Source organism: Trichomycterus rosablanca, chromosome 5 (assembly GCF_030014385.1).
Source record: "Trichomycterus rosablanca isolate fTriRos1 chromosome 5, fTriRos1.hap1, whole genome shotgun sequence".
Lineage (NCBI taxonomy): Eukaryota > Metazoa > Chordata > Actinopteri > Siluriformes > Trichomycteridae > Trichomycterus > Trichomycterus rosablanca.
The window spans coordinates 49,679,625-49,808,045 of record NC_085992.1 but is presented as its reverse complement, the minus strand read 5'-3'; the positions used below and the strand labels follow the sequence as shown (position 1 = coordinate 49,808,045).

At 41.2% G+C, this 128,421-nt stretch overlaps 7 protein-coding genes and 1 long non-coding RNA gene across 14 annotated transcripts in view; 6 read left to right on the top strand and 2 right to left on the bottom strand.

Moving 5' to 3' along the window:
* Positions 1 to 3,844: 3,844 nt before the first annotated feature.
* On the top strand, positions 3,845 to 29,135 carry vwa11 (von Willebrand factor A domain containing 11). The gene is made up of 18 exons (XM_062996271.1): positions 3,845 to 3,897; positions 4,915 to 5,099; positions 7,871 to 8,149; positions 9,328 to 9,421; positions 9,671 to 9,799; positions 12,505 to 12,691; positions 14,401 to 14,570; positions 17,323 to 17,435; positions 17,557 to 17,673; positions 17,990 to 18,163; positions 18,787 to 18,919; positions 18,995 to 19,147; positions 21,615 to 21,707; positions 22,395 to 22,663; positions 24,672 to 24,805; positions 25,318 to 25,471; positions 27,088 to 27,387; positions 28,439 to 29,135. The coding sequence occupies exons 2-18, from the start codon at positions 4,917 to 4,919 to the stop codon at positions 28,826 to 28,828; spliced, it is 3,072 nt and encodes a 1,023-aa protein (XP_062852341.1). The 5' UTR covers positions 3,845 to 3,897; positions 4,915 to 4,916; the 3' UTR covers positions 28,829 to 29,135.
* Positions 29,136 to 35,401: 6,266 nt separating this feature from the next.
* On the bottom strand, positions 35,402 to 36,322 carry LOC134315313 (gastrula zinc finger protein XlCGF8.2DB). Its single transcript, XM_062996402.1, has one exon. It carries the CDS (start codon positions 36,320 to 36,322, stop codon positions 35,402 to 35,404), a length of 921 nt encoding a protein of 306 aa, XP_062852472.1.
* Positions 36,323 to 45,313: 8,991 nt separating this feature from the next.
* Positions 45,314 to 59,960, top strand: si:ch73-109d9.2 (uncharacterized protein LOC565042 homolog). The gene is made up of 5 exons (XM_062996270.1): positions 45,314 to 45,650; positions 49,232 to 49,365; positions 51,505 to 51,613; positions 53,742 to 54,867; positions 59,033 to 59,960. Exons 1-4 carry the CDS (start codon positions 45,395 to 45,397, stop codon positions 54,836 to 54,838), a joined length of 1,596 nt encoding a protein of 531 aa, XP_062852340.1. The 5' UTR covers positions 45,314 to 45,394; the 3' UTR covers positions 54,839 to 54,867; positions 59,033 to 59,960.
* Positions 59,961 to 67,367: 7,407 nt separating this feature from the next.
* On the top strand, positions 67,368 to 70,706 carry LOC134314651 (ubiquitin carboxyl-terminal hydrolase 17-like protein 6). Its single transcript, XM_062995328.1, has 10 exons — positions 67,368 to 67,387; positions 67,789 to 67,847; positions 68,471 to 68,541; positions 68,633 to 68,718; positions 68,811 to 68,910; positions 69,019 to 69,162; positions 69,246 to 69,346; positions 69,673 to 69,770; positions 69,875 to 69,999; positions 70,145 to 70,706. Exons 4-8 carry the CDS (start codon positions 68,663 to 68,665, stop codon positions 69,674 to 69,676), a joined length of 405 nt encoding a protein of 134 aa, XP_062851398.1. The 5' UTR covers positions 67,368 to 67,387; positions 67,789 to 67,847; positions 68,471 to 68,541; positions 68,633 to 68,662; the 3' UTR covers positions 69,677 to 69,770; positions 69,875 to 69,999; positions 70,145 to 70,706.
* Positions 70,707 to 71,972: 1,266 nt separating this feature from the next.
* si:ch73-109d9.3 (zinc finger protein 467) lies at positions 71,973 to 77,686 on the top strand. Of its 2 annotated transcripts, none has more exons than XM_062995327.1 (3): positions 71,973 to 72,626; positions 74,994 to 75,112; positions 76,374 to 77,686. In XM_062995327.1, exons 1-3 carry the CDS (start codon positions 72,344 to 72,346, stop codon positions 77,382 to 77,384), a joined length of 1,413 nt encoding a protein of 470 aa, XP_062851397.1. In that variant the 5' UTR covers positions 71,973 to 72,343; the 3' UTR covers positions 77,385 to 77,686. The 2 variants fall into 2 exon arrangements, with proteins under 2 accessions (XP_062851397.1, XP_062851396.1); XM_062995326.1 differs by having other exon boundaries at positions 74,988 to 75,112.
* Positions 77,687 to 79,244: 1,558 nt separating this feature from the next.
* Positions 79,245 to 105,220, top strand: si:ch73-109d9.1 (zinc finger protein 394). Of its 5 annotated transcripts, XM_062996268.1 has the most exons (8): positions 79,245 to 79,810; positions 80,189 to 80,299; positions 84,407 to 84,754; positions 91,381 to 91,844; positions 102,470 to 102,547; positions 102,991 to 103,080; positions 103,623 to 103,727; positions 104,961 to 105,220. In XM_062996268.1, the coding sequence occupies exons 3-8, from the start codon at positions 84,478 to 84,480 to the stop codon at positions 105,033 to 105,035; spliced, it is 1,089 nt and encodes a 362-aa protein (XP_062852338.1). In that variant the 5' UTR covers positions 79,245 to 79,810; positions 80,189 to 80,299; positions 84,407 to 84,477; the 3' UTR covers positions 105,036 to 105,220. The 5 variants fall into 5 exon arrangements, with proteins under 5 accessions (XP_062852338.1, XP_062852339.1, XP_062852335.1 ...); XM_062996269.1 differs by lacking the exons at positions 103,623 to 103,727; positions 104,961 to 105,220 and having other exon boundaries at positions 102,991 to 103,563; XM_062996265.1 differs by lacking the exons at positions 102,470 to 102,547; positions 102,991 to 103,080; positions 103,623 to 103,727; positions 104,961 to 105,220 and having other exon boundaries at positions 91,381 to 93,508.
* A 10,796-nt stretch (positions 105,221 to 116,016) lies between these two features.
* Positions 116,017 to 128,421, top strand: part of galnt2 (UDP-N-acetyl-alpha-D-galactosamine:polypeptide N-acetylgalactosaminyltransferase 2) — an 85,349-nt gene continuing 72,944 nt past the window's right edge. Inside the window, exon 1 of one of the 2 annotated variants that reach the window (XM_062996262.1) lies at positions 116,017 to 116,200. In XM_062996262.1, the coding sequence (XP_062852332.1) occupies positions 116,105 to 116,200 (96 nt within the window). In that variant the 5' untranslated portion in view covers positions 116,017 to 116,104. Of the gene's footprint in view, positions 116,201 to 127,713; positions 127,771 to 128,421 lie in introns of those variants that run through there. The other variant, XM_062996263.1, reaches the window with a different exon arrangement.
* LOC134315216 (uncharacterized) lies at positions 122,562 to 126,198 on the bottom strand. The gene is made up of 2 exons (XR_010012475.1): positions 124,353 to 126,198; positions 122,562 to 122,810 (listed from the first exon to the last, which is right to left on the bottom strand). It is a non-coding gene; the product is annotated as an uncharacterized LOC134315216 (long non-coding RNA).

Below are 128,421 nucleotides of genomic sequence, written 5' to 3'. Positions count from 1 at the left end.
TGCAGGTCACAAAATCGGCATGCGTTGTAGGAGATGCAGTTTATGTAGGATTTTACAGTGTATTTTAAGACAATCGTTCTGCCCTGGCTAAGAGTTTTCCCCCTTTCTCAGCTAGACAGACAGACAGCTCCCTCCAGAATACAGTTAGGTCAGTGTATTTGCTTCCCAGCTGTGTGATACACTGTGTGCATCAGAATGGAGTAAAACTACAAAATACAAACAATAAAAACAATAAAAACGTAATACAGTACATGTACAGGCACATAGCTGTAGTTAAGTGTCACATCTAGTACAATATGAAATTTAACCAAATGTAAAATAGCGCTAACGAGTTAGCATTGTGTGTAAAAATACTAATTGCTATGGTAACGGTAATATTCATATTTAATTACGGAATTATGGTAAATTCGTAACTCAGATGGTGTCTCTCCGTACACAACGCTTAGCTGCACTGCACTCGTCAAAGTGTCCTGACCTCAACCTGATAGAACACCTTTGGGATGAATTAGAGCGGAGACTGTGAGCCAGACCTTCTCGTCCAACATCAGTGTCTGACCTCACAAATGCGCTTCTGGAAGAATGGTCAAAAATTCCCATAAACACACTCCTAAACCTTGTGGAAAGCCTTCCCAGAAGAGTTGAAGCTGTTATAGCTGCAAAGGGTGGCGACATCATATTAAACCCTATGGATTAAGAATGGGAGTCACTCAAGTTAATATGTGTGTGAAGACAGACGAGCGAATACCTGAAAGGTGTATTAATAATTAATGAAGATTGTTTTTATTACTGGAAGTACATCTGCTTGTAGCATTTCATGTCCTATTGATTTTATAATAAAGTGTTTTCTGGACCAGGAAAGAAATACCGTGCTGAACTTCACCTTTGGTGGAGACATAAAGCAAATTGCTAAAATGCAAAAACATAGAAGCTGGAATGAGATTAGGAAAACATCAGACACAATTCTGAATAGATAACGAGTAGAGATAGACACACCAACCCAGTTTTAAAACAACAGCATGATGGTTTATGAAGTCAGGAGAGTAAAACAAGATTCTGCCTTATTCTTACATTTACATGTATTTTGTATTTTCAGAATTTATCAACCTGGACCTTTCAATTACTAGTCCAGTACCTTAACCTCTAGGCTGCAAATGCCTTTCGAATTGTATGTTAATACTCTGATCAAACATAACATTAAAACCACCTCCTTGTTTCTACACTCACTGTCCATTTTATCAGCTCCACTTACCATATAGAAGCACTTTGTAGTTCTACAATTACCGACTGTAGTCCATCTGTTTCTCTGCATGCTTTGTTGGCCCCCTTTCACTCTGTTCTTCAATGGTCAGGACCCCCACAGGACCACCATAGAGCAGGTATTATTTGGGTGGTGGATCATTCTCAGCACTGCAGTGACACTGACATGGTGGTGATGTGTTAGTGTGTGTTGTGCTGGTATGAGTGGATCAGACACAGCAGCGCTGCTGGAGTTTTTAAACACCTCACTGTCACTGCTGGACTGAGAATAGTCCACCAACCAAAAATAACCAGCCAACAGCGCCCCGTGTGCAGCGTCCAGTGACCACTGATGAAGGTCTGGAAGATGACCGACTCAAACAGCAGCAATAGATGAGCGATCGTCTCTGACTTTACATCTACAAGGTGGACCGACTAGGTAGGAGTGTCTAATAGAGCGGACAGTAAGTGGACACGGTGTCTGATCCACTCATACCAGCACAACACACACTGCAGTGCTGAAAATGATCCACCACCTAAATAATACTTGCTGTGTAGTGGTCCTGTGGGGGTCCTGACCATTCAAGAACAGGGTGAAAGCAGGCTAAAAAAGTATATGGTAAGTGGAGCTGATAAAATGGACAGTGAGTGTAGAAACAAGGAGGTGGGTTTAATGTTATGGCTGATCGGTGTATATTTATTAATAACTAATCATACATACATATTCATATTAATCACACATGTTCCTGTCCTGTCTAGCAGCTCCAGTGTTTGATATTCAACATTATTTCATAATTTCAGTCTCATTGTGCAATTAAGAATAAAAATAAGGAAATCGTGCACTTACAGTAATTTCAGATATTGCACTCATGCCTGTTATATCTGACCACACTGATTTTAAAATGACTCAGACATGCCCGTATGGTTATCGTTATATTGACTGGAACACAGGACGGCCCCCGCCTGGTTTTACAGCATCTATATATGCAGAGAAGACTTTGTGATAGTATAGATTACCTCAGCAAGACGGGCGGATCAGGAAGGAGCTGAGAACAAGTGTGAACAATTTTGTCTGTACAGGTACGAAAAATTTGAGAAATAAAAATATTACAATTAGAATTTAGATGCACTGTTATTGTGTAACATACGACATACAGTATGTAACATTTATGTTTTTATATATACATTTTATTTATAAGGTAATATAAAAGAGTGAATATATAATGTTCAATGTATTCTTACTAGCAATATGACCTGTGGGTTAATTTCATTCATTTCTATGATTTCATTAATATTTGTGTCCTACACCGATCAGTAATAACATTAAAACCACCTCCTTGTTTCTACACTCACTGTCTATTTTATCAGCTCCACTTACCATATAATAGCACTTTGTAGTTCTACAATTACTGACTGTAGTCCATCTGTTTCTCTACATGCTTTGTTAGCTCCTTTCATGCTGTTCTTCAATGGTCAGGACCCCCACAGGACCCCCACAGAGCAGGTATTATTTAGGTGGTGGATCATTCTCAGCACTGCAGTGACACTGACATGGTGCTGGTGTGTTAGTGTGTGTTGTGCTGGTATGAGTGGATCAGACACAGCAGCGCTGCTGAAGTTTTTAAATACCATGTCCACTTACTGTCCACTCTATTAGACACTCCTACCTAGTTGGTCCACCTTGTAGATGTAAAGTCAGAGACGATCGCTCATCTATTGCTGCTGTTTGAGTCGGTCATCTTCTAGACCTTCATCAGTGGTCACATGACGCTGCACACAGGGTGCTGTTGGCTGGAATTTTTTTGGTTGGTGGATGATTCTCAGTCCAGCAGTGACAGTGACTGTTTTTTTTTCTGAGGAGGCTGAGGTCTTTCAATATGTGTAACAGACTGCTGAAAGCTTTTTATCAGTCTGTTGTTGCCAGCACCTTCTTTTTTGCTGGGGTGTGCTGGGGTGGTAGTATCAAGGCTGGAGATGCCAACAAACTAAATTAGCTGGTCAGGAAAGCCAGTTCTGTTGTGGGTCTACAGCTGGACAGTCTGGAGATAGTATATGAGAGGAGAACAATGGACAAAATCAGGGCCATCCTGGATAATACTTCTTACCCTCCCAATGAGGAACTATGGCGGCTGGGCAGTTATTTCAGTTATAGACTAATTCCACCAAAAAGCCAGACGGAGCGCTTCAGATGTTCTTTTGTGCCAACTGCCATCAGACTGCATAACAAAAGCAGAATACACAGGCTGTCCTCACACTGATGAGCCAGCTCCCCCTCTACAATAACTCAAGATCCCCCCTACCCTTTTTCCAGCACTGGACTCTATTTCATTATTTACACATATGTATATATTATGTATAATAGTAATTGCATTGCATAACATTTCATTCTACTTTCTTTACTCTACTTACTGTACTTACACTGTACTGGAGCTGCTGTAACACTTGAATTTCCCCCATGGGGATCAATAAAGGAATCTTATCTTATCATGTCAGTGTCACTGCAGTGCTGAGAATGACCCACCACTTAAATAATACCTGCTCTGTGGTGGTCCTGTGGGGGTCCTGACCATTGAAGAACAGCATGAAAGCAGGCTAAAAAGCATGTAGAGAAACAGATGGACTACAATCAGTAATTGTAGAACTACAAAGTGCTTCTATATGGTAAGTGGAGCTGATAAAATAAACAGTGTAGTGTAGAAACAAGGAGGTGGTTTTAATGTTATGGCTGATTGGTGTATATTTAATCATATCTTTCTTGTATTATTTTCTAAAATGACTACAATTATTTATAATTGTATAAAATGTAAGTTTTTGGGCTTAGCTGTCACAGTGATCATTTACACCAGCACTTCACCACTGAGTTCTTGGTTTGGCTCTCAGAGGTGCTATCGGCAGGCCGGGTGTCTACACATACATTAGAAGCTATATCTGTTGGTGGTGGTGTTGATGGTGGGATAAAGGTTAGGGATGGCCGAAACACTGTATTGGTTTGGCATTGTGTCCAGTGTATTCCTGCTTTCCTGGTGAAAGCTGACATACTGAGACCCTGACCAGGATAAAGCATTTGGTGACAATGAAATTCAATTAAATGTAAAAATGTATTAAATTAAAGGTTTTTATATACCAGTGGTGCTCAGCTGGTGAGTTAATACTCAAAAAGCAAAAAGCCGACTCATAATGGTGACCAGTGTTGCCTCTCCTTGGGATTCTCCCAAGATTTTGGGATTTGTGGGATTGACTTGGGATTAGGGGATTGTGCCAAGTAATCTTGGTTTTTTTTATTTGCACACAAGCAACTAAAATCTGCATGTGATGTTATGGTCTACAGTCATAAATAAGGAACAGCAAAGTGTACTACTACTAAATAATAATCTTTGGTTGTTACTGACCATTTATACTTCTGGTTAGACAGGACACTCTCTGGGTTTAAATAACAATAATATATATTTTTTTCATATTGCAATTTGTAAATATTAATACTGATTTTTCTTGTCAGTTAACTCTGGATTTTTTTGTAAATAATTGTGAAATTACATTAAATAAATCTTCACAATTTTGTCGTTTTTAGTTACTTGGAATTTTTGGAACAATCTTGGGATATTTGTGGTAAGATCTTTTGTGGAATTCTTAAATACAGGACATATTTATTATAGGACATGTTTTCCTCTTCTTTACCAGAGATGAGGCCATCGTTACGCGTTATTGCTCTGGTGGCCCTGGCACTGTGCGGGGCCCGGGCGTTCGTGCCAATAGGAGGTGGTGGCAACACGCATGTGACCATCACCGGCAATGCTGTGATGAAGAAGATCTATGAAGTGTGTGAGGCGGTGGCTGAATCAGAAGGTAGACGGTTCAAGCCAACCGTAAGTACACGTTTGTTTACATTATTTATTCAGCTTTTAACTTTCAACAGTGAAATCACGTTTACCACACAGCACAGCTTCAGCTACAGAGGTGCACATGAGTAGTCCTGGTTTTAGCAAATTATCAAAGGAAAACATGGCAGAGTGAATTTTATTAACCAATCAAATGCTTGAATTTAATATGTAATCTCCAAATTGACATTTTAGTTATGTTTAGCATAAAAATCCTGGTTTTGTGTGTACACATCAATGCAAGTTTAGACAGTATTAAGTAAACAGATGGGCAGTGGTAGCTCAGCAGGGTACTGTACTAGCAATCATAAGGTTGCCGATTTAATCCCCATCAGCATGGGTCCAGGTTGCCACTGTGGCCCCCTGAGCAAGGTCCTTTACCCTCAATCGCTTGAATTGTAAGTTCATAAGTGTAAGTCAGTTTGGATAAAAATGTCTACTAATGCTGCAAATACTAATCTACTATTTAGACCAGGGTTTTAGAATTTTCTATTTTTCCCACTTTTCCCCCCACATTTTCTCCCCCTAATCTAGTCGTGTCCAATTACCCTGATTGCGTCCTCTATACTGATTCGACCCTTCACCGCTGACTGAGGACGCTTTTCAACTAACGTACGCCCCCTCCGGCACGTACATTCAGTATAGACTGCATTTTTCACCTGCACGAGTCGAGTTCATACACTGACGGGCACTGTGTACGGAGGGCCACACCCCCATCGGCATTATTTCTCAGCCCTGTGCAGGTGCCATCAGTCAGCCAGCAGGGGCCGCAGTCGCACCAGTTATGAGGACCTATGATCCGACTTTTTACCCCTAACCCTGAACAACAGCCAATCGTTGTTCATGCAGCCGCCCAGCCCAGTCGGAAGGCAGAGCTGAGATTCGATACGATGTATTCGAAACCCCAACTCTGGTGAGCTAGCGTACTTTACGGCTGCGCCACCTGAGCGGCTAGACCAGGGTTTTTAAACCCTAAGGGTCGCGAGCCAAAAAAATGACAATAAGGATAAACATAAACATGAAATAAACTTGTACACGAACACCCCCTTGTGGAGGCTTTATGTCACATCTTGTAAACCACAGTGGGACTGTATATTTTGTTTTTGTGCTTCATTTTGATGCCTTGTTTGTCTGGGTCACGGTAAAAATCATGGACGAAATGTGAGGCACTTTGAGAATAAGTTTGAAACACTCTGGTTTACACTATTCTTTACGGCTGTGGATTAGCTATTATGTGAGCACTAGTTTATGTTGACATCACCATCATTGGCATAAAAATGAGATCCAGAAATGAGAAGAACCTTTTAAAACTTAAAACTAAATGCTGGTTTTAAAAGCTAAAATAGCAGATCTGTGTTTTATAATGTTTTAAGCTCTAAGTGGCGCTATTTTACTTTTGTAGTCATTTAATCCTCCACCGTGTTCAATACAGGGTTTTATTAAGACCATTAATGTGCACATCAGACGTAGATCTGTGTTTGTTAGAACAAAGTTGCTTAAACTGGCATAAAAAAAACATTTACAACGACTAGCTAACAGAATAATGTATTAAATACTTGATTACTTAATAAAAGTTTGATTATAACAACTTTAAATCAGCTTGTAAACTACATATAGAAGCCAGCTAATCAGCTGGGTAGCTAAGTTAGCTAACATGCTACTTTGTTTTAGCTCGATTTAGCAGATTTATATTCTGTAATTAAAAACCAATAACTTATGTTATTATCATATTGTAATATTATTATTATGAATGCTAAATTTATTAGTTTCAACTAAGATAACTAGTTAAAGGCATTAGTAGGCAAATGTCATGTAGTTTACACCTTTAAAAGCTAATATATATTAATAAAATTAAAACGTCTAAGCTGACCAGTTAACAGGATAATGTATTAAATACTTCATTACTTAATAAAAGTTTGATTATAACAACATTAATTCAGCTTGTAAACTACATATACACATAGAAGCCAGCTAATCAGTTGTGTAGCTAGCATGCTACTTTGTTTTAGCTTGATTTAGCAGATTCATATTCTGTAATTAAAAACCAATAACTTGTTTAAATAAATGTTTTTTACAGTGGCATTAATTTAAATGACATTAAGAGGCTGTAAAATATTACAAACCTGCCAGTTAATATAAGATTATCATTATTATCATATTGTTTTAATATTATTATTATGAATGCTAAATGTATTAGTTTCAACTAGAGGCATTAGTAGGCAAATATTAAGTAGATGTGCACCTTTAAAAGCTAATATATTAATAGAATAAGAACTTATAAGCTGACCAGTTAACAGGATAATGTATTAAATATTTGATTACTTAAGAAATGTTTGATTATAACAACATTAATTCAGCTTGTAAACTACATATACACATAGAAGAAGGGTTGCCAACTTTCAGAACTGGAAATAAGGAACACTCTGGGCTGGTGGGTTGGCGGAAGGCATATGGTGGGGGTGGGATTGGCGGGTGTTTACCTGAGCGGGAGCGGTAGGGCGGTTAGGGTTGCATCTATAAAAAATATAACGGGACTTACACCGTCATAGGAACAATATTAAAAGCTAATATATATTAGGATTTTTAATTTAAACTGATACCAAGGCACCTAGACAGCAAATAGTAAACCCTGCAGAGAGTAAACGCTGCTTTCTTCACCCAGATCTAGATAGTCAGCATTTCTAGTTGAACTCACATCTTGATTTAAGCTCTGATTTAATAAATCTCTAGATTATCTTCTCTTGTCCTCTGTGTGCCAGGGTTCCTCTGCAGAGGAGCTTCTGCGAGCATGTTTAGGTACAGCCATTGGCGAGGTGTCCGGTGCCAAGTTCCATGAAGCTCTGAATCAGATTTACACCTACAATGGCTTGGTGGATCGTGACCTCATGACCAGTAACGCGCATCACATGAATAATGAGGCGTTTGCTGAAGGAAAGCTTCTGATTCGCGATGGTGTTGCTGCAGTCAAAGTTAACATCCGCAGCAACAACTTACAGGCTGCTCGAGAATCACTGGGACGGGTTTTACACACTCTTCAGGTAACAATAAACATCCAAAACTTGTTTGTATTTAATAATAAATTACTGTATGTGGCAGCACTACAGAGAGGTTACCAAACAACTCAAGTCCAGACTGTATGAATCTATGGGCCACCACATTGTCCTGGCAAACATGGGTATAATCTTAGTGATTTGTGTACTGAAACATGAAGGGCTTAATTACAACAGGACATGAACAATTGTACCAGTGTGTGTTTAATACTGATATAAAAACTAAACTGCACTTTTCTAAAAACAAAATAACAACTGTAACACATTTTAGATAGATGGCCGGACAGACAGACCGACAGACAAATAGATAGATAGATAGATAGATAGATAGATAGATAGATAGATAGATAGATAGATAGATAGATAGATAGATAGATAGATAGATAGATAGATAGACAGACAGACAGACAGACAGACAGACAGATATATACAGTATATATATAGACAGACAGATAGGTTGGCAGATAGACAGACATACAGATTTATATATATATATATATATATATATATACAGTATATATATATATATATATATATATATAAAGTATATCTTGTGATAGATAGACAGACAGATTGATCAAAAGAAAGACAGACAGACAAGATAGATAGATAGATAGATAGATAGATAGATAGATAGATAGATAGATAGATAGATAGATAGATAGACATATACAGTACATACTGTATATATACAATATATATAGACAGACAGATAGGTTGGCAGATAGACAGACATACAGATTTATATATATATATATATAAAGTATATACTGTATATTGATAGACAGACAGATAGATTGATCAAAAGAAAGACAGACAAGATAGATAGATAGATAGATAGATAGATAGATAGATAGATAGATAGATAGATAGATAGATAGATAGATAGATAGATAGATAGATAGATCTATCAAATGTATAGTATAGTATAGTACCTACACACTACCCTACACACTATATTTCATTTCCCCCCAAACTATTAAAGCATTATAATAGTTTTTATTTAGCATTACAGGAACTAAAGATGGCTTTACGCAGAATAAATGTATAAACAATGACTCAGTAAACCTCAATGTAGAAATTACTGTAACGTGACAGTAAAACCTGATGGGAAAAACCTGTACGTGTACAATTGCTTTACAGATATGATATAAATGTTCTTTCAGGATTTTTACAGCCACAGTAACTGGGTGGAGCTGGGTTACAGGATTACATATGCCAACCTCATCAGACCAGACCTCGCTATCGACAATGTTGCTGGTAAGCATAAAACAATTTAAGATTTAAGTGATATAAGCAGATATAGAGCATGACCAACGATTGTATTGTGTTTACTGCATCTAATTACACTGTATTTATCTTTATTATTGTAAATGGGTAAGATGACACACAATCTAAAGTACATAGCACAGTCACTTTTACAATGACGTACCTGTCTTCGGAGTAAACTGGAGGTCACTGGTACTGTGCTGATCTGTGCTTATGTACCGTATATTTGTCTGTGTTTAGAGGTGAGCACTCCGACCTGCAGTGACTGTGCCGACGGAACCTGTGCGAACCCTGTGCTACCCGAGATTTTAAAGGAGAAAAAACTGACCTCAGGGTACATGGGTCTGTTCTCTTCAGACAAACCTAAAGGTGGGGATTAACACATGAGACATGATTAACTGTTCCAAACTAGAATTGATCTGCTCTATGTATACGTGTAGCTATGCATCATAATCCATATTTAATGTAAGAGCTTAGTCAGAAAAGACAGGTGTATACGTATATATACAGTATATACACCGATCAGCCATAACATTAAAACCACATCCTTGTTTCTACACTCACTCTCCATTTTATCAGCTCAACTTACCATATAGAAGCACTTTGTAGTTCTACAATTACTGACTGTAGTCCATTTGTTTCTCTACATGCTTTGTTATCTCCTTTCATGCTGTTCTTTAATGGTCAGGACCCCCACAGGACCACCACAGAGCAGGTATTATTTAGGTAGTGGATCATTCTCAGCACTGCAGTGACACTGACATGGTGGTGCTGATGGAGTTTTTAAATACCGTGTCCACTCACTGTCCACTCTATTAGATACTCCTACATAGTTGTAGATGTAAAGTCAGAGACGATCACTCATCTATTGCTGCTGTTTGAGTCGGTCATCTTCTAGACCTTCATCAGTGGTCACAGGACGCTGCCCACTGGGCACTGTTGGATATTTTTGGACGATTCTCAGTCTAGCAGTGACAGTGAGGTGTTTTAAAACTCCAGCAGTGCTGCTGTGTCTGATCCACTCATACCAGCACAACACACACTAACACACCACCACCATGTCAGTGTCACTGCAGTGCTGAGAATGATCCACCACCTAAATAATACCTGCTCTGTGGTGGTCCTGTGGGAGTCCTGACCATAAAGAACAGCATGAAAGGAGGCTAACAAAGCATGCAGAGAAACAGATGGACAACAGTCAGTAATTGTAGAACTACAAAGGGCTTCTATATGGTAAGTGGAGCTGAAACAAGAAGGTGTTTTTAATGTTATGGCTGATCGGTGTATACAGTGCCTTGCAAAAGTATTCAGCCCCCTTGAACTTTTCAACCTTTTGCCACATTTCAGGCTTCAAACATAAAGATATGAAATTGTAATTTTTTGTGAAGAATCAACAACAAGTGGGACACAATCGTGAAGTGGAACGAAATTTATTGGATATTTTAAACTTTTTTTAGAAATAAAAAACTGAAAAGTGGGGCGTGCAATATTATTCAGCCCCCTTGCGTTAATACTTTGTAGCGCCACCTTTTGCTGCGATTACAGCTGCAAGTCGCTTGGGGTATGTCTCTATCAGTTTTGCACATCGAGAGACAGATATTTTTGCCCATTCTTCCTTGCAAAACAGCTCGAGCTCAGTGAGGTTGGATGGAGAGCGTTTGTGAACAGCAGTTTTCAGCTCTTTCCACAGATTCTCGATGGGATTCAGGTCTGGACTTTGACTTGGCCATTCTAACACCTGGATACGTTTATTTGTGAACCATTCCATTGTAGATTTTGCTTTATGTTTTGGATCATTGTCTTGTTGGAAGATAAATCTCCGTCCCAGTCTCAGGTCTTTTGCAGACTCCAACAGGTTTTCTTCCAGAATGTTCCTGTATTTGGCTCCATCCATCTTCCCATCAATTTTAACCATCTTCCCTGTCCCTGCTGAAGAAAAGCAGGCCCAAACCATGATGCTGCCACCACCATGTTTGACAGTGGGGATGGTGTGTTCAGGGTGATGAGCTGTGTTGCTTTTACGCCAAACATAACGTTTTGCATTGTGGCCAAAAAGTTCGATTTTGGTTTCATCTGACCAGAGCACCTTCTTCCACATGTTTGGTGTGTCTCCCAGGTGACTTTTTATAGATATCTTTGAGAAATGGCTTTCTTCTTGCCACTCTTCCATAAAGGCCAGATTTGTGCAGTGTACGACTGATTGTGTCCTATGGACAGATTCTCCCACCTCAGCTGTAGATCTCTGCAGTTCATTCAGAGTGATCATGGGCCTCTTGGCTGCATCTCTGATCAGTCTTCTCCTTGTTTGAGCTGAAAGTTTAGAGGGACGGCCGGGTCTTGGTAGATTTGCAGTGGTCTGATACTCCTTCCATTTCAATATGATCGCTTGCACAGTGCTCCTTGAGATGTTTAAAGCTTGGGAAATATTTTTGTATCCAAATCCGGCTTTAAACTTCTCCACAACAGTATCTCGGACCTGCCTGGTGTGTTCCTTGGTCTTCATGATGCTCTCTGCGCTTTAAACAGAACTCTGAGACTGTCACAGAGCAGGTGCATTTATACGGAGACTTGATTACACACAGGTGGATTCTATTTATCACCATCAGTCATTTAGGTCAACATTGGATCATTCAGAGATCCTCACTGAACTTCTGGAGTGAGTTTGCTGCACTGAAAGTAAAGGGGCTGAATAATATTGCACGCCCCACTTTTTAGTTTTTTATTTCAAAAAAAAGTTTAAAATATCCAATAAATTTCGTTCTACTTCATGATTGTGTCCCACTTGTTGTTGATTCTTCACAAAAAATTACAATTTCATATCGTTATGTTTGAAGCCTGAAATGTGGCAAAAGGTTGAAAAGTTCAAGGGGGCTGAATACTTTTGCAAGGCACTGTATGCACTCATATATATCATACATACATACTGTACATATATGTGTGATTTATATACATTTATTTACGTCTAATTTTTAATGACCACTGACCTCATGTGGGTCGGGTGTGGCCTGCAGGCTGTGCAATGCCCAGGTGTGTTATACAGCATCTTTAAAATCTTTGTGTATGTGTGGTTTTAGGTAAATGCAGCCATGGTGGCAATGCTGATCTGAGCAGTGGCCAAGATCCTCGAGGTGGTATCAGTAAAGATGAGCGTCGCCCCCATAACGCCGACCTGCACGACATTGCAGTCAATTTGGCAACAGAGGCCACTCTTGAGCTTCTGGAGGACATCCGCGGAGCCACCAGCAATAATGACTACCTCCGGTAAGAGACAGAACTCTAGGCCTGTCTGAATTCTTTCTGGTCTATTCCAGTCAAGAGTGGTTTACATATAGTTGTTCAGAGGTTCAATCTTCTGCGAGAGGATGGCATGAAATGCACCTCAAGGCTATGTCAAAACTAAACCGACCAGGCATAACACTGATTATCTCTTCATCACGGCACCTGTTAGTGGGGGGGATATATTAGGCAGCAGGTGAACATTATATCCTCAAAGTTGATGTTAGAAGCAGGAAAAATGGACGAGCGTGAGGATCTGAGCAAGTTTGACGAGGGCCAAATTGTGATGGCTAGACGACTGGGCAGAGCATCTCCAAAACTGCAGCTCTTGTGGGGGGTTCCCGGTCTGCAGTGGTCAGTATCTATCAAAAGTGCTCCAAGGAAGGAACAGTGGTAAACCGGCGACAGGGTCATGGGCAACCAAGGCTCATTGATGCACATGGGGAGCGAAGGCTGGCCCTTGTGGTCCGATCTAACAGATGAGCTACTGTAGCTCAGACTGCTGAAGAAGTTCATGCTGGTTCTGATGGAAAGGTGTCAGAATACACAGAGCAGCACAGTTTGGTGCGTATGGGGCTGCATACCTGCAGACCAGTCAGGGTGCCCATGCTGACCCCTGTCCACCGCCATTGGGCATGTGAGCATCGGAACTGGACCACAGAGCAATGGAAGAAGGTGGCCTGGTCTGATGAATCAACATTTTCTTTTACATCACGTGGGTGGCTTACCTGGGGAACACATGGTACCAGGATGCACTATGGGAAGAAAGTGAACTGGCGGAGGCAGTGTGATGCTTTGGGTGACGTTCTGCTGGGAAACCTTGGGTCCTGCCATCCATGTGGATGTTACTTTGACACATAGCACCTACCTAAGCATTGTTGCAGACCATGTTCACCCTCTCATGGAGACGGTTCCCTGATGGCTGTGGCCTCTTTCAGCAGGATGATGCTCCCTGCCACAGAGCAAAAGTGCTTCAGGAACGATTTGAGGAGCACAACAACCAGTCTGAGGTGTCGACTTGGCCTCCAAATTCCCCAGCTCTCAATCTAATAGAGCACCTGTGAGATGTGCTGGACAAACAAATCCGATCCATGGAGGCGCCACCTCACAACTTACAGGAGTTGCAACTTAAAGGATCTGCTGCTGACATCTTGGTGCCAGATACCACAGCACACCTTCAGGGGTCTAGTGGAGTCCATGCCTCGGTGCTGTTTTGGCAGCAAAAGGGGGACCAACACAATATTAGGGAGGTGGTCATAATGTTATGCTTAGTCGGTGTACCTGAGAACACAAGAAGAAGATGGTCAGCTTTCAGTCATGGACCAGTAAGCACATTCTCCAAAGTTAAACCCCAGTGAGCTGGTCCAGGATAAACTGGACAGGATAAAGAAATCAAAGCAACCTGGTAGTGCTTTACATTTGTGTTTTTGATTTGTATTGAAACCACAATGAGGTGGCATGGGGGCACAGTGGGTGGCACTGTCTTCTCAGAGCAAGAAGGGCCTGGGTTTGGTTCCCAGACCGGATGGCTAGGATCCTTTCTGTATGGAGTTTTTAACGTTCTGCAATATAAACAATATTTATTAATAAATCTGGACAAATAGGACTGTTGTAAACCTTTCACTTCAGCCAAAATACGAACATCTCATGAACATCTGATAACCTTTCCTTCTTTTTCCTCTTTCTCACTATAGGATGATGGGTATTGCTCGTTCTGCCGTGTTAAGCTTTGTGATTGATACTACAGGCAGCATGTCTGATGATATTGCCGAAGCGAAGAGAGTCGCATTTGATATCATAGACAGAAGGAAAGGAACGCTGGACGAACCTTCAGAATACATCCTGGTACAGTTCAATGATCCATGTAAGTGAACCCATACTTCACATACGCAAATATAATACATGGACATACTGTATATCACATTGTCATATACACTGCCTGGCCAAAAAAAAGTTCACACACTCTAATATTTGGTTGGACCGCCTTTAGCTTTGATTACGGCACACATTCGCTGTGGCATCGTTTCCACAAGCTTCTGCAATGTCACAACATTTATTTCTGTCCAGAGTTGCATTAATTTCTCCCCGAGATCTTGTATTGATGATGGGAGATCAATGGGGTTCAGGTCTGGACTCTGTGGTGGCCAATCCATGTGTGAAAATTATGTCTCATGCTCCCTGAACCACTCTTTCACAACCTGAGCCCGATGAATCCTGGCATTGTCATCTTGGAATATGCCCGTGCCATCAGGGAAGAAAAATCCATTGATGGAATAACCTGGTGGTTCAGTATATTCAGGTAGTCAGCTGACCTCATTCTTTGGGCACATAATGTTGCTGAACCTAGACCTTGACCGACTGCAGCGACCCCAGATCATAGCACTGCCCCCACAGGTTTGTACGGCAGGCACTAGGCATGATGGGTGCATCACTTCAGCCGCCTCTCTTCTTACCCTGATGCGCCCATCACTCTGGAACAGGGTAAATCTGGACTCATCAGACCACATGACTTTCTTCCATTGCTCCAGAGTCCAATCTTTATGCTCCCTAGCAAATTGAAGCCATTTTTGCCGTTTAGCCTCACTGACAAGTGGTTTTCTTAAGGCTACACAGCTGTTTAGTCCCAATCCCTTGAGTTCCCTTCGCATTGTGCATGTGGAAATGCTCTTACTGTCACTATTAAACATCCCTGAGTTCTACTGGAGTTTTTCTACCATTTGATTTCACCAAACGTTTAAGTGATCGCCGATCACCATCATTCAAGATTTTTTTCTTACCACATTCCTTCATCGAAGATGATGTCCCCCCCCCCACTGTCCTTCCAGTTTTTAATAAAACGTTGGACAGTTCTTAACCTGATTTTAGTCGTTTTAGCTTCTCCTTAAATGTTTTCTCTGCTTGATGCCAATAATTTGATCCTTCTGAAACAGATTAACATCTTTTCCACGACCACAGGACGTGTCTTTCCACATGGTTGTATAGCAAATGAGAAGCTACTCACTGCATCAGTTAGGGTTAAATAACTTGTTGCCAACTGAAACACAATCACCCATGTAGTAATTATCCAATGGGAGGCTCTTACCTATTTGCTTAGTTAAATCCAGGTGGTGACCTTTTTTTTGGCCAGGCAGTGTATAAAATATACACCTATATTTGTACAAACTATACATGAAACCTAACAGAGATTGGAACAATTTCATATATTGACATACAACCCCAAATCAGAAAAAGTTGGCACAGCATGGAAAATGCAATTAATAATAATAATAATTGTAAAACACAGAGTTTCTTACATTTACTTTGACTTGTATTTAATGTCAGACAGGATGAACCTGAGATATTTCATCTTTTATCTGCTCAGCTTAATTTCATTTATTAATAAACATCCATTCCTTTATTCAAGCCTGCAACACATACCAAAAAAGTTGGGACAGTAGAGCATTTACCACTTTGTAATGTTGTCGTTCCTTTTCACCACTTAAAAGATGTTTTGGCATGATGTTTTGTATCGACTTGTTAAAAAATGCTGGACGTCCCTGGAAAAGACGACGTCTTGAAGGCAGACGTCTTGACACACCCCCATACATTTTAAATTTTCAGCATTTAGCAGACGCTTTTATCCAAAGCGACTTACACAATGAGCGGAACATGATGAGCAATTGAGGGTTAAGGGCCTTGCTCAGGGACCCAACAGTGGCAACTTGGTGGTGGCGGGGCTTGAACCGGCAACCTTCTGTTTACTAGTCTAGTTAACCACTTAACCATCTTAACCACTGAGCTATCACTGGCCCATACCATGACAGACCCTGGTACTGACACACCCTCATACCATGACAGACCCTGGTACTGACACACCCTCATACCATGACACACCCTGGATTTTGGACTTGTTGCTGATAACAGTCTGGATCCTTTTCGTCTTTGGTTCGGAGCACACGGCATCCATTTTTTCCAAAAACAACCTGGATGCTGATTCATCTGACCACAATACACGTTTCCACTGTGTGATGGTCCATCCTAGATGCCTCCGAGCCCAGAGAAGTTGACGCCACTTCTGGACATGGTTAACATAAGGCTTCTTTTTTGCACAGTAAAGTTTTAAGTATCATTAGTGCAGTAACTCTGTATTGTAGAGATTGATAAAGGTTTGATAAACTAATCCCTCACCCATGTGGTTATATCAGCTAGTGTTGAGTGGAGGTTCTTGATGCCGTCTGAGGGATGGAAGATCACGGGCGTTCAGATTAAGCTTGCACCCTTGGCCTTTACTTTATCTAGTTATCTATCTAACTGTCTGTCTATCTATCTATATGTCTGTCTGTCTGTCTCTATCTATCTATCTATCTATTTGTCTTTCTGTCTGTCTGTCTGTCTAACTGTCTGTCTGTCTGTCTATATGTCTATCTATCTATTTGTCTATCTATCTATTTATCTATCTGTCTGTCTGTCTATATCTTGACCTGTTTTTTTTTCTTTCTTGATTTTGTGTTTGTATTGGTTGGTATGAATCTGGTCTAGAATTGATCTGGACTGATCCAGTAAATAATATGTTTATAAAAAGCTAAATGACGTTTAAATAAACATTAATATACGTTTCACTGTGTTTGTGTTTGCAGCGTTTGGACCACTTATCAGGACAACAAACCCAGATGTGATGAAATTAGAGATTTCCAAACTCGGTGCAACGGGTGGTGGGGATGAACCTGAGATGTGTCTGTCAGGATTGCAGGTATGGCTGAACAGCTAAACAACTTTTGCACGAGAAATTAAGACATAGACAGAGTCAGAATCCATTCTGTAGCCTCTCCGTGTTTTAAATTCATGCTTTTGTGTGTGTGTATCTCTTTCAGCTGGCTCTGACCGGAGCTTCTGCCTCCTCTAACATTTTCGTTTTCACTGACGCCTCGCCTAAAGACATGCACTTGAGAAGTACCATCCTCGCCCTCATGAGGAGCACCAATTCTGAAGTAAACACCCTGGTCTTTAGATTTTACATAAAAGCCAGTACATCTTTAAAAATAATGCAAATTATAGTGTGGATGTGAAGAAACAGGCAATGATAGGAAATGTCAAGTGTTAAAATGAGTGTTTAAAATGGCGGCTTGTGACTTTGAGGCATTTGACGTACAATCCCTCTACTTTTATAGTTTTAAGCGAGTAAAAGTTACCTACCGCAGGTTTTATTTAAGCAGATTTATTTTTATTCATTACCTCAGCTGTTTTCTCACTCCGATAATGCTGTACAGCTTTTTAACTGCTCGTCTTCTGATCTGTTTTAATTAGGTGTTTTTCTTCTTGACGGTAAAGAGCAGAGCAGCAAGATCTCTGCACACTCGCGCCAAGTTCGATCTGTATTACGACTTGGCTTTAGCCTCCGGAGGACTGGCTATAGAGGTCTCCAAAGCCAACTTGCCCAGTGCCACTGACATCATTTTAGACACCTCCACGTCTGCTTTGGTAGGAATTCAAATACGTCCACAATTAATGATCTTTTCTTCTTGTTTTCACCTGTAAAATGGAAGTAAGTTTAAGAGTTTATACACACAAGGAAGCAGACAGTTGAACTGTACACTGATGAGGCATAACATTATGACCACCTTCCTAATATTGTGTTGGTCCCCCTTTCACTGCCCTATATGCAACAATCTGTGCCGCTCTGTGTATTCTGACACCTTTCTATCAGAACCAACATGAACTTCTTCAGCAGTTTGAGCTACAGTAGCTCGTCTGTTGGGTCGGACCACACGGGCCAGCCTTCGCTTCCCACGTGCATCAATGAGTCTCGGCTGCCCATGACCCTGTCACCGGTTTACCACTGTTCCTTCCTTGGACCACTTTTAATAGATACTGACCACTGCTGGGAACACCCCACAAGAGCTGCAGTTTTTGAGATGCTCTGACCCAGTCATTTAACCATCACAATTTGTCCCTCTGATTTTCAATTGGGCTAATGTCCAGTACAATGTCCAGGTCTGACCTAGTATATGAGTATAATGGAGATATTTATGTCTGTCAGCAATTAAAAGTGTTAATTACACATGTAAAACTGATGAGGTGTTTAAATCTTCTTATTATCCCAGGTGACAATCCTTCAGCGAGCCAGGAACTCCGGTCTCGTGGAGACTTTCACCTTCTTGATAGATGAATCACTGACTAACGTTACGGCCTATTTTACAGGAAGTAACCTGAAGTTCACTCTTCGCAGCCCATCAGGTGAGATTAGAACTGTAATCCGAATCTACTAATCCGTACTAGACGTGTAACTGACTCAGACAACTTGTTTATCAGGTAAAAGCCAACCTCACAGCGTCAGTGACGGACCTCTAGCTACGATTCATACGGTGGGGAACCTGCAGCGAGTTCAGTTCAAGTCTCCCATAGAAACAGGAACGTGGAGCATTAACATGGAGTCAACAGATTCCTACACCATTAAAGTCACAGGTGAGCCACACAGTGCAGCCCAAATAAAATATTCAGCTTCTTATTTATCACTTAATTAAGCTACTATTATGGGTACGACATACAGCAGTATTTCTTATACTAACTGAGCAATAGATTTAGCCCATTACTCTTTTCAAAATGTTCTAATTCCTGTCACGTTAGTTGCCGTACACAGACTGAGATTTCTCCAGATTCCACGAATCCTTTTATAATATCATGTACAGTAGATCAGGGGTTTTCAACCTTTTTGCAACCCTCATCCAGAAACCATTGCAAAAGCTCTTGACAAGCTAAAATAACATAATTATCACTGTGCACGTCATTCATACACAGCAATTTTGCTGATTTAAATATTTACTTAAAAAGATAACACAGCCTAAACCTAACTTATTCTATGCGACGGCTGAGCCTGTTTCCTTGAGCACATCGTAGAAATTCGTGGTTCAGTTACAGCTGGTCGTAAATCCTGAACGGTTCTTGCTTTTGATGTAGACGAGAGCAGAACACGCTGCTTCAAAGAGCCAATAGAGGCAAAAGTACATCAATACAGGCACTCAGTTCACCAGTTCAGGATTCTCTGCTTTGACTGACAGTAGACCACGTGTCAAACTCAGAGCTTAAAAGACGTATGATTCGAAAACTAGCCATCTAGCGGGCATAATTGGCAGTGCCTGCAGCAGATACTAATTGGCCAGCATATCTGCAGGGTGGGGGCCGGACTGTGTGTGGGTGGGTGGGTGGATCTTCATACTCTGTGTAAGGACCCTGATTGGCGGAAGAGATGAGGAGGGCTATGCACGTGTCGGAAGAGGCATGCACAGTGATTTGCTCTCCTCGGATGTAATCTGTCATCTCTCAGCAGCGGAAGACAAAATTGAGTCACTAAATCGGGAGGAAAATGTGGAGAAAATGCATTAAAAAAAAGACGTATGATTGTCTTAAAATAAACTGTAAAATCGTACATAAACTGCATCTCCAACAATGCATGCCGATTTTGTGACCCACAAAGTTTCCACATCAGCGTTTAACTGAGGCGGTTTTCCAACAAGTGATGCTGACAAATATTTACAAATAATCCCAAAATGTCCAAGAAGAGAAAATTGAAGCAGAAGGAGGAAATTTAATGAAAGATGTGAAAGTGAAAACAAGAGAAACCGGTACGTCTCTTGTGTTATGAGGCGTGTCAGTGGTAAAGGAGGACAATATAAATGTAGATATATGTTATAAATATATAGAATAAATTTGGCATTTTGACACCAACCTTCAAGAAAAACAACAAATTGTCCAAGGCTTAAAAGGCGACTGCAATCACAGCAGGATACGTTACGATCGGCCACCATGATGCAGATGTGGCCCTCGGTGAAAATGAGTTTGACACCCCTGATGTAGATTGTAGACTGAGCTGGATAACATTAGAATCGAATACGCCTCCTGTGGGTCAAAAAATGAATTGCTTTAGTTTTAGAAGTAAGAAAATCTCATAATGTCACGCCCCCTGGACAGCTACGCCCCACAGGTTGAAAACTACAGTAGATGGTAAGAAATGTTTTTTTTAATTTTTTTTTTTATCGAAGTGCCACAAAGACGTGAGCCAGAATCCAAGACTCAGTCTTTGGTGGATCCTCCTTTACTACCCAAATATAAATAATAAAATACACTTATCAGGCATAACATTATGACCACCTTTCTAATATTGTGTTGTCGCGTCATCCTTATACTGTATGTTGCTGCCCCATACGCACCAAACTGTGCTGCTCTGTGTATTCTGACACCTTTCTATCAGAACCAGCATGAACTTCTTCAGCAGTTTGAGCTACAGCAGCTCGTCTGTTGGACCGCACCACACAGGCCAGCCTGTGTCAGTGAGCCTCGGCCGCCCATGACCCTGTCGCCGGTTTACCACTGTTCCCTTCTTGGACCACTGCAGACCGGGACACACCCCACAAGAGCTGCAGTTTTGGAGATGCTCTGACCCAGTCATCTAGCCATCACAATTTGGCCCTCGTCAAACTCGCTCAGATCCTCACGCTCGCCCATTTTTCCTGCTTCTAACATCAACTTTGAGGATAAAATGTTCACTTGCTGCCTAATATATCCCCCCCACTAACAGGTGCCGTGATGAAGAGATAATCAGTGTTATTCACTTCACCTGTCAGTGCTCATAATGTTATACCTGCTCGGTGTAAGAATAGCTGCATCTTATAACCCATAATGTGAATTGCACATGCTAATGTTTACAGATATGAATGTGTGTGTGTGAGTGTGAGTTACTTGGTCAATAAAGCCTGATTCTGTGATCATGTATACTAGATCTGTGTAGCTTTTACTTTTTTAAAAATCATATCGTTTTCGTTAATGAACATTTGTACTTAGACATACCTAACAAAGAGGTGGACTAGTTATCTTTATGAAGTAGTTAATACCAGGTAATCTACACATTTATCACACCAGTGTCGTCTTCTTTCAGGTCAAAGTCCGATCACGTTCATTTACGACTTTGTGGAGGTATTCGGAGGACCCCACCCTGGATTCGCGGCTATTGACGGTCGCCCACAGACAGGTGGGAATAATAATTCACTCATCAGTGCATACAAGCTGTCTAAGTGAGACAGTGCAGTCATTTGAGTGATAGCTCAGCGGTTAGGGTACTGGACTAGTAATCAGAAGGTTGCCGGTTCAAGCACCACCATCACCAAGTTGCCACTGTTGGACCCCTGAGCAAGGGTCTTAACCCCTAATTGCTCAAATTGTATTCAGTGATAATTGTAATGTAAATGTAGAACACCTGATTGTTCCAATTCATCACAGATATGTTTATTGGGGCTGATATCAGGGCTTCCTCCATTGAAAACTTATCAAACCATAGATTTATGGAACAAGACTTGTGCACAGGGGTGCAGCTGGAACAGGAGAATGAATTGTATACACCTGTACAAGATATTATATGCAGAGGTACCTTGTAACTCAACGTCACTTGAAATCTTTGAAACGCCCTTTGCCGAGAAACTTGTACACTATATTGAATTTTGGCAATATAGTGTAGATAGATGTGGAGCTGTAACACTGGATCTGATGCTTATTCCACACTCATGCAGATTCAGCTCATATTCACACTTTGATGACACTTGACGCTGAACAAAGGGAGTCAAGTTTTAAAGATTTCGAGTTTAGGGGGAGTCAAGTTACAGGGTATCACTCTATATAGGACTCGCCACTTACCCACCCCGTGTTTTCTTCCATTCTTCAGGTTCACCTGCTAAGCTTTTGCTGACATTAACAGGACAGAAAGGAGGTGCAGCTCTAAAGCTTCAGGAAGTCTCTCTGGTAGAGGTTTCACAAGCAGTCACGTGGCCCGGAACCATCGAGGGAATAGGCGACGGGAAGTTTCTGGTCACCGTTAGTGATGTTTCAGCAGGAGAACTCGTGGTCATGATAAAAGGAGAAGACGTGGCTACTGCCAGTCAGTTTCAGAGACAGAGCACTACTCAGATGTCTCTGTCCAAAGTCACAGTCAAGGTACAATCAGCGTCGTCTTCTTCCATGTGCAGTTAGACCTCACAATTGTCCCACAAATGATGTCCGAATAATTGTGATATGTAATAGATTTAGTGCTTTTGTGGCTCAGACATCTAAACACAATCGTCAATAATTACGAAGTGAAAACGGGTCTATTTTACTGACAAAAATAGTTTATTCAGGGGTTACATGTCTGTACACACCCTTAGCCTAATACTTGGTTGATGCACCTATGAGCTTGGCTCACTTGTTTCTGGACATTTTTGCCCATTCCTCTTGGCGTATCCTTGCAAGCTCCATCAGGTTGGATGGGGAGCGTCGGTACATGGCCTCTTTCATCTCCTTCCACTGATGTTTGATTGGATTCAGGTCTGGGCTCTGGCCTGGCCACTTAAGGACATTCACAGACTTTCTCTGAAGCCACTCCTTTGTTCTCTTGGATGTGTGCTTTGGGTCATTGTCCTGTTAGAAGGACCAGAGCGCTCTGGAGCAGGTTCTCTTCAAGGATCTTGGTGTACTGAGCTGCATTCATCTTTCCCTCTATCAGGACTAGTCGCCCTGATCCAGATGCTTAAAAACATCTCCACATCATGATGCTGCCTCCGCCATGCTTTACTGTAGGGATGGCGATGGCATTAGCCAAGTGATGAGCAGCGCCTGGTTTCCTCCAGACGTGGCACTTGGTATTCAGGCCAAAAAGTTCCATTTTGTTTTCATCAGACCAGAGAATCTTGCTTTTCATGGTTTGAGAGTCCTCTAGGTGCCCTTTGGCAAACTCCAAGCAGGCTGTCATGTGCCTTTTATTAAGGAGTGGCTTCCGTCTTGGTGGAGTGCTGCCTGGATGGTTGATCTTCTGATAGGTTCTCCCACCTCCAAAAGGATACGCTGGAGCTCTGTCATATACCCCTTTTCCACCGACGCGGCACGGAGCCCGTTCCAGTTCCCGAACCTGACTTTGAACCGGTTTCGCATGTTTCCACCGGAAAAAAGAGGTTCCAGACAGCGAACTAGCGGGCCAATATGGCACCACAGAATACTTGGTTTTTCAGCCTGAACCGTGACGTCACCTGTGGGCGTGTCATGTTGTACAGCATAGCGACAGCAACAATGGCGTCAGCGGGGGTCTCGTATGGAGCTTAATGCTGCATTTTTATCTTTTAAAGTTCACCTGATTACATTTTGAGCCAGTTTGCCGCTGATATTTTCAAAGCGCCTTTAAAAAATGTGAACTGTGTGATATGACGTGATAAAAGTGTGTACCTAATATTTCCCTAGTGTTATTGTAATAACTGTAAGAGAAGCAGAAAACTGACCCGGACAGAACGAAACATGCTTAACGTGAAAAATAAAGCGTGAAGCTTTTTAAACTCCCCTGCATAAACACACGTAAAGTGAATCCAGTTAAACACAGCTACATGTGGTATTTTAGAGTAGATTTGATGTTTATTTCACACAGATAGATGTTCGTGTTGTTCGTGTTTTATCTCTCGAGTCGAGCGCTGAGCAAATCGGTTATTTGAGCTGAGAGTCGCGGTGAAACCGAAGAGCAAAACGCTTCTCACATCAATGAACTAAAGAAAACAACAACTGAGACAAACACGTCACGTCTTCTTATCACCGATTGTTAGATTGATGCTTTTTACATAAAAACAAACATCTGTAACAGCAGCACAAATGCTCGCACATAATCCACACGCTCCACCATGATGTTACTACTCTGAACTTTCGTTAAGTAACGCCCACCGATGATGACGCTGCTTGGTTCTCAAAAACTTGTGGAAACGTGCGTCGGTTCTCTACAGAACACCAAGGTTCAGAGAAACCTGAACAGAACCGGTTCAAGAACCATGTTTTTTTTGGTGGAAAAGGGGTAAGAGTGACCCTCAGGTTCCTGCTCACCTCCCTCCCACACAAAGGTGTGTGCAGACTGGTGGCTTCACTGTATATATACCATAAGTTCTTTAAACACGATAAATACAAAGAAATGTATGTGTGTTCTGTTTTGCAGTCTGTAGTTGACAGCACCATGTTGCCAGGAAAAGACTTTGATGTTTCCTTCACCGTAAACACCACTGGAGCCGAAAGCGTCTTTACTATCAGTGCCAGAAACGACAGAGACATAGTAATGATATTTAATGACAGGTAAGTGCAACTTACCTATTTATTGTTATAGCTTTATTGTCAGCTTTACAACTAGTTTAAAGGAATATTCTAATTCTAAGCACAGTTTTACCTGAAAAGTGGTTCAAGGAAGGAACAGTGGTAAACCGGCGACAGGGTTATGGGCGACCAAGGCTCATTAATGCATGTGAGGAGCCTAATGTCATCCTAATATGTTGCTGCCCCTTACACAACAAACTGACATCTTTCTATCAGAACCAGCATGAACTTCTTCAGCAGTTTGAGCTACAGTAGCTCGTCTGTTGGATCGGACCACACAGACCAGCCTTCTCTCCCCACGTACATCGATGAGCCTCGGCCGCCCATGACCCTGTCGCCGGTTTACCCCTGAATGCTAAATAAAAGTTCTTCTGTATTGATATCAAAAACAGAGATTATGTATACTTAATATTCCACTAGTGTTATTGTAATAACTGTAAGAGAAGCAGAAACGTCCCTAATATCATCATAAAACACAAATGTTTTTATCTCAGGCTCACAGTGACTGGAGGTATAGGTGAAGGCAAAGTGACTCTTAAACCACCAGCAGACATGGCATCAGGCACGGACGTCACGCTCACTATTCTGGCTGAGGCAGGAGATGGTGAATCTAACTACGCCGTGCTCCGACTTTCTGCTCTCGCCGCGGTAAGATCAGAAATGTGACTAAAATGCTGGCAGGATCATGGAAGGATCTTACAAAACATTTATCTCTACAAACTAACTACAAACCCCATTTGGGGGGGGGGGGGGGGGGGGGTGATAGGGACACTTACAGTTTTTCTCAGTCGCTTTGGTGCATTTCTCACATCACTATTAACATTTGCACAACAGTAAGTGCATTTCTGCAAAAACGTGTCACTTGCTCAAAATGGATAGTTCATTCCTCAAAAGCAAGTATTCATGTCAATGAAAGTGTCAGTGTCATCAAAATAAAAAGTCCTTTTCATTATGACAGTTCACTCTGTAAGTGTTTTCCAATGCAAAAAAGTCAGATCATGGTGACACTACCTGAAAATGCTCAAGACAGCACTATACACTATTAGCACAGCCATTTGAAATCTACAGTTAGGTTACACATTACTGTATTTAGTGAGGTAAATGAGTACAAGACACTCAATATGTATGTTTCACATTTTTACTGCATATGCTCTTTGCAATTCTAATTTGTTCACAGCATTGTGCTAAAGCAAAGTACAAACTTATTTACAACAAACATAAGAAACACCCTTTGGGTAGAGCTGTGCACAACTGTAAGCAATATTGCAGTACATATTGGAAGTGAATTGGAACATACAACATACTGATTTTGACAACTAGTTCAACATTTTTGTATGTAATGATTCAAGCAATGAAATGAGGACTGTTAGTTTCATAGGGAATGACTATTCAGCATTCATAAGTATAGTTCATTTTGACTTACATGACATAAGCAAATGATAATGTTATAAAACAGCAGAGAATTGTATGGAAGCAATTGATGCATGTCCAAAAGCATTTGCAATTTGTTGGAAGGAATGAGAAACTGCTACTATGATGTGCACAAATGACTAAATCTTGTGGAGGTTGAACTAACAGTTATGAGAATTTTAATTCTGATCAGAGAAATGCACCAAAGCAATTGAGAAAAACTGTAAATGCAGTTAAAAAAAAAAGAATCTGAGATAGATAGACAGACAGACAGACAGACAGACAGACAGACAGACAGACAGACAGACAGACAGATAGGTAAATGCCTTACTTTATAAAGGATCAGGTTTCTAAGTGTTATGACACCAAATCTGTAATGCAAACAGACAATAAAATAACATTTAAAAACAGTCAGAATATAACATAATCTGTGTCAGTTATTTGCTTTCTTTAGCTTAAATATGTTATTTTTGCCTCCGTATTTGGCCAACTTTGTGGTAGTTTTTGTTAGGAACATCCACAGAAGGTGAAATTAGAAACTGCACAAGGTGGGGTACATCATTATGTGTTCTACACCTTAATCAGAGCACTGTAGTAATTGTAGTAATTCTGTTTTATAGTTTAACACAATCAATTAAAGACTGAAGCTAAAGTGTAAAAAATAACGATATAAAAATATGTAAATAAAACAGGACTGGAATTTTATCGGTTGCAAATGATTGGATGTTTTTGGAAGTAAAATCCTATTCATATTTTAACCAACCTGCTGAATTTAGTTCGCAACCTCTGGTACCGTATTTCAGCACCATTACTGTTATACTGTATGTGATCATCATTCTTATTTTCTCTGTCAGGTGACTGATTTCACTCCTCCCAAGTGTACAATCATGAGTGTGAGTAAAATCTGCCCGTCCGACTGCACCCTTTCAGACTGGGACCTGTCTGTCAACATAACGGACGGCGACGGCTCGGGCATCCGAGATATCTCAGTACAGAAAGGCAGTGGAGATTTTAGCCACACTACAGTGGACGAGGGTGGAATACCCGTGGTTGTGGGTTTCTACAACTCCTCGTGCTGCACACGTGATTTAATCCTGAGTGCTGTGGATAAAGAAGGAAACGTGGGGAGATGTGTTTACACCATGGAAAGAAACGTAAGTGTTTTCCTCACCCTGTCTCTGCTGCTCTGGCTCTGTCTGTTGGTTTTGGCCCAGAGCGTCTTGCGTGGTGTCGTCTCATTTTAATGTGACTAGAAGATTCAGGTTGATCGTTCATCTGCTCCAATAGTGACAACTGACATTATAACTGTATTGTGTTTAACTATTAGAAGAGCCCTGCTATAGAGCAGATAGTTAGATAGATAGATAGATAGATAGACAGATAGACAGACAGATAGATAGATAGATAGATAGATAGATAGATAGACAGACAGACAGACAGACAGACAGACAGACAGACAGACAGACAGACAGATAGATAGACAGACAGATAGATAGACAGGCATTCACACAGATAGACAAACAGATAGATAGATAGATAGATAGACAGACAGACAGACAGACAGACAGACAGACAGGCATTCACACAGATAGACAAACAGATAGATAGATAGATAGATAGATAGATAGATAGATAGATAGACAGACAGACAGACAGACAGACAGACAGACAGATAAATTAGATAGATTAGACAGACAGACACAGACAGATAGGTATACAGACAGATAGATAGATCTAGACAGACAGACATATACAGACAGACATATACAGACAGACAGATAGACAGATAGATTCAATAGATTAGACAGCCAGACACAGACAGATAGATAGATAGATAGATAGATAGATAGATAGATAGATAGATAGATAGATAGATAGATAGATAGATAGATAGACATGCATTCATACAGATAGATAGAAAAACAGATAGATAGACAGACAGACAGACAAACAGGCAGATAGATAGACAGTCATACAGATAGACAGACAGATAGACAGGCAGACATACAGATAGACAGGCAGACATACAGAGACAGGCAGACAGACAGACAGATATATACAGTAGATATTATAGAAAGATAGACAGACAGACAGATAGATATTACAGATATAGATATTATAGACAGACAGACAGAAAGATATTACCTGCTGAATTTAGTTAACAACCCCTCATACCTGATTTCTTATTTCCTCTGTCCTGAACAGGTGACTGATTTTACTCCTCCCAAGTGTACAATTGTAAAGGAGAGTGAAATCTGCCCGTCTGACTGCACCCTTTCAAACTGGGACCTGTCTGTCAAAATAACGGACGGCGACGGCTCAGGCATTGAAGACGTCTCAGTACAGAAAGGCAGTGGAGATTTTAGCCAGATTACAGTGGACGAGGGTGGAATACCCGTGGTTATGGGGTTCTACAACTCCTCGTGCTGCAGACGTGAATTAAACCTGACTCTTGTGGATAAAGAAGGAAACGTGGGGGAATGCGTTTACACGATGAAGAAAAATGGAGGGGTTTTCCTCACCCCGTCTCTGCTGCTCTGGCTCTGTCTGTTGGTTTCGGCCCAGAGCGTCTTGCGTGGTGTCGTCTCATTTTAATGTGACTAGAAGATTCATATTGATCGTTCATCTGCTCCAATAGTGACAACTGACATTATAACTGTATTAAGTTTAATCTCAAACCATCTAAATTTACTTCAGTGTAGATCATATACAGAAGTGAAGCTATAAATCTGTTAATATTCTGTATAACGTTCCACCAAGCAAATCTTTGTGTGATCCCTCTGTGCTCGTAGTCACATCATGTAACTGTAAAACAGGTTTACTCTGTAATTCTTGAAGCCAACTGTTCATGCCCAAACCAGGCAGTGGCGTCTCTGGCACAATAAACTCTGTATAGTCGTGTCCCATTGGTCAGTATCTGATTCATCAGTGAATCTAAACACAAACACTCCTCATTAATGATGTCACAAATGCACACATGAACAGAAAGCAGGAGTTTGTAGGAGTGGAGACCAGAATATGAGTGGAGTGGCGTCACCAATAACGGCACTTAAACTTTTTTGGCCATGATTTTTATCGCAACTCAGGCAACACATCAAAACACATTAAAACACCAAAGGAAATATACAGTACTTCATTAATAAAAATGTTGGCAATCTGGTCCCACTGTGGTTTACAACGTGTAACGTAAAGCCTCCACAAGGGAGCGTTCATGTTCAAGTTTCTTTTATTTTGTGCTTGTTAAAATTTGTTTATTTAACTATTAGAAGAGCCTTGCTATAGAGCAGATAGATAGACATATAGACAGATGATAGATAGATAGATGATAGATAGATAGATAGATAGATAGATAGATAGATAGATAGATAGATAGATAGATAGATAGATAGATTACAATTCCAATGTAGTTGGGACATTGTGTAAAACATGAATAAAAACAGAATACGATGATTTGCAAATCCTTTTCAACTCATATTCAATTGATTACACTACAAAGACAAGATATTTAATGTAAACTTTTTTGGGTTTTTTTCAAATATTCACTCATTTTGAATTTGATGCCTGCAACACATTCCAAAGAAGTTGGGACGGGGGCAACAAAAGACTGGGAAAGTTGTCATGATTGGGTATAAAGGGAGCATCCCCGAAAGGCTCAGTCGTTCACAAGCAAGGTTCACAACTTTGTGAACAACTGCGTGAGCAAATAGTCCAACAGTTTAAGAACAATGTTTCTCAATGTGCAATTGCAAGGAATTTAGGGATTTCATCATCTACAGTCCATAATATTATCAAAAGATTCAGAGAATCTGGAAAAATCTGTGCAAGTAAGCGGCAAGGTCGAAAACCAACATTGAATGCCCGTGACCTTCGATACCTCAGGCGGCACTGCATTAAAAACCGACATCATTCTGTAACGGATATTACCACATGGGCTCAGGAACACTTCAGAAAAACATTGTCAGTGAACACAGTTCGTCGCTCCATCTACAAGTGCAAGTTAAAACTCTACCATGCAAAGCGAAAGCCATATATCAACAACACCCAGAAACGCCACCAGCTTCTCTGGGCCTGAGCTCATCTGAGATGGACTGACGCAAAGTGGAAAAGTGTTCTGTGGTCTGACGAGTCCACATTTCAAATTGTTTTTGGAAATCATGGACGTCGTGTCCTCCGGGCCAAAGAGGAAAAGGACTGTCCGGATTGTTATCAGCGCAAAGTTCAAAAGCCAGCATCTCTGATGGTATGGGGGTGTGTTAGTGCCCATGGCAGGGGTAACTTGCACATCTGTGAAGGCACCATTAATGCTGAAAGGTACATACAGGTTTTGGAGCAACATATGCTGCCATTCAAGCAACGTCTTTTTCAGGGACGTCCCTGCTTATTTCAGCAAGACGATGCCAAGCCACCTTCTGCACGTGTTACAACAGCGTGTCTTCGAAGTAAATAAGTGCGGGTACTAGACTGGCCTGCCTGCCTGCAGTCCAGACCTGTCTCCCATTGAAAATGTGTGGCGCATTATGAAGCGCAAAATACGACAACGGAGACCCCGGACTGTTGAGCAACTGAAGTTGTACATCAAGCAAGAATGGAGAAGAATTCCACCTACAAAGCTTCAACAATTAGTGTCCTCAGTTCCCAAACGCTTATTGAGTGTTGTTAAAAGGAAAGGTGATGTAACACAGTGGTAAACATGCCCCTGTCCCAACTTTGGAACGTGTTGCAGGCATCAAATTCAAAATGAGTATGAATATGGGTTGAAAAGGATTTGCAAATCATCGTATTCTGTTTTTATTTATCTTTTACACAACGTCCCAACTACATTGGAATTGGGTTGTAGATAGATAGATAGATAGATAGATAGATAGATAGATAGATAGATAGATAGATAGATAGATAGATAGATAGATAGATAGATAGATAGATAGATAGATAGATAGATAGATAGATAGATAGATAGATACTGTAGAGTATTTAGTCAGCCACTGATTGTGCAGGTTCTCCTACTTAGAAAGATGAGAGAGGTCTGTAATTTTCATCATAGGTACACTTCAACTATGAGAGACAAAATGAGAAAAACAAATCCAGGAAATCACATTATAGGATTTTTAAAGAATTTATTTGTAAATTATGGTGGAAAATAAGTATTTGGTCACCCACAAACAAGCAAGACTTCTGGCTCTCAAAGACCTGTAACTTCTTCTTTAAGAAGCTCTTCTGTCCTCCACTCGTTACCTGTATTAATGGCACCTGTTTGACCTCGTTATCTGTATAAAAGACACCTGTCCACAGCCTCAAACAGTCAGACTCCAAACTCAACCATGGCCAAGACCAAAGAGCTGTCGAAGGACACCAGGAAGAAAATTGTAGACCTGCACCAGGCTGGGAAGAGTGAATCTACAATAGGCAAGCAGGTTGGTGTGAATAAATCAACTGTGGGAGCAATTGTAAGAAAATGGAAGACATACAAGACCATTGATAATCTCCCTCGATCTGGGGCCCCACGCAAGATCTCATCCCGTGGGGTCAAAATGATCATGAGAACAATGAGCAAAAATCCCAGAACTACACGGAGGGACCTGATGAATGACCTGCAGAGAGCTGGGACCAAAGTAACAAAGGCTACCATCAGTTACACACTACGCCGAGAGGGACTCAAATCCTGCAGTGCCAGGCGTGTCCCCCTGCTTAAGCCAGTACATGTCCAGACCCATCTGAAGTTTGCCAGAGAGCATATGGATGATCCAGAAGAGGATTGGGAGAATATCATGTGGTCAGATGAAACCAAAATGGAACTTTTTGGTAAAAACTCAACTCGTTGTGTTTGATGGAAGAAGAAGAACCCAAGAACACCATACCTACTGTGAAGCATGGGGGTGGAAACATCATGCTTTGGGGCTGTTTTTCTGCAAAGGGGACAGGACGACTGATCCGTGTTAAGGGAAGAATGAACGGGGCCATGTATCGTGAGATTTTAAGCCAAAACCTCCTTCCACCAGTGAGAGCATTGAAGATGGAACGTGGCTGGGTCTTCCAGCATGACAATGATTCCAAACACACCGCTCGGGCAACGAAGGAGTGGCTCTGTAAAAAGCATTTCAAGGTCCTGGAGTGGCCTAGCCCGTCTCCAGACCTCAACTCCATAGAAAATTTGTGGAGTCCGTGTTGCCCAGCGACAGCCCCAAAACATCACTGCTCTAGAGGAGATCTGCATGGAGGAATGGGCCAAAATAGCAGCTACAGTGTGAAGACCTGGTGAAGACTTACAGGAAACGTTTGACCTCTGTCATTGCCAACAAAGGTTATGTTACAAAGTATTGAGTTGAACTTTTATTATTGACCAAATACTTATTTTCCACCATAATTTACAAATAAATTCTTTAAAAATCCTACAATGTGATTTCCTGGATTTTTTTTTCTCATTTTGTCTCTCATAGTTGAAGTGTAGCTATGATGAAAATTACAGACCTCTCTCATCTTTCTAAGTAGGAGAACCTGCACAATCTTTTTGGCCCCACTGTATATATTATATCTGAAATAGATATAGACTGATAAAATGTTTACGAATCAATAACACAACTCAACACTTCTGATAATTAAACTTTTTATTTCACATTATGCCTGTACATCAGTAAAACACTTCAACATGTCCACATTACACTGTTTAGGTCTATGAATACAGGGGAAAAAACAATAAATATCATATAAAAATTCAGTCCTTTAATTTCCTCAGTTTAGGTTGATACCTGACTTCTTAAAAAGGCTGTACAAATGAGAAGAGCATAAAATTACGACATTTTGCTTTTTGTTCTCCCAAAACCAGCATAGCGTGAAGTCCAAACCTACAGAGAAACCGAGGTGAGTTCTCAGTAACAGGGGTAAGTCGGGGGAAATCCGGAGTGGACCGAGCGACCCGGCATCACGGCTTCTAATGCGCTGATATAGAGGACAGGATGAAGCCATGATACTTCAGCACTCAGGAGTCAGAATAAGACGATCAGAATGAGAATTGAGATCACAGACTCTGACTCCGTGCCCCCTCTGCTGGCCAAACTAGGTCATAAAACAGGGCACGACTCTTGGACCCTGTTGCAGAAACGCATATTAAAAATAGCAAACTTTTATTTATTTTTCCGATTCAGCTGCTTGACTATTTAAGTTTGAAAAATGATTATTTTAAGGTTAATAAAATAAACTTATTTGCAGATTTGCAGTCGGATTTGAATGACATTTTGTGTGCCGCATCAGGAGACACATGCACAATTTGCATGAAGTACAAATAAATATACACCGATGCAGCAAAATATTAGGACCACCCACCTAATTTGCTATCAAAACAGCTCCGACACTACGAGACACGGACTGTAAAAGACGTGTGAAGGCGTCCTGTGGTGTCTTGTACCAGCGTATTACTGGAAGGTGGATTTTCGACCTTCTTCCGTTGATTTAATGTCCCTGCCTGTCCGCCAACCTGGCTTGCCCTCATGGTCTGCTGTCTGTGGGTTCTCACTACGCATTCCAGAGATCATTCAAACCAGTCGTCTGCCCATAACCATTCGTCCTTTATCAAAGTCACTCAGGTCTTTGTGCTCGATCATATCTGCTGCACTTAACACATGTACTACGAGTGGTTACCATCAGCCAGAAGTTGAATATATTGCTGACCATCACATGCACAACTGTTCTGAAATTGGGAATTGTTTTGCACATTTTGGGGGTGGTCATAATGTTTTGTATTTGTACAAACCTGGCGTGTTTGCACCAAGAATGTCAAGAACTCACTACAGAGTTTATCACAGACTGGACTGAATAGTTTCAAGGTTTCTTCCTGTCATTTTAAGTGAGTTTTTCCTTGCCACTGTTGCCCTTAGCTTGCTCAACAGGGGTTTTTGGTCTGTTGGTCCTGGATTCTGTCAAGTTGCTTTGAGACGTCTATTATAAAAAGCTCTATTTAAATACACTGCCTGGAAAAAAAAACAGGTCACCACCTGGATTTAACTAAGCAAACAGGTAAGAGCCTCCCATTGGATAATTACTGCATGGGTGATTATGTTTCAGCTGGCAACAAGTTATTTAACCCTAACTGATGCAGTGAGTAGCTTCTCATTTGTTATACAACCATGTGGAAAGACACGTCCTGTGGTCGTGTAAAAGATGTTAATCTGTTTCAGAAGGGTCAAATTATTGGCATCAAGCAGAAGCAGAGAAAACATCTAAGGAGAAGCTGAAACTACTAAAATCAGGTTAAGAACTGTCCAACGCATTATTAAAAAGTGGAAAAACAGTGGGGGGGGGGGGAAACGTTTGGTGAAATCAAATGGTAGAAAAACTCCAGTAGAACTCAGGGATGTTTAATAGTGACAGTAAGAGCATTTCCACACACACACAATGTGAAGATAACTCAAGGGATTGGGACTAAACAGCTGTGTAGCCTTAAGAAAACAACTTGTCAGTGAGGCTAACCGGCAAAAACAGCTTCAATTTGCTAGGGAGCATAAAGATTGGACTCTGGAGCAATGGAAGATCTGGAAGAAGGTCATGTGGTCTGATGAGTCCAGATTTACCCTGTTCCAGAGTGATGGGCGCATCAGGGTAAGAAGAGTGGCGGCTGAAGTGATGCACCCATCATGCCTAGTGCCTACCGTACAAGCCTGTGGGGGCAGTCCTATGATCTGGGGTCGCTGCAGTCGGTCAGGGTCTAGGTTCAGCAACGTTATGTGTCCAAAGAATGAGGTCAGCTGACTACCTGAATATATTGAACCACCAGGTTATTCCATCAATGGATTCTTCCTCCCTGATGGCACGGGCATATTCCAAGATGACAATGCCAGGGTTCATCGGGCTCAGAAAGAGTGGATCAGGGAGCATGAGACATCATTTTCACACATGGATTGGCCACCACAGAGTCCAGACCTGAACCCCATTGAGAATCTTTGGGATGTGCTGGAGAAGACTTTGTGCAGTGGTCCAAATCTCCCATCATCAGTACAAGATCTTGGGGAAAAATTAATGCAACTCTGGACAGAAATAAATGTTGTGACATTGCAGAAGCTTCTGGAAATGGTGCCACAGCGAATGTGTGCCGTAATCAAAGCTAAAGGCGGTCCAACCAAATATTAGTTTATTAGACTATTTGCAGTGTATCCTGTAAGCTTTATATTTGATTTAATACTATGGACAAGCATCTAAGACGTTATCTTTTTCCACGGGTTCCCCCGAATCTAATGACAGTAACTGGTTCTGCATCACAAACGAATTCTCCACTATTTGCCCACTGGAGCCTGGACCATGACAGTCACCGGCTGTAGATCCATTCTGATTTTGTTTCTGAGCCAAGTGTTGCGTGTTGACGTGTTTCTTGAGGTGCGCCGACTGAGTGAAACGCTTTGCGCACTCTTTGCATTCGAACGGTTTCTCCCCGGTGTGGATACGTTTATGTCTCTTGAAGTTACCCAGATCCACGAAGCCTTTCTCACAGTGCGGGCAGACGTATCGCTTTTCGCCCCGATGTCCCTGCATGTGCATGTTCAGCGCCACTCTGTGCTTGAACGTCTTCCCACACTGATTACAGAAGAAGGGTTTCTCTCCCGTGTGCATTCGCATGTGAGTCGCGCGGTCGGCCTTGGCCAGGAACTTCTTCCCGCACACCTTACAGGGGAAGGGTCTGTCTCCAGAGTGAATGAGCTTGTGTTTGGTCAGGGTGAACTGGTAAACGAAACTCCTGCCGCACACCTCACACTTGTAGCCCTTCTCCTCGGCGTGGACTTTGACATGCCGGTTGAGGCCTCGGACGCTCGGGAAGGCTTTTCCACACTGGGAGCAGGTGTACGGCCGCTCGCCTCTGTGCAGCCTCATGTGGTTCTCCAGTGACGACGGATTGCTGAGAATTCTGCCACATTCGGAGCATTCGGTCTTCTTCTCTAACACTTTTCGTGACGCTTTGTGCAGTGTATTATACGCAGGGACGCCCAAAGCCGACTGTGCTAACACGCTGGCAAAATCACAGGCCTCCCAAACTTGGCAGGTTGTCTCACAACTCGGTTTTTGCTTGTTCGCCTCGTGGTCTAGGTGCACATCCTTCATTATATGCATTCTAAATGTGTGTTCTTTGGTCGAATCTGAGACTATGAAGGGCGGTCCGGGCTTAGAAAGAACGGTATAATGTTGTTCTCTTATGTCGTTACTTTTAACAGGATCTTCATTCTGAGGGTTCATGGTAGGGCTCTCAAGAGGTTGAAACCTCGCTATCTGTTCTTCAAAATGATTACTTGTGGGCATGGGAATCTCCACAGGCATGTTAGGTCCTCTCTTGGATAAATTCCCTTGGTTGCAGACCGCTTCTTGCTGTTCCTTTAGCGTGAGGAGTGGAGCAAGCTGCAAGGGTTGGCTGGATAATTGGGAATGCATGATGGGTGAGGTTTCCTGCAGCGTTAACACGACCTGTGACTGAAAGGGCACGGGGGCTAAAGACTGAAGCAAATCTGATGTATCTGGTGTCGAGAATAACTGCTCTGAAGATGAGCAGAGAGGATCTGGTAGCATTTCATAGCCGGGTGCTTCGTTAGTCTGTGGGATTGAAGCTGGAGAAGCTGAGGACTTCATCGATTGAACGGGAAGGAAAGGTTGCACAAATGGAACGTGATTAAGAGAATAATTAGGCTGGGATAATGAAACCAGATTCTGATGAGGCACAGGAAGCTGGCCTTGTATGTTTAAACCTGTAGGGTTTACCTGATGTATGTGATTTGGCTGAACATGTGCTTGAGTTGGTGGAAAAGGGGCATGGTTTACAGGTGGAACCGGGACTTGTGGAGCTGGCATTGGAACCTGGTTTGATGGGGGTGGATTCTGACATTGGGAAAGATAAAGCTGCCCGTGCACAACTCTATGCTGAGCTGTGGGAAAAGAAACTTGAGGTCTCGGACCAAGCACATGCCCTTGTACTGTCATGTTCTGGGTGGATGGGATTCCTGTCTGAGTTTGAGTTAAGGAATGTTTCAGGGCCTGAGAGAAAGGCACACTGGGTGCCACAGATTTGCTAACTGGGGCTGGTTGAGCTATTTTGTTAGTGCTTGTAACTGGGATTGAGTTACATGCTCCTGTAATTGGGTTCTTATTGGGAGGGAAAGGGGATATACCCAATTTAGGACCAAACTGTGTTACAGCTGGTGAATTTTGGACATTATGAAAGATTTGCAGGGGTCGTGGGGTTCCAAACTGGCCGTTTGGTGTAAAGTTCTCAACCCTTTGAGTGGTTGCGGTCATTTGATGTATTCTAGGTGTTGACATCAGACCTGGTTTGCTAGCCGAGACCGTCGATGTAGGAACGTCGATTTGTCTATTTGCTAAATGTAGCTCTGGCAAAGTTGACGTTTTGATACTTGCCGCTGAGTTTTCTTGTCTTTCTTGAGCTCTTTCACACCTAGAAATACTGGTAGTCTGGGTGACTTTACTATAAGCGGAGGCTGTTCTAAAATTACAGGAAGCAGTAGTTTCAGATAATGACGTATTGCTGGTTGATACGTCTTTTGAGGTTTCGTAGCATCTGCTCACGGCTTGCAGCGCTGACGGGATCTCAACTGTGGACACGCAGAAAGACAAACAGAAGGCGAGGTTAAGTATATAAAGGCAAATCATCACAGACACATTAATACACATAGTGAATCTATTGATGAGTTTTGAAACGACTCCCAGACCTTTTTCCATGGTGTTCTTAAAGGGGTCCTTGCGCACCAGTATTGGTTCGGCGCCCTCCTGCTTTAGTAAAAAGTATCCGGGTGCGTATTCATCACAGTCGGTCTCTTGAGGCTGGGTAAAAATCACAAAAATACATGGTACACTGTTGATGTAATTACAGAGCTAATAATATGACATGAAAACCTAGTGAGCAGAGAGGATTCTAATAAGACACATAAGGCAGATTGTTTAGATGCTCTACTTACACAGAGAGTACGTCATCGGCTGTTCCGCTTACCGCCACAGTTTTAGCCAACTAAGCTAACAGAGTTAGCCTCAGGCCATTCAAACCAATGGGCTGAGGTGACACAACACTATATACATTCATGTGAAAGAGTTAGGACACCCCATGAGAACCTTTGTCTTTTTGAACATATTTAAACATATGGACATTTGAGCTTCATTTGAACAGTACTGAAAGATGGAGTTTATATAACTAAACAAATAAAACTGAAAAAATACTTTTAAACACAAGCTGTAAAATGTAATGAACAAAAATGGAAATTTATCATGAGGAAAAAGTTAGGACAACCTACGCCCTAATAACTGGTATTTCCCTCTTTGGCTGAAATAACTTTAATTAGACGTTTCCTTTAACCATCTACTGTCTCTGACATCGACTGAGAGAAAGGTTTAGGTTGGGGTTGCTTTGCTGCCTGATAACTTGAATCTGTGCAAAGCACAATGAATTCTGAAGACTTTCTGAAGTCCCAGCATCAGAAAGCTGTGCCCCAGTCACAGGTCATGGTTCTACCAGCAGGATAATAACCCAAAATTCATATCAAAAAGCACCAAAGAATGAATATGAAGAAACTTTGGAGCATTCTCAAGTGGTCCGTTCTAAGTCCCGTTGGAAATTCTGTTAAACATTGTGAAAAGAGCTGAAACTTGCAGTTGGAAGATTGTACCCTACTAACTTGAGAGAGCTGGAACAGTTTGCTAAAGAAGAGCGGATCAAACAACTAGCACAGTAATGCAAACATTTTATTGAATTACAGAAAATGCTGTGTTGAAATGCAATATATGTGTTATTAAATGTTAAATAAAAGGTAGACAAAAGATTTTTTGACATCTGTATGAATGGTGCTTTTGTGTTGTAGATGTACCTCTCAAAGATGAAGTTTTTACACCTATCTAATGTCGTTAAATGCACACAGTCACATTTCTGTAGGACATTAGTTGTTTCATAACTAAATCTGTATGTGAATAATCCAGATCGTTGCTGTCCAATGAAAAACATGTATCTCCACTTTTAGCAGTTTTCACTGTTTTACATGTGCTGATTGTGGGTATAAATCTCTGTCTGTCCATAGCAGCAAATATCAAAGTGACCAATAAAAAGATGAAAAATCACACAAGCTCTTTAGCGAGTATCTCTATTGGCTGCTAGACAAGTTGGGTTTTTGGAGATACGTGTTTTTCAATCGGACAGCGGTGATATCCTGATGCAGTACGGTTCTAAAACACAGCCGTGGCCTAGTGGTTAGAGTACAGGACTGGTTAGGGTACTGGACTAGTAATCAGAAGGTTGCTGGTTCAAGTCCCACCACTGCCAGGTTGCTGCTGTTGGGCCCTTGAGCAAGGCCCTTAACCCTCAATTGCTCAGATTGTATACTGTAATGTAAGTCGCTTTGGATAAAGGCGTCTGCTAAATGCTGAAAATGTAAATGTAAAACTCACAGCACACAAAACAACCAAGTGTAAACAGGGTCTCAATACGCACATTTAAAGTACCATTAAATATATTCATATTTTACCTCTTTTTTAATGAGAAGCAAAGCAAGTTGTCGGTTTCCATCTTCTGAAGAACAGGCACACAGATCTGAAAGGTGATCGTTTGTAACGGGACGTAAAAGGCTTTGATCACCAAATTGTGCTGGACTGCAGCACCTTTCAACCATGGTGGGCTTTTCTGTCAAATAAAAGTGCTGAATCAGTCGTTTTGAGTTGTTACAAGACTTTTACATTAAGTAAAAGATTAGACATGACCTGAACAACCTAAATATATGTGGGGAAATCAGGAAAACATTTTGTATGTAATACACGACTTGTAAGGAACATTTATGTGTTTGTAAATTACTTTTGCACATATTTTTATTAAGTAAAATGTTTCTGTATAACACTTTTAGCAATAGACGTTTAATTCATACAGAATTACCATACAACCCCAAATCAGAAAAAGTTGGGACAGTATGGAAAATGCAAATTAAATAAAAACACAGAGTTCCTTACATTTACTTTGACTTTTATTTGATGTCAGACAGGATGAACCTGAGATATTTCATCTTTTATCTGCTCAACTTCATTTCCATTATTATTAAACATCCATTCCTGCATTTCAGGCCTGCAACACATTCCAAAAAAAGTTGGGACAGGGACAATTTAGGGCTAGTAATGAGGTAAAAAAACTAAATAATGATGTGATTCCAAACAGGTGATGTTTGTTTGTTAGGATTTTAATGACATGGACAATTTAGTGTCTGTAATTAACCTCACTTGCACGTCTTTGGACTGTGGGAGGAAACCAGAGCACCCGGAGGAAACCCACGCGGACACGGGTAGAACATGCAAACTCCACACAGAAAGGACCCGAACCGCCCCACCTGGGGATCGAACCCAGGACCTTCTTGCTGTGAGGCGACAGTGCTACCCCAAACAGGTGATATCAACAGGTGATTGTAATCATGGTTTGGTACAAAAGCAGCATGTCTTCAAGATGTCGTCTTTTCCAGGGACGTCCAGCATTTTTCAACAAGACGACGCAAAACCACCTGCTGCACACATTACAAAGGCGTGGCTGTAGAAGAAGAGGGTACGGGTACTGGACCGACCTGCCTGCAGTCCTGACCTGTCCCCAATACAGAACGTGTGGAGGATTTTGAAACAACGACGACCCCCCGTACTGCTGTAGATCTTAAGACGTGTTTGCAGGAAGAACGAGACAAAATAAAAGCTGAAACACTAAATCACTTGGTCTCCTCGGTGCCGAAACCTCTTTTAAGTGGTGAAAAGGAACGGCGACATTACAAAGTGGTAAATGCTTTACTGTCCCAACTTTTTCCGAATGTGTTGCAGGCCTGAAATGCAGGAATGGATGTTTATTAATAAATGAAATAAAGTTGAGCAGATAAAAGATGAAATATCTCAGGTTCATCCTGTCTGACATCAAATAAAAGTCAAAGTCAATGTAAGAAACTCTGTGTTTTCTTATTATCTGCATTTTTCGTGTTGTCCCAACTTTTTCTGATTTGGGGTTGAAATATGGTGCATATAAAATATAGTATAATATTTATTTACAAAAGTTTTGTTTTGAAAGCTGGGGTCAGAGCGCAGGGTCAGCCATCGTACGGCGCCCATGGAGCATAGAGGGTTAAGGGCCTTGCTCGAGGGCCCAACAGTGGCTGCATGGAACTCAAAGCTCTACCCACTAGGCTACCCACTGTCCACTGTACCACCTTATATAGAAAATATGACACATTTAGTATATAGTATAATGTTTATAATTATGTCTAATGTATATATAGTGTACAGTAGGGTGTTTTATTACACTATACTGTACATGGGATAATATATACATTATAGTCAGGATACTTTAACACATTCACCTGCAGCCCATCTATTGTTGGTAATAAACTGCCTGTAAGTATTTCTCACATTTATCTTCAGGAAGTAATGCATGCTGCACATAATAAGCATGTTTCATGAGTAAACTTACCACACTGTACACCAATATCTCGTTTTGCAGGGTCTCTTGCTGGACAACCATCTCCACTTTCTCCTGAGCTGTAGTGAGGAGTAAAAGCTGCAGTTTTGAGCTGCACATTCTCCTCTTTTAAGTGCACTAACTCCGCTCTCAGCTGCTGCAGGCTGTGCTCAAACAGTCTCGTAGCCTCACAAACTGCACTTTTCAACACATTCTGCATAACTGTGGTGAACTGGCTTTCAAACCCGACACGATCTGCCATTATAGCATCCAGAAGAATGAGTTTAGAACCAAAAAATGAGTTTAGATGGTAGAAATGTTCATCTGACACACGAGTGACAGCATGGGTGCGTTCGCAAATGCGTTGATCTATAAATCATACCGTCGCAACACTTTCCGGAAGTGTGGAGATGTAGATCTGCGAAAGTGTGCACATCACAGGGAAACCTGCAGCTTAAACACACCAAAGATATGACTTCCGCACAAAGTTCAGTTATTTAACTAAACTAGGGGCAAACTTGATGTGAAGGAACTTAAAAGCCATTAAATAACGTGTTCTAATGTTAAACAATCCTGTAAATATTGAGTTGAAAGAATATGTGGGTCAGGATATTCTCAGTTACAGACAGCAGTGCAGAATGAGTTTCATTTCCTTATTTAACTGCTGCATTACTGTTTTTACTCTATAACAGGAACTTCTGCACCTAACGAGTTTAAAAGTGGTAATGAAGGAGATGTAAATGTTTCACTGACTATGTAGCTGTTGTTATTATAGTAAAAATGCATATATCCAAATAACAAAATGAAAAAGACTAAACTGAATCAACAAACTCAAACTAAAACACACATTTGTACCACCATTTCCAAAACTACATATTCCTCCTTGATATTGTATTCATACCTATACGTATATATCAGTTATAATCTATATAATTATTATCGACATATATTAGTATTATTATTGTCTGTATATTACCACTATTACAATCATTCATACCATATCTGATATAATATATATATATATATATATACAGTATTAGGGCTGTCACACAATTAAAATTTTTAATCAAGATTAAACGCGATTAAAGAACCAAATTAATTGCGATTAATCTACTGCAAAAATAACTAAGCAAAATTTGAACAGTTATGCTCATTTTTATTGCAAGAACATGTTTACCAATAAAAAAAAATTTAATAAAATGATTAGATCTAAATTATTTTTTAGAAAGCCAGTCAATGCCTATATAAAGTTGTTGAGAGCTACCCATCTTTCAGCCAGTTATTTAAAATGACACGTCTGTTCACATTATCTGAATGTGAAAGTAAAAAAGTAAGGATTGTCCTGTTCATAACCCTGCCACTGAAAACAGGCACTCATAATATAAGCCATTTCTAGATGCAACACCAGTGGTGTAACTAGGAGCTCAAGGGCCCCAGTGCCAAAAAAATTTTGGGCCCCCTCAACAAACTGCATATGCTGATAGCTGATCAGAATGAATTAAAAGTATTCACTCAGAAGTTACACTTCAAGTCCAAAATCCTGCCTCTGGTATTTTTTACGCACAGTTTTAGTTATTTAATTTTACTTAACGAAAATATTGTAATATATAATAATAACGACCTGGCGAGTGCAGCCAATGGGGGGCAGTGAGGTGAGTGCTTGAGTTCATGTCGTGGAGGCTCGAGTAATTTGTAACACACGACCGCAAACTGGAAAAAGGAGCCGTGTTATTATTATACAGTATAAACACAATGTTACTCTGTTAAAGCAGCACAAATGACCACAGTGATGCATGTTTAAAGTGGCACAAACAGCCCAATAAAAATAGTTTGATTAAAAATTTTAATCTCGATGTATTTTTTTTTTTAATCGCGATATATATTTAATATCAGATATACTTTGCAGACGAAGATACAAAAAGGGTTACTGTCCACAACGACTACAGGTGCCTGGGGGGGGGACCACTGTGGGGTTGGCAAACCCGTCCTCAGCGGCAGCAGGAAAAGGTCTAGCCAGGGTCCGAGGTCTCACCTACACAGTTCTTCTATATATATATGTGTGTGTGTGTGTGTGTGTGTGTGTGTGTGTGTGTGTGTGTGTGTGTGTGAGAATAGATAGACTGCTGCTTTTATTATTCTTAAAGTATCAGATGCACAATTTGAACAGACTTTTTGCATACCATATATTTTATATGGTATGCAATGGTATATGTATACAGTATGCTTTGCTACAGGGCACAGTAATGCTGAATCAGGAAAGGGCCTTTTCCTAAACTGTTTCCATGAATTAAATATATTTATAATTTATATATAATTTATCTTATATAATGCATTTAGTACATCTGTTCCAATTAATAACCACCCACCCCAAACTCTTTTATCTTTATTTACCAAAATTGTAGCATGAGTGTTATTATGAATTATACCGTCTATGTTAGGAAACAGTTTTGGTCAGGATGCCAAAAAAAAATAAAGTTTAGAATTATTATTATTGTAGGTTGGTGTTGTGTTAACTAGGGGCGGCATGGTGTCTCGTTGGGTAGCACTGTTGCCTCATTGCAAGAAGGTCCGATCCCCAAGTGGAGCGGTCCGGGTGGTTACTGTGCAGAGTTTGCATGTTCTCCCCGTGTCCGCATGGATTTCCTCCGGGATCTTCGATTTCCTCCCACAGTCCAAAGACGTGCAAGTGAGGTGAACTGGAGATACAACATTGTCCATGACTGTGTTTGATATTTGATAGTGTTATGGGTACCTACCGTTTCTGTCATGAATGTAAGCAAAGTGTGTAAAAATGGCGTTGAAACCATAATAAATAAATAAATAATATTAATTGTTGTTGTTGTGTCTCGGTAAGTAGCACTGTCACCACTGACAAGAAGGTCATGGGTTCGACTCCCAGGTGAAACGATATGGGTCCTTGTGTTTCCCTGAGTCCATGTGGGTTTCCTCCGGGTGCTCTGTTTCCTTCCACAGTCCGAAGACATGCAGTCAGGTTAACTGGAGATAGAACATTGCACTAGGTATGTGTGCATGTGTGTGTTCTCCCTGTGATGGACCCTGTCCATGGTGTTTTCTACCTTTCGTGCAGTTAATTGCACCCACCACGACCCTGACCAGGATAAAGTGGTGGTTAAACTGACAATGAATGAATGAATGAATGAATGAATGAATTAACATTCCTACATAACATGCGTATGGGCATCGTTGTTGACCCTACATACGTTTGATTCAGTTGAGCTTGTGAATCGGCTCGAAAAGTTCCGTTAAAAAAAGAACCGATTCAAATGAATCGCAGCCGTCTGTGTCACAGTGTTTTTGTTCCGCGTTCACACCGAGCAGTCTAGCACAGCCTGGGTGGAATAACTTAAACTCTCGTGTTTTTAAGTCTTATTCTTCTTTATTGACTTGTGAACAGAGTAAATACGTGAAAACGTTATTTCTTTTTAAAGAAGAGTTAGCGAATTACTTATAGGCGCATTGTCTTTGATGGCTAGCTGACTATGCTAAGCTAGTTCATGCTACATACGCTATTAGCACCTTGCTGAATAAGGTCCCGGTTGAAAGCCGTGCATTTACACATGTTTTCTTTAGTTATGGATGTTCATTCGAGTGTCTGCCGTTCAAACTAATGCTTTCAAACTTCTAAAGTCTAATAATTTGTTCCAAAAGAATAGCAGTAAGGAGAACCAGTGCTTCACATCTGTATCATCGCATCCGAGCCAAAGATGTCCGAGATGATCGTGACCTTTCAGACCCAGCTCTCCGGGGTGATGGAGACCGTCTTTAAAGCCGCTATATTCGAGATTACCAGGCTGGTGGAGGTCAGTTTTCTGGATGAAGTGTCCCGCAGTCGTGAGCAGGTTGAGTCTCTGAAGAAGAAGCTGCAGTGGTCCGAGAGCAGAGAAAAGGGAAGATGTGATTGTTCCAGTGCCAAAACCCCTAAGACACACGTCCAGAAGAGAGATTCACCCACCCAAACAGGTGCATTTACACTGGTTATACTGGTTCTGTGTATAAGTTTGACATTCCTGGTCTTCCATCATGCTTATTAACAACAATGGGTTAAGGCATCATGTGGTTCTCAACCCCCTCCTGATGGGTGATGATTGATGACCCTAGATGGGGTCCCATTGTGTTTACATTACATTTTTTAGCTAAAGTGACTTGCAGTACTGTTACGGTGTATTGGCTAAGCAATCAAGTGTTAAGGGCCTTGCTCAAGGGCCCAACAGTGGCAGCGACCTTTCGATGATTAGATTAGATTAGATTAGATTCAACTTTACTGTCATTGTGCAGAGTACAAGTACAGAGCCAACTAAATGCAGCAGCATCTAACCAGAAGTGAATATATATATACCGATCAGCCATAACATTAAAACCACCTCCTTGTTTCTACACTCACTGTCCATTTTATCAGCTCCACTTACCATATAGAAGCACTCTGTAGTTCTACAATTACTGACTGTAGTCTATCTGTTTCTCTACATGCAGGTATACAGAGCAGGTATTATTTAGGTGGTGGATCATTCTCAGCACTGCAGTGACACTGACATGGTGGTGGTGTGTTCGTGTGTGTTGTGCTGGTATGAGTGGATCAGACACAGCAGCGCTGCTGGAGTTTTTAAACACAGTGTCCACTCACTGTCCACTCTATTAGACACTCCTACCTAGTCGGTCCACCTTGTAGATGTAAAGTCGGAGACGATCGCTCATCTATTGCTGCTGTTTGAGTCGGTCGTCTTCTAGACCTTCATCAGTGGGCACAGGACGCTGCCCACAGGGCGCTGTTGGCTCTGATATTTTTGGTTGGTGGACTATTCTCAGTCCAGCAATGACACTGAGGTGTTTAAAAACTCCAGCAGCGCTGCTGTGTCTGATCCACTCATACCAGCACAACACACACTAACACACCACCACCATGTCAGTGTCACTGCAGTGCTGAGAATGATCCACCACCTAAATAATACCTGCTCTGTGGTGGTCCTGTGGGGGTCCTGACCATTAAAGAACAGCATGAAAGGGGGGGCAATACTGCAATATAATAATAGCGACCTGGCGAGTGCAGCCAATGGGGGGGGGGGGGTTATCAGGATTAAGAACAGTACATCGTTTAATGGTAATAATAATAATAATAAATTTTATTTTATAAGCGCCTTTCATGAAACCCAAGGACACTTTACAATTCAAATCAAACAAAGGATAAAATTTAAAGTTCGTATAGTAACAGACAGTAACAGTCAGACAAAAGGTACACCACAAAAGTACACCAGATAAAACAAGATAAAATAAAAATTAAATAAAATAGTATAAAAGTAAATAGATAAGAACAAAATAGCTTATTGGCTTGAAGTTTGAAACGCAATTTCAAACAGGTATGTTTTTAAGTATCTCTTAAAAGTGGTTACTGATGTGCACGTACGGAGATACAGAGGGGTTGAGTTCCATAACTTTGGACCAACAACACTGAATGCTCTTTCACCATACGTGCGTAGTTTGACAGTTGGAACTGAAAGCAAGTGAGCATCAGCCGACCGGAAGGAGCGATTGGGTCAGTATCTGGACAGCAGAACTGATAGATATTCAGGTGCCAAACCATGCAAGCATTTAAAAACCAATAGCAGAATCTTGTACTGAATGCGATAATGAACCGGAAGCCAGTGCAATTCTTTTAACTTTGGGGTTATGTGTTCGAATGATCTGGTGCGTGTGAGAACTCTTGCTGCTGCATTCTGAACATAATGGAGCTTTTTTAGACTCTTGGTAGGGAGCCCAATAAGAACTGAGTTGCAGTAGTCAAGTCTAGAAGTAATAAAAGCGTGTATTAGAGTTTCAGCAACGGTGGTAGGAAGAGATGAACGCAGTCTGGCTATATTTTTTAGATGAAAGAAAGCAGTTTTTGTTGTGTTATTGATGTGGGCCTCCAACGAGAGTGTGCAGTCTATAATGACACCGAGGTCGCGAACCTGGGCTACAGAGGACTGGATAAAGCCTGGAATAGATATTGAGGGCTGACTGATTTTTTTGAAAGTGGAAGGGGATGCAATGAGGATAGCTTCTGATTTATTATTATTTAATTTGAGAAAGTTATTAGCCATCCATTTCCTGATATCTTCCAAGCAGCTGACCAGGGAGTTAGGAGGCAATGTTTCCAAAGGCTTTGTGCAGATGTAAATTTGTATGTCGTCCGCATAGCAGTGAAACCGAAGTCCGCATTGCCGGATAATATCACCAAGTGGAAGCAAATAAATTATAAACAGGAGTGGGCCCAGAACTGAGCCCTGGGGGACACCATAAGAAACAAATGAAGTGCTAGATCTAAAATTACCCAAGGATACAAACTGTTGCCTATCAGAAAGATATGATTTGAACCAATCAAGAGCTGTGCCAGTCACCCCGATCAAATTTTCTAGCCTGTGCAGTAGTGTTTTGTGGCAAACCGTATCAAATGCCGCAGTCAGGTCAAGTAGGACTAATATAGTCACCTGACCAGAATCAGCTGCTAGCAACAGATCATTAATTACCCTCACCAAGGCAGTTTCTGTACTATGGTTGGCTCGAAAACCAGACTGAAACTGCTCAAACAGATTGTAAGCAGTTAGGTGTTCTTTAAGTTGGAAAGAAACTTAAACAAACAACCCTTAAACAAAACCTTTTTTTTGTCATTCTTGCTGTTTGTTTGTTTATTAGTATTTTAACGTCATGTTTTACACTTTGGTTACATTCATGGCAGAAGCGGTAGTTATTCATTACTCAAGATTCATCAGTTCACAGGGTTATATCGACAATTCAGGTCATGAACAATTTAGTGTCTCCAAATCACCTCACTTGCATGTCTTTGGATTGTGGGAGGAAACCGGAGCACCGGGGGAAACCCATGCAGACACGGGGAGAACACCATGAAGATAACAATATCATAACCTGTGCTGAGGGTATCTCAGAATGATTTCTTTCTTTATTTTTTAACACAGGGATCTAAGAGGGAAAAAAAGGTTGAGAATCATTATTTTACAGCACATGTACTTTTAATTTTTATGCCATATTAGATTATTTTCACTACTATGCATAAAGTCCACGAGTGAAAAATAAACAAGCACAGTTTGGGGCTCTGACATGAAATTTCAGGCTGACAATACAGGCCCTAGTAATGAGTTCCAATTTGATTTATGTTTACTGCATTCAGCAGGTGCTTTTATCCAAAGCGACTTTTCGATTGTCATTTAATACAATTTGAGTAATTAGGGGTTTAGGGCCTTGCTCAGGGGCCAACAGTGGCAACTTTATGGCAGTGGAGCTTGAACTAGTAACCTTCCTATTACTAGTCCAGTACCTTAAACGCTGAGCTATCGCTGATTTAACAGAAAACAAATAACAAACCTTTAATGCTGTGGTTTATTTAATGCAGTCCCCACCACTGCCATCATGCATATAGATTTTCACTATTTTAATACAGAAATGTCCTCTAGACAACAACAGTGCTACATTAATTGTCATTTTTACATAGACAGGTAGCTTAATTATTAGATTTACCTGGATCTTAACGTTTCTACAATGCGCTCCTATAGGTGAAGAAATGACTCAGTATCTGAAAGAGGAACGTGTGCAGAAGAGCTGGGGGAACTGCAGAGCTGAGGAGAAGATCTCATGTACGGTCATGGCTGAAACAGACGATGCATCCACAACCGCTAACGTCGCAGAGGTGAGAACTCTGTTAATAAACTAGAGCCAGAGTTTGTCCGAAGTTTACCGTGAGATAATCTGACCAGTAGAAGCAGGCACTGAGAGCGCTTGTGTGTTTTGCTTTGCCAGAAACAAAATTCTGGTCATTACAGTTTGTGGGCCGTTTCATCGAATGTGTTCCATCTGCGTGTTGGAACTTGATGAAATAAAACTTTGAATCTTGTAACACACACACTTAACTACTCAGAATGTGTTCTGGTCGAATCTCAGGCACCTTCGTTTCATTTTTACAAGGTTTCTAAGTGGACGATGAGCTTTATGTGAGTAACGGCTGAATTTTTAACAGAGAATTAGTAAATATATATATATATATATATGTAAATATAGCAGCGTGGAGAACATGCTAAAAGCACCAGAGCACCGGGCACAGTCTAGTGATTTATCACAAAATGTTAATTTTAAAGTAAACAAACAACAACTAAGAATAAATGGAGGTAACAGGAATGAACGTGGAGATGAATCTTCTCAGTCAGTTACAATATTATCAAACATACAGTCTGAAAAGGGAGAACCTACTAATGCCCTTCCCGTGATCTTCAGTAGACACAGATAATGAACGTTTCTGTTCAAAATGCGGCTTGATTGATGACTTGACTTGATTTCCACATGTTTATTTTCAGAAGGATGAATGTGTGAGGGTAACAGGACTGAGTGACTTAAACATGGATTTTAATAGGGCTGTCGAAGTTAACGCGATAATAACGCATTAACGCAATCTCAATTTAACGCGATTATAAAAATTAGTGCCGTTAACGCAAATTCTAGTTCATGTTGAGACTTGACTGGTAGAACAAACGTTTGAATGTCGGACTTGCCACCGTTTTTCATTTGCGGTTTGTTAACATAATGTTACCGAGCGTGGTAGTGTCGTAGTAATGCACTTGCATAATAAAGAAGCTGCCAGTCCTCCATTCACGTAACGCTAGGACGGACACTTAAAAATCCTCCTTTTGGAGTGAACTGGTTTCATTTTTGATCAATATTATTTACCATTGGCTCAGGTACATGTCGAAACAAATGCTTTGTATTTCATTGGTTTAACAGCCTCATTTCACTGCTTACAGCGCTACCACTGGCCAATCGGAGAAGGTCCGCCCTCTAAATGCTAGTCTGTGATTGGGTGGTTGAATTTCGCCCGCCCTCTCTGTTTTGTAAACACCGCTACCTGAGTCAATCACTCAGCTCTCATGATCAGGAACGCGGTGAAAATGCCAAAAAGTAAACTTTTGAGGCAGCGATGAACGGACCTAAATATGAAAAGACACAACATTTAGTGAGTAAAACAGTCATTTGTTATATAATTCTTGCTTAAATTGGTCAAAAACTCTGTTATATGGGTTCTGGATTCATTCTGTGTGTTGCAGTATCATGTCCCCCTGTTCCTAATATGATGTCCGGCTTTTTGGGGTGTTATGTCCTCCTTTTTGTTACTATGAATCTGGCCACCCTAGTCTAAACACACTCAGTTCGTGTAGAAACGTCCATTAAACCACTGGATAGTATTACTGCCTAGTATGTGAGTGAATAAAACTCCCTTACAGTTTTCTCTTGTCCCAGCAGTTTTTAACATCAGTACATTTAGCATAAAATGTGTTCACCATTTTAACTGTAACATTTCACTTAAAAATCCTTGTTTTCTATAACATTTACACAGATTTTTTTTAATGCGATTAATCGCGATTAACTATATGAAATTCTGAGATTAATTGCGATTAAAAATTTTAATCGTTTGACAGCCCTAATTTTAACCACATTATTATGAATGTTAAATATTAAAATAAATATTAAAACATCGATGTGATCTGGAGTCACCAAACACTGCAGGAAAAAAGGATTTCTGAAAGCTTTGTGTCGTGTTAGAGTGGGAAGATGAAAAAAAAAGACAATTTTTCAGTGTTATAAGGAGTTTTATTAATGTTTTGAATTATATATCCTAAATTTACAATTAGATTAATGTGCAGGGCAATTTGCTGAATTAAAATATGCATTTTAAAGTAAATTTTCATCTACATCTATGCCAGAACGTCCTGGGGACGGGAATGTCAGAATGGCCCTCGTAAGCACGTTTCAGGTTCATTGTTTGGTCTGTGTTCTGTAGCAGCAGACAGTCCAGGAGGAAGGGAAGCTGGAGTGCACGCTTAAAGCCGAGGCTGTCCAGACTGCCATCGGTACCGAGCGGCAAGACGAGTGGAAACTGAGCACCGAAGGTATGAATTTACACATGTGAGGGCAAAATATCAGCATCCATATCCTGCTTTTTAATTCATTTTCCCTCATTTTGTGTCTAACACGCACCCCTTCCGACAAACGCAGCACATAAAAACAAAGGAGACGGGATACACAGTACCAGTCAGAAGTTTGGACACACCTTCTCTTCAGTGGTTTTTCTTCATTATTTGTATTTTCTACATTGTAGATTAATACCGAAGACGTCCAAACTATGAAGGAACACGTATGGAATTATGTAGTGAACAAAAAAGTGTTAAACAAACCAGAATATGTTTTATATTTTACCAACTCTACCTCTGCACAGCACTACTGATGCTCTCAAACACATTAAAAAAGCAAGAAATTCCAGAAATTAACTCTAGACGAGGCACAAACGTTAATTAAAAAACGTTCCAGGTGGCACCTCATGAAGCTGATTGAGAAAATGCCAAAAAGTGTGCAAAGCTGTCATCAAAGTAAAAGATGCTACTTTAAAGAATATAAAATATAAAACATATTCTGGTTTGTTTAACACTTTTTTGTTTACTACATAATTCCATACGTGTTCCTTCATAGTTTGGACATCTTCAGTATTAATCTACAATGTTGAAAATTTAAAAAAAATCAAGAAAAACCACAGGAATGAGAAAGTGTGTGAAGTATTTTATACCAAGTGTATAAAAAGGTTTAAAATGTCATTCATAACAGCTCTGTTACGCTGTTCTTGAGCTAATCTGAAGGCCACATGAAGTTTGGAGGTCTGTAGCGATCGACTCTGCAGAAAGTTGGTGACCTATGACCCCATTCTGTCATTTTACGTGGCCTACTACTTCGTGGCCGAGTTGCTGTCTTTCCAAATTGTTATAATACCACTGAAAATTATGAAATTTTATTCACTGAGCTCCTGAGGGCGACCCGTCCCTCCAATTAAAACTCTTTAGACAGACTTGATATAAAACAAATAATGATGTACAGTTTCAATATCTGTCTAGGCCAGACCTGGGCATTGTACGGCCCGCGAGACATCCCCAACCGGCCCGCATGAGGTTCGTGGCAATAAAAAATTAGATGTAAATAAATGTACATCACACATGCAATATAACAGGATTGATTTTGACGAGAGCTCTGTGTGTGTGCGCGTGTGTGCGCGAGTGTATCAGCTTCACTGTAATGCGAACAGAACTGAGTGTGATTGACGGTGCAGTTTTTAACAAGACACGAACTTCTGAATTGTTTATTAAGTCAGATGTAACGCTGGTTAAGGATCAGAATTTAGGCTCTAAATCGCTGTTGCGGTACTAAACAGAAACACAAGCATATGAACGATGCGGAGCGTCACACCTGAAGCTTCTCTAACTAAACTGCAAAAGCAACAAAGACTGTTTTATAAAGTTTAACACGTCCAGAACTGAAGCAATCAGAACCAGCTCAGTGATTTTAAAAATAATATTAAACAATAACAAAGGACTGAAAAACAAATGAGGTAATTAGACTCAAAACAAAATAGTGTAAAGTTTAAAAACCTGCACATTTTGTTCACATTTGTTTTTGCGTTTGTTTGTTTAAATAGTAAAATAATGTTGATGTTTTTACTCTGCATACTTCTAATTTTCTAAATGTAACATCAAAACATTAACAGCTTATTAGAACTGTACAATTCACTGCTTCTCATAAAGAGTGGACAGTTGTAGCCTAGTGGTTAATGTACTGGACTAGTAATCAGAAGGCTGCTGGTTCAAGCCCCACCACTGCCAGGTTGCTGCTGTTGGGCCCTTGAGCAAGTCCCTTAACCCTTAATTGCTCAGACTGTATACTGTAACTGTACTGTAAACCGCTTTGGATAAATGCGTCTGCTAAATGCTGAAAATGTAATGTAAATGTAAATAAAAAGATAAAATGAATATTGAGCAGAATTAAGTTCACCTTATTGGTCCGGCCCTCCACAACAGTCCCAGTTTCTTATGTGGCCCCTTGGAAAATTTAATTGCCCACCCCTGGTCTATGCCATAAATCTAGCCAGTATGTTGCTGATATGGCAATAAACCCAAACGAACAAACAAAATACTCATTGTTTAAATGGAGTCTTTTAAAAGCGTACCTATATTTGTGTTTGTGATTTCTTTCCAGTTCCAGAGAGCTCGGTCAGCTCCGCTCACGATAAAACCTACAGCGAGCAGGTGCTGCAGCAGATTCAGGACGAGTGGAGCTCTGGGCTGGATAACGCGACAAAAGCCGACCCCGAGCCGGACATGAACAACATCCAGGGTCTGCTGTACAGAAATCGATATAACTTGGAGGATTTGGGAAGTTATGGCAACCATGAACTGAATATGGAAGAAATGGATGGCTTGGCAGAAGCAAATCGGAGAGCCGGAGAGGTTTTGGGATTCGGCGGGATGGCGGGAACGTCGCGATCTGACGCGAGCACGTCGGAGGAGTGCAGGAGACGCGCCAGAAATAAACGAGATAAAAAGGTTTTGCCGCATTTACACGACAATCCGGGTACAGCCGCGATCGACTGCATGATAATTAATGAGGAAGGATTCCTGCAGGACGTGAACAGTCTCCCCCAGGCTGCGAGTGTCCACGCTGCGGACTCGCAAGTTCATCCCATGTATAATAAAGACAACAGCTTCTACAGCAGCGACGCTTTCATCCAGTCGTTAGACCTGAACAACAGATGTGCAGAAATCATGGTGGACGCGGAACAGGGAGCTCTCAGTTGCACCCAGTGTATGATCACGTTCTCAGACCAGGCTTCCCTAAAAGCTCACATGAACGCCCACAGGCAGCGCATCCCGACCACCCCCTACACGTGCAACCAGTGCGGGAAGAAGTTCCCCCAAGCCTGCAACCTGAAGGTCCACCAGCGCGTCCACCAGAGAGAAGGTCTGCACATGTGCAGCCACTGCGCCAAGGGCTTCTCGTCCTTCGCCGACCTGCGCCGGCACCGCTGCAGCCAGGGCGGAGAAAAGCCCTACAGCTGCTCGCTGTGCGGGAACAATTTCAGGCGCCTGTGGAACCTCAAGCTGCACCGGCGCATCCACACGCAGGAGAAGCCGCACCGCTGCAACATGTGCGACAAGAGCTTCACCCGAGCCGACATCCTGAAGATCCACCAGCGCACTCACACCGGAGAAAGGCCGTACAGCTGCAAGATCTGCGGACTCACGTTCAAGCGCCTCGACCATCTCAGATCTCACCAGCGCAAACACACCGTCTGAATGACCGCTGTACCGAAGTATCAGGAAAAGTACGACGGCGTATTAGGGCCACTTGTAAAATGTTTAGTTTAGATTTCGAGATAAAAGTGAGATTAGAGTCAAAATAATTACGAGATTAAAGTCAAAATAATTACGAGACTGAAGTCTAAATAATTACGAGATTAAAGTCAAAATAATTACGAGATAAAAGTCGAAATGATTACGAGATTAGAGTCAAAATAATTACGAGATTAGAGTCAAAATAATTACGAGATAAAAGTCGAAATGATTACGAGATTAGAGTCAAAATAATTACGAGATTAGAGTCAAAATAATTACGAGATTAGAGTCAAAATAATTACGAGATTAGAGTCGAAATAATTACGAGATTAAAGTCAAAATAATTACGAGACTGAAGTCTAAATAATTACGAGATTAAAGTCAAAATAATTACGAGATAAAAGTCGAAATGATTACGAGATTAGAGTCAAAATAATTACGAGATTAGAGTCAAAATAATTACGAGATAAAAGTCGAAATGATTACGAGATTAGAGTCAAAATAATTACGAGATTAGAGTCAAAATAATTACGAGATTAGAGTCAAAATAATTACGAGATTAGAGTCGAAATAATTACGAGATTAAAGTCAAAATAATTATGAGATTAGAGTCAAAATAATTACGAGAATAAAGTCAAAATAATTACGAGATTAGAGTCAAAATAATTACGAGACTGAAGTCGAAATAATTACGACATTAGAGTCGAAATAATTACGAGATTAGAGTCGAAATAATTACGAGATTAAAGTCGAAATTACGAGATTAGAGTCGAAATAATTACGAGATTAAAGTCAAAATAATTACGAGATTAAAGTCAAAATAATTACGAGATTATAGTCGAAATAATTACAAGATTAAAGTTGAAATAATTACAAGATTAGAGTCAAAATAATTACGAGACTGAAGTCAAAATAATTACAAGATTAAGTCGAAATAATTAAGAGATTAGAGTCAAAATAATTATGAGATTAGAGTCAAAATAATTACGAGATTAAAGTCAAAATAATTACGAGATTGAAGTCGAAATAATTACGACATTAGAGTCGAAATAATTACGAGATTAGAGTCGAAATAATTACGAGATTAGAGTCGAAATAATTACGAGATTAAAGTCGAAATAATTACGAGATTAGAGTCGAAATAATTACGAGATTAAAGTCAAAATAATTACGAGATTAAAGTCAAAATAATTACGAGACTGAAGTCTAAATAATTACGAGATTAAAGTCAAAATAATTACGAGATAAAAGTCGAAATGATTACGAGATTAGAGTCAAAATAATTACGAGATTAGAGTCAAAATAATTACGAGATAAAAGTCGAAATGATTACGAGATTAGAGTCAAAATAATTACGAGATTAGAGTCAAAATAATTACGAGATTAGAGTCAAAATAATTACGAGATTAGAGTCGAAATAATTACGAGATTAAAGTCAAAATAATTATGAGATTAGAGTCAAAATAATTACGAGATTAAAGTCAAAATAATTACGAGATTAGAGTCAAAATAATTACGAGACTGAAGTCGAAATAATTACGACATTAGAGTCGAAATAATTACGAGATTAGAGTAGAAATAATTACGAGATTAAAGTCGAAATAATTACGAGATTAGAGTCGAAATAATTACGAGATTAAAGTCAAAATAATTACGAGATTAAAGTCAAAATAATTACGAGATTAGAGTCGAAATAATTACAAGATTAAAGTTGAAATAATTACAAGATTAGAGTCAAAATAATTACGAGACTGAAGTCAAAATAATTACAAGATTAAGTCGAAATAATTACGAGATTAGAGTCAAAATAATTACAAGATTAAAGTCAAAATAATTACGAGACTGAAGTCAAAATAATTACAAGATTAAAGTCGAAATAATTACGAGATTACAGTCAAAATAATTACGAGATTAAAGTCGAAATAATTACAAGATTAAAGTCGAAATAATTACGAGATTAGAGTCAAAATAATTACGAGATTAAAGTCGAAATAATTACGAGATTAGAGTCTAAATAATTACGAGATTAAAGTCGAAATAATTACAAGATTAAAGTCGAAATAATTACAAGATTAAAATCGATATAATTACAAGATTAAAGTCGAAATAATTACGAGATTAAAGTCGAAATAATTACGAGATTAAAGTCGAAATAATTACGAGATTAAAGTCGAAATAATTACGAGATTAAAGTCAAAATAATTACAAGATTAAAATCGATATAATTACAAGATTAAAATCGATATAATTACAAGATTAAAGTCAAAATAATTACGAGATTAGAGTCAAAATAATTACGAGACTGAAGTCAAAATAATTACGAGATTGAAGTCGAAATAATTACGAGATTAGAGTCGAAATAATTACGAGATTAGTCGAAATAATTACGAGATTAAAGTCAAAATAATTACGAGATTAGAGTCGAAATAATTACGAGATTATAGTCGAAATAATTACGAGATTAAAGTTGAAATAATTACGAGATTATAGTCGAAATAATTACAAGATTAAAGTCGAAATAATTACAAGATTAAAGTCAAAATAATTACAAGATTAAAGTCGAAATAATTACAAGATTAAAGTCAAAATAATTACGAGATTAGAGTCGAAATAATTACGAGATTAAAGTCAAAATAATTACGAGATTAAAGTCGAAATAATTACGAGATTAGAGTCGAAATAATTACGAGATTAGAGTCAAAATAATTACGAGATTAAAGTCGAAATAATTACGAGATTAAAGTCGAAATAACTACGAGATTAAAGTCAAAATAATTACAAGATTAAAATCGATATAATTACAAGATTAAATTCGAAATAATTACGAGATTAGAGTCAAAATAATTACGAGATTAAAGTCAAAATAATTACGATTAGAGTCAAAATAATTACGAGATTAAAATCGATATAATTACAAGATTAAAGTCGAAATAATTACGAGATTAGAGTTAAAATAATTACGAGATTAAAGTCAAAATAATTACAAGATTAAAATCGATATAATTACAAGATTAAAGTCGAAATAATTACGAGATTAGGCAGGTGGCTAAGTGGGTAGCACTGTCGCCTCACAGCGAGAAGGTCCTGGGTTCGATCCCCAGGCTGGGCGGTCCGGGTCCTTTCTGTGTGGAGTTTGCATGTTCTCCCCGTGTCTGCGTGGGTTTCTTCCGGGAGCTCCGGTTTCCTCCCACAGTACAAAGACGTGCAAGTGAGGTTAATTGGAGACACAAAATTGTCCATGACTGTGTTTGATATTAAACTTGTGAACTGATGAATCTTGTGTAATGAATAACTACCGTTCCTGTCATGAATGTAACCAAAGTGTAAAACATGACGTTAAAATCCTAACAAACAAACAATCTTTAACCGAGCCTTATGGACTCGTACGATAAACTAAAGCCGTACGGCTCGTAATCAAAACTTAAAAATATTTTTTACAGTGGCCCTAATACGCCGTCTTAGAAAAGGGGACTTCCTTTCCTCATCATTTTTAGGGCGCATTCACATGAGAAGCAGCAAAACCTCTGACCCAGTTGGCTGCTGACCTTTTCAAAGCACCTCCAATAAGACGAACTGTTTGATATGAGGCTTTAAAAGCAACTCGGTACGTACGAACGACGCTTAATGTGAACAAAACCTAACGTGAGATCTTGTGAGCAGTAATAATGAGGATAAGTTTAGTGCTCCTGTCTCCTTCTTTTACTACATTAAACCACGTTAAGCGTTTTAGACTCTGACGCTTATTCCACACTAATGCAGATTCACGGTTTTGCCGCTTCTCATGTGACTGCGCCCTTATTTCGAGTACTTCCGGTACCCTGTGTACTTGTTGCAATTTGCCACCAGCAGTGCCTAATGGTACATGGTGCAGACATCTACAAAATGTCATTCTAGTATAAATAAAAACATGAACTGTGGTTTGGAGGCTAAACAGTATATAAAAAGTAGCATCGGGACTACTGCTGTTTAAGAACTGTTTAGTGTAGTACTATGTGGTTTGGGATGCAGCCATTGACTGAATAGTGTTTGTAAAAGGCAACGTTGGGGTGTTTTTTATTCCATGTCCGATCATATGAGGTGCTGAAACGTTAAGATTTATTCACATTCATGCAGGTTTTATAATTGTTTTATTTAATATAACTAATTTAATTACAGGGCGGCACGGTGGCTCGGTGGGTAGCACTGTCGCCTCACATCAAGAAGGTCCTGGGTTCGATCTCCAGGCGGGGCGGTCCGGGTCCTATCTGTGCAGAGTTTGCATGTTCTCCGGGATCTCCGGTTTCCTCCCACAGTCCAAAAACGTGCAGTCAGGATAATTGGAGACACTGAATTGCCCTATAGGTGAGTGTGTGTGTCTGTGTGTCTGCACTGCGATGGACTGGCGTCCCATCCAGGGTGTTACTGTGTGTCTTGCGCCCATTGAAAAGCTGGGATAGGCTCCAGAACCCCCCGCGACCCTGATTGGATAAGCGGAGAATGAATGAATGAATGATTTAATTAAAACTCCAATTTAAAACAAAGTGGGATATAAAGGACAGATGTAAAAACAATATTTTAACCTGTATTTAATTAAAAACAAGCTGTACAAAGACAAAATATTGTGCAAACCTGATAGATAATAACGTGCTCATTTTTTATTTGATGGATGTAACATTCCAAAAAGTTGGGACAGGGACTTGTTTGCCTTTTTTTTTTTCATCTCCTTTCTTTTATAAACTTTTTGTAATGGATCATGCACTGAGAACACCAACTGTTATAATTAGAGATGGGACGATCGATCGGCTATGAATCGGTATCGGCCGATTTTTAATCAAAATATGCTATCGGCGATCGGCGATATTTCCTAAAAGTAGCCGATCCGATCGTGTGATATATAAAGATCACGTTAAGTTAACAGCTCAGTGGATCGATCCGGACTTTGAGCTACGAAGCACCAACCATCACATCACCATTCATCAACCATCGTACAGAAACCACAGTGAAAGCTCTTCATGACCTAAAATAACATCATGAACGTTGTGCATCACACACGATGTAATTTTGCTGATTGTAATATTTACTTTAAAAAGATAATTCAACCCGGTCACATCTGAGTCGATTCTATCAGCACGTTATATAAACTCCTGGTTCACTTTGGTAAATCGTGAGCGGTTCTTACTTGTGATGTAGATGAGAACAGAAAACGTTACAGAGCCAATCAGAGGCAAAAGTTTATTCATTACCAAATTCGTTAGTTCAGGATCATCTGCTGAACTTTTAGCTCCTTAGACGGAACGAGTCTGACGGTCGGTTATAGATCTGTGGTAATAACAGTGTAATGAAGCTTTTTAATGTAAGAGAGTCACACAGAATGTTCTGTAGTAGCTGGTGTTTATTTAAAACCACGACATTTAATTAATAACAGTAAACACGGAGAGATAACCGAGAAGAGACACTTACACTTCGCGAAAAATGACTCGTGAATCAATGAATCACTTATAGCGATACAGTGAACAAAGCGTCTCTTCTAAAGGCGCACACACACACACACACACGCACGCGCGCTGCTCCGGTTTATCTTCACTGTGAGGCTCTTTTTAAGTTTATTTATTTTATTTACTGCTAACCCCCAAACAAAAGGAGATCGGAGATCGGTGCCAAAAACCCCGATCGTCCCATCTCTAGTTATAATAGTAAACATGGATGTTTGTTCTATTCTTGCTTAACACCATGGGTTCTCTATGGCTGTGTATTAAAATATATAAAGACCAGATAAAATAAACAGACAGAAACATAATACCTGTTTTTGCCATTAAATGACGCCTATGTGTTAAGCATGGCGTCAAAACCCAAATAAATAAATAAGTAAATCATAAAGTCGTGCCTCATAAAAAGCCACACGAAGGACACAGGTCTGGACTGCAGGCATACCACTCTAGCATCTGGACTCTTTGAATACAAAGCCAAGCTGTTGTAACCCATGCAGAATCTGGCTCAGCATTGTTTGGCTGGAACAAGCTAGACAGAGATCCAGACCGTGTACGCAGCCCTCAGCGTTACAAATTGTACTCGAATAACTAAAATTGTTAATAATAATTGCTTAAAGTCCTGCTACGGCATCTTTAATAGGGTACAAGACGGGATTTTGACTGCGGCGCTTAGGTGGTGTTGGGGTAAAGTATGCTAGCCAAGAACTGCTGAGATCTGGGCAGTGCTATTAGCCGGTTGGTGTTTGGACATGATTGGCTAACCTATCTAACCTAAGTTTGGATAGACATAGGAGGGTTGTGTCAGGAAGAGTATCTGACATGTAAACCAGGACGGGTTTTGTTGGGGACCTGCTGTGGCGATCCCTACATTTGGGAGCAGCTTAAAGAAAAGAAGATGTTATTTTTATTTAGAAGTTCAGAGGTTAACTTGCTCCTGCACTTCAAAACTTCATCTGGTTAAGATCATAAACTGAATTTTATCATGTATGTCAAGCTGACCAGACCTTGAAGCAACAAAGCAACATTTAGTACATTTATATATTAATATATTTAATTAATTTAGTTTTACCACCACTTTATATCCTGGTCAGGGTCGTGGTGGAATATCCCCAGAATCACTGGGGTTTGGACCAACCACCCCACCCTCAGACACAGCCAGTCATGTCTGTATGCAGATATCCAAACAACCAATAGAACCACTGCTGATTCCTATTAGCATCATTTAAAGCTGCACTACCACATTTGAAATATATATTTATACACCGATACACTGATCAGCCATAACATTAAAACCACCTCCTTGTTTCTACACTCACTGTCCATTTTATCAGCTCCACTTACCATATAGAAGCACTTTGTAGTTCTACAATTACTGACTGTAGTCCATCTGTTTCTCCACCACAGAGCAGGTATTATTTAGGTGGTGGATGATTCTCAGCACTGCAGTGACACTGACATGGTGGTGGTGTGTTAGTGTGTGTTGTGCTGGTATGAGTGGATCAGACACAGCAGCGCTGCTGGAGTTTTTACATACCGTGTCCACTCACTGTCCACTCTATTAGACACTCCTACCTAGTCGGTCCACCTTGTAGATGTAAAGTCAGAGACGATCGCTCATCTATTGCTGCTGTTTCAGTCGGTCATCTTCTAGACCATCAGTGGTCACAGGTCGCTGCCCACGGGGCGCTGTTGGCTGGATATTTTTGGTTGGTGGACGATTCTCAGTCCAGCAGTGACCGCCTAAATAATACCTGCTCTGTGGGGGTCCTGACCATTGAAGAACAGCATGAAAGGTGGCTAACAAAGCATGCAGAGAAACAGATGGACTACAGTCAGTAATTGTAGAACTACAAAGTGCTTCTATATGGTAAGTGGAGCTGATAAAATGGACAAATTGTATTTAGGGTGAACAAGATTCCTGTTCCTTAGATGCTGGTCTGTTTTCCTGGAGTTACCAGTGTACTCTTGGAGAAAGTTCTGGGAATTTTCACCACTGCTCTGCATTTTTCTCTAGATAAGGATCATTACTGATGCTCTCACTGTGGTTCCTTGGATTCCTGTAGCATTATAAGTGGTTTTGTGTGGTTGCCAACTTGATACAAGTTATTACCCCTTATAATCAAATGAATGTGGCTAATTAGGTAGGTACAGGCCAGAGTGCACATACTTTTTCACAGCGCTATGTAAGGAAAAGAGGGCTAACGATGGAACTGCATGCTGTTAACGATTGTGGGCTGTTAGGTACTTGTATCTTTTGTATAGGATTATGTCTATGGAGTTAAATATTATAAATGGGATCGATATGACCCTTCTGTATTTGCAGATGCTTGTTTTAATTTAACTGGTTAATAAAAAAATTATGTGGAATTTGTATCATGGGATTAAATGTGAAACTGAAGAACTGCATAATTATTCACACCCTTGGTAAAAATGAGGAACGGTTGAAGGAAATGTAAATTAAGAGTAAATAAATTGAAAATAATCCTTTAAAACCACCTGACGTTGTTATTTGCACCCCGTATTTAGTACTTTGTGTATGCAGATGTCCGACCAACCTTGGATCCCTGCAATAGTGGGTTCGCGTAATTTAAATCTGCGCCACCCTGTTATAAACTTAAAAATATACATTTACATTTATACAGTTATTCACACACACCCTTGGTAAAAATGACAAACAGTTAAAGGAAATATGAATTAAGAGGTAATAAATTGAAAAGAATCCTTTAAAACAATGCTCCCCAACCACATTCATCCCCGGGCCGCACAGAAAGAATAAATAATTACAGATCGTTACATCAGCAATGAAAACACTTTTTTGGGTGATGTACAGGGTGAGTCAAAAGTCTCAGGACACTCTTTTATTTCAGAAACGAAAAGGAAATTGACATATCTGGATACCCCAGCAAGTAATGGGTGAGGGGGCCTATCTTTTAGGCTATGTCCGGAACATGGCCGCCATCTTGAAAGCCGCCATATTGGATCAAGGGCAAGTTTGACCAATGGGAAGGTGGTCATGTAGCATATCAACGAAGACCAATTTTCTCAGAAATTGATTACCGCTATCAGATTTAGGGGCGAATCTCTTGTGGTTCAAAAACAGAAAGTTCCAAATTTTTGTTGTTCGTTACAGGTAACTGAGGCCAATTTTGATGTCAGTGGTGAGGTCAACCGCCAGAACGTGAGGTACTGGAGTGACGAAAACCCTCACTGGATGGCAGACACCGAAGTCGTAGGTGATGTGAAGGTTATGGTGTGGTGGTAAACTGGGTTTCGTCCGGGTGCTCCGGTTTCCTACCACAGTCCAAAGACTGAGGTGAATTGGAGATACAAAATTGTCTGATGAATCTTGTGTGATGAGTAACTACCGTTCCTGTCATGGATGTAACCAAAGTGTAAAACATGACGTTAAAATCCTAATAAACAAACAAACATCTGTTTAATCGACCTCTTCAGGATTTCTTCATTCTGCTGGTTTCCAAGGGTGTGATGTTCCACCGAGCTGGACGTCCCTTCACCTGAAGCCTCGTGTCTGTGTGGGTTTCCTCCCACAGTCCAAAAACACACAAGTGAGATGAACTGGAGATACAAAATTGTTCATGAGTGTGTTTGATATTAAACTTGATCTGATGAATCTTGTGTAAGCAGTAACTACCGTTCCTGTCATCAATGTGACCAAAGTGTGTAAAACATGACCTAATAAAAAAATAGATAAATAAATAAATCATGTATTTTGGGAGGTGTGGACATACAGTTTAATGTTTAGGTAACTTGTGTGCATCCAACAATACATCGATACACTTGTATACAGTTACACATCACTGATCTTTAGCTGTGTTTAAACTTTATGTTGCTTTATGCTGCTCATGCTTGTTTTTCACTGGTCACTGACCAGCATTGTGCATAAAAATGATGTTTTTAGCCTTGTAGCTAAGTTAGCTGTTCAATGTAACTTAATAAATAATATAATTTATTTATTTATAAAAATAAATAAATAATTTATTTAGATTTTAGACTAGCCTGAAATCTAAATGAAATCTAGTGGGCTGAGTTCTCCTGGTTGAGAACTATTTTGGTGGGGTGCATTAACTGCAAGAAATGGGAAATAATAATAATTAATATAATATAATTAATATAATATAATATAATTAATATAATATAATAATAAAAATAATATAATGATATATAATAATAATAATGATGATATAATAATATAATAGTAAAATATAATAATATTAATAATATAATAATATGAAAATAATAATAATATAATAGTAAAATATAATAATATTAATAATATAATAATAATATAAAAATAATAATAATATAATAGTGTTACTGCTCTGTCTGTATAAACTGAACTAATGTTTAGATGACCATACTATTAAAAGAAGGGGGGGGGGGGGGGGTTGACAGGCCATCTGTGTTCAGTGTATGTATTAAACCACAATAAATAAATGAATAAATGTACTGATTTATGTATTAATTTCAGTAATGTACAGTTTCCATAAGAATGAAACACCAGGCCGTGTTCACACCTCCTCTCTGATTCAGGCCTCAGTGCCTAGTGCAGGTTATTATGATGTCATAATCAGTGGAACCTAATAGAACGTTACAGCCAGTCAGTCAGTACAGATCTCACTCATCACATCACGTCCTACCAGTGAAGGGACGGATTCAGATAAGAGGTAAGAAAAGTGATTTATTGATTTATTGATTGATCGATTCATTAATTGATTGATTTATTTGTTTATTTATTTATTTAATAAACAGTTATTCTTCCAGCTATTTGTATATTTTCAAAAAGGCATTTAGGAGTGTGTCCATAACAGCACAACCCTTATAAACTACTTATTTCATCTAACACAATGTCACATTAGACAAATTACTTTAAAAAATAAACCACCTTTTATTATTTTTATTGATTATTTATTTATTTGTTTATTTTAATCAGACAGTTTCTGTAAATCACTAAATTACTAGTGAAGGAATCACAGAAATGTCAAAAATGTACTTTTTAATAATAAGCAACAGTAATATCAGTATTATTATGATTATTATATGTGAAATATAATTACTTTTGCTATTAAAATATAAAATCAATAAACTTTCCTAAAGAAATAATCACACAAAATCAGAACACAGAAACGTTTACGTGTATTTTCTTTGCAGCCATAACAGTGCAACATCTGAACAGACCAATATACAGAACCCTGTTTATTACATGTACACAACATGGCCAAAATTATGTGGACACTTGACTATGTGACTATGAGCTTGTCTGACATCCCATTTCAAAACCATGAGCAGTAATATGGGGTTGGCCCCCTGCTTGCAGCTATGACAGCCTCCACTCTAAATGGAACGGCTTTCCATGAAACGTTGGGGTATGTTTGTGGGAATTTGTGCTCATTAGGCCGAAAGAACGTGTGTGAGGTCGGGCACTGATGTCGGGCAAGAAGGTTCTGGACATGAAGGACATTCCAGTTCAGTGTTGTTCCTTCACACACTGTTTTTATGGACCTTTGTGGGTGCTGGAAGCATTTATAAACCTTTACATCTACAGCATTTAGCAGACGCCGTAATCCAAAGCGACTTACATTACAGTTACAGTACACAGTCTAAGCGATTAAGGGTTAAGGGCCTTGCTCAGGGGCCCAACAGCAGCAACCTGGCAGTAGTGGGGCTTCAACCAGTGACCTTCTGATTACTAGTCCAGTACCTTAACCACTAGGGCTACGGGTTGCCTCAATACATTTAAATTTACATTTTCAGCATTTTAGCAGATGCTTTTATCCACAGTATACAATCTAAGCAATTGAGGGTTAAGGGCCTCGCTCAAGGGCCCAACAGAGGTGAGGCTTGGACCGGCAACCTTCTGTTTACTAGTCCAGTGCCTTAACCACCTTAACCACTAGGCTACAACTGCCTACACCCTTCATTTCATGTTTAGAAGTGGTGTCCACATACTTTGGAGGTGGTCATGTAGTGCATAATGTAATGTAATGTACTTTGGCTAATAGCTCACAAGAATAATCACAGTATTAATTCATATTGATGTTTGTTTGATCATTTGTTTACTTTAATGTCCTCATATCAGCCAGGTGAAAGAATCCTTGGAGAACATGCCAGAAGATCTACAGATAGAACAGAGCCAGGAGCTTCCTGTTGGAGCAGGCCTGAAGAACAACCACAACACATGTTACATGAACTCAGTTCTTCAGTGCCTAACCTACACAGCTCCTCTGGCTCGCTACATGCTCAGTGGAGAACATACCAGGAAATGTAGGACCATCACTTTATAAAGGAAATGATTACAGTACAAAAGCATGAATCAGTCTTTTATTAAAGTATTTATTGGTCCCATCATTTCACCTTTAGGTCCCCAAACTGGAGTGTGTATGATGTGCACCATGGAGGCTCACATCACCCAGGTCCTGAACAGCTCGGGCAAAGTCATTGAACCCTTCGGGGTGCTCAGTCGACTGCACTGTACGTATGTTTGGGGGTGTTATGGTTGCATTTACTCACTCACTTTCTTAACCGCTTATCCGGTGGGTGCTGGAGCCTATCCCAGCTTTTCAATGGACGCAAGGCACACAGTAACACCCTGGACGGGGCGCCAGTCCACACACACACACACACACATTCACCTGTGGGGCAATTCAGTGTCTCCAATTAACCTGACTGCATGTTTTTGGACTGTGGAGGAAAACGGAGCTCCCAAAGGAAATCCACGCAAACACGGGGAGAACATGCAAACTCCACACAGAAAGGACCCGGACCACCCCATCTGGGAATCAAACCCAGGACCTTCCTGCTGTGACTCAGGGTGTTACTGACAGTACTACCCACCAAGCCACCGTGCCGCCCTGGTTGCATTTATCTATATTTAAAATCGAGTTATTAGGTTATATCATTTATTGACTTGTTGGTTTCTTTCAGGTATTGGACCTCAGTTTGTTCTTGGATTTCCACAAGATCCACATGTGTTTCTGTTGAGTGTTTTGAAGGCCATGCATGAGTCCAGCACGTCTGGTAGTGGGTAGGTGTATATAAGATGAAAAGATGCACAATATGATCACATGTACATTTTATTTATCTTGTTAAAGTTCTTTAAGCACCAGAACATTTCTAATATAAATACAGCAGTTAGAAACAAGACAGAGAAACTGAACTGAAAACATCAGTGTCTGTATCAAGTACAATAAGAACTCCACTATACAATAAACCCTATACTACCTTCTTACTAACAGCTCACAAACATAAACAACCTTCTTGTTTATGACACTAAATCAGTTATACATCAATTTCCTTCCTAAAAGTCAGACCTGAAGTCATTGGTCCAGTTGTCTCTATTATTTAATCCAAATGGTTTGATGTACTATCATGCATTACATAAAAAACACTAATTCACTGTTTTATTATCATCATCACTTTAAACAGGCAGGACAAGGAAACATCTCTGCTCCAGAAATTATTTCATGGCTGCTTAGAAGTTGAGAGTGAGTTTACAAACACATGTTGGAAAATCATCAAGGCTTCTTACTTACACTAACCAGGCATAACATTATGAGCACTGACAGGTGAAGTGAATAACAGTGATTATCTCTTCATCACGGCACCTGTTAGTGGGGGGATATATTAGGCAGCAAGTGAACATTTTATCCTCAAAGTTGATGTTAGAAGCAGGAAAAATGGACGAGCGTGAGGATCTGAGCGAGTTTGACAGGAAACAGATTGCGATGGCTAGACGACTGGGTCAGAGCATCTCCAAAACTGCAGCTCTTGTGAGGTGTTCCCGGTTTGCAGTGGTCCAAAGAAGGAACAGTGGTAAACCGGCGACAGGGTCATGGGCGGCCAAGGCTCATCAATGCATGGGTCCGATCCAACAGACGAGCTACTGTAGCTCAAACTGCTGAAGAAGTTCATGCTGGTTCTGATAGAAAGGTGTCAGAATACACGGAGCAGCACAGTTTGTTGTGTATAGGGCAGTAAAAGGGGGACCATCACAATATTAGGAAGGTGGTCATAATGTTATGCCTGATCAGTGTATATTAGAACAATATGACTATGAAAATGAATATTTAACTGCTGTGACGTCTCACTAAAGCTTCTTTATTTACAGCTGAATGTGGGAGCTGTGGTACATTATCAGATACATCTGTAATCTACCAGACCATTTCTGTACCAACTGAGGTAAAAAAAATCTACATTCACCTGCATAATAGTGAAAAATATCTGTGTAATGTACAAATATTATAAATGTTTATATTTTTCTTTGTTCAAGGGGGTCGATACGCTTGCAGAAGCTCTGGAAATGTACCTGAATAAACCCCTGAAATTCGACATTGATGCCGCCCACAGATGTCAAAAGTATGTTTTAGGTCCTACAGCAAGAACAATAAAATCATTTGTTCTTTTAAATAACCTTTAAATAAGTGAATTATTTCTATTAATGTTCACAGATGCAGGAAAATCCAACCCGGGATCAATAATGTTACACTTGGCCAAAACCCAAAGGTGCTGGTTTTTAAGCTGTTCTCAGATGATTGTGAACCAAACAAGGTAAACTGTCAGAACTACATGTTTTCCTAAATGTTACTAATAACTACGTTTGTGAACTAGAATCTGAAACTGAAAGCATGTAAGATGAGATTTCTGCTCTTTACACAGCATGTGGAGTATCCGGAGAAGCTGGACATCAGACCATTCATGTGTCAGTGCAGTGGGAGGAGAGATATCTACGAGCTTTATGGCATCGTGGCTTGTTCTGCTCCTAACTCACAGCACCCACAGCACTGTTACAGCTACATCAAGGTAAGCTAGCCTACACGATCACAGATTCTACTGGAGAAATTACTGCTAGCAATGAACTAAACAATGAAAATCATCTGTTGTAGGCCGGTGATGGACAGTGGTACGAGCTGAACGATACATCAGTGACGGCCAGTGATAAAAGTTCAGCACTGAGCCAACTGGTCTACATGCTGTTCTACATCAGGTGAGTCACATCAAGTCTACAGCCAGTCAGTCTGTGTACTGTATGTTTGACCTGGGATTCATTTATTTATCTGTTTTTTAATTTGTAGCTCCAGCTGTAAATCTGAGGTCAAACCGCTGTCTCGTGAAAAAAAAAGCAAAAGCTGATGAGCTGATGGTCATCTCTTAGCTGGAATCTCATCATCCATGTCCAGTCGCTTGCGCTTTTTGCTCTCCTGGACAGATGACTGGGCTGGAGATGTCGGGTCCCTGTCTGGACATTCCAGCTCTTTTCTTATAGCTGGAATCTCGTCACCCTTGTCCAGCTTCTTTTGCTTTTTTTTTCAGCTAAAAGAATAAAGCTGGTTAGGTCAATCAGCAAGCAAAACAAAGCGCAAGATGCTGGGTGTGGCTGATGATAGAATGAAGCTGGGCTGAACCGACAGGTACATTTTATCTGCCTACCAAAGAGTTCAAGTTCAAGTCAGATGAATGAACTGAAGCTTGTTTGTCACTGAGTGAGAAATTGAACATGTTAAACTGCCCTTAGGAGCCGAGTGACCATCAGCTCTAGTGAGCTCATGAACAACTAAGCTGGAGGGATGAAAAGGCCGAGGTCAACGAGTCTTCCAGCCAGACGAGCTTAACTTGAGCTTACCTCAATTCATCATCAAGGTATGTAGCCAAAATTTATAAATATTTTGTACATTTTTAGCCAAATATAAAGTTGCATTAATCCCACAGCTATTTAAAACATAACCATGTTTATTTATATTTTCTATCACCGACTTCTTGTTCTTTCTTTCTTTGATTTATACAGGTTATAAAGAAAGAGTTTCCAGTGTAGTAAGTGATTTGTGTAACGTGTGTTGTTTTTAACCACCTAAGGTAAGAACTAACCTGCCCAGTGGGAATCCTTCCATTAATTTTAAAGAGGTTCCTTAACAGTAAAATTGAACTTCTATTCAGTTCATATTTAAATCTTATCTTGTTATTTATGCCTAGACTCACAAAAGATCTACCGGATAGAATAAAGTCATCTACAGCGGTAACTGAAGCAGGATCTCGTTTTGTTGTTGAAGAGATGTGTGCGATAAATTTCTGTTTCATTGCAGACAGGTTCTTCAGGAGGACGAGGTGAACACGCCGATAGTGAACGTACAGCGTTTAAATAAAACCTGCGGCGTCTTTCTACATGGTGTGTACGGCGTTAGGTGACATCGCAGGCAGCCAGGCTGAGATCCCGACAAGAACTCTGGAGAACATCCTGCTATTTTAATACACATGTACATTAATGTGACTGTTATTTTTTACTGCAATACATTCATAATATAATGTAGTTTTATGTACTAAATTCTAAATAAAGATGTATATGAAATATAAAGAAAGTGAAGTTGTTTTGTTGGTTGGGAAAACATTAGCTTAGATGATTTTCTTGCACGAGGGTCCAGAGTTTCTTAACTTGTGGTCTGTTTAGTCATTTTCCCCCTCAGATCACCCAGGGGTTTTATATGCAAATACGTTATTGAGACATGCAGTCCATTAATCTGTAGCTGTTGTGATGCTTCATGGTGTTAAATGCAAAAACTCCCTCTGCAGCAGTAACAGCATCTTCTGTGTTACTCGATCTCACAAAATATTTTATTTACCTCACGAACTGTCACGTTTAGCTGCAGATTTGCACCTTGACACTGACTCGTACATCAGCTTTGCAGGTCATGCGTTTTGCATTATTTCCCTGTTATTCTACTTGGGCATTTGTTAAGAGAAGTTTGAGAAGGCAGGACCTAAACAGACAGGTTTTGTTTGTTTATTAGGATTTTACCGTCATGTTTTACACTTTTGGTTACATTCATGACAGGAACGGTAGTTACTCATTACACAACATTTATCAGTTCACACGGTTATATCTTATCAGTTCACACGGTTATATCGAACACAGTCATGGACAATTTAGTATCTCCAGTTCACCTCACTTGCACGTCTTTGGAGTGTTGGAGGAAACCGGAGCACCCGGAGGAAACCCACACAGACACAGGGAGAACATGCAAACTCCACTCAGAAAGGACCCGGACCGCCCCACCTGGGGATCGAACCCAGGACCAAAGTGAGGTGAATTGAAGATACTATATTGTCCATGACTGTGTTTGATTATAACCTTGTGAACTGATGAATCTTGTGTAATGAGTAACTACCGTTCCTGTCATGAATGTAACCAAAGTGTAAAACATGACGTTAAAATCCTAATAAACAAACAAACATAAACAATAATACACATAAATGTCATGAAAATTCATTCAGATTTAGCTATTTAAAGATGCAGCTACCTTAATTATTAAAAAGTATCGGTATCGGATTGATATCTGCGATACTGGCGCTGTATTTACTTGGTATCGGATCGATACCATATTCTGCAGTATCGCACACCACTGTAGTTTAGTGCTCCGAGTTTTACTTCAATTGTCCAAGCGGGCCACTGTACAACTCATGACGTCACGAAGGCTGTGTACCAAACCACTCCACTTATTATTGACTAAGTAGTGTGTTATATAGGACACTATGAATGCTACTGAGGCTGACTATGTAGTGCGCTGTGTGTAATTTGGGACGCAGCATTTCCTTCGTCGGTACATAAACGGTTTAGGTCCTAACGGTTATTTTTCTTTTGTATCTGTTCGTTTTAACGGCTTTTATTTTAATAAACACGGTTTATGATATTTTTAGCACTCACGAAATGAACATTAATAACCAGGACGCGTAAATAAAGCTAGAACGGTTAGTACTCGGTTACCCGGAGGACAGAGCTAACTAGGTTAGCCTAATGCTAAATGTACACAAAGTGTATCAGGTGGGAACTGGATATGTTTAAACGACTCGACAGTCAGGATGTAATGATAGACTAGACCCACAATCAGCAACATACAATAATAATAATAATAATAATAATATATAAGCACTGCCATAATAGTTATTCGCTGTAAAATAGCGTCCGAGGAGATTTAGGGAGGTAGGCAGCAGGATGTCCGAGACTCTGCTCCTCAGCTTCCAGTCTCAGCTCTCCGGCGTGATGGAGAACCTCCTGAGATCGGTTCTGTTAGAGATCACCAGGCTGGTGGAGAGCAGCTTCCTGGAGGAGGTCGGTCGTGGGAAACAGGAGGCAGATGTTCTGAGAAGAAGACTTCAAATCCTGGAGACCAAACTTTCCGAACGAGAGAGAGTGAGAAGAGTGAAGTGTGCAGATTGTGGAAGAACTGGACTCTCCAAGAAGGTCACCGGTGGTAGAGAGTCCAGGACACAAGCTGGTCAGTGTAACCCTGGGCATGCAGTAAATCAGTGGTGCCTCTCTCCATGTTAGGAATTCCCAAGATCTTTAACGTCATGTTTTACACACTTAAGTAGTTACTGGTTGATAGATTTTAGACTTTTTGATGGAATCGTTTCCTCTTGGTTCCTTTACTGAGCTCGGTTCTGTTGTTGAGCTCAGGAGAAGACGATGTCACGAAGACACAGACAAAAATCTTCTACACTATAATGCCAAAAGTATTCGCTCACCCATCCAAATCATTGAGTTCAGGTGTTCCAATCACTTCCATGGCCACAGGTGTATAAAACCGAGCACCTCGGCATGCAGACTGCTTCTACACACATTAGTGAAAGTATGGGTCGCTCTCAGGAGCTCGGTGAATTACAGCGTGGTACCGTGATGCCACCTGTGCAACAAGTCCAGTCGTGACATTTCCTCACTACTAAATATTCCACAGTCGACAGTCAGTGCTATTATAACAAAGTGGAAGCGATTTGGAACGACAGCAACACCAAGTGGTCTGCCACGTCGATCACTACAGACCTCCAAACTTCATGTGGCCTTCAGATTAGCTCAGGAACAGTGTGTAGAGCTTCATGGAACGGGTTTCCATGACCAAGCAGCTGCATCCAAGCCTTACATCACCAAGCGCAATGCAAAGCGTCGGATGCAGTGGTGTAAAGCACGCCGCCACTGGACTCTAGAGCAGTGCAGACGTGTTCTCTGGAGTGACGAATCACGCTTCTCCGTCTGGCGATCCGATGGACGAGTCTGGGTTTGGTGGTCACCAGGAGAACGGTACCTGTCTGACTGCATTGTGCCGAGTGTAAAGTGTGGTGGAGGGGGGATTATGGTGTGGGGGTGTTTTTCAGGAGTTGGGCTCGACCCCTTAGTTCCAGTGAAAGGAACTCTTTATGAGATTTTGGACAATTTCATGCTCCCAACTTTGTGGGAACAGTTTGGGGATGGCCCCTTCCTGTTCCAACATGACTGCGCACCAGTGCACAAAGCACAAGCTCCATAAAGACGTGGATGAGCCAGTTTGGTGTGGAAGAACTCGACTGGCCTGCACAGAGTTCTGACCTCAACCCGATAGATAAAACACCTTTGGGATGAATTAGAGCGGAGACTGCGAGCCAGGCCTTCTCGTCCAACATCAGTGTCTGACCTCACAGATGCGCTTCTGGAAGAAGGGTCAAAAATTCCCATAAACACACTCCTAAACCTTGTGGAAAGCCTTCCCAGAAGAGTTGAAGCTGTTATAGCTGCAAAGGGTGGCGACATCATGTTAAACCCTATGGATTAAGAATGGGAGTCACTCAATTTCATATGCGTGTGAAGGTAGACGAGCGAATACTTTTGGCAATATAGTGTACCTTTATTTGGGGAATTAGCAAGAATAAATACTTAGGGAAAATTGGGTGTTGGTAGACAATGAAAGCAGGCAGCTGTTGTACAAGGTGGAAGTAACAGAATGATCAAAGGGACAGTAGGAAGTTCCAGGGTGCGAACACATACTTATAGCTGTAATATAACTCTTGGCTATAAAGTTAACTAAAGAAATATATTCTAACACTGGTTACACAAGATTCATCAGTTCACAAGTTTAATGTCAAACACAGTCATGGACAATTTTGTATCTCCAATTCACCTCACTTGTTTTTTGTACGGGAGGAAACCGGAACTCCTGGAGGAAACCCACAGGGACCGCCCCACCTGGGGATCGAACCCAGGACCTGCTTGCTGTGAGGGGATCGTGCTACCCATCGAGCCACCGTGAAGATTTCTGTAGCGTATTTTTACGATTATTCACGAAAACAAAAATGATTAATGTCGTTCAAACCCAAGAGAGTGACGTGTCTAATCTAAATAGCCGTAGAAATGGTCAGCGACAACCAAAGGCTATTATTTATTTATTTGTCATTCCTTATTTATGACTGAATCCCAAGATCAAGGAGTGGCAACACTGCACTAAACTGCACTGTTGTTTTTAAACGCTGGGTAGTACTGTCGCCTCACAGCAAGAAAGTCCGGGTCCTTTCTGTCTGAAGTTTGCATGTTCTCCCAGGTATGTGTGGGTTTCCTCCGGGAGCTCCGGTTTCCTCCCACAGTATAAAGACGTGCGGTCAGGATAACTGGAGATACAAAATTATCCATGACTGTGTTTGACATTAAACTTGTGATCTAATGTGTAAGCAGTAACTACCTGCTCTGTCATGAATGTAACCACAGTGAGTAAAACATGACGTTAAAATCCTAATAAAATAAAAGTGACAGTGGCCTCCAGAGCGCTTGTCTGGCACCGATGTTCTACACATTAATGGCAGTTAAATGATGTCCAGGTTCTGTATTCCTCAAGGTGCAGAGGTGGTGTGTGTCACGAAGCAGGAATGTGTCTCTGAAGCAGGAAGGAGAAACTGTGAGAAGAGAACTGTAACACCAGGCCAAGAGGCCACCACGACAATCCCAGACTCTGAACCTAAGGTAGGCTAATTTTAATTATATATTATTATAATATATATTATAATTACTGCATGTTGGCACAATCCCATTTCCCAAGGATCAATTCTTCTCTACTACTGTACAAACTGATACATGTTATGGACCACAAACATCCAACCAATCAGAACAAAGATGTGTTTATACTTCCCTTAAACATGTTCCATGTAAAAAAGCTCCACATTTATTAACTATCAAATAGGCGGCCACACCGGGGACCTGTGTTTGATCCATGTCTGTATTCACTGTCAGCACTGTGAGGAGTTTTGCATGTTTTCCCAGTGTACATGTAGGTTGCATCCTGATAGTCGTTTCCCTCCAGCCCCCAGCACCTGCCAGTAGGTGTATTTTTATTATTATTTTAAGTGATAAAGCAAAATAAAATTCTTCTTACTATCTGGCTATATAATTATGGGCATAGAGCTGAGCTGGCATAGATATAATTATTACAGAAATATTATTATTATTATTATTATTATTGGGCGGCTCGGTGGCTAAGTGGGTAGCACTGTCGCCTCACAGCAAGAAGGTCCTGGGTTCGATCCCCAGGTGGGGCGTTCCGCGTCCTTTCTGTGTGGAGTTTGCATGTTCTCCCCGTGTCCGCGTGGGTTTCCTCCCACAGTCCAAAGACGTGCAAGTGAGGTGAATTGGAGATACAAAATTGTCCATGACTGTGTTTGATATTAAACTTGTGAACTGATGAATCTTGTGTAATGAGTAACTACCGTCTCCTGTCATGAATGTAACCAAAGTGTAAAACATGACGTTAAAATCCTAATAAACAAACATTATTATTATTATTATTATTATTATTAATGTTAGAGAACCGCACACTATCAGATTGTACTAATTTGATAATGAAGAACCCAGGGAGGCACCAAATAAAAAAAACTATGCGAGGGGGCAGAAGTTACTCCAAAATATATTCCGTGAGCCCAGTGTTTCCTGGTGGAACCAGACCCACCATGACCCTGACCAGAATAAAGTACACTATATAGACAAAAGTATTACCACAGGTGTATAAAATCAAGCTCTTGGCAATGCGGTCTCAAGAACTTACTGAATTTGGGGTGGCTCGATGGGTAGCACTGTCACCTCACAGCAAGAACGTCCTGGGTTCAATCCTCAGGTGAAGCGGTCCAGGTCCTTTCTGTGTGCATGTTCTCCCTCCCTGTGTCTTTGTAGGTTTCCAAAAATAAATAGCCATGATGATTGTAGGCAATAATGGAATCTCTTTATCTCCCAGACTGCTGAAGTATCTGCAGCTATTGAAGTTGAAGGTGCCATGAAGGAGGAGATGACGGGCACTCCGGAGGTCCAGATTTACTCAGCACCCTGTCAAACCGCAGATCACAGGGTGTCCCAGGGCCACAGCGTCGGTCAGAGCACCTTACATCCTGACCATCGGCTTCCTCAGAGAGACAAACCGACCGGAAACCAGTCCTGCGCCTCTGCTGGTCAAGATTCTGTAAAACAAAGGATGCACTTAAATAATTCCGAGTCTAAAACTGAGCATCCCGTGCACCCGTCTGCACCATCTTTAGCTTCTCCGACTAGGAATCAGGTGCCAAACGGTCCAGACTCGGTGCCCGTTAAACAGGAAGTCGTTGTGGTGCTCCCGCCCGAGTGGGGGGAGCCTGAGAGAGTGCGGTCAGGCACCGTGCCCGTACCCAGCAGAGTAAATCAGGCACCTGAGGAGCTCCAGCGCAGAGATCCTGTCCCCACCGGACCCTCCGAGGACAGACGTGTGGTGTATCCTGGCTCCTGTGCTAAACAGACTCCATCCTCTCAGATCACAGCCGTAAAAAAAAAGCCCAAACCCCAAACCATGCCCGTCTCGGGTCCCGTCGCACAGGGGCATCCGTACCGCAAGAGCCCGCCCCTGCCGAAGCCCGCCCAGGCCCCTCAGCAGTTCCCCAGACCCTGCGCGGACGAGAGGACCCCACAGGCGCTCGGGTTCAGGACTCACGGGCACATCGGCGGGCACCACGCGGCGAGGATGCCGCGCATCTGCAGCCACTGCGGTAAAGCCTTCGCGCAGCTGAGCCACCTGAAAGCTCACCAGCAGATCCACACGGGCGAGAGACAGTTCTGCTGCAACCTGTGCGGCCGCAGCTTCACCAAGCTCAGCAACCTGAAGGCGCACCGCAGGGTCCACACGGGCGAGCGGCCCTACATCTGCATGCACTGCGGGAAGAGGTTCACGCAGAAGTGCAACCTCAAGAGACATCAGAGGATTCATTCCGCACACACGTGACACGTGGTTTTGTAAAAGTGAAAGTTTTGTGTTTATCTTGCTTTGTGTGTCGTGAACTTACTTTGTTTTGTATTAAAATGTGTAAGTGAATCATCCAGCTATTTAAAATAGCTCAGCCAATAAAAAAAGAAGAATTTTTTCCAGTTTTCTCTCAGCCTGAATGTAGTCAATCAGTCAGGACCTGTTTTTTGGCTAAAATGTAAAGCGTCGCTGTGTGATGAAAAACACGTATCTCCATCTGTGTGTTGATTGTGGGTATAAATCTGTCTGTCCATAGCAGCGAATATCAAAATGACCAATAAAAAGATGAAAAATCACACAATCTCTTTAACGAGTATCTCCATTGGCTGCTAGACCCGTCCATCAAAACCACGTATCTCCTCCTCCTTCCCTTCCGGTACTGTTTGATCTACTGTATGCAGTTTATCCAGATTATTCTATTGCATGGTTAAAAACTTGAGTTATAATTGTACACGTGAGTCTATTTTACATATGAAACCGGCAGACTGACGACCTGATAAAGATATACTTTCATTTCTGTGCTGAATTGTATGTAAATGTCGGCATCTGTAGTTTGTTTGCACCGTTACAGTCAGGGGAAAAAGTTTTTGGAGATACGTAAGGATGCTTTCACTTGATAAGCATCTTGCACGTCACTCACTGCGCAAACTGTTGCTTTGTTCAGCGCTCTGTGTTTATCTGGATTTTCCTCCCTGTTTCACTTTTAAACTTGTGTTACAGCTCCAGCTTCTGAGAAATGGTGAGAATCAGAATCAGCTTCTCCCAGAGTCTAAAACGCTTATCGTATAAAAAATAAAAAAAAAGCTTAACATGGTTTAATGTAGAGATGGGCCCGATCTGATCCCGAATATCTGACGGACGGGCCGATCTACTTACCGATCCAAATTCCAGTCCGCATCTTGTGCTGGACCATGAACCCGCCGTAACTTAACATAATGTAACATGAGGCACGTCACAGATCCAAGTTCCATTACACATCCTACCATGAACCTGTGAAAACTTCAGTCAGTAACAGGAAAAATAACATGATGTCCTTGAGCAAGGTCCTTAACCCTCTCTGCTCCAGACAAATAAAGGCGTTACGTTAAGCGTCACATATAATCAGTCCTTTACCCGTAAATCCAAACAGTAACACAGACGTTACAACTGCATCAATGTTCCTGAGCTTCATGGTGCATGGTTTATTGGGTTTTTTTTTCTAAATGTGGCCTAAAATGTCCTTTGTATGGAAATATTTTAGTCTGGAAAAGCAAAACAGCTACTTGCAATGCGTGCAAAGCTAGTGTGTCAAAGGGTGGAAGGAAGGTTTCGTCATACTGTATAACACGACTAATTTAATCAAGCACCTGCAGAAGTTTTATATTAAAGAGTACCAGGAGTTCATGCTAGCGGGACAGGAAACAACCACGAGGCAGCAGACTCTCACTGAGACTCTTCCAGCAGACAACCCGAAGGCTATTAATAATATTAAAATATCGGTATCAGTATCGGCAGTTGTGTAACAGAATCGGATCAGAACTGAAAAACTGTGGATCGGCCCATCACTGGTTTAATGTAGTAAAAGAAGGAGACAGGAGCACTAAACTTCTCTTCATTATTACTGCTCATAAGTTCCTCCACTAATCACGTTCCTCACTCGCTGTTTTACTACAATAAGTCACGTTAAACGTTGTTTGTACGACCTGAGTCGCTTTTACAGCCTCATATCAAACACTTCGTCTCATTGGAGGAGCTTTGAAAAGGTCAGCGGCAAAATGGGTCAAAGTTCAATCAGGTGAACGTTCGCCACACTATAGGAAACAGCGGCACAGATATAACAAAATAACTTTGAGGGAACATTCCAATACAACGTTCCCACAACCAAAATGGAACGTTTGGGGAATGTTCTCAGAGCGTAATTTTGTTAGCTGGGATGGTCGCTCAGTGAGGTTAAGATACTGGACTAGTAATCTGAAGGTGGGTAGCACTGTCGCCTCACAGCGAGAAGGTCCTGGGTTCGATCCCCAGGTGGGGCGGTCCGGGTCCTTTCTGTGTGGAGTTTGCATGTTCTCCCCGTGTCTGTGTGGGTTTCCTCCGGGAGCTCCGGTTTCCTCCAACAGTACAAAATATAACCAGTAACTACCTGTTCTGTCATGAATGTAACTAAAGTGAGTAAAACATGATGTTAAAACCCTAATAAATAAAAAAATAAATAAATAAATAAATAAATAAATAAATAAAAAAATAAATAAAAAAATAAAAAAATAAATAAATAAAACATGGTGAGATTTACACCCTCCACATCGGTAGGTGTCAGTAGAAGACTAATATTGACGGCATATAAATACAGCTAATCCTGCTCACTGCTGCCTGTGCTGAATCTGTCATCTTTACACGTTCGGGAAACTAATTCATGTATAAATAAGGTAATTATTTTACTTCGTGAAACCTCGTTTATTGTGTTAGTAAAACGGTGGTATCAATATTAATCTAAATAGCTCGTGGACCGGGGAAAGAGAAGAGCTAAAGAGCTAAAGCTAACATGCTAACTGTTAGCATGGTGGTATTAGCAGTAGGTTTGCACATATTTACATTGTATTGAGCTTCAGCTTTAACCAATAAACACACTTTCTTACACATTCTACATCACAATAACCTATTTATATCAAATATTATATATGTCACCATTCATATAATGTGTTATTATTTAAAACTGATTATATCTTATACTGTACAGCATGTGTAATATGATATATACTGATGGGTCATGTAGATCTGGGTTTGTTCCTCGCTTCTATTTACAGATTGAGGGGTTTTGCATGTTCTCCCTGGCTTTCCTCCGGATACTCCAGTTTCCTCACCTTCCCAAACTCAGCACGTCATTTGCCACTCAGCACTTAGTAGCATTGAGTCAGGTAGATCACTAAGAACAGATATTTTAAATCAAATGTATATCCTGTTACATTAAATAGATATGAAATGTATGTCAGTGAGTTTTCTTTGGGTTCCTGCTCATGTTGGGTTAGAGGGGAATGAACAGGTGGATAAAATAGCAAAACAAACTTTAAAACACAAACACACTGAGTTGCAGATTCCAGAGGCAAAGATATACATTAAAAAATATGGCAAAACAGCCTGGCAGGAATATTGGGATAGAAGTGAAACAGGAAGACGTTTATACAGAATACAAAAAAAATAGACTCAGGTAGAAGGACAGGCAGGAGCCGGAGGGGGGAAACCGTAATAACACGCCTAAGAATAGGGCACTCGGGTCTAAATCACACACTAAAGATAATAAATAAACATGGTACAGGAAATTGCATAACAAGAAAGAAATAATTTTTTTCAGTCCTTGGAAATGGCTCAACATTACAGTTTTACACTAGCTGGACACTAGCTTACACAGAGCGACCTGTCCAGGCTGTATTAATGACCCCAGTCTGCACAACCTAAGTAATGTGTTACTAAAATCAGTGATTAACGAATGTATGATGATAATGTGGTTTATGTTACGCATATTCATCCCTCTGTTTCAGAATTATTTATTCATCATTAAGGAATTTCTTTATGTGCAGGTGTCCACATACTTTAGATCAAATAAAACAATATAGAAAAATGTATACTATGTACGCTATGTACACAATGTTGCCAAAAGTATTCACTCACCCATCCAAATGATTGAATTCGGGTGTTCCAATCACTTCCATGGCCACAGGTGTATCAAACCAACCAGTGTGGTGGAGGAAGGATTATGGTGTGGGGGGGGGGTTTCAGGAGTTGGGCTCGGCCCCTTAGTTCCAGTGAAAGGAACTCTTAATGCTTCAGCACACCAAGAGATTCTGGACAATTTCATGCTCCCAACTTTGTGGGAACAGTTTGGGGATGGTCCCTTCCTGTTCCAACATGACTGCGCACCAGTGCACAAAGCACAAGCTCCATAAAGACGTGGATGAGCCAGTTTGGTGTGGAAGAACTTGACTGGTCGATAGAACACCTTTGGGATGCCAGGCCTTCTCGTCCAACATCAGTGTCTGACCTCACAAAGAACGGTCAAAAATTCCCATAAACACACTCCTAAACCTTGTGGAAAGCCTTCCCAGAAGAGTTGAGCTGTTATAGCTGCAAAGGGTGGAACAACATCATATTAAACCCTATGGATTAAGAATGGGAGTCACTCAAGCTCATATGCGTGTGAAGGCAGACGAGCGAATACTTTTGGTAATATAGTGTATAAGCGTAGACTAGAGACAAATAAACAGCACACTATCAAACTTTACGTGGAAAAAAAGTGTACAGTACACCCACAAACTTCAAGTAAAAATTGTACGAGGGATCTTCAAAATGTTTCCGCACTTTTATATTTTGGTTGGAAACGGTGGGGGGGGGTTGACATGCAATTTTTAGCGCAAAATCAGCAGTAAATAATAAAGTAACCAAACAATTATTTTTTTCACCCACAGGAGACATATCTTATTAGTCTAACTGACCACACACACACACACAGGTTTAATGTTATCCAGTTTAGTCTGAAAAAAACTTAAAAAGAGCCTCACAGTGAAGATAAACCGAAAGCAACAGCGTGTGTGTGTTTCTTTAAAAAAACGCTTTGTTCACAGTGTCGCTTTAAATGATTCTGATTCAGGAGTCGAATGTGACGCGTAAGTTTCTCTCTCCGTTTTTACTGTTATTAATAAATGCTGTGGTTTTAAATAAACACCAGCTACTACAGAACATTTTGTGTGACTTTCTTACATTAAAAAGCTTCATTAAAAAGCTTAATTAAACCGCTATTACCACAGAGTGATCACCGAGTCAGACTCGTTCCGTCTGTGGAGCTAAAAGTTCTGATTACCCTAAAAGTTCAGCAGATGATCCTGAACTAATGAATTTGGTCATGAATAAACTTTTGCCTCTGATTGGCTCTGTAACGTTTTCTGTTCTCATCTACATCACAAGTAAGAACCGCTCACGATTTACCAAAGTGAACCAGGAGTTTATATAACGTGCTGATAGAATCGACTCAGATGTGACCGGGTTGAATTATCTTTTTAAAGTAAATATTACAATCAGCAAAATTGCATCGTATGTATGATGCACAACGTTAATGATGTTATTTTAAGAGCTTTCACGATGGTTTCTGTACGATGGTTGATGAATGGTGATGTGATGGTTCGTGTTTTGTAGCTCAAAGTCTGGATCGATCCACTGAGCTGTTAACTTAACGTGATCTTTATATATCAAGTGATCGGATCGGCTACATTTGGGAAATATCGTCCGATCGTCGATAGCATATTTTGATTGAAAATCGGCCGATATCGATTTAAAGTCGATCGATCGTCCCATCTCTAACATTAACACATAATTAAAACACACTTTTACAATACAATATATCGTAATGTAGTCAGGAAACTAAGTCTACAGGAATTCGTCTGGTTTGTGTGTCACTGTCCGTTGAATCGCGACCCTATTGCAGTTTTTCGCAGCATCGTTCAGTGTCGCAGATCTAGCCTAAAGACTCGGACTCGCATTTTGTGACTTAAGTAGAAGTGATTAAAACTACTACATTTGATGCGGGCGGCACGGTGGCTAAGTGGGTAAGCACTGTCACCTCACAGCAAGAAGGTCCTGGGTTCAATCCCCAAGCGGGTGAAGTTTGCATGTTCTCTCCGTGTGTGTGTGGGTTTCCTCCGGGTGCTCCAGTTTCCTCCTACAGTCCAAAAACATGCAGTCAGGTTAACTGGAGACACTGAATTGCCCCACAGGTGAATGTGTGTGTGTGTGTGTCTGCACTGCGATGGACTGGCATCCTGTCCAGGGTGTTACTGTGTGCCTTGCGCCCATTGAAAAGCTGGGATAGGCTCCAGCAGCCCCCGTGACCCTGACTGGATAAGCGGTTAAGACTTATTACTTTGTTAGTTTGATGATGGGGGTTATAATGTGTCAATACTAGAGATGGAACGATCGATCGGCTATAAATCGATATCGGCCGATTTTTAATCAAAATATGCTATCGGCGATGGGCGATATTTCCCAAATGTAGCCGATCCGATGGTGTGATATATAAACACCACGTTAAGCTTAACAGCTCAGTGGATCGATCCAGACTTTGAGCTACAAAGCACCAACCATCACATCACCATTCATCAACCATCGTACAGAAACCATGGTGAAAGCTCTTCATGACCTAAAATAACATCATGAACGTTGTGCATCATACATAGTTCAGGATCATCTGCTCTGACTGACAGAAAACTTTTAGCTCCAGAGACGGAACGAGTCTGACTCGGTTACAGATCTGTGCTAATAGCAGTTTAATGAAGCTTTTTAATGTAAGAGAGTCACACAGAATGTTCTGTAGTAGCTGGTGTTTATTGAAAACCACGACATTAATTAATAACAGTAAACACGGAGAGATAACCGAGAAGAGAAACTTACGCTTCGCTTAAAATGAATCGACTCATGAATCACTTATATCGATACTGTGAACAGAGCGTCTCTCTTAAAGACACACACACGCGTCAATGCTTCTGTCACCGGTTTATCTTCACTGTTCGTCCTATTTTTAAGGTTTTTTCAGACTGAACTGTATCACATCTAACGTGCGTGTGTGTGTGTGTGGTCAGTTAGACTAATGAGATATGTCTCACGTGGGTGAGAAATGAATTGCTTTAGTTTTAGAAGTAAAAAAATCTCGCAAAAAGAAATCGGAGATCGAAATCGGCGTCAAAAACCCCGATCGGTACATCTCTAGTCAATAAATTTTGAAAAAAGTAATACCTTATTAATTTTATGGTATAATTTGACCAAAGGCAGGGATTTTGATAGGTTATGATGATTTTCTACAGTCCCTGAGTTTGGAATATTGGCTACATTCTAAACAAACACGTTATTTGACCATATTCTCATTTTTACTGTATAAAATAAAATCATACATGAATCACTCAGTCCATCAGTGATTATATTAGTGATTAATGTTTCCTTCCTTCATCCAAACTAACCAAACTGTCCTCTGGTGTTTACAGCTCTCAGGAGTTAAACACGACGTCTCCATCTGAGGTTTTTACTAAATCTGTAGCTCAGAACAGAGAGGAGAATGCCGGACGCCCTGGTCGTCGCCTTTCAGTCCCAGCTGTCCGTCATCATGGAGACGATCCTCAAGTCGGCCATGATGGAGATCAGCAGGCTGGTGGAGGACAGCTTCATGGAGGAGGTGGCTCGAGGTAAACAGGAGCTGGAGCTGCTCCTGCGCAGGCTGCAGTTTTCTGAGAGGAAGCTGAAGGAGAGGGAACGGAGAGGACGGTGCGCAGACTGTGGTAGAGCCGCGGGGGGCGGCGAGAGGGCTGCGGAGAGGCCGGCGGACGCGCTTACAGGTTATATATTATATAACTATAACTATATTATAGCTGTGGAGAGATCTGATACAGATACGGTCAAAAATATGATCAAAGGAGGTGCAGATTTACTTTTCTGCATTGCTTTACAGATTTTTAAAGAAAAGAGCCACATTTCACTACAGTCCTTAAATTACACTTAAATTAAATGATAGAATAAACAGAAGCTACGATACACAGCGCAGCTGCCTGAATAGTTGAATGTAAACCTAGAACATCCAGAGATGGTGCGAAGCTTCATGTTCTGTCTCAAAGGCGAAAATTCCCCCGAGTCGTGTTTTTAGCTGCTTTACTCTTCCACATCTTGGACATTTTGACTAAGCGATTGCTAACTGAATTGCCGTAGGATTGCTAGGACGCCTCATAGTGCAGATTAACCAGAAAACATGAGACACTTGGACGCTACGCGAATGAAAAGCACTGTACTGATGCACCACGTTGTTGTGCAGCAAATGGTATACATCCGAATGTAGCAGCCGGATTTCTAGTGAAACATCCATTCCTGCATTTCAGGCCTGCAACACATTACAAAAAAAGTTGGGACAAGAGCAATTTAGAGCGAGTAATGAGGTGGAAAAAACGAAATGATGATGTGATTTTAAACAGGTGATTGTGATCATGGTTTGGTACAAAAGCAGCATCCAGGAAAGACTGAGAGTCTCTGATGAGTAAAGATGATCAGAGGATCCAGTTTGTCCACAAATGTGTGAGAAAATGATTGAAATGTTTAAAAACAATGAACCTCAAAGAAAGATCGGAAGGGATTTGCATGTTCTCCCTCTACAGTGCAGAATATCATTAAACCATTCAAGGAATCAGGAGGAACTTCAGTGTGTAAAGGTCGAGGGTGCGAGCTTAATCTGAACGCTCGTGATCTTCCATCCCTCAGACGGCGCCGCATCAAGAACCTCCACTCAACACTAGCTGATATAACCACATGGGTGAGGGCGTGGCTGCAGAAGAAAAGGGTACGGGTACTTGACTGGCCTGCCTGCCTGCAGTCCTGATCTGTCCCCAATAGAGAACATTGAAAGGAAAAATGAAACAACGACGACCCCCCGTACTGCTGCACATCTTAAGACGTGTTTGCAGGAAGAACGAGACAAAATAAAAGCTGAAACACTAAATCACTTGGTCTCCTCGGTGCCAAAACCTCTTTTAAGTGGTGAAAAGGAACGGCGACATTACAAAGTGGTAAATGCTTTACCGTCCCAACTGTTTTTGGAACGTGTTGCAGGCCTGAAATGCAGGAATGGATGTTTATCAATAAATGAAATGAAGTTGAGCAGATAAAACATGAAATATCTCAGGTTCATCCTGTCTGACATCAAATAAAAGTCAAAGTCAATGTAAGAAACTCTGCGTTCTTTTATTATTTGCTTTTTCCATTACGTCCCAACTCTTTCAGATTTTGGGTTGTATAATACAAACTACTAATGAAAAGAAAATACGAATTGTCAGCTCTAAATGTGTCTGCAGAGATCGATTTAGTAGTATTTAGTAGTAGCTCGATAATAGTAGTATGCTGTAGTATTTTGGAGATACTGCCATGTCACAATATTTAGCCACTACATAATAATGCCGATCTCAAAACCTACTGCTAGTCTGTATGACCTTAAGTTGAGTTACAACATGATTGAACCATTTGAAACTCAATGACAACTCTGGGGCGGCGCGGTGACTCGGTGGGTAGCACTGTCGCCTAACGGCAAGAAGGTCCTGGGTTTGAGCCCCAGGTGGGGCGGTCCGGGTCCTTTCCGTGTAGTTTGCATGTTCTCCCCGTGTCTGTATGGGTTTCCTCCGGGAGCTCCGGTTTCCTCCCACAGTCCAAAGACGTGCAAGTGAGGTGACTTGGAGATACTAAATTGTCCATGACTGTGTTCGATATAATCTTGTGAACTGATTGCAACCAAAGTGTAAAACATGACGTTAAAATCTTAATAAACAAAAAAACAAACTTAATTTGATGCCCTTGTGATGCGTTATATTGACACCACGCAGGGAATAGTGTTCAAGGTGAGTTCGTCCATGATGAAAAACTAAGGAGCTGCTCACAAAATCTGAGAGATGAGATCAGATAAGATGATTTTTAAGACCTTGAACATCCCTAGAGACACCATTGGGAGTACAGTCGGGATGTTTCAAGATTATGGCGCAGCAGAAAAAGAAAGAACAACATTTTATCAGGAAAACAAAGATATGCCTGTGACTGCAAAAGACTTACAGGACGACCTGATAAAGGCTGGGACAAATGTGTCAGTGACGACCATGAGAAGATCATTTAACAACCGAGGACTTTATGGTTTGACTCCTGACCAAGAAACGCAGGACGGGCTGACTGGATTACACCAGAAAAAATGAGTATAGGTTTGTAGAGCTCTGGGACACACTTCTATGGCGTGACGAATCCAAACTGGAAATGTTTGGCTAAATGGATCAGCAGTTTGTCTGGCACAAGAATGGCGAGGCTTATTACCATTCATTCATTCTCTTATCCACTTATCCAATTAGGGCCCGGTTGGGGTGCTGGTGCCTATCCAAGCTTTTCAATGGGCGCAAGGCACACAGTAACACCCTGGACGGGACGCCAGTCCATCTCAGGGCAGACACACGTACACACCCGTTCACCTATAGGGCAATTCAGTGTCTCCAATTAACCTGACTGCATGTCTTTGGACTGTGGGAGGAAACCGGAGCTCCCGGAGGAAACCCACGCAGACACGGGGAGAACATGCAAACTCCACACAGAAAGGACCCGGACCACCCCGCCTGGGGATCGAACCCAGGATCTTCTTGCTGTGAGGCGACAGTGCTACCCACCAAGCCGCCGTGCCGCCCGGCTTATATTATTCCAACAGTCAAGCATGGAGGTGGGTCAGTGATGATGTGGGGATGTTTTTCTTCTGGAGGAACTGACAATCATGGATTGACAGAAATGCCAAGGTGTTTGGTGAACCTTGGTGATAGCTGAACTTTCCAGCAAGACAGTGATCCCAAACACACTTCCAAATCTACCAAACCTTGGTTAAGGAATCAGTTCTGGAATATCCTGGAGTGGATCCTCTCAGTCTCCAGATTAATATCCCGTAAACGTTGGTGGGATTTAAAGAGTCGCAGCAAGAAATCCATCAACCCTCGATGAGCTGGAAGCTTTTGCACGAGAAGAACGGGTGAAGATTCCACAAGAGAGGCGTCAGAAGCTCGTTAGCACTTACAGAAATGTTGCACCAAGTTCTGAGACTTGCGGTTGAATAATCAAGCACATGGACATTTGTCGATGTGGCATTCAGCAGACGCTTTTATCCAAAGTGACTTACAGTTTTGACTGAATACAGTTTAAGCAGTTGTGGATTAGGCGCCTTGCTCTGCAACTCTCTAAATACCAGTTCAGTATTTTTACCACCGAGTTATCACTGCTCACCCATTACATGTGATTTCTCCCCCAACACAGCTCTATCTTCACAGCAGAAGCCCACGCCATTCTCCTGGCCGTGAATTACATTCAGATAAGCCCGCACAAGTTGTTCTTAATATGTTCAGACTCCAAATCTTGCTTACAAGCGCTGCTATCCCTCCAAACGGATCACCCAGTTATCTTAGAGCTCTTAGCTACAGAGAAAGACCTTAGAGAACGCGGAATCTGTCACTTATTGTTGGATCCCCATAGGGCTGCAACTATCGATTATTTTTGTAATCGAGTATTCTATCGATTATTCCAGCGATTAATCGAGTAATCGGATAAGAAATACTTTTGCTTTAATAAAGAGCAAAATCAAATACTTATTAGATTAAATAAGACATGTTTCTTAAACCAAACTGTACATTTGTATTCCTTGCATACAGGACAGTTTAACATTTTTTAAATGCAAAAAAAAATAAAAAAAAAATAAAAAAAATTACTTTTAAAATGTAAACAGGCAACCTGAAACATCAGGTCATCAAGTCATAAATAATAATAAACCAAAATACATGAACATAAGCCTGTAATTTGTGCAACTTTCAAAACTCAAAGTTTCAGCTACAGCTCACGCAGAACATAAAGCTTTAATATTTTGTTGGGAGGTTTTGTGGTGTTTGTAGGATAAAAATTGTGTCAGGATTGTGTCTCTAGATGAGGTAGATCTGGTGTGTGTGTGTGTGTGTGTGTGTGTGTGTGTGTGTGTGTTTGCCTAAATCTTCATAAAAGCCTGTGGTGGTTGAAAGGAAGTAAAGTCAGTAAACATGAGTAAAGTAAACACGACGCTCTGATGGTGTGGATGTTCTACTGAGTTTTAGTTTTATCAGCTTAAAATGATCTCAAACTTTCTGTGGTTTTCTCTGTCCAGTCTCCTCCTGTTCGCTATTTTCTCTCTATATTTTGCAGTCCGCGCTATCAAATCTCGGCTGCGTCCTAAACTGGTACGTTCAGTTCGCAGGAGCGGCGAACGTGTCCAAATACGTAGTGTTCATTAAACTGTCCGCAAAAAGAACCCGGATCAAGTCCTGTTAAGTTCTGTTTATGTTTAAGATATTTGGGACGCAGCCCTCAGATTCTTCACGTCACCTGCACACAGCGTTAAACACGCTGCGCAAAAGTGAAAGTCGTCCGTGTAAAACACCGTGAGCTGTATATGGTTGTGCGGATTAAACGATTCCTCGATGCAAAAAATTTGAATCGATGATTTTTAGTAATCGATTTACTCGAGTTACTCGAGGAATCGTTTCAGCCCTAGATCCCCAGCCACTGCAATATCACAGGCAACGTAAAAGCAGACGACCTGGCAAAGAAAGCTGCAGAAAAACAGATCACCTGGTGCTATGTCCCACCCACCGATGCCCTCTACACAGTCCGATTACTTTGTAAAAGCACATGGCAGGAGGAATGTAATCGTAACGCAGCCAACAAACTGTACGAAATCAAGCCACGACTGGACAGGACCTCTACCCAGTATCCAGTAAAAAGACACGACCAAACGGTGTTAACGAGATGCCGTATAGGACATTCAGCCCTGACACACAGACGCCTTCTCTTGGGGGAAGATGCGCCAAACTGCCAGTACTGTGGATCACAATTGTCAATAAAACATATCCTGACAGAATGCCAAGCCATCGAAGATACCAGAAAAATATTTTACAGAGACACAAATATGAAAGACCTCTTCGAACGCAAAATCCTGAATTCTTTGAATGACCTAAAGATTAAAAGCCACATATAGTACATCAACTTTCACTTAAACTTGGTTTCGAACCCACCTCTAATGCCATGTACATAGCCTAATTGAGCTGGAATGGCAATAAAGACAAACAAACAAACATGTGATTTCTCTTGTCCGGCTTTATATAACGCACTGTGCGATATCATTTGAACTCTATGCCAGATTATACAATCAGATTCTCTAACCACAGACCTGCTGTTGTGCAGTCATGGCACGTCAATCCCAAAATCACGCTGGCACAGTGGTGGCGGTGAATTATAAATTCCTCCTCAGCTTTGTTTTGTGTCCAGTTTTCTCAGGGTGGACTTCAGACCCACCAAGATCCTTATCAGGCAGCTAATTAAAATATATAAATAAACAAAATGCACTTTAAAACTCACACTGATAACCTTTGATTAATGGTGGCCTATTGATAGGGAGTTGGGGATTTGTTTTCATTTCCCACCCATGAAATCACTTGCTTTATCCAAAACATGGACCACGAGGCAGCTGAACATCTTAGGACAGGTTGCAAACTAGAGAACTACAGTACATGTGGGTGTAAATGTGTCCCTATTTACCCCAAATATCTCGCCGCATGCCCACATAACCTGACCCTGACTGTACTTGGCATCAATCATTATAAGGAAACTCCTCATAAACAGACAGGAATTAAATAAACAGGACAAAGGAAGGGGAGAGGAGGGAAAACGGCACAAAAATTGAGTGCATAAAAGCTTAAGGTAATCCATTACTAATACTGTAGGGTTAGTATTAGTAATTACCATATTTGAAATGGCTCATCAGGTATTTTAGTAATAAAATTTGTGCCGCTATTAAACAGTTTTTCTAAAAATAACTGCGTGAACTGTATGAACTCTGGGTGTCGCTCTCACATAAAACAAATCTAAAACTCTCCCGTCTTCTTTCCCCCGACTCAACACATTAACGTTCCCCTGTTTTTGGATAAACGCGGCGGCTCCAGAGAAACGAAAAACTAGACAAAGCCTACAGACACTAGGCAAAATCTGTTCATTAATCACTCAAATAAAAAGCAGGGGCGAGAAGAGGAGGGCTGTGCACTTGTCGGAAGAGGCGTGTACAGTGACGTGCTCTCCTCAGATGCAATCTGGTATCTCTCAGCAGCGGAAGACAAAATTGAGTCGCTAAATCAAGAGGAAAATGGGGATAAAATGCATAAAAAAAGAAAAGAATATATATTAAAAAAAAGTGTAGTGGTATTGCACATGTACAAAGAACAGTATTATTGCACAATCTCTAAAGTTTTGCACTTCAGTTTAATCAGTTAATCGTTTAATACAGTAAATACAGTTTAGTATAAGTTTATGGTTTCATGTTTCTTCAGCAGCTGAAACAGGAAAAAAACGCATTAATGTCGTTAATCAAACTTCTCTGTGTGTTCCACTGCAGGTGAAGATGCTTTATGCTTCAGGCTAAGTCTGAGGGAACAGTCAGAGAAAAGAGCTCCGTTCAACGAGGTCTGGAGATCTACAGAAGCTACAGACGAGGACTCGTACAGCCCCACAGACACGCACAATCGGCACGCGGTGGACGTGCATGAAAACGGCAAGAACAACAACAACGTCCTGCCTAACGTAGCCATCATGAGAATCCAAGAGCCGAGAGTCAGTCCACCAAGTAAAAAAACAGACCTGCTTCAGTCCTTCAGACTGGAGGACGTGAAGGTCACTGAGCTGGCATCTTCTCCTGGGCGTGGCACTGTGAAACCGGAGCAGGAGCCCGATCCTAATCCAGAATCGGTGGAGATCAAGGAAGAGCAGGAGATGCTCCCGGTGTGGGACTTCAGAGACGATGAGGGTCCCGCGGAGGCCGATCCGAATCGTTCGGGGTCCTGGGATCACGATGAGACACAGGTAGATCATTTTCCCAATCTGTCCGATCTCGACGTGTCCGATCCGTCCTCGCATTTAACGTCCTGTAGCGCACAGATATCGCAAAGCATCATCTGCAAGGTCGAGCCCGGTCAGTCGGATCTGGTTCACCTTTCTTTGGCTACCGTGCCTGACCGGTATGAAAACGGACGCTCCTTTGACCTCTGTCCGGGCGAGAAGCTTTTCCCGCGTCCGCATCATTTCCATTCCGATAATCCGCCGGCTCACCCGAGGGCGTACGCGCTTCACCTCGCCGCCAGACGCCTCCGGTGCGCGCAGTGCGACGAGACCTTCGCCGACGACCACGGGCTGACGGAGCACCACCGCCGGCAGCATTCCAAAGAGCGCCCGCACGTCTGCCCGACCTGCGGTAAAGCCTTCACCCGCTTCAGCAACTTCAAGCAGCACCTGAACATCCACACGCACGAGAAGCTCTTCAACTGCACCCAGTGCGGCATGAGGTTCAAGCGCTCCACCCACCTCCGGGTCCACCTGAGGAGGCACACCCGGGCGGGGAAGAGCACGCCCTGCGGTCACTGCGGCAAGAGCTTCGTGTGCACCAAGCAGCTCAAGGGTCATCTGCTCAGAGCGCACGGGATGGAAACGGACTGAACGCGGTCCGGCGTGCACGATCTCAATCGTTCCTCTCCACCAGTTGCAATATCCAGATTCTACGTTCATCCTAATCATTAAATTAGATCAAATTACTTAGCTTTCATTAAGTTGCATTTTGTGTCGGGGGTGGGCAATATAACATAAAACGTATCACGGTCAGTCAGTGCCATAGCCACCATAGCCATACATGACCAGAAGTCCTAAAGAGCATAACCTACCCTTCTTTCTCTGTGAATTTGGGCTGAAGAGATACTAGCAGGCTCATGTATACAGAATATCGAGGTTATTGTGTTCCACTGGCTTCACTTGTTAGTTAGTAGCTGAATTATTTAGGAAAGGATTAAAAGATAAAAAGATCCTAAACAGATAATAAAGGCAGCACGGTGGGTAGCACTGTCGTCTCACAGCAAGAAGGTCTAGGGTTCGATCCCCAGGTGGGGCAGTCCGGGTACTTTCTGTGTGGCGTTTGCATGTTCTCCCCGTGTCCCCGTGGGTTTCCTCCGGGTGCTCCGGTTTCCTCCCACAGTCCAAAAACATGCCACCAGGCCGAATTGTCCTATAGGTACCCGGCCGCTAGATGCACAGACCAGTGTATCGAAGTGCCGGTCCCAAGCCCGGATGAATAGGGAGGGTCGTGTCAGGAAGGGCGTCCGGCGTAAAAACTGTGCCAAATCCCGCCGGCGACCCCTAACGGGAAGAAGCCGGGAATGCCGACCCCGCAACCGAGAAACGGGACAAAGGCTGAGGAACCAGAAGAAGGAATTTCCGATTCCCGATTGTGAATCTGCAGCCGCTCGAGAACCCTCGATCTGATCAAGGAGAGCCGGATCACCACACACCCCCTCAGACACGTTTCCAATCCGTGGCCACTTCTTATCACCTGCTGGGTCAGTGTTGGGTTCCCACACGACATATCACTTATTGGAGAAAAATATGGGGTCCTAACAATCACACAGGAGAAAGGCATTTTTAGTTTTGTTCTGTTAAAAATGAGAATCTTTACATTATTATAAAGTTCTTCATTCATTTTGCTTCACTGTGTATTGTGCTGTGTTACATTAATACATACAGTCCATAATACATACAGAAAAAGTTGAAACACCCCTGGTCAGATTCTATTTATATTTAAGTTTTTCATTATATAAATCTAGCTATTTATTTATCTATATATATTTTTTGTTTGTTTGATGTTGAGCGGTAACAGATTTAACTGTAAAACCTAGAAGCTGACATGTGCAAGCGGTTTAATATCTTTGTTTGCACAAATATTATGTTAAAATATAGAAACCGTGCACTAAAAACAAATAAAATCTCATATTCAGCTTTGTTCCCCATGACTGCGTATTAGCTCCACTGTTCAAATGTTCGATTTCAAGTATAAAGTCGAAATTATTTGGGAGCATCTTAGTTTAGACGGCCACGACCTGAAAGTTCTGCTTTAACAAAAATCTGGTTCTCAAATCATTGTTGTTACAGTGGCCATAAAATGCAGTTGTAGTTCCCTGTAGAGATTGTATGAATGAATTTTTACTTAAAATACAGACCAGTCATAACATTATGAGCACTGAGAGGTGAAGTGAATAACACTGATTATCTCTTCATCATGGTACCTGTTAGTGGGGGGGATATATTAGGCAGCAAGTGAACATTTTATCCTCAAAGTTGATGTTAGAAGCAGGAAAAATGGGCGAGCGTGAGGATCTGACCAAATTGTGATGACTAGACGACTGGGTCAGAGCATCTCCAAAACTGCAGCTCTTGTGGGGTGTGTCCCGGTCTGCAGTGGTCAGGATCTATCAAAAGTGGTCCACTGACGCACGTGGGGAGGGAAGGCTGGTCCGTGTGGTCCGATCCAACAGACGAGCTACTGTAGCTCAAACTGCTGAAGATGTTAATGCTGGTTCTGAAAGAAAGGTGTCAGACTCCGTGCCTCGACGGGTCAGGGCTGTTTTGGCAGCAAAAGGGGGACCAACACAATATTAGGAAGGTGGTCATAATGTTATGCCTGATCAGTGTAAAACAACAACAAAAAACACAACAAGGCATGGCATGGAATTCCATCAGGGTGGCCAAACCTTTGCATAGTTGTATTTCTTTTGTCTTTTATCCATATGTGTTTATCAGGTGCTTACCTGTCAAAAATAAAAACGAGGGATGTGTGTCTATCTGCCCATGTCTGTTTTTACTTAGAAGAGTTTCAAACCCAATTAATTAAACTTAATTAATTAATTGTTAAAAGGCCTGTAATCGTTTTAAAAGGCGTTTGGGCGACAGCGGTCTATTACGCTTCTGAAGAGGGAAGGTTGGCCAAAGCCTGGCATGGATTGGCGCCCTGTCTTGGGTATTCCTGCCTTTCGCTCAGTGTTTTCTGGTAAAACTAATCCTGCTGTAACCCTGATCAGCATAAAGCAGTTCATAAAAATGTAAATTTAAAAACCATATAATTATAATTTGAAAATTATATAAAAATATTAGATATTTTAATAGTGTAACATTTAATGACATTATGTGCATTTATTGCATGAATTAATATAAAATGATGAGAATTATTTCAAACCATTTCTCTCCCTAAAGTATGTGGACATCAGCCGCTTAGGTGGCGCAGCGGTAAAAACACACGCTGGAACCAGAGCTGGGATCTCGAATACATCGTATCGAATCTCAGCTCTGTCTGCCGGCTAAGGCTGAAAGGTCACATGAACAACGATTGGCCTGTTGTTCAGATATGGGCGGGATTAAGCCGGATGGGGTCTCTCTGTCATGACTGGTGCAATTACGACCTCTGCTGGCTGATTGATGGTGTCTGCACAGAGACGGGAAAAGATCAGGGTGTGTCTCTCCGTACACAACGCTGAGCTGCACTGCACTCGTCAAAGTGCAGGTGATAAGATGCATACGGCTGCTGCCCACGTGTCGGAGGGGGCGTGGGTTAGCTTCGTTCTCCTCAATTAGAACGGGAATCGGCAGGAAGCATGATGCGATTGGATGCGCTAAAAGGGAGAAAGAGGGGAGAAAATGCAGTTACTCAGTATTATTTGTATACATGTACATCTTCATACATATGAGTCCTGGTCTGTTACGTCCACCATCTGACCACTTATCAGTCCTGTACATTAACTCAATGATTCATGTTTTGGTCCAGACTTGGGCCAGTGCATTTCTTAAGTTGATTTTTGTTTTGTTATGCTCAGTTTTTCATTTCTTATTCTTTCCGTAGTCACCCGTGTTTTTCCACGAAACCCTTCATTTGTGTAGCCGTGTGTTTACATGCAACATGCAAATCCGTCAATAATTCCACTAATAGCTCGATGGGAATAGAACACGTCCACGTTTACACTTTAATCGGAATAGAACGAGTCTGATAGAGTACATTTCGAATACAACTTCTGTTTAATTGAACGAGGTGGGTGATAATCCGTTAAATAGAAGAATAATCACCATGTAAACACCTACAGTACATCACATTACACTTCTGACCGGAAAGTTTAAATACGTTCTACACGTGTGCAAATTCAGCGACTCTTTCTTATCAGTCTTCACTGTGCACATTCATCCAGAGGTATCGGGGTCGACGGTGGGAACGTAGTAAAACGGCATCATTTTAAAGCAATAAAAAAAAAAAAAAACACTAAACGAAAACTCAGGTCACGTCCTGCTGCTCTTCTTACTCTGACTGGACTCGTGTACACTAAGCGGTACTCTACATGTGAGCATCATTTTGGATGGGATTATTTGTAACGTGCATGTCGACGCAGATATTTATCAGATCGTTGAGTAGAGTGAACATGTGAACACCCGAGTCTTCGTCTATCGTCAGAATGAATGGATTCAATCAGATTTGACCGAAGTCTTTTGGTAGATGTTGTAATATTGTAATATTGATACTGTCCTGCCCACCCCTGCGTACTGAAATAATGAAAGCTAATGAAAGAGCACCTTGTTTGTTTGTCAAATATTCATGTGTTCACTTGTGTCTAATCCAAAGACGTTTATAAAAATGACAGATTATTAAGCAGTTATTAAACACTTACCCTACGTTCAGGCCGGCAGTGATGCGACACGACAAAACGACCGGCTGTCGTTAGTTTTTACTTAGCGCTGACAGTTTCTGATGACACGTTTACTAATACCAAGTTCACACTACATGACTTTCCAAGTGGCCGGGTCGCTGTACAGTTCACACTACACGACTGGATCTCTTGTAATCGGGAGTCTTTCTAGTCGGTGTGTATTTCACACAACACGACTGATCGGCGATCTATCACCAACTGGAATCACAGGCGAGCTTCTCTGCTCTCCCAAACTACGTTCTGTCACGAAAACAAACATGAGAAGTGACGAGGAGTTTAATGATATCACGTCCAAAAATGCACGTCAACAAGTAGCGAGAGATCAAAGTTTGTGTGCTGATGTGCAGCGTAAAATCAAGGAGGAAAAATAAATGAATCTGAGTGAGCAGCATGGATTGTTCTGTAGTGAGTTGGAGGTTAATAAATTTTTTGCAATGCAACGCCACCAGCATTTTGTAAAGAATGATCAGGTCAGAAATACTGTATAAAACTTGTGTGTGTGTGCTGATGTATTCTGATATAAACTATATTACGCCCCTGTACCACGTATTACACTCCTCCCCCGCGTTTCTCCTCACCCTGTATCTTGCGTTCTAATTGGCTGGTCGACAAAGCGCTCACTGCCAGTCGGCCGACTCGGATTCAGATATCTGACATGCTAGAAGTCTTGCTTCGGTCGCCGAGCGCTCGGATCGAGTTGTTGAGTAGTTCACACACACCGATTGAGAGCCGAGCGAACGCTGTGTTGCTCCCGAGCCGGTAAATCTAGCGCCGACCAGTCGCCGAGTGAAAATCAGGGCAAAAAACGTGTAGTGTGAACTCGGCATTAGCAGAAAAGTTGAGCAAAGTTTAACTGTATTTATGCGATGTGATGATTATCAAAAGGAATTGGGCATTAAGCAGTGCGGTACACAGTTTTCAGGGCTCTGTTTTTGGTTCCTAGATAATCGTTACAACTAGAGATGGAGGAGAAACTCACTGTCGTAAACAGACGGCAGCAATTGCAAAGAACAGCCATAGTTTTCTTATTGACTGCACAGACAGTGATGGGCTACACAGGGATGAAACCTATAGACGAGCGATTTACCTCCAGGATTTTTATTTTTAGTGGTAAAAACTTTGTGAAAAGGAATCTGATTTGTGATCAAATACTTTTTGCTTGCCAGTAAAGTACTCTGTACCACCACGGAATATCCTGTTTTTGCTCAGCTTCAGTAAAACCACGACAACCAAACGATCAGATGCGATAATGACACTTCCGTTGTAAACACAGGACGATGACTAGGCTCTTCCTAAGTTCACAGGAAAATGTGCTTCATATTTTATATACAGTGTATCACAAAAGTGAGTACACCCCTCACATTTCTGCAAATATTTGATTATATCTTTTCATGGGACAACACTATAGACATGAAACTTGGATATAACTTAGAGTAGTCAGTGTACAACTTGTATAGCAGTGTAGATTTACAGTCTTCTGAAAATAACTCAACACACAGCCATTAATGTCTAAATGGCTGGCAACATAAGTGAGTACACCCCACAGTGAACATGTCCAAATTGTGCCCAAAGTGTCAATATTTTGTGTGACCACCATTATTATCCAGCACTGCCTTAACCCTCCTGGGCATGGAATTCACCAGAGCTGCACAGGTTGCTACTGGAATCCTCTTCCACTCCTCCATGATGACATCACGGAGCTGGTGGATGTTAGACACCTTGAACTCCTCCACCTTCCACTTGAGGATGCGCCACAGGTGCTCAATTGGGTTTAGTCCATCACCTTTACCTTCAGCTTCCTCAGCAAGGCAGTTGTCATCTTGGAGGTTGTTTTTGGGGTCGTTATCATGTTGTAAAACTGCCATGAGGCCCAGTTTTCGAAGGGAGGGGATCATGCTCTGTTTCAGAATGTCACAGTACATGTTGGAATTCATGTTTCCCTCAATGAACTGCAGATCCCCAGTGCCAGCAACACTCATGCAGCCCAAGACCATGATGCTACCACCACCATGCTTGACTGTAGGCAAGATACAGTTGTCTTGGTACTTCTCACCAGGGCGCCGCCACACATGCTGGACACTATCTGAACCAAACAAGTTTATCTTGGTCTCGTCAGACCACAGGGCATTCCAGTAATCCATGTTCTTGGACTGCTTGTTTTCAGCAAACTGTTTGCTGGCTTTCTTGTGCGTCAGCTTCCTTCTGGGATGACGACCATGCAGACTGAGTTGATGCAGTGTGCGGCGTATGGTCTGAGCACTGACAGGCTGACCTCCCACGTCTTCAACCTCTGCAGCAATGCTGGCAGCACTCATGTGTCTATTTTTTAAAGCCAACCTCTGGATATGACACCGAACACGTGGACTCAACTTCTTTGGTCGACCCTGGCGAAGCCTGTTCCGAGTGGAACCTGTCCTGGAAAACCGCTGTATGACCTTGGCCACCATGCTGTAGCTCAGTTTCAGGGTGTTAGCAATCTTTTTAAAGCCCAGGCCATCTTTGTGGAGAGCAACAATTCTATTTCTCACATCCTCAGAGAGTTCTTTGCCATGAGGTGCAATGTTGAATATCCAGTGGCCAGTATGAGAGAATTGTACCCAAAACACCAAATTTAACAGCCCTGCTCCCCATTTACACCTGGGACCTTGACACATGACACCAGGGAGGGACAACGACACATTTGGGCACAATTTGGACATGTTCACTGTGGGGTGTACTTACTTATGTTGCCAGCTATTTAGACATTAATGGCTGTGTGTTGAGTTATTTTCAGAAGACAGTAAATCTACACTGTTATACAAGCTGTACACTGACTACTCTAAGTTATATCCAAGTTTCATTTCTATAGTGTTGTCCCATGAAAAGATATAATGAAATATTTGCAGAAATGTGAGGGGTGTACTCACTTTTGTGATACACTGTATATATACAGTATGTATTTGTTTATTCATTTTTTCCCCTTCCTCTCTACTGATGCTGACCCCCGCCCTGATTGAGGAGAGCGAGACCGAGGCTAATTCATATGCAGATCAGCCTTGTGTACAGAGAGCCACACCCTGATCAACACATTATCTCTTGACATTGTGCAGGCACCATCATCAGCCAGCAGAGGTCGTAATTGCATCAGTTATGAGGAATCTCCCTTCCACTCCCACCCTGTCTGAACGACAGCCAATCGTTGTTTATGTAGGCGCCCAGCCCAGCCTGATGGCAGAGCTGAGTTTCGAACCAACGAGTTCGAACCAAGAGCCACATTTCACGGCAGTCACTGAATTACACTCATACATTAAATGATAGAATAAATAGAAGCTACAACACACAGCACAGCTACTTTAATAAGTGAATGTAAACCTAGAACATCCAGCGACGGTGCGAGGCTTCATGTTCTGTCTCAAATAAAAAAAATTCTCGTCCGTGTTTTGACCCCCCCTTTTTGCATCCACAGAATTGCTTGTTAGTTTTCCAAACTCAGTTACCCAAGTTGTGTTTTTAACTGCATTACACTTCGACAATTTGGACTAAGCAATTACTAACTGAATTGCTGTAGGATTGCTAGGACGCCTCATAGTGCAGATTCACCAGTAAACGTGAGACACTTGAACGCTGCATGAATGAAAAACGTTAAATCACTAAACACAAACATTAAAGTTTGAATTGTATATCGCACAGGAAATGTCTTACGGTCCGTGATGCAAATTTTATGGCCTTGAATTAGGTAGGACCTTAACGATGAGCGATCAGCGATTCTGCCGACAAGAAGCGAAGAATCGCTGCCGGTCTGAACGTTAGTGCTGGTTCTGAATGCTTGCAAAAAATAACCACTAGCAATATTTATTAACGTTTTATGTTCAGCTATTTTTGTTTATGCATTTTCTCCCCTTCCTCTCCACTGATGCTGACCCCCGCCCTGATTGAGGAGAGCGAGACCGACTCATGCCCCTTTGTGTGCAGTAGCCGAGCACCTGCACAAGGCGAGTTCATATGCAGATCAGCGTTTTGTACGGAGAGCCACACCCTGATCAATGCATTATCCCTCGACATTGTGCGGACACCATCAATCAGCCAGCAGAAGTCGTTAAAGTTACCCCGAGTCGTGTTTTAGCTGCTTTACTCTTCCACATCTTGGACATTTTGACTAAGCGATTGCTAACTGAATTGCTGTAGGATTGCTAGGATCCCTCATAGTGCAGATTCACCAGTAAACGTGAGGCACTTGAACGCTGCATGAATGAAAAACGTTAAATCACTAAACACAAACATTAAAGTTTTAATTTCACAGCGAGTTGCATACGAAGCAAAGAATCGCTGCCGGTCTGAATAGTTTTACGTCTCAATAATATCTGAAGTCTTGAGCTGTTTCTGAATGCTTGCACAAAATGATAACTAGCAATATTTATTCATGTTTTATGTTCAGCTATTTGGCAACACACTTGTGTATTTCCTGTTATTATTAGCAAGTTTGTCTGTTGTTATTGTACGTTAAAGGCCTGTTGTTGTTTTAGAGAATCTGTTCGGCCACTATCTGGCCAAAAGTATATAGACACCCGACCATGAGCTTGTTGGGCATCCCATTCCAAAGCCATAAGCGAGAACATGGAGCCGTTTCTTCTTACTGGAATGGTGTGTATGTTCGATTATAATAAACGACAAAGAGCTGGCTTGCAATTCTTCCAAACCCATAAAACGACGTCTAAATGGACTTTGCTCTGTGTGCAGGGTTACATTGTCAAATCAAGTTAAATTTATTTGTGTAGTGCTTTTTACAATAGACATTGTGTCAAACTAACTTTATAGAATCCAGGACTTGACAGACCAAAACTCCTGTCTCGCTGAAACACGGAAGGGCTTTCTCCAAACTGTTACCACTAAGTTGAAAGCATATTAATTGAACTGTAATTAATAGATGTGGTTGAAACACATGAGCTCAATAATAAGAAGCGGTTTCTACATACTTACTTCTGGCTGTATGAATCGAGACTGAAGTGTTGGTTTGATGAAGTAACTGGACGTAACTGCTCAGAAGAACACAGACCTGCTGTGGAATATGTGAGAAGTGACTGAACCCAGATCCGGGATAAATAAACAGCGTTCTGGATTCTGGTTGGACTAAACAGGTTACAGATGCGTGACTCAGACCTGTGGGAACTTCCAACAGCCAAAACATAACAGTGGTGGTTTGTTGTTCCTTGTGGGTTGGGGCCTTGACGTGTGTGGTGCAGACACAGCAGCACTGCTGGAGTTTTTAAACACCTCACTGTCACTGCTGGACTGAGAATCGTCCACCAACCAAAAATATCCAGCCAACAGCGCCACGTGGGCAGCGTCCTGTGTCCACTGATCTAGAAGGTCTAGAAGTAGACCGACTCAAACAGCAGCAATAGATGAGCGATCGAGCGATGAGACGGGTTTGAGACGTTTCGAGTCGTTTTCTCAGCAGTCGCAGCAGTTTTGTGCTCCAGTCTGAGTAAACTGGTGTAAATCTGAGTAAATTGGTGGTCCTGTGGGGGTCCTGACCACTGAAGAACAGGGTGAAAGCAGGTTAATAAAAGCATGCAGATAAACAGATGGACTACAGTCAGTAATTGTAGAACTACAAAGTGCTCCTATATGGTAAGTGGAGCTGATTAAATGGACAGTGAGTGTAGAAACAAGGATGTTATCGCTGATCAGTGTATACGTAACTGTTCTTAATCAGATTGATTTGCCTGTTTGTCTTCAATAATAGCTTTTGTGACTCCAAAACTTGTAATGTAATGCTGTCATAAATAAAACACATATTTTATTCTGTTCAAGTCTTCTGTGTGTTTCTTCTTCCTGATCAATAATCATAATTAAATAACTAATGCTTTAACATTTCTAAAGTAACTGTTATCAGAACAGATGAAGTTCAGGAACTGATTCTGTGTTGTGTCTGTGTTGTAGCCGCCCCAGAGGAGTCCGGAAAACCCTCCGGGAGACCCGACCACGACGTGTTCCACCAGCAGACAGAGAACGTTCAGTGTAAGTCCATATATTAAAAATATATAATCGCCGCTCAGGTGGTGCAGCGATAAAAACACACGCTGGAACCGGAGCTGGATCTCGAATACATCGTATTGAGTCTCGGCTCTGCCTGCCGGCTAAGGCTGAGCGGCCACGTGAACAACGATTGGCCTGTTGACCAGTTCAGATATGGGTGGGACTGAGCCGGATCTCTCTCCCATGACTGGTGCAATTACGACCTCTGCTGGCTGATTAATGGCGCCTGCACAGATATTAAAAAAGAGCGCTCTCAGGGTGTGTCTCTCCGTACACAACGCTAAGCTGCACTGCACTACACTGCATACGGCTGCTGCCCATGTGTCGGAGGGGGCGTGGGTTGGCCTCATTCTCCTCAATCAGATTAATTCAGATCTCAATAAAATTAAATCTAGACTTCTTTTTTTGTTCGTTTCTGTGAGCAGGTGGTGGCGAGAGAGATCCTGATGCAGTTTCAGGTTTGGCAGAGGGCCTCCTACAGCAGGAACATCGAATGGGGCCCGATTACAGCAAAGGTTTAATCAGAAATGCAGTCCTTTACTTACACCATGGGTCTGTCTGAAAACAGGGAGGGATCTTCAATAAGTTTCCTCACTTTTATCTGTTGGTTATAAGCGGTGAGGGTGGGAGGAGTCGTAACCGGTCGTGTCTGAGAGATTCTTATAGACCAGATTTAGCTCCATCTGATTTCCACCTGTTCGGACGCTCAGAGAAGCTTTAAGGGGACGAAGATTTTCATGTGATGATGTGAAAGCAGCAGCGCATCAGTGGCTACAGACTCAACCAAAAATGTTTTTTGCTGACGGCATTAAAAGGTCGGTACGACGCTGGAAAAATGCATCGGAAGGTGACGATGTAGAAAAGTTGTTTTTAAAATTCTTAATAAATAGAGTTTTAAAAGTGCTGAAACTGTTTGAAGAACCCTCGTATAATTGACTGTAATAACTGTAATATAAAATGACATGTACCACGGTAGAGGTTTCTGATGCTGATTTTGATGCCCCCCCCCCCCCCCCCCCCCCCCCCCCCAATATAAACGCTTCGTCTGTGCTTGTAGATCATTTCTGCTTTACCGTATTTATCTGGGAGGGAAGCAGAGGTGATCGTTCGGTGTACGAAGATGCTGCACAATCGCAGAGATTACCTGAGACGAAGGGCCAAGGTAACGTACAGTTTAGTATTAGAGTGTGTTCCTGAAAGCTCTTTCATGCTGGACTGTACACTAATCTACAGAAACTCCTTCGTCCCCAGAGCTTTTATGTTTCTTTGTTTTTTGTTTTTGTTTTTGTTTTTTTTTGGGGGGGGGGGGTAACTGAAGACTGAATGTATCAGGATTGTGGCACGTGTGTATATAATTGTGTGTGTGTGTGTGTGTGTGTGTGTTTGTGTGTGTGTGAACATCTGCATCTCTTTGCACTGTGAATCACTATCATTTATACCTTACACTGTATACCAATTACATCTCCATATGTACCCACCATCTGTCTGTCTACCTCTCTATCTGTCTATTTTACTGTCTGTCTGTCTGCCTATCTATCATCTATCTGTCTATCTAACTGTTTATCTATCTTTCTGTATATCTCTCTGTCTATCTATCTGTCTGTTTTTAAATATATGTCTATTTATCTATGTATCTATCTATCTATATGTCTCTCTGTCTCTATCTGTCTGTCTTTATATCTATCTGTCTGTCTATCTGTCTTTCTGTTTAGACACAAGCATTGCTGCAGTAATTCAGGCAAAAGGAGCCCCAACTAAGTATTGAGTTCTGTACATGCTCATACTTTTCATCTTCATACTTTTCAGTTGGTCTTAAGTAATATTCTAATTTTCTGAGATACTGAATTTGGGGTTTTCATTAGTTGTCAGTTATAATCATCAACATTAAAAGAAATAAACATTTGAAATATATCAGTCTGTGTGTAATGAATGAATATAATATACAAGTTTCACTTTTTGAATGGAATTACTGAAATAAATCAACTTTTTCATGATATTCTAATTTTATGACCAGCACCAGTATATATATATGTCTTTCTGTCTCTGTCTATCTGACTGTCTTTATATCTGTCTGTCTGTTTGTCTGTCTGTCTGTCTTTGTCTGTCTGTATGTCTCTCTGTCTATCTGTCTGCTTGTTTTGTCTATCTATCTATCTATCTATCTATCTATCTATCTATCTATCTATCTATCTATCTATCTATCTCTCTCTCTCTCTCTCTCTCTCTCTCTCTCTGTAGATATATATATATATGTCTGTCTGTATCTATATATCTGTCTGTCTATCTGTCTGTCTGCTTTTATATTTATCGGTCTGTTTTTATATATCTCTGTCTCTCTGTCTATCTAATAGTAGTAATAAAATAAGAATGAAGATGTATGTCTTTTTGTTGACAGGATGCGTCTCTGGACATAAATGCTTTACAGATGGGACACAGATACTTTCTACATCTGCACAGAGAAAACATTTAACATGTACTAGAGAGGAAACTGCTGGAGTCTACAGCTGTGATGTATTTATTGTTTTTTAATAGTTTTGAATAATTTATTAGATTTATTTATTGTTAAACAGCAACGTAGTAAAGTCGAGGCCAGTTTTCTTTAGTCAGTCAAAGAAATTATTGTCTCTTTTTACATGTTTATGTAAAATACCTATTAAAAACATTCAAATCCATGTGTGTTTAGTTTTTCTTTTTAAAGCTGGTGATGATGCAGTGGTGCAGAACTGAGTTTTGGTGCAGAGAAAGTTACTGTTTCAAAAAAAAAGAAGAAGAACAAAGTGTGGATTAAGCTTTTTGTTTACAATATTGACTCAAATACCAGCCTGTATAACCACATATTAGTGCTGGAGAAAAAAAACAACAATGCTTTTGAAGGTCATCCTAAAATACAGACACGAACTTAATTAATACTTCATGATATGTAGTGAGAATAACATAGAAACTGGGAATTAATCCGAGCGATTTATGCAGTTTATGCAAATTGGGATCAAAACGATGTGCTGTTTTACACCGACAAGGCATAACATTATGACCACTGACTGGTGAAGTGAATAACACTGATTATCTCTTCATCACGGCACCTGTTAGTGGGGGGGATATATTAGGCAGCAGGTGAACATTTTATCCTCAAAGTTGATGTTAGAAAAATGGACGAGCGTGAGGATCTGAGCGAGTTTGACGAGGGCCAAATTGTGATGGCTAGACGACTGGGTCAGAGCATCTCCAAACCTGCAGCTCTTGTGGGGTGTTCCTGGTCAGTGGTAAACCGGCGACAGGGTGTCCGATCCAACAGACGAGCTACTGCAGCTCAAACTGCTGAAGAAGTTCATGCTGGTTCTGATAGAAAGGTGTCAGAATACACGGAGCAGCACAGTTTGTTGCGTATGGGGCTGCATAGCCGCAGACCAGTCAAGGTGCCCATGCTGACCCCTGTCCATCACGCCAACAATGGACACGTGAGCATCGGAACTGGTGCGTGTGCGTCGCTTACCTGGGGAACACATGGCACCAGGATGCACTACGGGAAAAAGGCAAGTCGGCAGAGGATGAGCAACGTTCTGCTGGGAAACCTTGAGATTGGGACTCTGGAGTTCCTCAACACCCAGAGTTCTGTTTCTTCTTCCATTCACAGTACATTGCTCACTCTAATAAAGAATAAAGGAGCAAATGTGGGTGTAAAAAGCTTTAAGGGGGAAAAGTGAAGCATTTTATTCTACAACAATCACAAAAAATAAGTGAATCCTGGTGGGACGGAGCTAAAAATACAGAAGATCTGTCTTTCAGTGTAGCTGTTTGTAGCCTGACTGGTACAGTAAGTACGATTATTTCATTATAATTGAATAAATGTATCATCCATCTCCGCTGCTGTTCTTTTTATTCACTAAAGCATTTTTTCAGCTGGAAAATGGAAAGTAAAATATGAATCCCTCACCGTGCCACCATGAAAGCACTACGTTATTATTATTACTTCTCAGAATCAGAGCCGGGACTGTATGATTAAACCTGGCTGTCGAAACGCTCGGCTGTGTGTTCAGTTTATTACGCCGCTGCAAAACAACAGCTGAAGTTTGGACTTTCTGAACATTCTTGGAGTGCTGAGAAAAAAAGTGGAATGAGTTACATATGCAGCTTTTCTTTCTTTTCGGTACGAATGTGATCGTGTTCGGTCCTCCAGATTGTTTTGGATGGACAGTAGGAGGACGTATGATGTATGTAGTATGTACTGTTATCTTGTGGTGGAATCTAGGGTCATTCCCTGGCACATTTTGAACCCACTACTGTGTACATATGCTGACTTACCTCAAGCAAACACCACCGTCCTGCTGTTTAAAGAAGAGACCTGATGCGTTATTACATCAGACGATGCTGGACGTGGGTTTGAGGACATCTTTCCCTCCACAATATATTTATCAAGCAGTGGATGGATACGGATCTTGTTCTGCACATGGTCTCGCTTTCATGCTGTTCTTCAATGGTCAGGACCCCCACAGGACCACCACAGAACAGGTATTATTTAGGTGGTGGATGATTCTCAGCACTGCCGTGACACTGACATGGTGGTGGTGTGTTAGTGTGTGTTGTGCTGGTATGAGTGGATCAGACACAGCAGCGCTGCTGGAGTTTTTAAACACCTCACTGTCACTGCTGGACTGAGAATCATCCACCAACCAAAAATATCCAGCCAACAGCGCCCCGTGGGCGGCGTCCTGTGACCACTGATGAAGGTCTAGAAGATGACCGACTCAAACAGCAGCAATAGATGAGCGATCGTCTCTGACTTTACATCTACAAGGTGGACCGACTAGGTAGGAGTGTCTAATAGAGTGGACAATGAGTGGACACGGTATTTAAGAACTCCCACAGACACACTCCAAAGTCTTGTGAGCAGCCTTTTCTGAAGAATTAATGTTCTAGCCAAAAAAGTGTACTATAGGGCAGTACTAAGCAAAACAAGATGGAAAGTTTGTCTTCTTTAAATCCTAATCCTACAGTTTCAGTGTCCACCATCCATGGAGAGAACATGAGGCTTAGAGCGGCTCTACATGTGGGAAAGAGTTTAGGGATTTATTTATGCAGAACGCTTCGCTGTCCTCAAGAATGAGCAGCTGTGAATCTAATCAACAGAAGAAACAGAACCACTTACTTACACATCTTACTCTCGTCTACTACATGTGAAACATAACATCAGGCTTTAAATGGTGGATTTTTAATGCCAAGATCCTCAAAATCATTAAACCCCCTCAGTTTCTCCTGCAATATAAAACCTATATAAAAACACCAGCGTGTAAAGAAATCAAAACTAATCAAACTGATATGACGGTAGAGAGACAGACGGGTTGGCAGCTGCCCCAGACATCTGCCTTTTTATAGCACTAGCACTGGGATCCAGGGTTCGAATCCCCAGCGGTGTTATCAGCCTGTCCGGCGTCTACCTACAGACCTGATTGTATGTCAGGACAGTGGACAATGGATTAGTGTCCTGTATGGTGTCAAGTCAAGTCAAGTCAACTTTATTTATATAGCGCTTTTTACAATATACATTGTCTCAAAGCAACTTTACAAAATCCAGGACCAACAGATACAAAAACCCCTGTGTTAATACAAATGGTGATACAAAACAGATACAAATGGTGTGTTAATGCATTGCACCCAGCAATTCTGAGAAAACTGTCCCTGTCCAGGAAAAAGTAGCAATAAATCAAAATACGCTACATGATCAAAATTATGTGGACACTCCTTTAAATGGTTGAGTGTATAAAAATGTAGATTCTGTATAGATAGATAGATAGATAGAGAGAGAGAGAGAGAGAGAGAGAGAGAGAGAGAGAGACAGACAGACAGACAGACAGACAGACAGACAGACAGATCGATTGATAGACAGACAGATTGATTGATAGACAGACAGACAGATAGATATGAATAGACAGACAGACAGATAGATAGACAGACAGCAGATAGATAGAAAGACAGACAGATAGCTAGATTGATAGATATATAGACAGACAGACAGACAGACAGACAGATATACGTAGATAAATAGATAGATAGACAGACAGACAGATAGATAGATCGATAGATATATGCACAGACAGACAGACAGACAGACAGATAGATACATACATACACAAATAGATAGACAGACAGACAAACAGATAGATAGACAGACAGGCGGACGGACGGACGGACAGGCGGACAGACAGACAGACACAAAGACAGACAGAAATATAAATAGACAGTAATGATCTAGTAATCAAAAGGTCACTGGTTCAAGCCCCAAATAAATCTCTGACCTCGACCCCATTAAACATCTTTGGGATGAATTGGTACACTGATTGCGAGCCAGAGCTTTGATTAAATGAGCACAAATTCCCACAGACAATTCCGTCTTGTGCAGCTATCTTGTTTAATTCCTTCCCAGAAGAGTGGATGCGGTAATAGCTGCTAAACTTCATGTAACCTTTGTTTATTTGTTTATTTTTTGTGAAGTAATGACCTTTATCTGACCTTGTCGTTTTGGGATGTACCGCTGACGTGTGCACACTTCATGTAGTCACGCAGTCAGAGTATTTAAATACAGTTTCAGAAGCAGCTCTGAGATCAGGAGAATATAATTAAGCACATCTTCGGAGAAAAAAATAGCAGCTTGCCTGTTTTGGCCACGACTCCCGCTGTACCCAGAGCTATAAACATATTCTGCGAGAAAAATAAAGCCGCTGGCAACCGAGCCTAAGTATATCACTACAGGGAGTGAATCTAAACACTGATGTCATTTTATAATAACACTAAGTATAATGAGAGGTGCAGCTGTAGGCTGTGATACAATTACGTTTCCCTGATAGGATTCCGTCTAATGCCAGTCCTGGGAATTCAGCGCCAGTCGTGTGGAACAAAAAACGCTAATACGAAAAAAACCAACAACGTTTCTTCTTACAGCGTGATCCTACGTTTGGCTGCTGAACTATCCAAGAAAACAGTCAGTTTTGGTACAAGCCAAACTGTGCATGATATTATCTTTAAAAATGATCATGCACACGTGTTCTCAATCTCCACCTCATTACTCAGCCTGTAAAAGCCCCTGTTTTTCCTCCTCTCCTGGTCAGATCGTCTGTTTTTGTTACCTGTTTTTGTTACCTGTTCACTTTCCTTTCCTTAAAGATTCCTGTTGTTCCTGTGATTTTTTCCCCCCTGTTTTTTTGTTACCTGTTTGAATGCTTCCGCATTCCTGTTGATGTTGCCTATTGGACCTGCCCCAGTTCTGGTTGATGTTTGTCCTTCCCTGGTGTCTGTTTATCTCCCTGGTATTCTGCTGACCCCACTACTACAGAGAGCAGCTCTTCTGTTTTTTTTTCCTGGACATACCAAGCTTTTCCTTTTTCCCCCGGTCGTCAAGCTACCTGCCACTTACCCCCTCTCCAGTCTCCAGTGTTTCCTTCATTGTCACCTAACTCTTTCCCAGCCTCCTGGTTCCCTCGGCGTGCCTTTCTGTTTCCCTGGCGGCCCCACCTGCTTCAACCTTCCTGTTTCCCTGGCGGTTCCACCTGCCTTGATCCCAGCCTCCTGGTTTCCTCGGCGCACCTTCCTGTTTCCCTGGCGGTCCCACCTGCCTTGGACACTGCCTCCTGATTCCCTCGTCTCACCTTCCTGTGTCCCAGGCAGTCCCACCTGCTTCGACCCCAGACTCCTGGTTCCCTCGTCTCACCTTCCTGTGTACCAGGCAGTCCCACCTGCTTCCTGATTCCCTCATTGCACCTTCCAGTCTCCTGTGTTCCCGGTGGTTTCACCTGCTTCGACCCCAGCCTCTTGATTCCCTCGTCACCCCTTCCAGTCTCCTGTGTTCCCGGCGATTTCACCTGCCTTGATCCCAGCCTCCTGGTTCCCTTGACGCACCTTCCTATTTCCCTGGCGGTCCCACCTGCCTTGATCCCAGCCTCCTGGTTCCCTCGGCACACCTTCCTGTGTCCTGTGTTTCCGGTGGTTCCACCTGCCTTGATTCCAGCCTCCTGGTTCCCTCATCTCACCTTCCAGTCTCCTGTTTTCCTGGCGGTCCCACCTGCTTCGAACCCAGCCTCCTGGTTCCCTTGGCGCACCTTCCAGTCTCCTGTGTTCCTGGCGGTTTCACCGTCCTTGATTCAAGCCTCCTGGTTCCCTCATCGCACCTTCTAGTCTCCTGTGTTCCCGGCGGCCCCACCTGCCTTGATCCCAGCCTCCTGGTTCCCTTGGCACACCTTCCTGTGTCCTGTGTTCCCGGCGGTTTCACTTGCCTTGATTCCAGCGTCTCACCTTCCAAGTGTTCCAGCCTTGAGTATCTGTTTCGTTATCTCCTGGGTTCCCTTGTTCCATGCCACTCTCCTGATCTTCAGTCTCCAGAGTTCTCGTCCCATTACAAAGAATGTATTAAAATAGAGTGATCTGTAAGTGATCTTCTCGGTTAGAACTGAGAAGGCTTCTCACAAGACTCATAGTGTAATCGTTTCCATGCAAAACATCTGCACCAAGAAGCGTCGTTCATCGTTCTACATCTTACTCCCTCATACTGAATGTGAAACGTAACATAAAGCATTACATGGTGAATTTTTAATGCCATGATCCTTAAAATCATTTTAATAACCCTAAATCTGTCCTGCTATGTATAAGGCTGAGGTAATCCTAATCAAAACTAATCAAACTGATATGACGGGAAGGAGCCAGACGGGTTGGCAGCTGCCCCAGACATCTGCCTTTTTATAGCACTAGTACTGGGGTCCAGGGTGCAAGTTCCAAGCGGTGCGAGTACCTTCAAACTACCTACTGATTGACTCAGTTAGGTCAATCGGGGTCCTTTCTGAGTGGAGTTTGCATGTTCTCCCCGTGTCTGTGTGGGTTTGCTCCGGGTGCTAAAGACTAAAGACGCGCAGCGACTAATAACTGCCGTGAGTGTGTGTATGTGTGTGTGTGTGTGTGTGTGTGCTCTGTGATGGACTGGCAACCTGTTTAGGGTGTTTCCTGCCTTTTGCCCAGTGAATCAGACCCACTGCGACCCTGACCAGGATAAAGCAGTGGTAAAACAGACAATAAAGGAATGAATGAAACAGACTAAATTATAGGATCAACGTCACACTAATGGTGGATTTTAAAGAATATTTAGTTACAGGCCAGTGAAGAGTGACAGCAAGCAAAAAACAGTTTCTGATTCGTCAAGTCAGACATAAAAAAATGTCTAGAAATAAAACTGACAGACAAAAATGTCAACAAAAACAAAGGCAGGCGAGTTTTTACAAAATGTTTAGTTACACAGAGACTTTAAATAAAGTTTTTACTTTGCCAAGGACTCGATTCCTGATTTTAATCCTGATTCATGTCCAACAAAAAGTTGACGTATAAAAGCAACCTTTATTATGTTTTTCATTTTTGGTTACTTATTTTGGCTGAACGTGGAGTTTTCGGAGTGTTGGAGCTCACTTTTGGTTGTGCAGCACATTCCTGCCAAAGCCACAAGGTTTCTGCTTTATATATAAATACAGATCAGTATAGATGAATTCTAACACTTATATATAGCAGCAGACGTATAACTGGTTCTTAAAGATCTGAACTGACGTGGACTCGAAGGCCTTAATGACAGAGAGAGCTTATAGGGTTGCATGACTGACAGGCACCTCCTTGTCATAATTGGTAGATACAGGAGAGGGATTTTCTCTGACGTTTACAAAGTCTGAGCACCACAGAGTCTGGAGTGTTTTCTCTGAGCGAGTACATTATTAAAGAATGACGAAATATGTAAAGAAATTGGCAAAATATTCAAATGAAGGAATCAATAAAAGAATTTATGAAAGAATCCATAAATTAAGAAATAAATGAAGGAATAAATAAAGGAATCCATAAATGAAGGAATCAAGGAAGGTATCAATAAATAAAGAAATCAGTAAATGAATAAATTATGGAGTCAATATATTAAGGGATCAATAAATGAAGGAATCAAATAAAGGAATCATTAAATGAAGGAATCAATGAAGGAATCAATAAACAAATAAATGAAGAATCAGTAAATGAAGGAGTTGATCAATGAAGGAATCAATAAAGAAATCAATGAAGGAATAAATGAAGGAATCAATAAATCAAGGAATCAATGAAGAAATATATGAAAGAATCAATAAAGGAATCAATGAAGAAATCAATGAAGGAATCAGTAAAGAAAGGACTCAACGAATGAATCAATGAATTAATTAATAAATGAAGGAATCAATAAATGAAGGAATCAATGAGGGAATCAAGTCCTGGCCGAGGTGTGTTACTGCATGGCGTCCACTGTTACCCTGACCAGTATAGAGCGACGGTAAAAGATAAAAAAAATGAAATAATAATCATTTTATTTATTTATATAGCACTTTTCATACAACAGTAGTTTTTACAGAACAAAATGGCACAGATTCAACAATGTAAATAAAAGGAAAGAATTAAATAAAAATAAATGCTTGATCAAAATTTAATGAATAAAGGAATGAATAATTTAATAAAAGAATACACTTTAAATCATCAAGTGACTTTAACATGTTCTGTTTCTGTATTTGTATTGTTATTGGGGATTTAACCCCATACACAGAAACATCTTAGTGAGACCCGTCACGGATGACCTGTATTTGAGTTATCATGGGGGATTTAACCCCATCCCCTGTATTTCAACAGATAATCTGAATATGAGTTGTGATGGGTTCTGAGTTATCGCTGATGATTTCATGCTCCCAGCTTTGTGGGAACAGTTTGGGGATGGCCCCTTCCTGTTCCAACATGACTGCGCACCAGTGCACAAAGCACAAGCTCCATAAAGACGTGGATGAGCCAGTTTGGTGTGGAAGAACTTGACTGGCCTGCACAGAGTCCTGACCTCAACCTGATAGATAATCAGTTTGTCCAGTCGTGCTTCGTCTCGCTTTTTAATGCTGCCACCCCAGCAGAGCACCGCATGAAGAGAACACTGGCCACAACAGATTGGTAGAACGTATGCAGGAGTTTGCATACATTAAAGGACCTTAACCTTCTAAGGGAATAGAGCCGGCCGTGTCTCTTTCTGTATAAAGTGTCAGTATTCACTGACCAGTCCAGTTTGTCATCCAGTTGCACCCCTAGGTATCTGTAGCGCCTGACAACTTCCACAGCATTCCCTTCGATAGATACTGGTTGCGTAGGCCAACCTGACCTGCGAAAGTCCACTACCATCTCTTTTGTCTTTGATGCATTAAGTTGTAGATGATTCACCTGGAACCACCCAACAAAATCTCTCACCAGGTTCATGTATTCCTCTTCCTGTCCATCTCTAACACACCCAACAATAACAGTATCGTCCGAGAATTTAAAGTCTGATGTGTAGATTGTGAAAAGGAAAGGGGAAAGTACAGTCCCCTGTGGTACTCCTGTGTTGCTGACCACAGTCTCCGATGTACCGTTTCTTAGGAACACCTTTGGGATGAATTAGAGCGGAGACTGCGAGCCAGGCCTTCTCGTCCAACATCGGTGTCTGACCTCACGAACGCGCTTCTGGAAGAATGGTCAAAAATTCCCATAAACACACTCCATTATTGGATGAGATGTGTAATGTGAAGGTGTTCTTTGCAGTAGATATTAACAGAAGTGTAATGTAGACTCCATAAACAGAGAGCCGGATCCTGCTCCATTAGTTTGTTTATTTGCACATTTATTTGCGAATCTTTATTATTCACCAAGTACCAGATGTACAAGGAATTTCTTTTGGTGCGGGTGTCAACATACATACATCAAGTTAAATAATAAAAAAAGGAACACTATATCTAAACTTATAATAAACAATATAGCAGCAGCATGAACAGTACAACATCAGGCAAAGTGTGCCATGAAGATGTACAGTACGGTACACTTGGCGGTTCATTCATATAGATAGGATTCGAAACTATGTATTTGAAGTTGCTAAGATGTTAGCGTCACCGTCCACAGTCAAGCAGGCTTTGCTGTACTTTGCAATGGGCTACAAACACCTTTCTATCAGAACCAGCATTAACTTCTTCAGCGGTCTGAGCTACAGTAGCTCGTCTGTCCGAGCTCCCCACGCGCATCAATGAGCCTTGGCTGCCCATGACCCTGTCGCTGGTTTACCCACTGTTCCGTCCTTGGACCACTTTCTTTTTTTTTTAATAAGTATTTGTATTATTTTTCACATTGTTAAACTTGAACTTACATACAAACAAACAGTGACCATTAGGGATGCATCAATACCATTTTTTCCCAACCGAGTACAAGTACAAGTACAAGTACATGTATTTTTGTACTTGCCGATACCGATACCGATACCTATTGGATCAGATATCTGACATGCTAGAAAACTCGATCCGGTCGCCGAGCGCTCAGCGAGCCGGTCGGATCGAGTTGTTGGATAGTTCACACTTAGCGATCGAGAGCCGAGTCTTGATCGCCAAGCGAACGCCGAGTCGCTCCCGAGCCGGCAAATCTAGCGCCGACCAGTCGCCGAGCGAAAATCAGGGCATACATCGTGTAGTGTGAACCAGGCATAACGCAGCAACGTGCACTAGGCACACGGTATCGGATGTTTAGTATCGGAGCCTCGTTTGCGAGTACGAGTACGAGTTAATGAGCGCGGTATCGGGCAAATACCCGATACCAGTGTCGGTACTCATGCATCTCTAGTGACCACTATACATTATTTACATATACAATATCCAAAGCCTCCCACACTGTGTTCAATGTTCGATTTACACCCATTTATACAGCCATAAATAAAAGCTAAAAGAAAGTACATTTCCATATACAAACCCCTAACTTAAATTTTTATAATACATATATATATGTATGTATGTACATAATATATATCTCCAGTGTCCCAGTATAATAATTAGTGATGAAGGGATAAAACCTAGCCACTCTTTATTATTTTTTCAAAGAATATTCTTGAAATTCGATCACCAGTATAGTCCAAAAAGACAGTCCAGATATTATACCATTATACCGTTGTTGAGTCCTTGGAGCACTTTTGATAGATACTGACCACTGCAGACCAGGAACACCCCACAAGAGCTGCAGTTTTGGAGATGCTCTGACCCACTCGTCTAGCCGTCACAGTCTGGCCCTCGTCAAACTGGCTCAGATCCTCGCGCTCGCCCATTTTCCCTGCTCCTTGTGGAAAGCCTTCCCAGAAGAGCTGGAGCTGTTATAGCTGCAAGAATTAAACCCTATGGATTAAGAATGGGAGTCACTCAAGTTGAAATGCGTGTGAAGGCAGACGAGCGAATACTTCTGGTAATATAGTGTAGATGTGGAGCTGTGGATGTAGAAGGTGGAGATGAAGCCGGAGGTCGCCGCCCTCCTGTGGCTCCTCTGCGGCGTGTTATTGGGTTAAAGCCGGCTCCCCTTTCCCCTCTAACCCGGTGATGTTGGCCGTTTCCTGCCTCTCCGGTCCAACTAGTGGTGGCAGCCGCACACTGAGACCGTGGAGCTCCAGTCGAGCACGTAGCCCAGACGATCCGTGTCTTTATCTGTATTATTATTATCATTCATATTATTCATATTATTTTTGGGAGGATGAGGAGGAAATCCAGGATTTTATTGTGCTTCGCGGTGCTGTGGATCCTCGGCATTGCTTATTATTTCTATTCGGGAACGACGCTGCACCGCAAGGTAGGAGCCGCTCAGCCGACTCGCTAATCATCAACACGGGCATGTTAGACACACGCCTGCCGCTCCGAGCCCCTCTCCAGCCCCGGTTCCAGCCCTGCTTTTAAACCTTAATCTGTTTAACACGCTTTAGGGAAACGACACCATCCTAACCAGCCATGTTTATCTCATTATTGTGTGTTTTGTTCCGCGTTGTTTGTGTGTCTTTATAGAATCTAAATAGATAATATGATCATATCGCTGTGTATTATACAGCACTGATTGAGTCCTCTTGGAAGTGTTAGCTGTTAGCACTAGCTCAACCTATATCTGATATATATATGTACCGGTGCTGGAAAAGCACTAATGTTCCATATATCCCTTTATAAATATCTAGTTTTTTTTAAATGACACTTTAATATCATTAATAATGTTAATTTAACAAATAACAAAGCTTAAAGATGTGGAAAATCACGAGTCTAACCGGCGAACATGCTAACAGCTAGAAAGTAACAAAGCTCTAACTGTTAGTGGTGCAGTTAACCAAGCGTACAGCTTTTATTACAGCAAGATTTCGCCTTTACATCGTATTTAATGTGGTTTTTTTATATCACTTTACGTTTATTTGTTTACTAAAGTGTCTGATTTTGTGTTCTGTAAAGTAAAGCCAGTTGAATAATTCAATAAAGTGATAAGTGATTCAAAGCTAAACAAGCCTTTGCTCCAACCTCAGGTTAGAAGTTGACGTGTACTTTATAAGAGAAGTGTATAAGTCTAGGTTTTAAGGTTTTTAAGATTTATAACACTATTATTTCCTCTCACAATGTTTTAAACACTCTGCTTAGTCCAGACTTACACAAACCTTTTTATTTTGAGTAAAAAAATACATACATATACCGAAGCTAAACATTCTGAGTCATAAATGCACAGACTGCAGTTTGAACCGATTCGTTTGGGGTTGTAACAGTTCTGTAATGTTACTGAACTTTGTAGCCTGACCTTTCAATCTCTTACTCGTGACTATAACTGACTGTATCTGCTGACTTTCTGCCTGTATAAATAGGGCTAGGTTGACTTTTAACAAGGTTGGGAGGAAAACACGGACTGCCACCCAGTTCTGAGAGGAAATGTGTTCGTTTGGTTAGATAGATCGAGAGAGAGATAGACAGACAGACAGACAGACAGATAGATAGATAGACTGATAGTTTTGTTTGTTTATTAGGATTTTAACGTCATGTTTTACACTTTGGTTACATTCATGACAGGAACGGTAGTTATTACACAAGATCCATCAGTTCACAAGTTTTATATCGAACAGTCATGGACAATTCCTCACTTGCATGTCTTTGGACTGTGGGAGGAAACCCACACAGACACGGGGAGAACATGCAAACTCCACACATAAAGGACCCGGACCGCCCCACCTGGGGATCGAACCCAGGACCTTCTTGCTGTGAGGCGACAGTGTTACCCACCGAGCCATCGTGCCGCCCTGGATGGATGGATGGATGGATGGATGGATGGATGGATGGATGGATGGATGGATGGATGGATGGATGGATGGATGGATGGATGGATGGATGGATGGATAGTCAGTCAGATAGATAGTCAGTCAGACAGGTAGATAGATACATAGATGGATAGATAGTTAGATAGATAGATAGATAGATAGATAGATAGATAGATAGATAGATAGTCAGACAGGTAGATACATAGATGAATAGATAGATAGATAGATAGATAGATAGATAGATAGATAGATAGATAGATAGATACTGTAGATAGATAGATAGATAGATAGATAGATAGATAGATAGATAGATAGATAGATAGATAGATAGTCAGACAGGTAGATAGATAGATACATAGATGAATAGATAGATAGATAGATAGATAGATAGATAGATAGATAGATAGATAGTCAGACAGGTAGATAGATAGATAGATACATAGATGAATAGATAGTTAGATAGATAGATAGATAGATAGACAGACAGATAGACAGACAGACAGACAGACAGACAGACAGACAGACAGATAGACAGATAGATAGATAGATAGATAGATAGATAGATAGATAGATAGATAGACAGACAGACAGACAGGTAGATAGATAGTCAGACAGGTAGATAAATATATATAATATATAAAAACAGAAGTATAAAGATAGATAAAAACATGTAATACATATAATAATAAGAGCTCTAAAATAAACCCAAACATTTATGAAAGAAGAAAACGTATTATTTGAAGAGAACTAACGGTAAGCATATTAAGGAAGGACGTTCATATTTATAGATCAGAAACAACATTCAGTCTCTCCCAGAAATGATAATGATCAAAAAACATGAAACCAAATGATAAACCAAGACATGTTAGAAATGAGATGATGTGCTGGCAGTATGGCAGCCAGCCCGGGGCGTGATGGCACGTTTCTGAGCTTTATAAAATGTTGTATTATGGCTTGTGTATCAGGAAACCTGTAATTTACATATTGTTGCTGAAACTGAGTTCCTTAAACACAAAGCTTCTGTTTAAACCACTGTTAGCTATGGTAGCTGAACTTTATGACTCTGTCCTGGCTTGTGATGTGAAACTGGTTGCTGTGTAGATGTACTTAAGGTGTCGTGTTAGCTTTGTAAACGTTGACTCGTTCGTCATCTTGGTGCTGGTGTTGATTTAAGACGTTTATTTGCACATTTCTTTGACGGTTGTTGCTAAGTTTCCAGTAAGAGTCTGCGTTTCTTTACTGTTATGTTATCTGGTACAGACTCGGATTCATGCCTCAAAGCACTAGAGTCACACACCAGTCCGCCACATCATCAGTAATATACAAAAGACTATTAAGAAGCTAATGGACCTGAAATACGATGTGATGCTGTACTGGACTCCAGGACACAGTGGAATAAAGGGAAATGAAAATGTGGATCAACTAGGCAGAGAAAGAACCAGACAAAATATAACAGATGTCAAAATTGATCTCTACAGATGAAACACTACTAATAAATAAATACGTATATCTAAGATAGATGGCAAACCGAAACTTCAAGAGATGCAACCAAACATGAACAAGCCAAGGACTCACATGATGTAGAATTAGACTCACTAACACCTGATAAAAGGAGAAGCACTCATCACAGTACATCCTAATATCCTAGAACATCTAAATACGTTAAGGAAAGGCAACAACTGCTCATACCTGGAGCTAGGGCTGGGCGGTATGACCAAACATTTGTATCGCAGTATTTTTTAAGATTCGGACGGTTTATCACGGATGTTTTATTTTGTATGACTGGGACTTTTTATGTGTCTGTGGCTGATTTTACTGTCATAAGGTCATAGAATATAAAACATTATAATTTCAGCACGTATATAATGAAGGTTTTGAGGACTATAAGATTTGCTTGCCACAAAATGACACAATATATGATGGAATCAGGATGCGTGAAACAGTCGCAATAAATAAAATTTTTATTGTTTATTTCATATGTAAGTTAGTGGACGTTAGTGGACGACTTTAAATATCCCCGCTTCCAGTTTGCTTCTAACGTTGGTTTAGTGACTGACCTGAAGTATTTTCACCTCGTAAGACAGACCTGACAGACCTGACAGACCTGACGGACCTGACAGACCTGACAGAGTTATAATTATCGCTCTGAAAGCTTCATTCTCGACTGTCTATAGATGAATCGTGTCCTTGTATATGTGGATCGTTACTGCGTTTGTACTGCGCCGTGGCTCGATAAATCGTGCAGTATAGAGTGTTTTAGTCTGTTCTAAACTGCCGACACGCCTCATTTCTTTGGCAGGTTCTTCCGGTGCATATTTGGTCTCCCTCTCTTCATCCTCCATCTGTTTGTGTCAAACCTCTCTTATCTGTTAACACTGTTATGTTAATGCTACCTGGCTAACTTGTGAGCTGTACCTGTAGTGGCGAACAGTATTATATGATTTGCCGCCTACTGAAGCCTACAGCTGTTATCAAAACCGGTATACCGAATGTACCATCGTACCACCCAGCTCTAATTCAGCTTGGTTTTAAATTAGGGTGTTTGGATTGGTTTTGGATTAGGGCGAACCCTTGCAGCTCATTCAAAATGCAGCCGCCCGTCTAGTCTTTAACCAACATAAACGCTGCCACATCACCCCACTGCTGTGTTCTCCTCACTGGCTTCCTGTAGCTGCACGCTTTCAGTTTAAAACACTGATGCTCGCCTACAAAGCCAAAAATGAACCAGCTCCACGTTACCTTTGAGGTCTAATCAAACCCCGCTCTTTACCACGCAACCTCAGAGCCACTAGTCTCACTCGCCTTGATCCTCCACCCAGGACTAAAGGAAGACGAGCATCAAGGCTCTTCTCTGTTCTAGCACCCAAGTGGTGGAACGAACTTCCTCTGTCTGTCTGAACATCTGAGTCTCTCGTTGTCTTCGAAAGACGAATAAAAACCTTCCTCACCTCTTTACTAAACACTTAAGCTGACTTGTACTTATTTACTAACGCTCTTGTTTATTTCATGGAAAAAAAACCCCACTATCTTTGGTTCTAACAGAGTTTCAGCAGATTTGTGTTCTTGGACTGTTGTTTTACTTAAACTAGAGTAAGGTTATGTTCTCTATGGAAGCTCTTCTGTAAGTCGCTCTGGATAAGAGCATCTGCTAAATGCTGAAAATGTAAATGGCTGTTCAACAAGCTCATGATGCTTAGTTTCAGCCATACAGTGTATATAGGTCAACTTTATGTATAGTCAAGTTTGTTTATATAGCGCTTTTTACAATAGACATTGTCTCAAAGCAACTTTACAGAATCCAGGGCCGACAGACCAAAAACCCTATTGAGCAAGCCGAGGGCGACAGTGGCAAGGAAAAACTCCCTTAAAATTACAGGAAGAAACCTGGAGAGGAACCAGACTCAGACTCAGCAGGGACCTCCGTCCTCCTTGTGTGGCCTGGAGAATAATTTGAATAAATAGGATTTACACAAATCATACAAACACAAATTAAAATGAACTAAAAGTTATAACTAGCAAAAATAATTGGAGTTATTATTCAGTCCAGTCTGTGATAAAGTCTGTAGTGAGTTCTTGACATTATCGGTGCAAACGCGCCAGGTTTCCGTCACATCCGGCAGGAGCAGCACTGTTGGCACGGCAGTCTCGACTTCAGTTGTTTACTTCTGGAGTAATCTCTGTATACCTCTGAATAAACACAATAACTAAGTCTTTTGTTATATAGGCGTATTGCATTTACATTTTCGGCATTTAGGGAAACTTTTATCCAAAGTGACTTACAGTACTGTGACAGTATGACGGCGTCCCCTCGTAGTCCGAGGACAGATCTCCAGTGCGATGCTTGGTTCTCCGTCAGTGTTTGGCTCTCCGATGGCTGATGAGGCCAGTTCTTGAGGCAGACGTTCTTGGACAGGGATCGTAAGAGCTCGAGGTTGCCGTGCTCTTTCCTTCCTCCGTTGTCGTCTCGCTTCCACTTCCGCTCTTCTGTTGGCTTCAAAGGAATCATTTTTAAATGACTGGATGGTTAACAGTTCAGGATAGGGTCGCTCTGATAGAGTTGTGCGATGTGTACAAGATTGTACACGGGACTGTTCCACAGTATCTTAAAAATGATTTTATTCAGGTTGGGGATGTTCATGGTTATTCTACATGAAGATCATCCACAGATTTAGTACTTCCGTGCTGTAAAAGTAAAGTGGGTAGGGATTCTTTTAGGTTTTATCAGTATCTTTGTGGAACCATTCAGTGTTGCCAGTGTTGTTTTCAGGCCCCTCTAGCGACTTTCTTTCAAAAAAGCAACTAGTAACAAATCTAGCGACTTTTTTCTGGTGTTATTGGAGACTTTTGGAGACTCGGACGTGAAATCACATATCGTTCTGCAGTTACTGTCCTCAATGAGCAGCGGGTGCTGCCGTTCTGTTGATTTATCCTACCCATCCATTTGTCCTACCGAGCATGCGCACATCGGTTTTTGACTCGTTATGTGAAACGCCTATAATTCTGTGCTACCTTTCAGAAATGTATTTCTGCTAGCAGTGAGTAATGTGTGGTTTTAGTTTTAATTTCTCTAAAAACTGAAGTGTATGTAATGCCGTTATTATGTGACTTATTTTTTAACTATGCAAGGTGATCAAATTGGCTGAATAACAGGTGTTTATCTAATGCTATGTGTTAACGTTTTATTTAACCACGTTTATACTAGGGCTGCAACTAACGATTATTTTAGTAGTCGACTAATCTGACGATTATTTTTTCGATTGGTCGACTAGTCAGCGATTATTTATGTCATACCCTCCATCTCTGCCTTAACATAAAACCCTGTTAAGTTATTTAAGTTCCAATATCAAATTAAAGTAATGACCCATGAAACATGAATATGAAACTTAAGCTTGATAGTTTAATTAAATATATTTGAAACATTAATACACAATTACAATAAAAAAATTCTATTAAATAAGAAAGCTTTGGACGGCATTAGAAACTGTTATGTTTCAGAAGTTATCACTCTGGAAGTCAACAACATTTATAACATGTGGTTGAGAAACATGTGAATGCTGTCTGTGAGGATCTCAGCCATCTGAGGGGTGCATGAACTTCTTCTCATCCACACTCCACTGCTTAGTGCTATTAATAGAAAGAGCAAAAGAGAAAGCTGTATTAATTATCACAAACTGAAGGATATGTATCATAGTTAATCACAAATAGTGTACTGGCTATGCCAACTAAACCATAACGGGTTAAATATCTTAACTGAATTATCTGCTGAGCTAACTAGCGATCATTAAGTGGATGAGGCTTATTATTTAGAACGAATGCTCTTATCCGCTTGTTAAGTGGTGACGTGTCGACCTTATGATACGTCACATCCGGGTCCAAGTTGGCCGAGTCCCTCGTAATGTCAATATGCCACAGTGCTGTGTGCCGTACTGCTTCAACAGGTCCGAGTCGAAAAAAAACTACCCAACTGTCTTTTTACCACTTTCCTTGCGATTAGATATCATGAAGTAATATTTTTGTTCATAATTCAATGTAAAAAGGTAAACTGTCATTGTATATTCATTACACGTGTTTCAAGCTTTTTTTTATTTATTTCATATAATAATGTGAGATTCTGGATTTTTACTATATAAGCTATAAGCTATACTGATTAAAAGTAAAACCAAAGAGTTAGAAATGTCAGTTTTCATGTAATGAATTAAAAATATGAGCGCCTCTTGATGAGGTGACATGAAATGAAATAATGACCTGAACTTTTCATGATATTCTGATTACCTGAAGTGCACTAGCGTACTGCACATCTGGTCTTTTTTTTATCTTAATGTATGTTTCTAATATATATATAATATATGTATATAATAAGACCTTTTCTCGTCCAGACAGCTATTGAGAAGGACTAGACATTTATGACTCGGGAAATGTTTGTAAATCCAATTTCCAACGACAGCAACACGAGTTCCTTAAGTTTTCCACAAACAGAATTTATTTTAACTTTCTTCTTACACTGACTTATACGTTAATCCAAGTTTCTTATAAAAACTCACTATGTTCGCAATTGGCGTATAACAAACAAAACTACGATCATAAATCTGTTGCTCCACGTCCTCTTTCTTTCCGTATATTTGATAAATATTGTCGGTATATAGAGTCAGTACAATTCTGCCCCCCGCAGGCTCCACCGAAGAGGACTAATGAATAACAGCATATATTGATTACCAGGAAAAATCATCAATAGCTGAAATACCAAGTCACCTCAAATAAGTATTCTTTAACCAAACAGAAAATATTTATGACAATAAACATAGATCATTACAATTAGTGCAATATGGATCTTACGATATATATATAAAAAGGTTCACAGGTTTAGCCATAGTTGTTTGCGTTTGCGATTAGGTTCGTTTGGCCCCGGAAATGACGCGTGACGTCACACTTAACAAGCGAATTAACGAGAGCAAAAAATGTGGAAGACGAGACAGGGTAACGTTAGGCTATAATGTTAAGTTATACGACGTTGCTCATATAAATGACTGATTAACTATTGCACTTAATGCGTTAGCTAGCAAACAAACCTGAAAAATAGCGAACTCTTAGGAAGTTTTCCGACAAGTACTCTAGCATTAACAAACATGAACTACGTTGGTTAAAGCACAAAGCGGTGTACAAACTTACCTGAATAACGCAGGTCACCACGGCTGCAGGGTGCTCGCGTTTCACCGTAGTGCTGGCGTAAAACCACGACTCTGCTCTGTAGCGTCGGCGTCCAGCTCGTTTCTTTGGGTTATTTTGGCTGAAATACTTTAGAAAGTTTCGGTCTCTTTATCTTTGCCTCTCTGTCTTCATAAACTCCCCGCTGCGCCAAGCGATGCTGCGCCCCCTGCAGTCCCTTTAGTGCATTGCATCAATAACGACTAGTCGACAATGAAATTCCACATCGACAAATTTTTACAGTCGACGTTATCGACTACGTCGACTAATCGTTGCAGCCCTAGTTTATACATGCGTTTAGTGATTTTAGAGCGTTTTTCATACATCTAGGGAAGCCAATCATTTTTAAATAACCATCTGCGACCAGTTATTTTTCAGTTTTGTGCTTTCTTAGCAGTTCAACTGGTACAGTCAAGGTTGTGCATAATAAATTTAATTACTGAGTGAATATGTTGAGCATTTATTACGTTATCTTGTACTTAGCTGTTTTTATACGTATTTAATATGTAATTCCTTGTTTGACCGCTCTTCTCCACAGAAGTCTTTCTTGAGTCGATGCTTCCCAGGTCTTGGGGTGGATGCCTGTGGATTTTAGGGTCCGCTTTAATTGATCTCTGTAGCGTTTCAGTGGGGCACCGAGGGGTCGCTTCCCCGATGCGAGTTCACCAAACAGGATCCGTCGTTGGGAGTCGATCTCAGTGGAGTTGATGTTTCATGACGGATGCTTCAATGCTGACAGAAGAAGCTCTTTCCAGCGCAGAATTATTGGTCACATAATCATCCCAGTTGATGCTGAGGATGGGAACTGCTCCAGCTTCTTCCGATCTGCTCGGTAGAGGGTCCAGGTTTCACATCCATACAGAAGAGTGGGTGCGACGACGGCGTTGTAGACCATAAGTTTTATACTGTGACAGTATACAGTCTAAGCAATTGAGGGTTAAGCGTCTTGCACAACAGGCACAACAGTGGCAACCTGGCAGTGATGGACCTTGAACCTTTTGATTACTAGTCCAGTTCCTTAACCACTAGGTTACAAGTGTATTACATTGAGCCAGTGCTGTGTAGAAATGAGCTGCGGATGTACCAGGATAAAACCCTCGATGATACGCGGCCTGTTTTGCTGCCAGACTGCAGGACCGCGCCATCAATTTCATCCGAATCGACACACCAGCGAGGCCGAACACAATTCACCAATAGAGCTGTTTAAGCCGCTGACAGATGAAAGTACCGCAGGAGTGATTCCATCCGGCCGAGCGGAAACGTCAGAGCCGAACACACGCACTCACGAGTCCTACAGTTATAAAGACGTCAAACGATCTATTTACTCTAACAAGTCAAAGATTAACTAGTAACAGAGGGGGCCGTGCTTTACGTTCTCGGAGGAACTGACGGATGATCCTTGGAAGTGAATTCTGCCCGTTTGTTTTACCTGATGACCGACCGTCGTTAACTGACGTGCAGCCAAGAGTCCTTTTAGGATCTAAACCTGAACTCAGAATCATATTAATGCGTCTTTATAGCTCATCGATTAGAAACAGCAGCAGTGTACAGTAGTAAAATAATCAGAAGTCCATCACAGGGCGCGCACACACACACTTAGTATCTCCATTTAACCTGACTGCACGTCTTTGGACTGTGGGAGGAAACCGGAGCTCCTGGAGGAAACCCACACGGACAGAAATAGAACATGGAAACTCCACACAGAAAGAAACCTGGTCGTCCGGCCGGGAGATCGAACCCAGGACCTTCTTGCTGTAATATAAATGCATATACACCCATCAGCCATAACATTAAAACCACCTCCTTGTTTCTACACTCACTGTCCATTTTATCAGCTCCACTTACCACATAGAAGCACTTTGTAGTTCTACAATTACTGACTGTAGTCCATCTGTTTCTATACATGCTGTTCTTCAATGGTCAGGACCACCACAGGACCACCACAGAGCAGGACTTATTTAGGTGGTGGATGATTCTCAGCACTGCAGTGACACTGACATGGTGGTGGTGTGTTAGTGTGTGTTGTACTGGTATGAGTGGAGTTTTTAAACACCGTGTCCACTCACTGTCCACTCTATTAGACACTCCTACCTAGCTGGTCCACCTTGTAGATGTAAAGTCAGAGACGATCGCTCATCTATTGCTGCTGTTTGAGTCGGTCATCTTCTAGACCTTCATCAGTGGTCACAGGACGCTGCCCACGGGGCGCTGTTGGCTGGATATTTTAGGTTGGTGGACTATTCTCAGTCCAGCAGTGACAGTGAGGTGTTTAAAAACTCCAGCAGCGCTGCTGTATCTGATCCACTCACAACAATACCAGCACAACACACACTAACACACCACCACCATGTCAGTGTCACTGCAGTGCTGAGAATGATCCACCACCTAAATAATACCTGCTCTGTGGTGGTCCTGTGGTGGTCCTGACCATTGAAGAACAGCATGAAAGAGGGGTAACAAAGCATGCAGAGAAACAAATGGACTACAGTCAGTAATTGTAGAACTACAAAGTGCTTCTATATGGTAAGTGGAGCTGATAAATTGAACAGTGAGTGTAGAAACGAGGTGGTTTTAATGTTATGGCTGATCATGAATGACGGACACGGTGGGGTAGCTGGAGATACTAAACTGTCCATGACTGTGTTTGATATTAAAAACTTGTATAAATTATTACTCATTGACGTCACAGTCGTGTCCAGCGTTCGGACAGTGTTTAGCTACGATGGGAATTGCAGTACTGTGTTGTTGTTTCTTCTCGGCTCTTATTAAAGCTGAATAATGAATAAAATGCCTCCTTAAGCGTTTCTGATAAAAAGCACGTCGGCTATTTTTGCTTGTTAGTTAGTTGTGATGAAACATCCAGCTGGTTGATAATCAGATTCAGATTGCTCCCAGCTTGACGTCTGTTTGTGTTCCTCCGTATGGTTTGTGTTTGCACACAGTTTACTGGTGCGTGTACGTCCATGTGTGATGGCTCCTTTGGCGTCCGTCCATCAGAACGTCGTAGCCGAAGGCGGCCGACGGCTCCGTCGTGGAGCCTGGCGCGGATGAGCGATTGTACCGCTGGTGTTCGGCTGGTGTTCGTCTGGCTCAGGTCTTTGTACACCTCGTTGAATACTCACCGTTCACCCTGCTCCTCATCAAGGGTCGGGATCTATAACAGCACCGCGAGATCTACTTTAGACCCGAGATAATACGCACACATACTGCGTATGTTTACTTAGCAAAGGAACCGAGCTGCACTTGGACTTTAAATATATCGCAAAGTTCGTTTACGTTTATCCAAACAGACTCACAGTTCTGACTGAATACAATTCAAGCAATTGAGACCCAACAGTGGCAACTTGTCGATGGTGGGGCTTGAACCAGCAACCTAATGATTGTAAGTCCAGTATCTTTATTTTTTTTCCTCCTAATTTAGTGTAATTAATCTGTAAATTACTGACTTATTTACTGACTCACTTTCATACTGATTTAATGACTCATTTACTTAATGATTGACTTACTGACTTTACCTACCTACTGATTTACTCACTCGCTGACTTTACTTACTGACTTAGCTGTCTTATTACTGACTGACTTACTGACTTACCTACTACTTATTTTACTGATTTACTGACTCACTAACTTACTTCACTTACTGACTTACCTACTGACTGACTTACTTAACTTTCTGACTTACCTACTGACTTATTTAACTGATTTACTGACTCACTGATTTACTTATTGACTTACTTGCTTCATTACTGACTTACTTAACTTACTGACTTACTCATTTTACTGATTTACTGATTTACTGACTTACTGACTTCACTTATTGACTGACTTACTTTCTGACTTACATGCTTATTTTACCGATTTACTGACTCACTTACTTGCTTAACTTACTGACTGACTTAATGACGAACTGACTTAATAACTACTTACTGACTGACTTAATGACTTTACTTATCTTACTGACTTACAGGTTTATTTGACTAATTTACTGACTTACTTTACTTACTGACTTATTTACTGACTCACTTTACTTACT

Excerpts from the sequence above, each read along its gene's own strand:
- vwa11 (XM_062996271.1), top strand. The coding sequence starts at position 4,917 with ATGAGGCCATCGTTACGCGTTATTGCTCTGGTGGCCCTGGCACTGTGC. Across the intron at positions 9,422-9,670 it reads CGCTATCGACAATGTTGCTG|AGGTGAGCACTCCGACCTGC; the intron begins GTAAGCATAAAA and ends GTCTGTGTTTAG. Across the intron at positions 25,472-27,087 it reads GACTTTCTGCTCTCGCCGCG|GTGACTGATTTCACTCCTCC; the intron begins GTAAGATCAGAA and ends TTTCTCTGTCAG.
- LOC134315313 (XM_062996402.1), bottom strand. The coding sequence starts at position 36,322 with ATGCATATAATGAAGGATGTGCACCTAGACCACGAGGCGAACAAGCAA.
- si:ch73-109d9.2 (XM_062996270.1), top strand. The coding sequence starts at position 45,395 with ATGTCCGAGATGATCGTGACCTTTCAGACCCAGCTCTCCGGGGTGATG. Across the intron at positions 49,366-51,504 it reads CAACCGCTAACGTCGCAGAG|CAGCAGACAGTCCAGGAGGA; the intron begins GTGAGAACTCTG and ends TGTGTTCTGTAG. Across the intron at positions 51,614-53,741 it reads GTGGAAACTGAGCACCGAAG|TTCCAGAGAGCTCGGTCAGC; the intron begins GTATGAATTTAC and ends ATTTCTTTCCAG.
- LOC134314651 (XM_062995328.1), top strand. The coding sequence starts at position 68,663 with ATGTACCTGAATAAACCCCTGAAATTCGACATTGATGCCGCCCACAGA. Across the intron at positions 68,719-68,810 it reads GCCGCCCACAGATGTCAAAA|ATGCAGGAAAATCCAACCCG; the intron begins GTATGTTTTAGG and ends TAATGTTCACAG. Across the intron at positions 68,911-69,018 it reads ATGATTGTGAACCAAACAAG|CATGTGGAGTATCCGGAGAA; the intron begins GTAAACTGTCAG and ends CTCTTTACACAG.
- si:ch73-109d9.3 (XM_062995326.1), top strand. The coding sequence starts at position 72,344 with ATGTCCGAGACTCTGCTCCTCAGCTTCCAGTCTCAGCTCTCCGGCGTG. Across the intron at positions 72,627-74,987 it reads AGAGTCCAGGACACAAGCTG|GTGCAGAGGTGGTGTGTGTC; the intron begins GTCAGTGTAACC and ends GTATTCCTCAAG. Across the intron at positions 75,113-76,373 it reads TCCCAGACTCTGAACCTAAG|ACTGCTGAAGTATCTGCAGC; the intron begins GTAGGCTAATTT and ends TTTATCTCCCAG.
- si:ch73-109d9.1 (XM_062996266.1), top strand. The coding sequence starts at position 84,478 with ATGCCGGACGCCCTGGTCGTCGCCTTTCAGTCCCAGCTGTCCGTCATC. Across the intron at positions 84,755-91,380 it reads GCCGGCGGACGCGCTTACAG|GTGAAGATGCTTTATGCTTC; the intron begins GTTATATATTAT and ends GTTCCACTGCAG.